General features: G+C 46.4%; 2 protein-coding genes and 1 pseudogene across 4 annotated transcripts; 1 reads left to right on the top strand and 2 right to left on the bottom strand.

Annotated features, from left to right (window-relative positions):
* Nucleotides 1-18,214: 18,214 nt before the first annotated feature.
* On the bottom strand, nt 18,215-37,382 carry LOC134957710 (torsin-1A-interacting protein 2-like). Of its 2 annotated transcripts, none has more exons than XM_063939807.1 (3): nt 37,222-37,382; nt 23,426-25,567; nt 18,215-20,526 (listed from the first exon to the last, which is right to left on the bottom strand). In XM_063939807.1, exons 2-3 carry the CDS (start codon nt 25,398-25,400, stop codon nt 19,769-19,771), a joined length of 2,733 nt encoding a protein of 910 aa, XP_063795877.1. In that variant the 5' UTR covers nt 25,401-25,567; nt 37,222-37,382; the 3' UTR covers nt 18,215-19,768. The 2 variants fall into 2 exon arrangements, with proteins under 2 accessions (XP_063795877.1, XP_063795878.1); XM_063939808.1 differs by having other exon boundaries at nt 23,426-25,564.
* Nucleotides 37,383-44,850: 7,468 nt separating this feature from the next.
* On the bottom strand, nt 44,851-57,578 carry LOC134958751 (uncharacterized; annotated as a pseudogene).
* A 21,123-nt stretch (nt 57,579-78,701) lies between these two features.
* On the top strand, nt 78,702-127,087 carry LOC134956764 (uncharacterized). 2 transcript variants are annotated; one of them, XM_063938726.1, is made up of 10 exons: nt 78,704-78,938; nt 80,992-81,069; nt 90,325-90,378; nt 100,296-100,343; nt 101,717-101,791; nt 105,440-105,481; nt 107,095-107,151; nt 107,334-107,369; nt 126,233-126,263; nt 126,931-127,087. In XM_063938726.1, exons 1-10 carry the CDS (start codon nt 78,896-78,898, stop codon nt 127,070-127,072), a joined length of 606 nt encoding a protein of 201 aa, XP_063794796.1. In that variant the 5' UTR covers nt 78,704-78,895; the 3' UTR covers nt 127,073-127,087. The 2 variants fall into 2 exon arrangements, with proteins under 2 accessions (XP_063794797.1, XP_063794796.1); XM_063938727.1 differs by lacking the exon at nt 107,334-107,369 and having other exon boundaries at nt 78,702-78,938.
* Nucleotides 127,088-144,179: the final 17,092 nt, after the last annotated feature.

Raw genomic sequence — 144,179 nt, 5'->3', positions numbered from 1 at the left:
AGCCGCCCTTGAAATATATATTTTCAATGCTCTGACAACGTCCAGCAACTTGGAATCCTCCAAATCGCTAGTAGCCGCAGGCACCACAATAGGCTGGTTCAGGTGAAACGCTGAAACCACCTTAGGCAGAAAGTGAGGACGCGTCCGCAGTTCTGCCCTGTCCGAATGGAAAATCAGATATGGGCTTTTATACGATAAAGCCGCCAATTCTGACACTCTCCTGGCTGAAGCCAGGGCCAGTAGCATGGTTACTTTCGATGTAAGATATTTCAAATCCACCGATTTGAGTGGCTCAAACCAATGGGATTTGAGAAAATCCAAAACTACATTAAGATCCCACGGTGCCACTGGGGGCACAACCGGGGGCTGTATATGTAGTACTCCTTTTACAAAAGTCTGGACTTCAGGAACTGAAGCCAATTCTTTCTGGAAGAAAATCGACAGGGCCGAAATTTGAACCTTAATGGACCCTAATTTGAGGCCCATAGACAATCCTGTTTGCAGGAAATGTAGGAATCGACCCAGTTGAAATTCCTCCGTCGGGGCCTTCCTGGCCTCACACCACGCAACATATTTTCTCCAAATGCGGTGATAATGTTGTGCAGTCACCTCCTTCCTGGCTTTTACCAGGGTAGGGATGACCTCTTCCGGAATGCCTTTTTCCCTTAGGATTCGGCGTTCAACCGCCATGCCGTCAAACGCAGCCGCGGTAAGTCTTGGAATAGACACGGTCCCTGCTGAAGCAGGTCCCGTCTTAGAGGTAGAGGCCACGGATCTTCCGTGAGCATCTCCTGAAGTTCCGGGTACCAAGTTCTTCTTGGCCAATCCGGAGCCACGAGTATCGTTCTTACTCCCCTTTGCCGTATAATTCTCAGTACTTTTGGTATGAGAGGCAGAGGAGGAAACACATACACTGACTGGTACACCCATGGTGTTACCAGAGCGTCTACAGCTATTGCCTGAGGGTCTCTTGACCTGGCGCAATACCTGTCCAGTTTTTTGTTGAGGCGGGACGCCATCATGTCCACCATTGGTCTTTCCCAATGGACCACAATCATGTGGAAGACTTCTGGATGAAGTCCCCACTCTCCCGGGTGCAGATCATGTCTGCTGAGGAAGTCTGCTTCCCAGTTGTCCACTCCCGGGATGAACACAGCTGACAGTGCTAACACATGATTTTCTGCCCAGCGGAGAATCCTTGCAGCTTCTGCCATTGCCCTCCTGCTTCTTGTGCCGCCCTGTCTGTTTACGTGGGCGACTGCCGTGATGTTGTCCGACTGAATCAACACCGGCTGACCCTGAAGCAGAGGTTTTGCCAGGCTTAGAGCATTGTAGATTGCTCTTAGCTCCAGTATATTTATGTGAAGAGACGTCTCCAGGCTTGACCACACGCCCTGGAAGTTTCTTCCCTGTGTGACCGCTCCCCAGCCTCTCAGGCTGGCATCCGTGGTCACTAGGACCCAGTTCTGTATGCCGAATCTGCGGCCCTCTAACAGATGAGCACTCTGCAACCACCATAGCAGAGACACTCTTGTCCTTGTGGACAATTTTATCCGCTGATGCATCTGCAGATGCGATCCGGACCATTTGTCCAGCAGATCCCACTGAAAAGTTCGTGCATGGAATCTGCCGAATGGAATCGCTTCGTAAGAAGCTACCATTTTTCCCAGGACTCTTGTGCATTGATGCACAGATACTTTTCCTGGTTTTAGGAGGTTCCTGACTAGATCGGATAACTCCCTGGCTTTCTCCTCCGGAAGAAATACCTTTTTCTGAACAGTGTCCAGAATCATCCCTAGGAACAACAGACGTGTCGTCGGGATCAGTTGTGATTTTGGAAAATTCAGAATCCACCCGTGTTGTTGGAGCACTACTTGTTGTAGGAGGGGTACCTTGACTATCACCTGCTGAGAATACAGCTTGTGAATGGCCTCCAATACCGTCGCCCTGTCGGAGGGAGACGTTGGCAAAGCAGACTTTAGGAAACGGCGAGGAGGGGACTTCTCGAATTCCAACCTGTAACCCTGAGATACTACCTGCAGGATCCAGGGGTCCACCTGCGAGTGAGCCCACTGTGCGCTGAAATGTTTGAGGCGACCCCCCACCGCCCCTGAGTCTGCTTGTAAGGTCCCAGCGTCATGCTGACGCCTTTGTAGAAGCCGGGGAGGGCTTCTGCTCCTGGGAAGGAGCTGCTTGTTGCAGTCTCTTACCCTTTCCTTTGCCTCAGGGCAAATAGGAATGTCCTTTTGCTCGTTTGTTCTTATAGGAACGAAAGGACTGCGGCTGAAAAGCCTGCGGCTTTTTCTGCTGGGAGGTGACCTGGGGTAAAAAGGTGGATTTTCCGGCCGTTGCCGTGGCCACCAGATCCGATAGACCGACCCCAAAAAATTCCTCCCCCTTATACGGCAATACTTCCATATGTCGTTTGGAATCCGCATCACCTGACCACTGGCGCGTCCATAAACTTCTTCTGGCAGATATGGACATCGCACTTACTCTTGATGCCAGAGTGCAAATATCTCTCTGTGCATCTCGCATATAAAGAAATGCATCCTTTAACTGCTCTATAGTCAGTAAAATACTGTCCCTATCCAGGGTATCAATATTTTCAGACAGTGACTCCGACCAAGCCACGCCAGCACTGCACATCCAGGCTGAGGCGATTGCTGGTCTCAGTATAACACCCGTATGTGTGTATATACTTTTTAATGTATTCTCCAGCCTCCTATCAGCTGGATCCTTGAGGGCGGCCGTATCAGGAGACGGTAACGCCACTTGCTTTGATAAGCGTGTGAGCGCCTTATCCACCCTAGGAGGTGTTTCCCAGCGCGCCCTAACCTCTGGCGGGAAAGGGTATAATGCCAATAACTTCTTTGAAATTAGCAGTTTTCTATCTGGGGTAACCCACGCTTCATCACACACTTCATTCAGTTCCTCTGATTCAGGAAAAACTATCGGTAGTTTTTTCACACCCCACGTAATACCCCTTTTTGTGGTACTTGCAGTATCAGAGATATGCAAAGCCTCCTTCATTGCCGTGATCATATAACGTGTGGCCCTACTGGAAAATACGTTTGTTTCTTCACCGTCGACACTGGATTCAGTGTCTGGGTCTGTGTCGACCGACTGAGGTAAAGGGCGTTTTACAGCCCCTGATGGTGTCTGAGACGCCTGGACAGGTACTAACTGGTTTGCCGGCTGTCTCATGTCGTCAACCGACTTTTGTAGCGTGCTGACACTATCCCGTAATTCCATAAACAAAGCCATCCATTCTGGTGTCGACTCCCTAGGGGGTGACATCACCATTACAGGCAATTGCTCCACCTCCACGCCAACATCGTCCTCATACATGTCGACACACACGTACCGACACACAGCAGACACACAGGGAATGCTCTGATAGAAGACAGGACCCCACTAGCCCTTTGGGGAGACAGAGGGAGAGTTTGCCAGCACACACCCAAGCGCTATAAATATATATATAGGGACAACCTTAATAAGTGTGTTCCCTTTATAGCAGCTCAAATATTATAAATATCGCCAATAAGTGCCCCCCCCTCTCTGTTTTTACCCTGTTTCTGTAGTGCAGTGCAGGGGAGAGTCCTGGGAGCCTTCCTCGCAGCGGAGCTGGGCAGGAAAATGGCGCTGTGTGCTGAGGAGAATAGGCCCCGCCCCCTTTTCGGCGGGCTTCTTCTCCCGGTTTTTTTGGAACCTGGCAGGGGTTAAATACATCCATATAGCCCCAGGGGCTATATGTGATATATTTTAGCCAGAATAGGTATATTACATTGCTGCCCAGGGCGCCCCCCCCAGCGCCCTGCACCCTCAGTGACCGCTGGTATGAAGTGTGCGGAGAGCAATGGCGCACAGCTGCAGTGCTGTGCGCTACCTCATGAAGACTGAGACGTCTTCTGCCGCCGGTTTCTGGACCTCTTCTCTATTCGGCATCTGCAAGGGGGTCGGCGGCGCGGCTCCGGTGACCCATCCAGGCTGTACCTGTGATCGTCCCTCTGGAGCTAGTGTCCAGTAGCCTAAGAAGCAAATCCATCCTGCACGCAGGTGAGTTCACTTCTTCTCCCCTAAGTCCCTCGTTGCAGTGAGCCTGTTGCCAGCAGGACTTACTGAAAATAAAAAACCTAACAAACTTTTTCTAAGCAGCTCTTTAGGAGAGCCACCTAGATTGCACCCTGCTCGGACGGGCACAAAAACCTAACTGAGGCTTGGAGGAGGGTCATAGGGGGAGGAGCCAGTACACACCACCTAGTGGTCAAACTTTTAAATTTTGTGCCCTGTCTCCTGCGGAGCCGCTATTCCCCATGGTCCTGACGGAGTCCCAGCATCCACTAGGACGTCAGAGAAATAGTGTTAGAGTAGGTTATGATACCAGTATTATAGTGTGCCTCCAACTAAGAAGAGGATGTATAAAACTAAAAAGAAGCACAAGGAAATTCAGTGTGCTGCCTGTGATAAAATCTTCTCTTCTGTGGAGAATACTAAATTCTGTGAAGATTGCACTAGAAATGAGGCCAGTGACTCTAATCAGTCCAGACAAATACAGAATCTGAAAGAGTGAATGAAGAGCTCGTTTGTTACCAAGCAGCAGCTGTCTGAGTTGCAGGGAAGTAAAAGGTCTAGGTCTTTGACTAGCATTGATTCAGTGGAGGATTCAGTCTCACATGATTGTAGTTATGATGACGAGTATCAGGAGGAGTATAGGAAATTCACATTTGAATTGGTGGACAGTCTGTTAAAGAATATTTATAAGATTATGAATTATAAAGAGCCTGAAGGAAAATGTGGTGATGAAGATGTACTGTTTGCAGAGTGTTCAAAAAAAAAAAAAAAACTAGGAGTTTCTAGTTCACAAAGCATTAAAGACATTGTCAGTTAAGAGTGGCAAAATATTGATAAAAGGCTTGGTAATATTAAAAAGACTGACCGTATGTTTCCTATTGAGGATGAGCAGGTTTTAAACTGGTGTATGGTACCTAAAATTGATGCTGCAGTTGCTGAGGTAGTTTCAAAGACTACTATTTTGTTGGAGGATGGTGCAGTTCTAAGGGACGGTATGGATAAACGGATGGAAAGTGCCCTAAAAAAGCTACATATTTCCTGAGCTGTGTCATTAAAGTCAGGTGTAGCAGTTGCTTCAGTATCCAGAGCATTAAGAGTCTGGGGTCAGCAATGTCTACAGACTTAGAGGAGAAAATGTCAAGGTAATGTCTGTTGGAAAATTTTTATATGAAAGGAGTAAAATATCTGTGTGAGGCATCCTTAGATGTTCTAAATTTTGCTGCAAAGTCTATGGCAGCAGGAATAATGGCAAGGAGAGCTCTGTGGCTTAGACCGTGGGCAGCACATATCCTTTCCAAGAATAGACTGGTGTCTTTACCATTTGAAGGATCATTGTTATTTGGCAATAAATTGTAAGCCATTATACAGAAAATATCAGGAGGTAAATCAGCAAAATAACCTCAAGATAGAAGGAATAGATTTCCTGTTCCCTACTCCAGGCAACAATTTAAAGAGGCCAGGAGATATAGGCCAGGTCATGGTTACATTGGCAGGTATTCGTCAGGGACAAATCGTCAATCCTTTCGTCAGTCCTACAGAAGAGGTCGCAGACAATAACTATTGTGGAGTTCTGGACTCCATTCCAGTAGGGGGCAGAGTTCGGGAATTTAGCAGTCATTGGAGAGAGTCAATTCAAGATACGTGGGTGTTGGATGTCATAGCCAATGGTTACAGAATAGAGTTTTCGGTAGTTCCAGATGACAACAATTTTCTGGTATCAGAAACACCTTCTCTGGCTCCAAAATTAGAAGCCCTAAGGGACAGTTTAAAGAAATTGATCAGAGCAAAGGCAGTGGAGGTTGTCCCAAAGTTCCAGATAAGAAGCAGATTCTACTCAAGAATATTCCTAATAAAAAAATAAAAACCCTGGGGAGTTCAGAACTATTCTAGACCTCAGACGCCTAAACAGATTCATAAAAACAAGAAAATTTTATATGGAAACCCTAAAGTCAATTCTGATAGGGGTAAGGAGAAAAGATTTTATGGGGTCCATAGACCTAAAGGATGCTTATTTTCAGGTACCTGTAGCCAGTTATCACAGAAAGTATCTAAGATTCTGCGTGCTCGGAAAGCATTTTCAGTTTACTTGCCTTCCGTTTGGTCTAAAGACATCACCAAGGGTGTTCACGAAAGTCCTTACATCACTCCTGCCGGTCATAAGAAATCAACAGGTGGCAATTTGGTCATATCTGGACGATCTGCTAATATGTTAGGGATCGGAAGCAGAGGTGATGGTGGCATTGGACAAGACATTACAGATTCTTTAGAATCATGGCTGGCTGATAAACTGGGAGAAGAGCCAGTTAGAACCAGAACAAAAAATTCAGTTTCTGGGAGTACAACTGGATACTTGCAGCTATGTTATAAGTCTGTCGGAAGAGAGATGCAGAAAAATACAGGAGCTGGCAGTTCTGGTAAGAGGGTGCAGCACAGTGACGTTACGTCAAGCGATGAGTCTATTAGGAATGATGGCGTCCACCATAGATATAGTCCCTTGGGCGAGATGGAGAATGAGGAGACTACAGATGGACATTCTCCGGTTCAGTTGAAAAGGTTATTCTCTAAACTATCAGATAGGGTTGCGTCAAGAGACAAGGCGGTCCCTAGATTGGTGGTTGGAAGCGGAGCTGATAGAAAGAAGCACGTCTTTGGCTGGACATCAGTGTCTAGTGTTAACAATAGACGCAAGCGCAGTAGGTTGGGGAGAAAATCTGCTGCAGCAAAGTTGCCAAGGCCAATGGAATCAGAGAGAGAAGAGACTATCTTCAAATCACAGAGAAATTAGGGCAGTTTGGAATGCGATAATATTTTTCCGGAATCAATTATGTGGGAACCATCTCAAAGTGTTTTCGGACAATGTAACGGTGGTGGCCTATCTGAATCGGCAAGGAGGCACCAAGAGTCAAGCACTAATGGTGAAAGTGTCAAGGATACTTCAGTGGGCGGAAAGCCACCTTTGGTCCTTGTCAGCCCTGCATGTTCCAGGCAAAAGAAATCTGGTAGCAGACTTCCTCAGCAGACAACAAGTGCTAGCAGGAGAATGGGAATTAAACGAGGCAATGTTCTGGAACATTGTTCAAAGGTTCGGACAGCCTCAAGTAGACCTGATGGCCACACATATCAATGTGAAGATGTCCCTGGTTTTTTCCCGTTGTCATCTACCAGGAACAGGGGGAGTAGATGCCTTCTCTCTTCCATGGAATTTCAGACTGGCTTAGGCATGGAGAGTTGTAATAATATCTCCACTTACAACTTATTTATTGAAGGAAGCAATTAGTTCAGCAATAACGAAGATGTAAAATAAAGAACATTTATATTTTACTAGAACTCTGTGAGACTAGGTCTCTCTATAGGAACTGTGTGTCTTCTTTTACAGAACAGCAGAAAATAACTTGGATCAGAGTTGCTGAGCAGTAGTAACTTTAGGCATGTACATACACACTTATGTAATGAACCCTTAAAATATGCATACAAATAATAATACATTAACCTCATTCATTTGTGTTCTACTTGGTACCATAAATATTCCTGAATAGATCAAACAGTAAAGTTCAGATGAATCCTTTACGGTGGTGCACGTTAGATGATTTTGATGTAAGTTACTCAAGTGACTGCCACTGCGCAGCTGCTGACCTCCAAGGCTGTATTTTACTTCCTTACTTCGCAGTGACTGGTGTAGTGTAACAAATGTAGGTCTCTGTTGTGAAATCAGCTGTTACTTTTGATTATATTAAAAGCTGTTAGCAGTAATGTTTCTATAAATCTTGCAGTTTAGAAGGGTACTAAAGTCAGCAAAAATTGAGGTGCTCTGGCTTCTTATTCAGACCACTATCAATGCTATGCTGGTAAGGGTTAATGTACTCAACTGTATGCAACTCTCAACTCTCCTTTCTCTGATCACCAAAGGGATAATTGCTGCTCTCTCCCTGAACAAGAGGAAAAAATTGTTTAGAATAGAAGTGAGGTTTCCTAACTACTTTGCAAACCGTTTGTTCCAAGTTTGTGTCCTTTAGCAATTTAATGGAAAGTTATCTCTCTCTGTATGACTAGACTTTATAGGGTAAACTGTGCCTTCCCTGCTATGTAAAATCTGGGCGTAGTACTGCAATACCTCTACAGTTACTTGTACTGCATCCTGCCAGTGCTGGCAAATCTCTGCAGAGCAACACTCCCAAACTTGCCCTACATGGGTTTGTGCCACCTTCTTTGCCATCCTTCAGGGGAAAAAAGTCCACCTCCATCTCCACTGTCACTGCCGGGGGTTCACCACTGCTGTTTGGCACTTCCCCGCTATGTCATCAGCAGCCGCCGGGGTCTGGCCAGAGACTGGTAATACAACAGGGTTTTATCTGCCCCTCTGTAAAAGTCTGGTACTCTGTGCCAATGGAGCCTGTCAGCACTGCTGTCTCTCACAGTGTGGCTCCTCACGCTGCTTTTCCTCACCTCAGCATTGCTCCTCCCCTCACAACAGGTACCGCAGACATTCTCCTGACAGGACGAATCACTCTCTGGCTGAATCACTCCGCTCCTCTCCAAAGAGACAGATCACACACATTAACTGCTCTGAATTACCTGTGTATAGCTGTGAACTTCAGTGTCACGTTATTTTTTAATAAATGTGCTTAGAACACTTTTATATATATATATATATATATATATATATGTACAGTGATAGCATATGTACTTTGAGAAATATAATCCCATTGGTAGACTGCTGTCTGAATTAATTCATGGGAATATAAGGAGGAGTTGGACGGAATCTAAAGATGTCCTTATATGGACGAAGATTCAAAGATACCTTTTGGCACATATAGGGCTTATCATAAAGGTAAGCCTTATTTCTTCTGCGTTCCTTCATGGCAGCCATTACTCTGGGGATTGTATCCAGGTAGTTTTTTTTTTTTTCAGCAGCTAAGTACCGCCCACTCTGGGTATAAAGCGACCCTCCTCTTCCTCCTCCCTAGTCTTTTTTCCTGTCTCCTATTAGAGCAGAGTAGTGTTTGTTGTTTTATTTTGTTTTTATTTTATTTTTTTAGGCTTACCTCTAATATTCCCAGTTTGCGGTTATTGCTTTATACTGGAAGAGGGTGGCTCCCTGGGAAGAGTGGCAAAGTGTGCTAGGGGCGGTATGAGTAAGTCCCCACTAAACAGCCTAAGGTGTCTGCCCGCAGCCTGCTTTTGTATAGAGGCCTCTCTGCATCGCCGCATCATAGTGCACATACCACTTTTCCCCCGTGCTTGCGTTCTCCCCATTCCGTGGTGTGGGTGGAAGTGCGGCTAGGGGAAGGGACGCACTGGCGGGTGGAAGGGAGCGCTCGACAGTGGTGGCTGGCGGGCGGAAGTGCTGGGTGGCAGGCATCCCTGGAGGATTAGAGGGAAGCTCTGCACAAGTGCTGCAGCTCTATGATAAGGAGCTGTTTAAAAAAAAAATGGCACTGCACACAGAGATTCAGACTGCAGTGTCTCCCTGAATGGCTGGGCAGGTTCCTGTGCATACCAGCAGCAATATCATGGAGGAGCCTTCTTCCCCAAAGCCAACTGTTGCCCTAAAGAGGTAAGTCCTCATAGAGGGCATATATATATGTTATATTATATTATATAATATAGTGTTAGAGTAGGTTATGATACCAGTATTATAGTGTGCCTCCAACTAAGAAGAGGATGTATAAAACTAAAAAGAAGCACAAGGAAATTCAGTGTGCTGCCTGTGATAAAATCTTCTCTTCTGTGGAGAATACTAAATTCTGTGAAGATTGCACTAGAAATTATAAATGAGCGGATTCGGTTTTACTCGGTTTTACTCGGTTCTCAAAACCGAATCTTATTGGCTATCCAAAACACGTGACATCCGTGAGCCAATAAGATGTCGTTTTGAGAACCGAGTAAAACCGAGTAAAACCGAATCCGCTCATCTCTACTAGTAGAAATGAGGCCAGTGACTCTAATCAGTCCAGACAAATACAGAATCTGAAAGAGTGAATGAAGAGCTTGTTTGTTACCAAGCAGCAGCTGTCTGAGTTGCAGGGAAGTAAAAGGTCTAGGTCTTTGACTAGCATTGATTCAGTGGAGGATTCAGTCTCACATGATTGTAGTTATGATGACGAGTATCAGGAGGAGTATAGGAAATTCACATTTGAATTGGTGGACAGTCTGTTAAAGAATATTTATAAGATTATGAATTATAAAGAGCCTGAAGGAAAATGTGGTGATGAAGATGTACTGTTTGCAGAGTGTTCAAAAAAAAAAAAAAAAACTAGGAGTTTCTAGTTCACAAAGCATTAAAGACATTGTCAGTTAAGAGTGGCAAAATATTGATAAAAGGCTTGGTAATATTAAAAAGACTGACCGTATGTTTCCTATTGAGGATGAGCAGGTTTTAAACTGGTGTATGGTACCTAAAATTGATGCTGCAGTTGCTGAGGTAGTTTCAAAGACTACTATTTTGTTGGAGGATGGTGCAGTTCTAAGGGACGGTATGGATAAATGGATGGAAAGTGCCCTAAAAAAGCTACATATTTCCTGAGCTGTGTCATTAAAGTCAGGTGTAGCAGTTGCTTCAGTATCCAGAGCATTAAGAGTCTGGGGTCAGCAATGTCTACAGACTTAGAGGAGAAAATGTCAAGGTAATGTCTGTTGGAAAAATTTTATATGAAAGGAGTAAAATATCTGTGTGAGGCATCCTTAGATGTTCTAAATTTTGCTGCAAAGTCTATGGCAGCAGGAATAATGGCAAGGAGAGCTCTGTGGCTTAGACCGTGGGCAGCACATATCCTTTCCAAGAATAGACTGGTGTCTTTACCATTTGAAGGATCATTGTTATTTGGCAATAAATTGTAAGCCATTATACAGAAAATATCAGGAGGTAAATCAGCAAAATAACCTCAAGATAGAAGGAATAGATTTCCTGTTCCCTACTCCAGGCAACAATTTAAAGAGGCCAGGAGATATAGGCCAGGTCATGGTTACTTTGGCAGGTATTCGTCAGGGACAAATCGTCAATCCTTTCGTCAGTCCTACAGAAGAGGTCGCAGACAATAACTATTGTGGAGTTCTGGACTCCATTCCAGTAGGGGGCAGACTTCGGGAATTTAGCAGTCATTGGAGAGAGTCAATTCAAGATACGTGGGTGTTGGATGTCATAGCCAATGGTTACAGAATAGAGTTTTCGGTAGTTCCAGATGACAACAATTTTCTGGTATCAGAAACACCTTCTCTGGCTCCAAAATTAGAAGCCCTAAGGGACAGTTTAAAGAAATTGATCAGAGCAAAGGCAGTGGAGGTTGTCCCAAAGTTCCAGATAAGAAGCAGATTCTACTCAAGAATATTCCTAATAAAAAAATAAAAACCCTGGGGAGTTCAGAACTATTCTAGACCTCAGACGCCTAAACAGATTCATAAAAACAAGAACATTTTATATGGAAACCCTAAAGTCAATTCTGATAGGGGTAAGGAGAAAAGATTTTATGGGGTCCATAGACCTAAAGGATGCTTATTTTCAGGTACCTGTAGCCAGTTATCACAGAAAGTATCTAAGATTCTGCGTGCTCTAAAAGCATTTTCAGTATACTTGCCTTCCGTTTGGTCTAAAGACATCACCAAGGGTGTTCACGAAAGTCCTTACATCACTCCTGCCGGTCATAAGAAATCAACAGGTGGCAATTTGGTCATATCTGGACGATCTGCTAATATGTTAGGGATCGGAAGCAGAGGTGATGGTGGCATTGGACAAGACATTACAGATTCTTCAGAATCATGGCTGGCTGATAAACTGGGAGAAGAGCCAGTTAGAACCAGAACAAAAAATTCAGTTTCTGGGAGTACAACTGGATACTTGCAGCTATGTAATAAGTCTGTCGGAAGAGAGATGCAGAAAAATACAGGAGCTGGCAGTTCTGGTAAGAGGGTGCAGCACAGTGACGTTACGTCAAGCGATGAGTCTATTAGGAATGATGGCGTCCACCATAGATATAGTCCCTTGGGCGAGATGGAGAATGAGGAAACTACAGATGGACATTCTCCGGTTCAGTTGAAAAGGTTATTCTCTAAACTATCAGATAGGGTTGCGTCAAGAGACAAGGTGGTCCCTAGATTGGTGGTTGGAAGCGGAGCTGATAGAAAGAAGCACGTCTTTGGCTGGACATCAGTGTCTAGTGTTAACAATAGACGCAAGCGCAGTAGGTTGGGGAGAAAATCTGCTGCAGCAAAGTTGCCAAGGCCAATGGAATCAGAGAGAGAAGAGACTATCTTCAAATCACAGAGAAATTAGGGCAGTTTGGAATGCGATAATATTTTTCCGGAATCAATTATGTGGGAACCATCTCAAAGTGTTTTCGGACAATGTAACGGTGGTGGCCTATCTGAATCGGCAAGGAGGCACCAAGAGTCAAGCACTAATGGTGAAAGTGTCAAGGATACTTCAGTGGGCGGAAAGCCACCTTTGGTCCTTGTCAGCCCTGCATGTTCCAGGCAAAAGAAATCTGGTAGCAGACTTCCTCAGCAGACAACAAGTGCTAGCAGGAGAATGGGAATTAAACGAGGCAATGTTCTGGGACATTGTTCAAAGGTTCGGACAGCCTCAAGTAGACCTGATGGCCACACATATCAATGTGAAGATGTCCCTGGTTTTTTCCCGTTATCATCTACCAGGAACAGGGGGAGTAGATGCCTTCTCTCTTCCATGGAATTTCAGACTGGCTTATGTGTTTCCCCCGTTTCCAATGATTGCCCGTGTAATAAAGAAGATCAGGGAAGAGAAGGCACAAGTCATAATAATTCTTCCCTTATGGCCAAAGAGAGTTTGGTTTCCCTCAGTAATGAGGATGGCGGAACAAGGACCTTGGAGACTACCTCTAAGGAGAGATCTGCTACAGCAGGGGCCGCTGCTACATCCGAACCTTCAGCAGCTTCATTTGACGGCATGGAAGTTGAACGGCAGTTACTTAGGAAAAAGGGCCTGTCCGAGCAGGCCCTCGATTTGCTAATTCAGGCAAAGAAGAAGGGGTCTTCAAGTGCATATTATAGAGTCTGGAGAAATGTTATTTCCTGGGCCAGTTCAGATTTTGGCACTCAGAAAGCAGATACGTCTCACGTGTTACAGTTCCTGTTCGAGGGCTTCGAGAGAGGTCTGGCAGTGTCAACTATCAAAGTCCAAATAGCAGCACTCAGCGTGTTCCTTGACCGAAGGTTGTCGAAGGCCGATTTAACAAAAAAGTTTTGTCGGTCAATAAAGAGGATACGCCCTAGAGTTAGGTTAATCCTTGCACCATGGGACCTGAATTTGGTGTTGGATGCCTTAATGGCACCACCCTTTGAGCCAATACAGGAGATCTCAATAAATTTGTTACATGGAAAGTGGCTTTTCTAGTGGCTATTATTTCGACCAGGAGAGTTGGTGAGCTACAAGCCCTGTGGTCAGAAGAACCTTATTTAAATTTCCTTCCGGATAGAGTGGTTCTTAGAACTAATCCGAGTTTTCTTACCTAGAAATTCTTCAGAATTTCATTCGGGTCAGGAAATTGTCTTGCCGTCCTTTTATCCGGAACCACAGAACAGGGAGGAAGAAAGGATGCACAATTTAGATTTAACCTGAGCAATCTAATTTTATCTGGAGAGCGTGTAGGAGTTTCGGAAGACCAAACACCTGTTTGTGCTGCATTCAGGACCAAAGAGAGGTGACATGCCTACTAAGCAAACCATTTCCAGATGGATTAGAGAACTGCTAACATTTGTGTATGAGGAAAGTGATCGGGAGGTTCCAGGAGGACTAAAGGCACACTCTCTATAAGGGCGGTGGCAGCTTCCTGGGCTAGGAAGGCTCAAGTGTCGGCAAGAGACATATGCGCAGCAGCTACCTGGTCATCTATACATACGTTCTCTAGTCATTATGTGCTGCATGTTGGAGATTCCCACTTTGGGAAACAAGTCCTTGAAAGGGTTATGGAATAAATAGTTATTACTATTCAGCATTAAACCGTGGTCTTTCTAATTTGTTACCCTCCCTGTATTGAGCGTTGGTATATCCCAGAGTAATGGCTGCCATGAAGGAACGCAGAAGAAAAAAGCAAATTATACTTACCGATAATTTCATTTCTTCAAGATACTTCATGGCAGCCTATGATATTCCCTCCCTTAAGTTTTTTTTCACAGAAGGTGTCAGTAAGGAGACATTCAAAAGACTAGGGAGGAGGAAGAGGAGGGTCGCTTTATACCCAGAGTGGGCGGTACTTAGCTGCTGAGAAAAAAAAAACTACCTGTCTAATTATAGGAGGATGGATACAATCCCCAGAGTAATGGCTGCCATGAAGTATCTTGAAGAAATGAAATTATCGGTAAGTATAATTTGCTTTTTTTGGTGGGTTCTTATGGTGTTTACCTGACACGATGATATCTAGATGTATGGAGGTATAAAAGAAACCGTTACGTGAACACATCTGTTTTAATATAGGTCAGTGTTGGGGAACGCCATTCCTGGATCAATTAAGAACTGATTAATTATTTGCTAATGAAAGTGGATATTTGTATGATATCTTTTTGAGGATTTGAAAGATGGACTGATTCGACTGGTATTTAGCAGCGCTTGGAGGTCGTCCTTCTATATATTCTATTTCTAGGAAGGAGTGGTGCACTTTGAGGCGAATGCCAAGCTGCAGCTAGGGCGCAAGTCACTGTTTCATTTCTGTTCTTATATTCCAATATTAATACATTATCAGCAATTTGTTTATGTAGTAACCACAGATTTACACTGCATCCAGAAAATATTCACAGCGCTTCACTTTTTCCACATTTTGTTATGTTACAGCCTAATTCCAAACTGGAATAAATTAATTTTTCCCTTAAAATTCTACACACAATACCACATAATACAACGTGAAAAAAATGTTTTTGAGATTTTTGCAAATTTATTAAAAATAAAAAACTAAGAAATCACATGTACATAAGTATTCACAGCATTTGCTCAATACTTTGTTGATGCACCTTTGGCAGCAATTACAGCCTTAAGTATTTTTGACTATGATGCCACAAGCTTGGCACACCTGTCTGTGGCCAGTTTTGCCCATTCCTCATTGCAGCACCTCTCAAGCTCCATCAGGTTGGATGGGAAGCGTTTGTGCACAGCCATTTTCAGATCTCTCCAGAGATGTTCAATCAGATTCAAGTCTGGGCTCTGGCTGGGCCACTTAAGGACATTCACAGAGTTATCCTGAAGCCAGTCCTTTGATATCTTGACTGTGTGCTTAGGGTCGTTGTCCTGCTGAAAGATGATCCGTTGCCCCAGTCTGAGGTCAAGAGCGCTCTGGAGCAGGTTTACAGTCAGGATGTCTCTGTACATTGCTGCATTCATCTTTCCCTCTATCCTGACTAGTCTCCCAGTTCCTGCTGCTGAAATACATCCCCACAGTATGATGTTGCCACCACCATGCTTCACTGTAGGGATGGTATTGGCCTGGTGATGAACGGTGCCTGGTTTCCTCCAAACATGATGCATGGCATTCACGCCAAAGAGTTCAATCTTTGTCTCATCAGACCAGAGAATTTTGTTTCTCATAGCCTGAGAGTCCTTCAGGTGCATTTTGGCAAACTCCAGGCGGGCTGCCATGTGCTTTTTACTAAGGAGTGGCTTTCGTCTGGCCAGTCTACCATACAGGCCTGATTGGTGGATTGCTGCAGAGATGGTTGTCCTTCTGGAAGGTTCTCCTCTCTCCACAGAAGAATGCTGTAGCTTTGGCAGAGTGACCATCGGGTTCTTGGTCACCTCCTTGACTTAGGGCCTTTCTCTCCCGATCGCTCAGTTTAGACAGATGGCCAGCTCTAGGAAGAGTCCTGGTGGTTCCAAACGTCTTCCATTTATAGATGATGTAGGCCACTGTGCTCATTGGGACTTTCAAAGCAGCAGATATTTTTCTGTACCCTTCCCCAGATTTATGCCTTGAGACAATCCTGTCTCGGAGGTCTAAAGACAATTCCTTTATGCTTGGTTTGTGCTTAGAAATGCACTGTCAAGTGTGGGACCTTATTTAGACAGGTGTGTGCCTTTCCAAATCATGTCCAATAAACTGAATTTACCACAGGTGGACTCCAATTAAGCTGTAGGACAGTGGTTCTCAAACTCGGTCCTCAGGACCCCACACAGTGCATGTTTTGCAGGTAACCCAGCAAGTGCACAGGTGTATTAATTACTCACTGACACATTTTAAAAGGTCCACAGGTGGAGCTAATTATGTCACTTGTGATTCTGTGAGGAGACCTGCAAAACATGCACCGTGTGGGGTCCTGAGGACCGAGTTTGAGAACCTGTGCTGTAGGAACATCTCAAGGATGATCAGTGGAAACAGGATGCACCTGAGCTTAATTCTGAGCTTCATCGCAAAGGCTGCGAATGCTTAGGTACATGTGACTTCTTAGTTTTTTATTTTTAATAAATTTGCAAAAATCTAAAAAAAAAAAAACCTTTCTCACGTTGTCATTATGGGGTACTGTGTGTAGAATTTGGAGGAAAAAAATGAATTTATTCCAGTTTTTGGAATAAGGCTGTAACATAACAAAATGTGGAAAAAGTGAATCGCTGTGAATACTTTCCGGGTGCACTGTAGAAAATACTGTACCATTAGCTTATTCCTTGATGAGTTCTATTTTTTTTTCTTGTAATCTAAATTGCAAGATAAGGGACTCAAAGTGTGATGTGTAAATTATATTTTATTTTAATAACCTCCACAAAAATAATTTGTGCGTCTTGATTTAACATTAATTCAAATATAGCAAAAAGCAGGATTATGTAGATTGGTTTTCAAGGTATACTATTTTGGAAACTAAACTACCTACCACCTGAGTTTTTTTAAGCCAAAATGGGGGAGGATTTGGATAATAGAACGTCTTCCACTCCCTCATCCCTGTTCCTGGACATTTTAACATGTTCTACAGGATGTTGTTTGTGCCCACCAGACAAACAAGGCAGGGTGCTCTTGAATATCTTAGTGCCTTCACTCTACTATCCCATGGTCCTACTAGTGTTTCTGTAGTGCATGTGGTGATATGGTCTTGGGATCACCAGATAATACCCACTAAGGGGCCACATCAGCAATAGAGAGGAATCACCTCTGCCAAATGACAGTGCCCCTGAGTTTTTTGAAGCCAGGATCAAGGACACTCTCCTTTGTCCCTGGACTTCATAAATTCTTTAGTGTTATTTGTTATTGTCAGGAGGTAGGACATTTTCAGTGCCCTCCACCCATCTCCCAGCTCTGCACTGTTTTCTATAGTGGTATGACCTTGCAACCCCTGAGTGACATCATTGCACATCAGTACCAGAAACTCATCAATCTGCCACCTCCTGCCCAGCCATCACTAAAAATTAGTGTCTTGCAATTAAAAATTTGTATTACTTTGAAGTCCTGAAGATCTGTGGACCAGACTAATCTGTAGCACTTCTCCTCACCCTATACAGGAGTCCCAATCATCCTTAGCATTAGAGGGGTTACTATATATACTTTTCTGCACTGGATGAGAGTGGACATATTATCACCAAAATCATTTTTAAAGTGCATCTACTGCATATAGTGTTGTTGTTAAAGCTTTGCATTCTTGACATAATAACAAATGTACCTCTTACGTATATTGCTGCTTTATATTTAGTGTCAAACTCACCAAAATCACGTTGGTTCCGTAATGTCAGAATCTATTACATAACCCTCATAGTGTGTGTGTGAATGAGAGCTGGGAAATCAGAAATGTGCATGTTAGTGGATGTGAACACGGTGCATAAAAGGAAAGTTTTAGGTAGAGATCATATTGAGACCAGGTTCAATAAAACAAAGTAATTACATTCTATTAGCTACAGAACTACATTGAAAGCTTAGTCTACATATAACGTGTATCCTTCTGCGGCCCACTCTCACTTTCTACCCCATCTGCGTCACCCCTGTTTGTGTGCCCCTTCCCTTTAGAATGTAAGCTCTCACGAGCAGGGTCCTGATCCCTCATATGCTTTTACGTCTCTTACTTAACCTATCTTCTTTTCAATATTCTTTTTGATGGCACCAAATCCTCAGGTTTTCTGCCATCCTGATAAGTGCAGTTTACTGACGCAGCTATGTTTATATACCCTCTACTTGTCCTATATTGTATTGAACTGTAAGTCACTGACTTCACATTTTGCTTATTTATTTACGCTGTAATTTGGCGCTGCAGATCCCATGTGGCGCCATATAAATAAATGATGATAATAATAATAATCCTATTACAGATGTAAATAGTATAGAAAGCTAGAAACAACACTAACTTATGTGGTGCACTACAGCCTGCTAACGAACGGCTGACTCTGGGACGGATATTTGGCCTTACCCCACTTTATAAAATATTGCACAATAAATCCGGCTAAAATGAATACATTTGGTAAACAATGAACAAATCTGATGTTGGATGGAGTGTGAGGATTTTGGCTCTCCACACCAACTTCACACTTGTATAACATCAGATTTGAGAGAGGAATACTCAAATTTACTCCTTCTAGATTCTAATATTCCAGGCTTCCCCAATTTCTCCAAATAAGAGCGCGTAGAATAATCATTTTCAAGTTTTGACCCAAGCCAATGGTTGTGGAAGAAGTAGCAGCCTAGAAGTGTCATTGTCAGGCTGAAGGGCGGCATTGCACATGTTACAGTGTTGAACAGAATTGTGCCCCAGTGCTACACACTGAGCTCCAAACGCAGAGAAAGACAAATTAAGATTGGTAACACCTAGCAGCCATTAGATAGAGCTTGCAGCACTAGGACGGAAATTTATTTTTTTCCTGTATTTTTGTCTTCATAGAGAGTGGTAGACATATCACCAAACCCATATCTGTCCAGTACAGGGGAAAGAGCCTCCTATTAGTGGATGTAAACTTGGCTTGGGCTAGTTCTGGATCACCAACTGTGGAGCTAAATGTTTCAGTGTGCCCTGCCAGAACCTGCAGCTCCGCAACCCAGAGACACAGGTTCATTAGCTTTGCACTCAATATTGCAAGAAACATTTACGTAAGAAAACAAAGTTTTGTTAATAACAATTAATTACAATTACCTGTTTACTTTAAATTGAATGCTAAAGTACAAAAGCTAATTTTAAAATATATTATTTCAGTACATTCATTTTCTCCTGTTCATGTCTTAATTATACATGATTAAATATTTCTAAAAGCTGAATTGATTCTATAATGTTTCCCTTTAAAAAAAAACAATCATAATTGCTATACAATGTAGTTATTACATGGAACCTTATTGGTTGATGATGATGATGATGTAAAACAGCTCCTTTGATCAAGTTGTAATAGTGCAAATAAGCAAATTTCTTGAAAAAAGTGCATCGTAGTCTCCTTTTCAATTGCTTGTTCAGCAGGTCATAGTTCAACTGCTTGAACGCTTTGAGATATGCGGATTTGACAGATAGGTAACCATTTTATGTGATGTTCTTTATGTAAGTTAAGGCACACTTAGATTAATCGAAGTCCTTTTGGCCAGTTCACCACTATCTTTTATAGCAGGGATGGGGAACCTTTGGCTCTCCAGCTGTTGTTGAACTACACATACCAGCATGCCTTGCTACAGTTTTGCTATATGGCCATGCTAAAACTGTTGCAGGGCATGCTGGGATGTGTAGTTCAACAACAGCTGGAGGGCCGAAGGTTCCCCATCCCTGTTTTATAGTCTCAAATCTGCGATCTTTATTTATCTTCCATCTGGTTCCGAGGACAGTTTCCAGCCTCGATGGAGTCTACAGGCAGAACAGGAAGAACAAGGTGCGAAATGCGGCTCCACACCCCACTCAGCTTATCACTGTCTAGCTCGTGGTGCGATCGGATGCTGTCTGAGCTAATGAATCGTTCCCATATGAAATCTTTCACTTTCTCTTCCAGTTCAGTGAGGGACATGTCTGTGTTCAGTGATTTATCATCCAAGAGCACTGTGAGCACTAGTGCCACTTTCTTGAAGGCAGCATTCTCATGATCACAATATTTGTAAAGGATGAGTAAGGAACTAGGGGGCAGGGTCTCTATGCGGTAAAAGACTGCTGCACGAGCGGTAGATTCAAACCCTGCAGTAAGCTCTTCATCTATCAGCAGTTTTGTAGGGACACCATCAAATTTAGCCATAGAGGGTCCATGAACCATCAAATGCCTAGCATTGTGGGAAATGGCATAGGTACTTGCTAGGCGGTCACTTAAACAGCGTAAAGTGTGTTCCCCATCTTGGGCTGCAGTGAGAATGAACGTAGCAGGTTCAAGTGGTTCGGACTTGTTCAGATGATTCTTCAACATTTTTCCACTTCTCAACCACAAATCGTCCTTCTGTCCAGGGAAATCAGCTTTGAGGCTATTGAACTCATCTTGGAAAATCTGCAGGACTGAGCTGCTGGAACCTGAAGATTCTGTGGGTCCTCTCCATAAGCAGATATAGATAACCACAATAACTGCAATAAAACCTGTAGACAAACAAGACAATGTGTCAAGTTTTACTTGATCTCCATAAGAATAAATGCAAATCATCTGCACCAAATAGAACAAAACCAGCACCTAAATGATGTTGAGTATATGAACTAAAACTAAGCATGGAGTTTGGGTTTGTATGTGAATTTTTATCGGATCTGCAATCTGGAGATTTACTAAAGACATGTCTGACGGAAATTCACATAAAAAAGCCAAATTTAGACAGCAATAGTCTATTGATTATTTAACATAGACAACAATAGAAACACTGGATTTACTAAGCACTGGGTGTAGAACCTGCTGCAAAGCTGACAACAAACCAGATAGATCTGCCTTTGACAGCAGACCTGGTATGAAGGACTGTACAGATCACTACGATCTGTGCAGGCTTTGGTTTGTTATTAAGGATGAAAAGGGTTAATATTTAGATTTTGTTTAAAAAGCAAACAGCTTGTGTGTATGTGTCCCCTTGCCCCCCCCCCCCCCCCCCCTCCCATAAATCACTAAAAAGCCCCGGGCCTCTGAGCCTAGGCTGGTAATGGAAAATAGAAGAAAAATTTGGTGTGGTTCCCTCCTATTATCCATTAACCAGCACTTGGCTGAACAAAATGGGGCAGCTGACTCTAGTGCGGGGTCCACCTCCCATTATGGCAGCCAGCACCAAACTGGTCAGCCCAGGGCTGTAATCCCTAGGGAAGTGGGGACCCCCAAAATGGAGGTTCTCCTCCACAAGGACAAACAGCCATGGGCTGAAAGTCCAGGATGCTTCTTTTCACCCCTCTGGGCTTTGCGTGCAGAGGTAATAGTTTAATTGAATGGTTAAATAATATTGTTCTTTATAGGCAGACTACAGGTCTCTCTTATCGAACCACAAGTGCTGACATGCCTGGAAATCAAGGCAGAGCCGGATTAAGGCTAAGGGGGGCCCGTGCACTTCAAATAACATGGCCTCTAACAAGCACCCATGGACGGCGGTGCTTCGGTAATAAATCCACAAACTGCAGAACACTGCAACATTTAGATGTGTTAATTACATCGCCGTAGTTTGTGGATTTTTTACCGAAGTGCCGTCGTCCATGGGTGCTGTATATGGGCTCATCAGTGTGAGTAATCCGCCATCAATGTGTAGCAGATTTAAAGAACTGCACATATCACTATGATATGTGCAGTCTTTGTTTTGTGATTAAAGGCCAGTACTTGATTTTTAGACAGCAATCAGACTGCAATGCCTTACATCAGGGTCAGAGAGATAACTGACAGTCATTTTTTTATTACAGTACTTTTTTTATAATGAGATAGGAGAATACTTTTCAATGATAGAACTATAAATATAAGACAGTAAGTATATTTCATACAATTTAGTATAGGCCCTCAAAAGAGGTTGGGGCTGTGTTACCGGTGGTCAGCATCCCGATGCCGGGATCCCGGCTGCAGAATGCCGGCGGGAGGGGGCGAGTGCAATGAAGCCCCTTGCGGGCTCGATCGCCACAGGTTCTATTACCACTCTATGGGTGTCGTGGACACCCACGAGTGGGAATGGTCCCTTCTAGTCGGCATGTCGACTGTCGGTATTTTGAGTGTTCGGGATGCAGGGAGAGGTATTGTGACCGTCGGTCACATAACTACATCCCCTGAAAAGCTTGGGCTGTGCATTAACAAATGTCCAGGAACAGGAATCACCGCAGGGGGTACTTAGACCCAGAGCAGAACGTCTTATGATCAAAGGTGTCACGAGACACTGAATTATACGGTCACAGGATACTGTGAATAATATTGTGATAGGTATTTGTTACCATTGTTTCCTAGTGGATTTTGAAAAAATTATTGGAGGATCACAGTTGGATGTCCTGAAGTCCTTGTTTTACTACTTTTGACAAATAGGTTATCAATTCTATTTTACTGTATATTAAAATAAAAGTTATGTTTTAATTAAGTAACCTTTGCATGCCCATTATGTAATGTCAAGTTTAATTGCCCCCAACAAAAAGTCTTCTTTTTCTACTGTATTTGGATGTATCTATCTAACTCTGGGGAGAACCGCGGACCCCATGATATCACTGGAATGTCATTGAATGTGTGGTAGTTGGCATTGTTCTTAATTAATACCTTTGCATATTTCCTGTGTCTTGCGTGCCTTTGTATACTGGAAACCAAAGGGAATTCCAGTGCGGATCCTTCACCCAAAAATCAGGAACCCCATGAGAATGCATATCTCCCTCCTTCCATCAAGCAGCCAGGTTCTACGTGGGTTTACTAAATTCTTTATTTTAACAATGTTGTAATAAAGAGGGAATTGGAGTCATAAGAGGTCATGGGCCAAGTTATGTTCCTTGGTGAAATATCAATAAATGTATAAGTGGTGAGATGTGGGAGGGATTAACTTACCCATACCACTTGATGAGACCATGGGGGTGGATGGCACCGGAGAGGGGTGGGGTTTACAATTCCTTACTCACTTTCCTCAGTGTCAGTTTTATGATATCAAGTCCACATGTAATTGTCCTAAGCAATAATACTATGCTAACTGCAGGCAGCAAAATTTATTTAATCGGCCAAAAAGTCAATATTCCTCTACTCTTTTTTTTAATTTTACATTACTTATATACGTTCTGTAAATCTTTTGTGTCTTTTATTTTTCTTCAATAAAGCCTTCTAAATATTTTTGCCTGTTACTAAACTTATCTTTTATACCCATTCTTATAGCTCCAGGCCTGTAATACTGGAGGAGACATAGACCATTCATGCTACTTGTAACTTTCTATTAGTAAGGCTAGTATACCACAGAACCACCTAGTATACCATATAACCAATTACATTTAGTGAACTATTATATATGCAATTATTGATGATAATCTATTTCAGTAACTTATTAATTGTTGATGTATAGCATCTTACCAATAACACTTGGTACCAACATGCTCCACGTAGCGTGTATGTTTATACTCTCTTTTTTATCTACTAGAGGGGATGATGATCTGTCAGTGGGTTGTTTCGCTTCATGGATCTCCCCCAGCCTTTCTGGGACTCTTTTTCTTACGACAGATTGTTTTATATACGTAGCAGCAGATGCTGGTGTCGTTGTGTCAGCAGCTGTATTGTCTTTATTAACAAACGGCTCTGATGAGTATAAAGATAGCTTTTCAATGGCAGGATGTTCTGGCCCCTTTGTGCCACACACTTGTGTCACAGTGTCAGCAGTTGCATTGTCTTTGTCAACAGAGGGCTCTGATGAGTTTGAAGTTGACTTTTTAATGGCAGGATGTTCTGGCTTCTTAGCGCAAGACGCTGGTGTTGTTGTGTCATCAGTTATTTCATCTTTATCAACAGATGGCTCTGGTGAAGATGATGTTGGATTTTCTGGCCCCTCTGTGCCACACACGTGTGTTGCTGTGTCAGCCATTGCATTGTCTTTGTCAACAGATGGCTCTGATGAGTATGAAATTGGATTTTCAATGGCAGGATGTTCTGGCTCCTTTCCACCAGATGCTGGTGTCATTGTTTCAACAGTTACTTCACCTTTATTAACAGATGGCTCTGGTGAGTATGAAGATGTCTTTTCAATGGTAGGGTGTTCTGGGCCCTTTGCACCAGATACTGGTGTCGTTGTGTCAGCAGTTGCTTTGTCTTCATGAGCAGATGGCTTTGGTGAGTATGAAATCGGCATTTCAATGGCAGGGTGTTCTGGGCTTTTTGTGTCACACACTTGTGTCACTGTGTCAGCAGTTGCTTTATCTTTGTCAAAAGTTGGCTCTGGGGAGTATGAAGTTGGCTTTTCAATAACAGGATGTTCTGGAACCTTTGCACCAGATGCTGGTGTCGTTGTGTCAGGAGTTGCTTTGTCAACAGATGACTCTATTGAGTATGAAGTTGGCTTTTCAATGATAGGCTGTACTGGCCCCTTTGCACTAGATGCTGGTGTTGTTGTGACAGCAGTTGCTTTGTCTTTATCGGCTGATGGCTCTAGGGAGTATGACGTTGGTTTTGCAATGGCAGACTCATCTGGCTCATCTGTACCAGATACTGGTGTTGTTGTGTCAGCAGTTTCTTTGTCTTTGTCAACAATGAGCTCTGGGAAGTATGAAGTTGTCTTTTCAATGGCAGGGTGTTCTGGGTCCTTTGTGCCAGATGCTTGTGTCATCATGTCAGCAGTTACTTTGTGTTTATCAACATATGGCTCTGATGAGGTTGAAGTTGGGATTTCAATGGATGGATGTTCTGGACCCTCTGCACCAGATGTTGGAGTTGCTGTGTCAGCGGTTGCTTTGTCTTTATCAGCAGATGACTCTGGGGAGTATGAAGTTGGTTCTGCAATGGCAGACTCTTCTGGCTCATTTGCACCAGATACTGGTGTCGTTGTATCAGGAGTTGCTTTGCCTTTGTCAACAATGAGGTCTGGGAAGTATTGAGTTGTTTTTTCAATGGCGGGATGTTCTGGATCCTTTGTGCCAGATGCTTGTGTCATTGTGTCAGCAGTTACTTTGTGTTTATCAACATATGGCTCTGATGAGGTTGAAGTTGGGGTTTCAGTGGCGGGATTTTTTTTCTCAGGTGAGATATTTATTTCTTCTAGGTCTTTGGCGAGTTGTTCTGTCATTACTTCTGATTGAACAATTATATTATCAGTGATTTCTTGTTTTCCATCCACTGAAGATTTTAGATGATGTCCTTCTTTTCCATTTGAGGGACGAAGATCATCATGGCATAATTTAGAATTTACAGATGTATGGTCATGTGAGAGCTGAGGAACCTCGGAGGTTAGCTGTGCTGAATTAGTTGGTTGCTTATTCAGAGGTTCATTACCATATAATGCTTGCTGTAAATTCGGTTGAATTTGTTTCTCCTCTGGGTGGACTGATGGTGCTGGGTCCATAATTTGTGTTGAAGATTTTATTTAGTGGATAGTTTTTAGTTTGCCTTTGTGTTCTCCACGTTTCTTAGGTAATTCTAGTAATTTCTATAACCCAGACAAGTGATGAGAACTTCGTCTTTTCATTATATCTGTCTTTACATGCTATGACCCAATCTCCTCTGAATCTGCTAGGAGAAAAGAATAAAAGGTTTAATATAAAGCAATATCTAGATACTAGTCTTTATGGTACAGTATAGGCTAATTAATAGGGAGCGATTCAATTAGGTTCAGGGTTTTATGCCGAGATGTTTAATTACCCATCATTTTACCTGCGCGCAACCCTGAGGCTGCAAGGAAAAGTCCTCCCTCTGGGGTTTAGCGCACACGGTTTCTGAAGCTAACTTAATCGAACAGCGCGTTCATCAACAGGGATCAATAGGCCTGATTCAGAGGTTTACGCTACTTGCATCACTGCTGCATCTTTGGACAACATCTACAGAGAAAAAAGCCTCCTGCCATCATCGCGGATCCAAGTGCTGCACTGCAGCCACCAGCCATCTGAGAAAGCTTACCGGAACTCCTCTGGACGCAGTCCCCGACCTCGACCCACCTACAAAACGGGGGTGACATTATGATAAAGATCCCCGTTGCTGTCCTCTCTCTGCCGCCAATCAGCCACAGCATGCCAATCATGCTTCAGCTTAGGAGGCACTGTGAGTGATCTCGTAGTACAAGATTGGCACATGCGCAGCACAGATCTTGTACACGCGCCGTTCAAGAAACATCGGAGTTGTGCGTAAACTATCGGGTTTACATACAACTCCGAATCAGATGCAATACCAACTATTCACAATGTAGGACCAATACATTTTCATTCATTCATTATATAATTCCATGTATGAATGGACTTTTCTGCATTTTCCATAGTGATTTCAGACTAAAAAAAAACAAAACATTTTGATCTTAAAGACCAAAATCCAACATAGGGGGTAATTCAGTCCTGATTGCTGAAGTGCGAATTCACAAGGTGGCTGATTATCGATCGACTGCGCGTGTGTACGGATAGTAGCGTGCACGCGCAAAGCCAAACTGTCAAAAAATCAAACAACTTTTTTGATCGCTAGCCGTGCGCAAGTTGATTGACAGGAAGCAGGTGTTTGGGGGTGGTAACTGGCCGTTTTCTGGGAGTGTCAGGAAAAAAGCAGGCGTGCACAAGCGTTATCAGGGAGGGTGTGTGACGTCAGCTCCGGACCCGATCAGTCTGTTTCTATCGTACTGTTAGGAGTAAGTCCTGGGCTAAGCACAGACTGGAAAAATCATTTGATGGTGAGGGGTTGCGAACAGATTTGTAGCTGACTGGCGTTTGCAGAGATTTTCACAAGGCGTACGCAGACTTGCACGGGGCGGGTATTATCTCTGTCTGGGAAGCGACTATCTGATCGCAAACCTCTGCAAATTCGCAGAGGAGCAATCAGGTCTGAATGATGCCCATAGTCCAGTCCATGCCAAATTCATTCACTCATTTGTAGTCATGACAATGAAATGTATCCATTCAAGCAGTTGTCATAAACTAATAATTTTTGATGACTGCGATTTGAGACATGGGGGTACATTTACTAACATTCGTAATTTCCGAAAATAGGTCAAAGTTCAATCACGAATGACATCGACAGTGTAAAACTGCAACTTTTTGAATTTATTACGATGGATTTACTAAGCTGTCGTATTCGGGTTTTTCTTTTCTTCCGATGTCGATGTCATTCGTTTTTTTTTTCCTAATTTTACGGCAGTGATTAGCAAAACACTGCCGTTTTTTTTTACAATCAATCTCGGCCGGATCTGTGTGATCCGTGCTGGGGTTCTTTTTATTTTTTATTTTTAATTAAACAATGTAAAATCCCCCCAAAAAATGCGTGGGGTCCCCCCTCCTAAGCATAACCAGCCTCGGGCTCTTTGAGCCGATCCTGGTTGCAGAAATATGGGAAAAAAATGACAGGGGTTCCCCCATATTTAAGCAACCAGCATCGGGCTCTGCGCCTGGTCCTGGTCCCAAAAATACGGGGGACAAAAAGAGTAGGGGTCCCCCGTATTTTTAAAACCAGCACCGGGCTCCACTAGCTGGACAGATAATGCCACAGCCGGGGGTCACTTTTATATAGTGCCCTGCGGCCGTGGCATCAAAAATCCAACTAGTCACCCCTGGCCGGGGTACCATGGGGGAGTGGGGACCCCTTCAATCAAGGGGTCCCCCCCCCCCAGCCACCCAAGGGCCAGGGGTGAAGCCCGAGGCTGTCCCCCCCCATCCAATGGGCTGCGGATGGGAGGGCTGATAGCCTTTGTTGTAAAATAAAAGATATTGTTTTTAGTAGCAGTACTACAAGTCCCAGCAAGCCTCCCCCGCATGCTGGTACTTGGAGAACCACAAGTACCAGCATGCGGCGGAAAAACGGGCCCGCTGGTACCTGTAGTACTACCACTAAAAAAATACCCAAAAAAACACAAGACACACACACCGTGAAAGTATAATTTTATTACATACATACACACATACATACATACTTACCTTATGTTCTCACGCAGGTCGGTCCTCTTCTCCAGTAGAATCCAAGGGGTACCTGTTGAAGAAATTCTACTCACGAGATCCAGGGGTCCAGGCTCCTCGGCAAATCCAGGGATAATCCACGTACTTGAATAAAACAAAAAAACGGTTGCCCGACCACGAACTGAAAGGTGACCCATGTTTGCACATGGGTCACCTTCCCACGAATGCCAGAAACCCACTTTGCCTTCTGGCTAAGTGGGTTTCTTCAGCCAATCAGGGAGTGCCACGTTGTAGCACTCTCCTGATCAGCTGTGTGCTCCTGTCTTCACTGACAGGCAGCACGCGGCAGTGTTACAATGTAGCGCCTATGCGCTACATTGTAACCAATGATGGGAACTTTCTGCTCAGCGGTGACGTCACTTTAGGTCAACCGCAGGGCACAAAGTTCCCATCATTGGTTACAATGTAGCGCATAGGCGCTACATTGTAACACTGCCGTGTGCCGCCTGTCAGTGAGGACAGGAGCACACAGCTGATCAGTAGAGTGCTACAACGTGGCACTCCCTGATTGGCTGAAGAAACCCACTTAGCCAGAAGGCAAAGTGGGTTTCTGGCATTCGTGGGAAGGTGACCCATGTGCAAACATGGGTCACCTTTCAGTTCGTGGTCGGGCAACCGTTTTTTTGTTTTATTCAAGTACGTGGATTATCCCTGGATTATCCGAGGAGCCTGGACCACTGGATCTGGTGAGTAGAATTTCTTCAACAGGTACCCCTTGGATTCTACTGGAGAAGAGGACCGACCTGCGTGGGAACATAAGGTAAGTATGTATGTATGTGTGTATGTATGTAATAAAATTATACTTTCACGGTGTGTGTGTCTTGTGTTTTTTTGGGTATTTTTTTAGTGGTAGTACTACAGGTACCAGCGGGCCCGTTTTTCCGCCGCATGCTGGTACTTGTGGTTCTCCAAGTACCAGCATGCGGGGGAGGCTTGCTGGGACTTGTAGTACTGCTACTAAAAACAATATCTTTTATTTTACAACAAAGGCTATCAGCCCTCCCATCCGCAGCCCATTGGATGGGGGGGGACAGCCTCGGGCTTCACCCCTGGCCCTTGGGTGGCTGGGGGGGGGGGACCCCTTGATTGAAGGGGTTCCCACTCCCCCAGGGTACCCCGGCCAGGGGTGACTAGTTGGATTTTTGATGCCACGGCCGCAGGGCACTATATAAAAGTGACCCCCGGCTGTGGCATTATCTGTCCAGCTAGTGGAGCCCGGTGCTGGTTTTAAAAATACGGGGGACCCCTACTCTTTTTGTCCCCCGTATTTTTGGGACCAGGACCAGGCGCAGAGCCCGATGCTGGTTGCTTAAATATGGGGGAACCCCTGTCATTTTTTTCACCATATTTCTGCAACCAGGATCGGCTCAAAGAGCCCGAGGCTGCTTATGCTTAGGAGGGGGGACCCCACGCAATTTTTTTTTAAAAAATAAGCACTTTCCCACCCCTTCCCACTGATATACATGCACGGATCTCATGGATCCGTGCATGCCTATCCAAACACGAATAAAAAAAAAAGTTCTGTTTTTTTTTAGCACTTTTTTACGAGTTGTAATTTTTCACGGCAGTGTTTGTTCTTTTTTTGCTTTGCACTTCTTAGTAAATGACCGAGATTCATACTTAAACAGCCGCGTTTTGACCGATGGTGTATTCATTCGTAATTTTTTACCTGAACTAGCAAAAAATTACGAATGCCCTCATCACTGCCGTGATTAGTGTTTAGTAAATGACCGAGATTAACCGAGATGACACTTTGAAGAAAAAACGGCATCTCGGTCAAAATCGGGAGCTTAGTAAATATACCCCCATGGAATCCGACTATAAAATGTAGGTCAATGATTTGTTTGCTGCTATAAAAAATGGATAGAAAATACAATTAAGACAATGTAAATAGAACAGGTCAATGGGGGTCATTCAGACCTGATCGTTCGCTAGCAGTTTTTTGCAGCACTGCGATCAGATAGTCGCCGCCTACTGGGGAATGTATTTTAGCTGTGCAAGTGTGCGAACGCATGTGCAGCCAAGTGGTACAAAAAGATCCTTTGCAGTTCTGAGTAGCCAAGGACTTACTCAGCCGCTGCGATCACTTCAGCCTGTCCGGGAGCGTATCTCTAGGGGGAAGTGACCAACCTTTGGCGCTATTGGTTAATACTCAGAAATGGTAGTTTATTAAAGAGTGAATAAAATGCAGTTTCGTGCACAAATTATTAAATTATTAAATTGTAAAAATTATATTATATATAAAAAATGTAAAAAATAGTGGTTAGTAACAAGAGAATGCAGTGAAATTCTGTTATCTCTTCCTATGTCAATTTGAGAATTGTACGCAAAGTATATATAGGTGTAATAAATATAGTATTTTAAAATGAAGGCAATGGGATCTGTCTAGATATGAACTTGTTTAATAGGCTGATAATCGTTAAAATGACAGTGTTAATTTGTACCTTAATACCTGAGCGCGCTCTTTGCGGTATTACCACTAGCAAACAGTATGAGTGACAGTAGCAATAAAATAAAAAAATATAAAAAATAAAATAAAACAATTGACACTTTGTATAAGATTTATAAAAGGTAATGGAGACCGGTCTCCTGCTCTGTGAGAGAGAATGGTGACTCGTTATGTAAACGTCCTGGCAGGACGTTCTATGTCCGCAAAGGTCCGTAATTAATGAGTTCCTGGTGATCGGTAATTCCAGTCTAGCGTACTCACAGTGCTTCAGCGTTCAGGTGAAAAAGATCCTTTGCAGTTCTGAGTAGCCAAGGACTTACTCAGCCGCTGCGATCACTTCAGCCTGTCCGGGAGCGTAATTGACGTAGACACCCACCCTGCAAACGCTTGGACGCGCCTGCATTTTTCCGAGCCCCTCCCAGAAAATGGTCAGTTGCCACCCACAAACGCCATCTCCCTGTCAATCTCCTTGCGATCGGCTGTGCGAATGGATTCTTCGTAAAACTCATCGCACAGCAACAATCCGCTTTGTACCCGTGCAACGCGCCTGCGCATTGCGGTGCATATGCATGCGCAGTTCTGATCTGATCGCAGCGAAAAAAACTAGCGTGTGATCAGGTCTGAATGACCTCTAACACTACTTGCTCTTTGCTTTGCTCCCAAATCCAAATCAAGCCCAATATATTATTTTCAATACTGGTACAGTGGGCCCCTATAACTGGATTTCCTATGAGGCACTGCATAATTCAGGTAAGCATACAAAGCCATGGTGTGAACAAAAACAACTGTTGGACATTGGGGGTCAATCAGACCTGATCGCATGCTAGGGTTTTTCCGCTGCCCACTATTTATAGGACACATGCAGGAGCAGCCAGTACTTACCCTACATGCAAAAATAATAAATGTATTTGCCTCCCTTGCCTTGCAACATGGTTTGATTCGGACTCAAAGTTAGTTGTTTTTTTTTTGCTTTGCTCCCAGAATAAGCCCCTTTGTGTGTAGCATAGAGCTTTATTTAATAAAACATATGCAAAATAATCTATAATATAAAAAATTGAAACAAAACTAAAGACATTTGAGAAAAGATGAATTGGTGTATGTTTTTAAAGAGACATACTGCAGTCGTCTCCAAACTTAATTGGGGTGTGGACTACTTAAGAAAAATGAAACCTGGCTAATTACCGAATGTTCCTTCCGCTGCTGCCTCTTGCTTGCTCGGGGATAGGGCAGGTAATCCCTATCTACGGGTCCTGCATTTCCCTAATGCATGTGCGCTCCTGTGAAAGTGAGTGTGGCTTTGCAACTATATTAGTTACACATAATGCCCACAGTAGTGCTCCTTACACATAATGCCCCCGGTATAGTGCCAGTTACACGTAATACTCCCAGCAGTGCCAGACACACATAATGCCCCAAGCAGTGCCAGATACACATAATGACCCCAGCAGTGCCAGATACACATACTGCCCCCAGCAGTGCTAGATACACATATTCCCCTCAGCAGTGCCAGATACACATACTGCCCCCAGCTGTGCCAGATACACATAATGACCCCATCAATTCCAGATACACGCAATGCGCCCAGCAGTGGCAGATACATGTAGTGCACCCAGCAGTACCAGATACGTGTAATGTCCTCAGCAGTGCCAGATATAATGCCCATTCAGCAGAGCCGGATTAAGACTGCATGGGGCCCTACTCTAGGAAAATTAATAATTTAGGACCCCCTCTTCCGATGCATTGATATATAAAATTGATACTCACTGATTTCTAAACACAGGTTATACTGACATCACATCCTTCATACACACAGGCCACACTAATATCACACACCCAGTGTCGGACTGGGGTGTGAAAGGCCCACCGGGGAATGCAGTCGTAGGGGCCCATGCATATGGGAATGGTTAGGCCATCAGTGGGGTACCCATCGATGGTCACCATCATTTGTAACATTGATGTGTAACTTCGATGGTGTGAAACCATCTGCAAGGGGACAATCAATGGTTTCACCAACCAATGGTCACCCCTGCTTTACAATTCAGTAGACTGTGGGCCAATGAGATCCGGGGGCAGAGCATCGCGGGAGTGTCGGGGGCAGAGCTAAGCTCCATGTCACAGCACTTTGTAAAAAAACAATATGTATATTTGTTGCTTGTGCATTATAGATGGTGGGAAACCATCTGATTCTCTCATATCTATGGCAAAAGTATTCAACATTGGTCATAGACCATCGATAATTTTGAGTGCCAATGCATTCCAACTTCTCCATCTCATGTTCGGACACTTTAATCTCTGGAATACTCTCCTTCAATGACATATAACTTCAGAGACCTAGTAATGGTGTCACACCTGTATGTAAAGGTATATTCCTGCTGGGTATATCATCTGGGAGTATAAAGTTATACATCTACCACCATATTGGCAAGCTAGTCTCAGGGTCCGGATGATAGGTCAACATACACTAGGTCGACAGTCAATAGGTTGCCGTGACAATGGTCGACATACCAGAAGGTCGACATGACTTTTTTGGATTTGTTTTTATTTTTTTACCTTTTTCCATACTTTACCATCCACATGGATTACGATTGGGAATAGTAACCTTGCCCGAAGCATGGCGAGCAAAGCAAGAGTATATGGTACACTTACTGGGGGTCCATGTGCTTATACAGGTTGAGTATCCCTTATCCAAAATGCTTGGGACCAGAGGTATTTTGGATATGGGATTTTTCCGTATTTTGGAATAACTGCATACCATAATGAGATATCATGGTGATGGGACCTAAATCTAAGCGCAGAATTCATTTATGTTTCATATACACCTTATACACAAAGCCTGAAGGTCATTTGATACAATATTTTTTATAACTGTGTATTAAACAAAGTTTGTGTACATTGAGCCATCAAAAAACAAAGGTTTCACTATCTCACTCTCACTCAAAAAAGTCCGATATGGGATACTCAACCTGTACAAAGAAAACAACACCAATAAAACACCTGAAAAAGTTATGTCAACCTTTTACCTGTTGACCTTTTGTGCATGTCAACCTAGACACTGTCGACCTGCTATACCACACCTGCTAGTCTCTATGTCCACCAATACTGCAGAACTGAATGGAACAAACTGATATAGCACCAAAAGGTATCTTATTATCATTATAAGATGGCACTTTGCACTCCATATACATAAGTGGCACTTGTAACTACTGATTAGATCCGGATGAGTCATTTTTATGAGTGTATAGTAATACTGATGTCAAGTGTATAGCAAGCTGAGTATACAATGCAATATGCAATCCAAGGGACACAGTAATGGGGGGTACACACGGAGAGATGGATTGCTTAGAAATTAAGCACAGATCTCTCCGTGTGTATGCCCCACAGCGATAGCGATGCGCGGCCCCGCTGATTCTAGATTGGCCAAATCTAGTTAGCTCGCTCACTTCACCACTGGGTGAAGTGAGCATCTTCGTCCCCCCTCGCTTAGCACCCATCGCAAATATATGAAATACAAAGTACAAGATATCTACAGAATAATCAGTTCCACTGAGTTCCCACCCACAAAAGTATCAAGCAATGTAACTATTTGGGGATTTAGCAACAATAAATCTGATTCCATTACTCCAATCAAAGATTTCTATTTTACATTCATCAAAAATATAAAAGTCAACTTGTGTGTCACTTAGGGCCCGATTCAGACCTGATCACTGCTTTTTTCGTACAGCGGGTGATTATCGTTTGCGCACGCGCATCGCCAAACAACAGGCATCGCCAAACAGCAACAAGCTGGTGCAAAAATTTCGATCGCACAGCCATTCGCAAGCTGATTGAAAGGCAGAGGCCGTTTGTGGGTGGTAACCTTTTCTTTGAGTGTCAGGGAAAACGCAGGTGTTCCCAAGCGTTTTCTGGGAGGGTGTGTGACGTCCGCTCCGGCCACAATCATCGTTTTCGCACTGTAGGAGTAAGTCCTGGGCTACGCACAGACTGCACACACTGGAAAAACCATTCAATGGTGAGTGAGTTGCGAACGGATTTGTAGCTGTCCGCTGACTGAGGGACATTTTCACATGGCGTACACTATGATCGCACACTTGCACGTGCGAATTTACACTCCCCCTGGGTGGCGACTATCTGATCGCAGGACAACAAAATTAGCAGCACAGCGATCAGGTCTGAATTAGGCTTTAAGTTTGATTACTTGCAAAGACTGTAAAAGAAGACATCATTAAAATAAATTAGGGTTTTTTTTTTGTTTGTTTAAGAAACTCTAAAAGGATAATTTCATCCAAATCTGAAAATTCTGTTTTGTTTTTTTTCCATTAGAATTCCATAAATCATACATTAATGCTGAAGATTCACCTATCTGGGGGCTTCTGTTTAACCAAACCTGGCAGGTCGCCTGATGTCTGCAGTGGTCTGGCAATAACCACCTTGCTTCAGCAAAAGTGGGTGGCACTTTATATACCAGCTGTCGGGATCCCAGCGCTCAGCATACCAACGCCAGAATCCCAATCACTGGTATACCGACAAGTATTCTCCCTCTTGGGGGTGTACACAACACCCCTGGAGGGAAAATAAATAGCATTGTGCGCATAGCACGCCACTGTGACTGCAGCGTGGTGAGCCCACATGGGTCTCTTTTGCGCTCACCCCGCTGACGGCATTCCGGCGGTCGGGATCCCGATGCCGGTTTGCTGGGCGCCGGGATCCCAAGTGCCGGCAAGCCATACCACACCTGCAGAAGCTAGTATCATTCCTGGGGACCACCCACTGCACACAGATATTTTGCATTAATGTTTTGATAGAATTCCATCCACAATGGAATTATTACTTTTGGGAGGAGTTACCCTTTAAAATAGGTATTAACAGAGACTATAGTTCCCTGTCTACTAAAATATCAAACATAAGAATTAAGAACAGGTCTTTAATGACTTGTTTTACAGTATGTGTTCCTTCATCATTCTCTACCCTTGTCTGTCACCTATGTAACCTTTGCCCCTTCCTGCTTTTGCACAATCATCTATAATCTTTCAGAAATGTTTGCATTGCCTCTGCATATTAAGTAGGCTTGACTTATGCATTTAGAAGTCAGACCAACCAGGCCAGTTTTCTTATGCTCAAAATAACTGACCTCACATTAGTACAAGCCCTTCGCTACTGGGCGTCTTAGAACAACACCTTATTGGTGTGTCTCCCAGCAAAACCATTTAGAATATAAATTGTTTGGACATAATCCAGTACCCATTTGTTGCATTTATAACCACTTATCTACCTGCCTTGAACCATATTAAAGTACCCTGCATGGGTAATGTAAGGGGATGGATACAAAAAAGACTTTCTTGTCTGGTATCTAATATCTTTCTATAAAGCATACTTCCCTATACTCCTGAAAGTCCTCAGAGACTCCTGAATTTCAGGGAGGTCTCCCAGAGAGAAGAGAAAACTCTCCTGGATTCTGCACACCTCTCCAGTGGGGTGGTGGTGCCACAATTATAACATTCGCAGAGCCACACCCCCAGCACCTGCCACTTGCAACTCCTGCCCCGGAATGTCCTAGTGGGCAGCATTATGAGGTAGGTAAGAAAGCCTCATCTCAATATGGTATGATAGGTTTCTTGCAGTTAGTCCACTGGCTACAGTAGATGTTCTTCTTAAGGTGGGTACACACTAATAGATATATCTGCAGATCAATTGATCTGCAGATATATCTATGGACGGATCGGGCAGTGTGTTCAGCATACACACTGATGAACTGGGCGGGCGTGTACACACGCCCGCCCAGTTCAGCTGTCAATCACCGGCGGCCACCGCAGCATGTGTACGGGCGGTCGGCCGACCACCCCGTACACACACAGCGACGCGCCAATATATCGGTAGATATATTGGCCGTCGGCTGTGCTGCATAGCCAACGCGATACGTCTGTGAACGACGGAGTTCACAGACGTATCGGCCGTACACACTGGCCGACGGTCCCGCGATATATCGGCCGTTCAAGAGAACGGCCGATATATCTACCAGTGTGTACGGGCCTTTACTGTAGTCCAAAGCTGCTTTAACTCTTCCTTTAATGATTTTTAAATGTCAAACTTCATCAGACTTATAATGTGACGTTTTCATTCAATACCCGCAAATATTGGTATCACCCAAATGTAAGAAGGAGGGACCACAGCAGACATCTCCAATATCTGCTGCAGTCCCTCCACTTCCGACAGCAGCTGCAACGCCCATAGGTTTCTACTGGGGATTTGATGCTGTCAGATGTACTAAGCTCTGGAATGCGAAACATCCCGGAGTTTGTCCCGCGCAGCTAACGCCATATGAGATGGCATTGTGCTGTTGTAGCCTATGGGTTACACAACACAAATGTAATGCATGCGTGGCAATGACCGCCACACATACGTGGTACATAGACCGTGCATGCTCAGGAGTCCCGACACAGGAGTGATGTCTGATGATGATGATGATGATGATGACTGAGGATGCGGTCTCCTCACTCTGTGCACATGGCAGGGACGGGCTCATTTCGTGGCCTCTGCTGGCGCGTGTGCACACTGTTATAATCACATACTGCAATACTGTTAGGGGCGTGTATATCGGTCCTAGATTGCAATGCATATATGATTGTTGACAAATTGGCCCCTTATTCACAGCAGACAGCTGTGAATCAGCAATAAATATTTAAAACCAGACAGCCCTTCTTAGGTAGGAGAAGGGATTCATCTCCAGCAAAGAAAGTGTTAAAAAAGGAAAAGAAAAAGAAGCATAATGGTGACAGGCAGACACTGACACATACCTCTGAGATACAGGAACTTGCAATCCTCCACTCTCTGCAGTAAGAGACGTACACAGCAAGTTATTCTATATTTGTCCTCAGTACAAGTTTCCTATGTAACTTCCACTTCTAGCACAGAAACGAAAGTGAGCAGAAAACAGCCCTGTGTCAGGAAGGGAGTTTCCTGATCTTTGGCACCATCACTTATATAGTGACTAGTGGGAAGGGGAGGGTGTAGTGCAGCACAGCATTGAGGGATATGTAGTTCTATGCTGTACAGACAGATATATTTATCAGAGGTCCCAAACAAATGGAACTACAAACAATGGGCCTAATTCAGACCTGTTAGCTCGCTAGGGTTTTTTTTGCACTGCTGCGTACAGATAGTTGCCGCACATAGGGGAGTGTATTTTCGCTTTGCAAGTGTGCGAACGCATGTTTAGCAGAGCTGTACGAACAGATCTTGTGCAGTCTCTGAGTAGCCCAGGACATACTCTGCCGCTGCGAACACTTCAGCCTGTCCGGGACCGGAATTGACGTCAGGAACCCTCCATGCAAACGCATAGACATGCCTGCGTTTTTCCAACCACTCCCTGAAAACGGTCAGTTATCACCCACAAACGGCTTCTTCCTGTCAATCTCCTTGCCATCGCCCGTGCGAATGGATTCTTCTTACAAACCCATCGCTGAGCGGCGATCCGCTTTGTACCTGTGCGATGCGCCTGCGCATTGCGGTGCATACGCATGCGCAGTTCTGACCTGATCGCAGCGCTGCAAAAAATGCTAGCAAGCGATCAGGTCTGAATTACCCCCAATATACCATACACTAAAGTTTCTGTTCTTCAAGCATTCTAGATTTATAATTGTAATTTAGAGATTATTAATTACCTTGAAAAATAATTTTGCGCTAGTACTAAAAAATACTCTGGAGTCTGATATCTAAATAAACCATACACTCTAGGTGTTATACCAAATACGTTTTTTACTTTTCATTGGCATGAATATTCAGTATAAAAATATCACATGAACAACCAGTTATTCATGTGATATTTTTATACTGAATATTCATGCCAATGAAAAATAAAAGAACGTATTTGGTATAACATCTAGAGGGTATGGCTTATTCAGATATCAGACTCAGAGTGGTTTTTAGTACTAGTGCAAAACTTTCAAAATTCTTTTTAAGTTTGTTATATACAGGCTAAATAGCCAGTATATAAAGTATATGTTCACAAGCATGTAGGAGGGTAATATTATGCTGCTTGATCTATTGTTATATTATTGGCTAATTCTTGTAAATAATAGCACCCGGCATATCTCTTTCTATTATTAATTACCTTGTCTAGATATCTACATTACATTGCTTTGCTCCAACTATTCCTCGACCGATACACTGGAGCTGATGCAGAGATGGAGGCATTTTGCATAAAAATGTACTTGCATAATAAACTCCCAAAAAAGACATTTTGCACAGTATCCAGATATGTAAGATGCCGTGTGTTACTACAGGAGAGAACAGTAGTACATCGTACTTAACCTACTTTTTAAATATCTCCTTCGGGAGATCATGGAAAGGACATCCAGCTTGGTGATGTGTGTGGGTGGGGAAGTATAGTACAGTACAGTCAGGCATGCCATCAAGAGGGGGGGGCAGTAATTCCAGGCCCGGACAGAGATGAGGCCTTGATTGCAGCTCCTGATTGGCTACCAGTCCTGCGAACTCCGATTGGCTCGCGTACGGTTCCGTTGCTGCCTGCCGATATGCAGCTGACCCGGAATCTGATCCACACTGCTGCCAACCTGGCTAAGGGGTAAGCTTTGGGGGATGCAGGGGAAGCGGGAGCAGAAGATGGAGGTAGTTGTGTGTGTCTGTCTATGGGACTGTGTGCCGAGTGTGTGTGTCTATGGGGCAGTCTATAGTGGCTATGGGGCAGTGTATGTGTCTATGGGACAGTCTATAGTGGCTATGGGGCAGTGTGTGTGGTGGGGGGGCCTGTCTAATTTGTCAGTCCTGGGACCCAACATTTTTGAAGCCGCAATTTGTCATCACATCACTGGTAAAATGGTCTGGCTTACTCTACAGGGTTCATGGTAGAGCTGCGCAAAAATTCAGAAGTTTCCTGTACACATACTGCGAGATTATACAGCTATAAGTATATATGCCAGGTTGACACCTGTAGAAAACAGCATTTTATGCACTTAGACGATAACATTAGTAGTAAATGCTAAAGGTACAGTACACAATTTGTACACAGTATATTATTTAATAAAACGTCATATAGATAAGACAGTCTGTATGTCTCTAGACATTGCTATTAATTAATAAGTTGCATTTACAATGTAAAAACGAGATTTATGGTAGATTTACCATTGTTAAATCTCTTTCTGGGAGGTACACTGGATTACACAGGGAATAAAATCGGGGGTGTAGAGTTGGATCTCGATCCGAGGCACCAACAGGCTAAAGCTTTGACTGTTCCCAGGATGCACTGCACCGCCTCCTCTATACTGTGTACAAATTGTGTACTGTACCTTTAGCATTTACTACTAATGTTATGGTCTAAGTGCATAAAATACTGTTTTCGCCTCCAGGCACTGAAGCTCAGTTTTGTTAACCAGTCCAATGCAGTAGAAGGTAAGAGAGATGGTAGATGTTAGTCACATAGAACCACATTCTCACGACAGGAGAAGGGACTAGCGGCTAATGCCATACAAACCCAAAGAAGCTAAGTGCGTCAGGGTGGGCGCCCTGTGGAATACAGTGTACCTCGCTGAAAGAGATTTAACAATGGTAAGTCTACCATAAATCTCCTTTTCTGCAGCGGGGTACACTGGTATTCCACATGGAATAACATCAGGGATGTCCTAAAGCAGTTCCTCATGGGAGGGGATGCACTGTAGTGGGCACAAGAACCCGGCGTCCAAAGGAAGCATCCTGGGAGGCAGAAGTATCAAAGGCATAGAACCTAATGAACGTGTTCACAGAGGACCACATAGCCGCCTTGCACAATTGTTATACGGACGCACCACGGTGGGCCGCCCAAGAAGGTCCAACAGACGAGTAGAATGGGCCTTGATAGCAGCAGGAGCTGGGAGCCCAGCCTGTGCATAAGCTTGCGCAATCACCATTCTAATCCATCTGGCCAAGGTCGGCTTATTCGCAGGCCAGCCACGTTTGTGAAAACCAAAAAGTACAAAAAGGGAATCTGACCTCCTGATAGAGGCAGTCCTTTCCACATATATACGGAGAGCCCGTACCACATCAAAATATCGCTCTTTGAAGGACAAACCAGAAGAGATGAAGGCCGGAACCACAATGTCCTGGTTAAGGTGAAAAGATGATACCACCTGTCATGTTTAAATACCGAAAGGAGGATCACAAATTATATGTGATCTAAGGTGTTGTGATTACCTGCAGGAATAATCACCAATAATGTTTTCAAGTGACTATATATACATACTTTTGTATTCTTTCAGCTTAGATGTGACAAAATGGCTGACAGGCAATGTCCTGCATTTAACCTCCATACAATCAGGCTGGGGGAGATCTGCAGACCATAAGGTTTGAGATGACATGTGCAATGACCAGACCAGAGGTTATAAATACTGATAAGAGGGAGAATTGTATATTGTCCAAAATATAAATTATCTGTGGTCTGGGATCCTGACATGACCATTGTAAAAAGGGATTGCATTTCTACATCAAAAGCAGATATTTCCAAGCTCTGGACATTGAGGTCTGATAAGACCAATTGGATTGTTATGTCAACAAGGGGGGCTCTGTAAACAGACCAGGGAAGGGTGACCAAATGTCCTGATGGGGATGCAGGAGTCCTATTTCCTGGCTAATGTCATAAACCTCTAAAACTTCATATCCACAACTCCAGGCTTAGGAAGGTGTGACCCCCCCAGGGCCCAGACCTCACACTCTTTGAGATTCCTACAGTATGCCTTTGGGCTACACCCCTTGCCTGTTGCCAAGCACCAAGTATGTAAAACTGGTGTATGTGTAGTGTCCAGCAGGGAAGTAGTTAAAAATCTCAAGGGAGGAGGCCTGCTGGAGCTGAAGACTATATCTGTATCCCTCATGGGGACAGAAAGAGTGATCTCTTGGGGACTCAACAATACGTTGGAGATGACCTGAGTTATTCTGTGAATTCCCCCCACAACAGAAACAACTAAATTAGTTTGGGTAAGTGAATTAGGGTTTCTGCAGTTTTCATTACTTTTCATTTATTGAGATTGCTGTATTCTGTGTGTGTTATTAAAATATTCTTAATAATCTTTGTAACCTTTTTGTAACTAAAGCTCTGAAGTATTCTTGAAATTAAAATTCTAATTTTAGTTCTGATTCTGTGATTCTTATGACCTCAGGGCCCATGTGGCTCACGTCTACCTACTTTTCTATGTATTGCAGTGTGTGTGTGACAGGTAGAAGCAAAGGCTACCTTGCGTTTATACGTGAATTTCCTCATGCTGGTGGCAGCTGAAGTATTTAAGTAATCCCGTGTGTCAAAAGCGATCCCCACGCCGCATGTGGCAATTATCAAATTGGCATATTTGTGGAATTGTCTGGCAGCGTCGTGACACCACCTTAGGCAAATAACCTGGGCGAGTTCGAAGAACTGCCTAGTCACGGTGAAAAATCAGAAAGGGTGGACGACAGGACAAAGTGCCTATGTCCAACACCCATATAGCAGAGGCAATAGCCAACAGAAAAACGACCTTAAGCATAAGGCATTTAAGGTCCACAGACTCAAGAGGTTCAAATGGAGACTCTTGTAGGGCATTCAGAACAGCAGTAAATGGTGGCAAACTGCTCTAATCAAGCTGGTAACAATCCTCAGGTGCTGCGGGAGGGGGTTACTCTAGACAAGAAAAACAAAAGGGATTTTTCCTACGCACTCTGCTGGCTGTTAGTAAGAAGAACTATATACTATGTAATAATAGAAAATGTAGAGCTCTTCGTTACATATGTTTTGCAAAAGATATGATAAGCCTCCAGGCCACTTCACGGCTGCTCTATTACTGGAGGTCCCTAACTAAGCATAAGTCCAGGGCTTGGACCCCACAAAGTCGGCTACCTTGGGGCAGCGCGCCATATTATTTATTTAGCACTTATGTAACACTCCTATTTTTTCACTAATTTTACTCTTTTGAGTATTTTATTAACACCCTTATTTCTGTAGCACTTTCTAACCCATAGCTTCTGCTTCTTTCTTAACACATATTAACACTTTAGTATTTCAATGGTGTGCTGCCCTAGGGTGGTCGGGCCTGAGCCGACTTTGTGGGGTCCAAGCCCTGGACTTATGCTTAGTTAGGGACCTCCAGTAATAGAGCAGCTGTGAAGTGGCCTGGAGGCTTATCATATCTTTTGCAAAACATATGTAACGAAGAGCTCTACATTTTCTATTATTACATAGTATACAGTTCTTCTTACTAACAGCCAGCAGAGTGCATGGGAAAAATCCCTTTTGTTTTTCTTGTCTAGGGCATTCAGAACAGACAGATCCCATGCAGCCACAGGAGGGACATAGGGAGGCTGAATGCATAAAACACCCTGAGTGAAAGTGTGAACGTTAGGAAGAGATGCAATTTTTCTCTGAAACCACACTGACAAGGCAGATATATGGACCTTGAGGGAGGCCAGACGAAGGCCCAAGTCTAGGCCTTTTTGTAGGAAAGCCAAAAGCATGGATGTTCTGAAAGTATATGCATCATAATTCTTAGCAGCACACCAGGTGAAGTAAGAATTCCAGACCCTGTAATAAATCCGAGCCGAAGCTGGTTTACGGGCTTTCAACATAGTTTGAATGACCGCCTCAGAACATCCTTTTGCTCTCAGGAGTGATGCATCAAAGCCAGTCTGGCCAGGTCCGGGTAGACACAAGGGCCCTGAACGAGGAGGTCTGGGCATTGAGGAAGTAGAAGAGGACGCTCTATCGACAGACCCTGCAGGTCTGAGAACCAATGTCGTCTGGGCCACGCTGGAGCGACTAGAAGAAGTATTCCTCCTTCTTGCTTGAACTTATTACCCTGGGCAGGAGGGACACTTGAGGGAACACGTAAGGCAGGCAAAAGTTCCATGGAATTGCCAGTGCATCCACAAACGCTGTTTGAGGATCCCTTGTCCTTCCTCTGAAGACCAGAACCTTGTGATTGTGTCGAGATACCATCAGGTCTACATCTGGTAGGCCCCACTTATCCACTGGGAGTTGAAAGACTTCTGGATGAAGACTCCACTCTCCAGCGTGTATGTCCTGACGACTGAGGAAGTCCGCTTCCCAGTTGAGGACTCCAGGAATGAACACTGCCGATATTGCTGGCAGATGGCGTTCCACCCATTGAAGGATTTTTCACACTTCCAACAGGCCTGTTCTGTATCAGAGGCAGGGCAAGTGTCAGCGCATTAAACACTGGCCGCAGTTCCAGAATGTTTATTGGGAGGAGAGATTCCTCCTTGGTCCATCGACCCTGGAGTGAGTATTGCTCCAACACAGCACCCCAACCCCGCAGATTGTTGTCCGTTGTCAGTAGGACCCAGATGGAGATCCAGAAGGGACGGCCCCTGCTTAACTGTCGGTTCTGTAGCCACCAGCTCAGTGACCGACGCACATCCGGATTTAAGGAAATCCTCTGAGACCTGATTCAATGGGGCAATCCGTCCCACCTGGCAAGGATTAACCTTTGCAGAGGGCGGGAATGAAATTGAGCGTACTCTACCATGTTGAAAGCGGACATCATGAGACCTGGTACTTGCATCGCCAAGTGTATCGACACTCTCAAGCGAGAGAGGAAGTATCTGATCTTGTCCTGAAGTTTCAGGACCTTCTCCGGAGACAGAAATAGTCTTTAGCTGTGTGTGTCCAGCAGTGCCCCAAGGTGCACCATGCTCCAAGCAGGTACCAGCGAGGACTTCTTCCAATTGATGAGCCACCCATGGACTTGTAGGAATTGGACCGACATCTCCAGTTGACCGAGGAGGACATCTTGGGAGTTTGCCAGAATCAGCAAGTCTTCCAGATATGGCAGGATTCTGATTCCCTGACGGCGGAGGAAAGCCGTCATCACAACCATTACCTTGGTGAAAATCCTAGGTGCCATGGCCAGTCCAAACGGCAGAGGCTGGAATTGAAAATGAAGGTTGCCAATAGCAAACTGCAGATATTGCTGATGCGAAATGGCAATAGGTATGTGCAGGTTAGCATCCTGTATGTCCCGGGATACCATATAGTCCTCGGGTTCCACGTCCAGCACAATAGAGCGCAGGTTTTCCATACGGAATTTGGACACTCTCACAAACTTGTTCAATGATTTGAGGTTGAGGATAGGCCGGAAAGACCCATTTGGTCTCGGAACTAGAAAAAGGGTCGAATAGTAGCCCCAGCCTCCCTGGGGCAGAGGTACTGGCACTACTACTTCTGCTTCCAGGAAGGATTAGGTGTAGAGCTTGCACTTTCAATGGATCCAAGGTGATAACTGTTGAACAGAACTGGCGAGGGGGACATCTCTTGAAAGAGATTGCGTACCCGTGAGAGAGAGACAACTCTCTGCACCCAGGTGTCTGAAGTGGTCTTTAACCAGGCCTGGGCGAATCGCATAAGTCGTCCTCCCACCCTGGGGTCCCCCAGGGGGAGGCCCGCCCTGTCATGCAGCAGGCTTTTCTTGTTTGGAAGCAGGCTGACGGGCGGCCCAGGATTGTTTAGATTTGGGCTTAGTGGTTCTGGAAGTATGAGCCTGTCTTGAGTACGCCTGTCCTTTTGCTTTACCTGGAGGTCGAAAGGAACGAAAAGTTATACTCTTAGCCTTATGAGCAGAAGGATTAGTACTTGGGAGAAATGCAGTTTTGGCTGTCGCCAAGTCAGTCACAATCTTGTTCAGATCCTTCCCAAATAGTATGTCTTCCTTAAAGGGAAGCACCTCCAAGGTATTTTTAGAGTCCAGGTCCACTTTCCAGGACCTCAACCACAGAATCCGGTGAGCCAGGGTAGACGTAGTAGATTCCTTGGCCGCCATGACCCCTGCATCAGAGGCTGCCTCCTGAATATAGTGAGAGGCTGTGGTAATATACAACAGATATTGTCTGGCAGTGTCAGAAAAATCCTGAGGTAGCTCATCCTCTATTGCCTGAACCCATGCTTCAATTCCTTTTGCCGCCCAAGAGGCAGCCATAGTGGGTCTATGTACAGCACTGGTAAGAGTATAAATAGACTTCAGGCATCCCTCCACACGCTTATCCGTCAGTTCCTTCAGTGAGGTGACCGTTGTGACAGGCAGAGTAGATGATATCACAAGACGGGCGACATGAGAGTCCACCGGCGGTGGAGTTTCCCACTTGCTACTCAACTCCGCAGGGATAAAATATCGAGCTAGCATCTCTTTAGACAGGGAAAACTTATTTCCTGGAGATGACCAGGATTCCTGACGTATGTCAATTAAAAGGTCAGCATGTGGTAAAACTACTTTAGCAACCTTCTGACGTTTGAACTTATCAGGTTTCTTAGACGTAGCAGGGGGCTCAATGTCATCACCAATTTGGAGAATCAGCTTGATAGCCTCCACAAGGTCAGAAACATCAACCTGGGTTGTAGATTCCTCATCAGAAGCAACTGTATCAGTGTCTGATGGATCAGTATATTCCCCATCCTCATCGGAAGAATTATCCGAAATATTAGTGGATTGTGAGGAAGAAATGGCCCGCTTAGATGACTTCTTGGCTCCAGAAGGGCGTGGGGTAGATGTTTGTCTAACCAAAGACTGATTCAATTGCTGAAACTGGGTAGACAGAGTATCCGCCCATGGCGGATTAACTACAGGGATAATATGTGGCTGTAATGGCACAGGAGGTCCCACAGGGGGCGTAAGACGTGTTACAAGCGTAGTCAGCATATTTGAAAACGCTGCCCAAGGTGGGTCCTGATTGGCCAAAGGTGCCGCAAGCGGACTGGGAGATGGATGACACCCAGCGCCTGAACCAGCAGCTAACACTTTCCCCACTGGTGGCGACAGCGCTGCATGATGCATGAGCGTCCGCGGATGTCCCGCCCTGTGTAGCAGACATTATATGGGATGTAGCCTTAGGGCGTTACAGTACAATATAGTCAGACAAACACAATACAAGCAAATAATCCCCTGTGTTATGTGACCGTAAACACAGAGCACAAACAGAGGATTTAAGCGGTGTGGGGTGACCGAAAAACACAGTGAGAAATACAAAACAGTATACCCTGTGTAGCACTATATATTATATGAGACCCTGACACACCTAGCTCCCAGGGTACAGAATATAGTGATAGCAAAACCTGTTATACACAAGAATGGAATCCACACAGCAGCTACAGGCACACTCAGTCACAGGTACAATGCAAGAATGATTATATATAAACACTAAAACTGCACTGGACTAGTAAATTACATATAGATATGTATGTATACAGATATAACAATGCACAGTAAACACTGAATGTATACCACAGAATACTTGTACTAAATATTCAGATAGCAATACACTTGTTCTTAACTAACACTGTCTAAAATGACATGTAGAATACTTAAGTGTCTGTAAATGCACAGCGCTGATGATACAGGTGGATTTACAGAGGAGACAGTGCCCAGCAGTCCCGGAGATCAGCCCAGCTATGTAATGGCGCCAAAATCTCTGTCAGGGAGTGAGGGAGAGAGAACTGAAGCTACAGGGCGGGAACACCAGCAGTAGATGGCGCCTGAAGCTGGGGGCTACAGATCAGTGCCTTATCCCCTATGCTGGAGTTCACCACCGGGTACTGTGGAGCATTTTATAAATGGATTTTAGTGAATCCGACCTGTGCTCCTTGCCCTGATGGATATAGTGGAGTCCCTGTGCGGCACAGTGTCCATGACAGCGGTGCAGTCCATCTCCTGGGACCGCGACCGGATTGCGATTTACCGGCGGGTCCCACCTGGGGGACTCTCTTATCGCCTTCTTTTAGTGCAACCATGCGATCCTGGATAGCGGCAGCAGTGGTGTGCCTGAAAACCGGTGTGTCTCTGCTGCAAGTACCCGGGAACCCGGCCGCAGGAGCAGGCCCGGCGCTACCCGCTCAGCAAAGGGATGCAAAGCAGGTAGGCGCCTGATTGGAGAGGCGCCTTCCTGCTCTGCATCCCTGTGCTGCGCTGCCCTGAGCCTGGCCTGTCCCCTTGCTGCTGCCGCCTGCAAATGCAAACTGACAGGCAGCAGCGCCGTCCGTTTAAAGCCCTCCCTCCTTCCCTACAGAGGCATGATGATCGGACAGAGGCAGGATGAGCGGATGGAAGGTGGGCGGAGCTACATGGACTTAAGGGCGCGGGTTACACGAACGAAAAGGGGCGGGGCTAAACGGGATCCCCAAGCTGAGGCAGATCCCTTGCAGCCAACCAGACTGATACTGTAAGTGGATGGAAAAAAGGTGAGAGAAAATGTGTGTATGTACTGTCTGTGTATATGTGTGTGTGTATGTATGTATATGTGTATGTATGTATATGTGTGTGTATGTACTGTGTGTATGTACTGTATGTAGGTATATGTGTGTATGTATATGTATGTATGTATGTATGTATGTATGTATGTGTGTATGTATGTATATGTGTTTGTGTGTGTATAAGTTTCACTTCTGCAGGCATTAAGGGTAGATGGCAGAGGTGGAACTTTCGCCATCACATTTTCACAGCACTTGGGGGGCCTTCAACCAGCGGATCAGTCAGCAGGACTAATAACGGTGTGCTGCTGCTAGCCATGGGCTACAAGGAGAAAGGTGGTCTCCTCCCCTCCCTGACCTGTCCCTCCTGTCACCAGGCCCGGCGTAACACGCTCAGAGAAGGGATGCAAAGCACGGAGCACTGGGCTGGAGAGGCGCTCTCCCTGCTCTGTATCCCTGCTGCTGTGCGCTTGTCACACTGTAGCGTCCTGGTGTCTGCTACCTTACTCCCTCTTCTCGTTGCGTCTCCGGCAACGAGAAGCGGCTCTTCTTCTCAGGTCCACACGGCTCTCTTCTCTGGTGAGGTCACAGTCTCCCTCCCCTCTCCTCCCCACCTCTTAATTGTTCAGCACCGCACTGCCCCTGTGTCCTCCTGTGGACGGTATGTATAATGTATGTATAATTATGTATAATGTATATGTAATGTATGTATAATTATTTATAATGTATGTGTAATGTATGTATGGAAGTTTTTTGTTTTTATTTTACTAATAGCAGTGTGCAGACCATAGGCATCATGGCACCCCCCACTCACAAGCTTGCCGCCGGTTAATGTGCCCCCCATGCTGCCGATTAATGTCGCCCTTGAGGCGCCCGGTCACGTCTCGTTCGTGTGCCATGCAGTGTCTCCATGCTTCTCCTGTCGACTCCCCGGTATGAGGCTCCTGGAGCACAGGACAGCTGCTCTGTTGATGGGACTTGTGAAGAGACGGAGGAGCAGGACACGGCGGGAGCTCTAGTCACACTTGCTCTGGCTATCTGTCTTAGCGCCGCGGCTCCTGTGTGAGGCTGCTGCCACTGTCCACAGAGGGAACAACGGCGGCCGGGACCCGGGAGCTGTGGGGAGCAGGTGACATTCTTGTTGAACTTAGCGAGCGAGAGCGAGTACCTTTCACTACCATCCCCCTGCTCCGCACCACTGCTCCCATCCTGCCCCTCCTGCTCCGCACAACTGCTCCCATCCTGCCCCCCTGCTCTGCACCACTGCTCCCATCCTGCCCCTCCTGCTCCGCACCACTGCTCCCATCCTGCTCCGCACCACTGCTCCCATCTTGCCCCCTCCTGCTCCACACCACTGCTCCCATCCTGTCCCCTCCTGCTCCCATCCTGTCCCCTCACCACTGATCTTATCCTGCCTCCTCCTGATTGGCTGCAGGTCCACGGCGGATTTGAAACAGTGGCGCTGTGGTCATAGGAGCCGCAGTGCCGCCAACCACAGCTTCCTCCTCCTTGCACCGCCACCGCCCTCTGCCTCCTCCTCTGCTACACCGCTGCCACCCTGCCGCCGCCCTCAGTCCTTCTCTGCACTTCCGCACCATGCCGACCACAGCCTCCTAATACACCGCACTGCAGACCACAGCATCCTCAGCACCGCTGCTGCTAAATAGGTGATCTTACCCTGCTGCCTTTCTCTCTCCCTAGTCCCTATTGTATGCCCTTGCTATCCCTCTCTCTGTCACTCTCCCTGTCCCTATGTCCCTGCTGTCACTTTCCCTCTCATGTCCCTATGTCCCTGCTGTCACTTTCCCTCTCATGTCCCTATGTCCCTGCTGTCACTTTCCCTCCCTCTCTCCCTGTCCCTTCTGTCACTCTCCCTGAATTTTGTCTCCATGTGGCATAATTTGAATTTCGGCTCATTCTGTGTCCTATAATGTAAATTTTGGCTCATTCTGTGTGCTATAATAAGAATTTCGGCTCATACCGTGTGCTATAATGTGAATTTCGGCTCAGTCTATGTGCTATTATTTGAATTTCGGCTACCGTGTGGTATACAGGGATTTTGGCTCATTCTGTGTGCTATAATGTGAATTTCGGCTCATACCGTGTGGTATAATGTGAATTTCGGGTCCTACCGTGTGCTATAATGTGAATTTCGGCTCATTCTGTGTGCTATAATGTGAATTTTGGCTCATTCTGTGTGCTATAATGTGAATTTCGTCTCATACCGTGTGGTATAATGTGAATTTCGGCTCATTCTATGTGCGGTGAAATGTGAATAAGATTGTGCTACTGTGTGACATAATTTGAATTGGGGGTACTGTTGTATGGTCACACCCCGTGGAAAACCATAATCCTTTTTTGCGTCCTTCGGCGCACACTCTCATTTTATTAACTACAGTATGAGAGGGAGGGCGCAAATTTATAGCTTGCAGGGGGGCGCCGAACACCCTAGCACCGGCCCTACGCAGGAGTATGCAGCTCCACTGAGGGAGGTGATGGAGCTGCAGTACAGCATGTCATAAAGGCATAGAAAGTGCTGCGGCCCTTGAAGTCTTCTAAAAAGCTCTTTTCGGGGCTGCCTAGCGCAGCCCCACCTGTTAGTGATTTGCACTGCAGGCACCAACTTACAAACTGAGCTCCAGTGCCTGGAGGCGGGGCTATAGAGAAGGTGGTGCAGTGCATCCTGGGAACAGTCAAAGCTTTAGCCTGTTGGTACCTCGGATCAAGATCCAACTCTGCACCCCCGATGTTATTCCCTGTGGAATACCAGTGTACCCCGCTGCAGAAATACAATTAAATACAGATGTCAGTGCCACATCTATAATGAGCCAAGGTTGTGCAGTGTACATGGACCCATGTGCTTATGGGGGCCGCACACCATGCATCCAGGAGAGACCCATACTTGCGCTGTCTGGACGGAAATCTTACCGCCAATCATGTAACTGTAATGATAGCAATTGCAAAACACAGAGCAAAGACTCAGGAACTATGCCAGAGCCAATGCTCTATGCTGCTCAAGTGCTATCTTTAAGATTACATGACTCCCGGAAAGACGGGTGCGGTGCTACAGCAGTTATAGGGGGTGTACCCGCAAATTTTAAGTTACTCCCAACACAGGTACCGAGGGGTCGGGAGCTGCAGTGATGGGGCCTGATACACACAGCTCCCTCATCTTGTGAAATACCCTTGACAGACATATAAAAGTACAAAGTTCACAGAAATATAAACATACCCTTTCCCCTTTAAAAAAAATCAAATGAGAATCTGCTTACCTGCCACAGACCGAATGCAAATGTCAAATAAATAATGTTAATAGATTGCAGAAACCACAGTAATAATAATGTCTTCAGTAAATCAAAAGCAGCTGCCAATCGTCTTCTTCAGTGCGTATTTTGCATGAAGGTCGAGCACATGCGCATGCATCTAAAGAGTGCAGAGAGATGAGCCGTGGGCTGACCAGCTGCCCAAGGAGCACTGGCCCATACCTCCCAACTTTTGAAGCCATAAATGTGAGACTTTGCACGCTCCATGCCTGAAAAGGGGGTGTGGCCTCACTGCACAACCCCCATTATTGTCATTTTGGGGGCATGCCGTGCATCCCCAAGCAGCTTGGCAGCCCACTGCTCACCTCCCTGCACTGTTAGATGTTGTGCATAGCATCTATTCACTGGACACTGCAGCCCGTGGGTGGGGATGTGCCATAAATCTGCACCCACCCACTTGAGGCACCATCTGCATTTTGCTGGGGCCACACCCCTTTTCAGACACACAAGTGTCCCAGTTTGGCCACATCAACAGTTGGGAGGTATGGTAAAGCTACATCCAGGTCACCCAGAAAATGGGGCTGACATGTCCCCGTTTCCTGGAACACTCCCCGTATCTGCTCCCCTAACAATCATACTGTACCTTTTGGAACACTGTGACCGATGCTACAGAAACAGATCTTCACATGCGCAGTGTGGCTCCTAAGCATGCCCAGATCTGCTAACATTGCAGATATACAGAAATATCACATTTACATAAATGTCTGAATCAGGCCCTGTAGTAGTAGACACATGTTGAGCATGTCTGTTAGTATGACATTATCACCAAGCAACAGTATTTATTTGCCTGTGTCCTGGTATTGGAACTGTCTGAATAATAGGTTTATAGAATAAAAAAAAAGACTTCCAAACCTTTATTATCACCGGACCCTGGTATGAGAGGGAGGGGGCCTAGAACAGGGGAATGGCCAGTTCTGCTAGGGAAAACATTCACTGTGAACGTTGTCAGTGCCACTGAGGATGGGGGGTGGGGTAGTTAGTACTTGATGGTTAGCTTACATTTAGAAAAGAAGCAGGGTCGAAAGGCCTCTCCTCCTGACTGCTGACAGCCACGGTAAGCACACTGCAGCAAGGAATGACGTATGCAAGGTACATGAATGGGAGGAAATGATAGTCCAGAGTTTTATTTTTGTTGCAGAAATTTTCTGATGTGTTTTATTTTTCTGCTTTCAGTAAACAAAATAACATAGCAATTCTAATTTCAACTAATAAATAACACAATGGCCCTGATTCAAAATAGTATGCAAACCCAAGGGTTGGTTACGGGAGACCAACGCTTAGAATGCTGGTGGTCACATGGCCGACAATGGCATCCCAACGCTTAGAATCCTGAGACCTGGTGGGTAATTATACTCTCACTCCCAACTCTAACCCTCCCTTCCCGCAGCCTAACATTAACCCTCCCCCTAGTGCCAATCCCTACCCCCCCTTCCCGCTGCCTAACCCTAACCCCTCCCATAATGCCTAACCCCTCCCATGGTGACTAACCCTCCCCCTAGTGCCTAACGCTAACCCTCCCTGGCAGACTTACATTTGGGATATGGGCTATCAGGATTCTGGCGTCAGTGTTATGACAGGTTTTCAGGATTCCGTCGCCAGTCTTGTGCCTTTCGGCATTCTTAACGTTGGCATGCTGACTACATCCCAGACCCAATGGTTTGCTTACTACTCCAATGGCGGGTGAACATTGTTGCTTGCAGTGTCCACAAGCCGCAGCAAGATAGACAGGCTGTGGCCGTTCGGGTGCAGTCAGGGCGGTGACAGGAACAGTTTTACAAAACAGGGGGCGTGTAAGCATCTCGAGGCCAGAGTCTGTGTCTTCCGATACAGATTTCCTGCTGAGCCGAAGATTAAATATATAGAAAATTGAAGTTGCAATTTGCATTGTGTCAAGTGTTTTACTTGAATATTGTGCTGTAGAAGGGTATGCGGTCAAGATCCCTGTAGAAGACATGGCATGATAGCTGTGGTATAGTAAATAGTTTGACCAGTACTGAAACTAGTGAGGATCAGTTATTGGGGGTCATTCCGAGTTGTTCGCTCGTTATTTTTTTTCGCTACGGAGCGATTAGTCGCAAACTGCGCATGCGCAATGTACGCAGCACGCCTGCGCCAAGTAAATTAGCACAAAAGTTTGGTATTTTACTCACGGCGTAACAACGTTTTTTCATCGTTCTGCTGATCGTAGTGTGATTGACAGGAAGTGGGTGTTTCTGGGCGGAAACTGTCCGTTTTCTAGGAGTGTGCGGAAAAATGCAGGCGTTTCAGGGAAAAATGCAGGCGTTTCAGGGAAAAACGCGGGAGTGTCTGGAGAAACGGGGGAGTGGCTGGCCGAATGCTGGGTGTGTGTGTGACGTCAAACCAGGAACGAAACTGACTGAACTGATCGCTATTTGTGAGTAGGTCTCGAGCTACTCAGAAACTGCTAAGAAATTTCTATTTGCAATTCTGCTAATCTTTCGTTCGCAATTCTGCTAAGCTAAGATACACTCCCAGAGGGCGGCGGCTTAGCATGTGCAATGCTGCTAAAAGCAGCTAGCGAGCGAACAACTCGGAATCACCCCCATTATGTGGTACATATATCAAGCACAATCACTGCATATGCATATATCTTGCAATGTAGTCATTAGGATGGCATCGGGATCCCGGCGGTTGGAATGTCAGCAGTCACAATACCGACAGCAGCATCCCGATGAGCAGAATCCAGACACCTTGTTGGTAAGTGTACGTACAACTCTTACAACAAATATGCTAATGCAGCAGGAGGCGTCTGAAGGAAATAGATGCCCCCTGCATGCATCTGAGTGCTGAGTCCAAAGATGCAGCATCGAATCACCATCGCGTAGAGATGGCTACTGACTCACTGTCTCAACACAGTGACTCGAATCATCAGAAAGTGTGAATGATTCGAGTCACTCCCTGTGTAATGAGTGGAGACAGCTGCAGCTGCAGGCATCGCGTCATTCAGTTGCAATGAACGTAACCCTCGGCCATCTGCGGAAGCTGAAGCTCACACGCTTACTCAGGCTGGGCGTCAGAACTCCTCACATCCCATCCCTAATTTTCAGCTAGAGCTGTGACTTATCCACAAGCCCCAGGAAAGACTGCTAGGTTGAGCAGCTATTAGGGGCCCATAGAAGAGGTAGGGCCAACAATCTGTACATGATAGTACAGCTTTAGAGACTAGAGTACCTGTGATCTACAAATTAAAAGGGATATCTAAGCAAATAACGCTCAAATAAGGGCCATATGACACATGTATTAACTTGTCTGCTTAGAAGACTGAATATACATTAGTGTTAAAGAGTAAACATTCCTATGTTATAATTTATGCAAATCTGACAATGCAATGCAATCAAGGATGCAGGTTTTTCTGGCCGATCTGGAATACAATAATGTGCATATAAATTTAAATTTGCACTTTTATCTATTCATAAAAGCATCACGTGTATTCAGGGCTGGTGCAAGGTTTATAGGCGCCCTAGGCAAAGCTGCAGAACACCGCCCCTGCCTTCCCCGATACCCTACGCCCAGCTGCTCACATACACACTTGACTTTTCAAATTATTATTATATTTATTTTTAGATTAACAACATAAATTATAACAACAATAAATAACATTGTAACAGTAGTAACATTGGCACTTTTTACAGGGCATGTACTGGAAGAAGTGCAACAATAAATAACACTGTAACAGTAATAACATCAACATTTTGTACATGAAATGTACTGGAAGAAGTGCAACAATAAATAACACTGTAACAGTAATAACATTAACATTTTGTACAGGAAATGTACTGGAAGAAGTGCAACAATAAATAACACTGTAACAGTAATAACATTAACATTTTGTACAGGTAATGTACTGGAAGAAGTGCAACAATAAATAACACTGTAACAGTAATAACATTAACATTTTGTACAGGAAATTTACTGGAAGAAGTGCAACAATAAATAACACTATAGTAGTAGCAGCAATAGCATCAACACTTTGTACAGGAAATGTACTGAAAGAAATGCAAAAAAAAAATTAGATTTTTACTTTCCGTGCTTTTAATTTAGCAAATTTAGAGACAAGCTCTTTCAGATCCACTTTTTGTGCGATCTCATGTTCTATTGACAAAAGAGAGAGACCAACAAGTCTTTCTTGCATCATGAAAGATCGAATATATGTTTTGATCAACTTGAGCTTGGAAAAGCTTCTCTCGCCACTGGCCACAGACACAGGGAGGGTCAAAAGGATGCGAAGAGCAATACATGTGTTGGGGACAACATCTATCAGCTAATTTTTACACAAAAAGTTGAATACATCTTGTGGAGATGTACACTCTGGAACTCGCCTTGCAATGCTTTGTAATTCACTGCATAAATCAGAAGCATCAATATCTTTGGAGTCGCCATGTTGTAAATCTTGCTCTAACTTGCAACAATCTTCCATAATTTGCTGTGATGTTCTATTCTGTAAACCGTGAACATTTTAGAGGAAGCCAAACACAGAACTAATTTGATTCATCTGCGTGAATCTTTCTTCAACTGATTGCACAGCTGTATCAAGCACAGCAAAATAAAAGTTCACTTTGAACTTTTCCTTAGGATTCTGAATAGGCGCATCCTCTGCTTCATATATGAACTGCTTCCTCTTTCTACTAATGCGAACAGGATCTACTTCGAACTGTGCTGGTATCCCAAGTGCCTCAGCAAGTTCACCGGCCTCTTCCAGTACTTTCCCAAACCCTTCATCACTCCTGCAGTCTACAAGAAACTTCTATGTTTCGTTCAGTTGTTTAATGGCATTATGTATGTCAAATTCTTTTGTCTGAAGCGGTTTGCTTGTCATATTGACCTCAAACAATAAACCATACCAAACCACTAGAGAAATGACAAACTTGAAATTAGAAATGCCTTTTGCAAGACCTTGTGCCTCTATTCTTGAGGTGTTGCCAGATGCTCCAGTGAGGGTATTGTCATTATAGATTTCAATTAGGGCATCATAAATATCACCAAGCTGAAAGCGAAGAGGCTTCAAGGCATCAATTCGACTTTCCCATCTTGTTTCACTCAATGGCTTAACCGTAAGACTAGGCACATGGCGCATTAGAACATCCCATCGACGTGTGGATGCTGAGAAGTACACATACACATGTTGTACCAGAGCAAAGAAAGATGTGGCCTCCAAACAACACTTTGCAGCATCATTCACAACTAAATTCAAAGAATGTGCACTGCAAGGAACAAACAATGCTCTTGGGTTAATATCCATAATTCTTCATTGCACACCATTTTCCTTCCCTTTCATATTGCTTCCGTTATCATAGCCTTGACCACGTAAATGTGCAACAGGCAATGACATCTCTTCTAGCTGGTGAAGGATAATTTCTGTCATACCAGCACCAGTTGTTTCCTTTAGTGGCAGAAATCCTAAGAAATGTTCTTTAATGCGTACAGGTTCGCAATCATCAGTTAATGAAGCTATGTTCACAAAGCGAAGGATCATGGTCATTTGTTCAACGTGGCTTACATCAGGTGTACAATCAATAATTATAGAAAAATACTTTGCAACTTGAGCAGATTTAAGAATTTCTTCTTTGATAGTGTTGGATAAAAGCTGAATTAGTTCATTCTGTATATCTTTTCCAAGGTAGTGTACATAGGTCTCTTTATCTCTTATTTTACGAATGTGTTAATCCATTACGGGGTCGAACAAAGCAAGATATTCAATACATTTTAGGAAGTTCCCATTTCCAGCTGTGTGCAATTTTTCATTGGTTCCACGGAAGGCCAGATTTTGCATACCAAGAACTCTCACTAAAGCAATCAATCGTTCAAGGATTTGCTGCCAGTACTTTTCTTTTTGTTTAATAATGCGCATATGTTCTTCGTCAATTGTTTTTTTGTTTTTCAATCGTATTTCAACCTCCTTCCAGTTTTGAAAATTGACCAAATGTGCATTACTTCTCTCATGTTGTGACAAAATTGCAGTAATGTTCTTCCAATCTTTGGATCCTTTATCAGAGAGAGATGATGGCGGGTTTGTGTAATTACTAAACAACTTGCAACAGAAGCAAAATACAGAGTCATTTGATATAGAATATTGTAGCCACTGACGGTGCATTAGGTCTCCATTAGGAAGTCTTCTTTTGTAATGATTTGTTAGAAATCTTCTCTTATTGGCATCTTTAGGAAACTTAAACTGCTGAACCTGTTCTGGCCCATGTTCCACCAAAATTTGTCGGAAATTATCATCACACTTTATCCAGGTAGCAGGGTCACTATAGCTGAAGCTGGAGCTACTTTCACTTTGTATCACTTCTTGATCCAGCTGGACTTCACATGGTTCCTCTTCAACATCTTCAGTATGTTCCTCTTCAACATCTTCAGTATGTTCCTCTTCAACATCTTCAGTATGTTCCTCATACTCTTTGTCAGCTTATGAGGCTGTAGACAAAACTGTTGTCTCTTTTTCAGTCTCAGGTTGAATCTTTGAAGTAGAGCTACCTTCATCATCCCGATGTTGTGGCCGAAGATACTTAAGAAATTAACCTTCTTGCTTGCCTTGTTCCTTTTCAGCCCTCCGTTTTCGATACTGTGCACCAGATAATTTATTTTTTCTGTCTGCCATGGTGGAAACTCAACTGAAAAAAAAACACCTTTTTGCTGTAGTGTTTTCATAAAGCTATACATAAATAACTCCAGATCTCTTTGCAAACTAATCAGCTCTTTTGGATTTCAGTGTCATCTGCATATGCATGATACTCAAATATATCTCTCCTCCCCAGATTTGGCATAATCTGTATTGGTCAGCATCACTGAATGCCTTTCTGCCATTTCATCTTGGATGTTATCTCACCCTAAAACTTAGGGGCCCATTTATCAAACAATATTTGCAGCTATGTCCCCCAAAACACCAGTTTTTCTGGAGATAGCCACAAATATTATGTATCTCTGCAATGTATGTAGGAGGGACCTCCGATTCATTCCTGCTGCGATCCATCTATTCCCGCCAGCAGTTGCATCCCCATTCCCGATATTGGTCCCCGCAGCTACTGCCATCTGAAGATGGCGGTAGTCCATTGTAGCCTATGGGCTACACATCGCATTTCTAGCTGGCAGAGGTTCCCCCAGTTTTTGTGTAGTCTGAGCTGACCACACATGCGCAAAGCCCCCAGCAGCCATCACAGCACATCTCAAGGACGGGTTCCTTTCAGAGTCCCTGTCCCTGTCTATGCTGGATCATACATCCAGACGTTACGTATGATCACATATTGCAATGCGATCCCAGGTGGTAAGATCCCATCCAGATCGCTTTCAATATGCGATTTATGATAAATGGCCCCCAAAGGCAGCCAACAATGAAGCAGGTGTTAGGAGTATGAGTGACTTGCAGAGGAGCTGTATATATAATAGCCCAGATCTGTGACTTTGTGCTTCATTTGCTAACGCTGGGCGGAGTCAAAACACTGGGCGGAGTTAGTCAAATGAGTCACAGATCTGGGCAAATCTATAGGAGACTTGGAGTAGGAGCAGATGGTATGGGCATGGCACAGGCAGGGGTGCATACCTCCCAACTTTCTTCAGGGGGGGCCCAGGGCACTTGAGACAGGAACCCTATCTCATTGCTGTGCCTGCTGTGGGTTTGGGGCGTGGTCTAATTGTGGCCTTCGTGGCCACGCCCCCTTATGCAAATTCCGGGATTTTTTTTTTTTAAATGGGATTTTGGCCCCTCAGCTAGGGGTAAATTCAGAGAAGGTGGTTGCTCCCCCCTACACACCCGCACAGGCAGAAGATAGCAGGGAGGCTGCTGCCTCCCTGCTACACCACAGACCTGCCAACACGCAGCAGTGTGTGCTGACTGTAGCACAATGCTGCTGCTGTTGCTGGCAGGATGGAGAGCTTCAGAGCTGGGACAGAGCTACTCCAGCCGCTGGCCCCCTAAAACTGTGAGGCCCGTGGTACGTACCCCCTGGGCCCACCCTTAATCCGTACCCCCTGATGCCCCCTCTGTCTCCACTAAATAGATGCTGTGTGCATGCTAAGCAGAACAGCGAGTACAGGAGCTTCCCAACTGCCCCCCCCCCCCCCACCGCGGGACACTGCGGCCCGCGGGTGGGACAGACCCAAAAAAATGGGAACGTCCCGCGAAAATTGGGACAGTTGGGAGGTATGGGGGTGTGTGAGGGGGTATGCCATACAGACAGACGGGCACCGGCTCACTGTGTACTTGACCCCCCCACATCAGCATACTCAGCAGGGTCTCTCTGACACTGAGGAGCGTCACTTTCTGGCACACTCCACGCTTCTTAGCTGCAGTTTTGTGGGGCACCTGCCGCTGTGCAGGTTTCGTACTGCCTCTGTTATCTCCAGCCCCGGCAACCCCACCGCTAGATGCAGCGCTGCCGCCCGCAGTGAGGTGCGCCCAGCTCCTTCACACACTTTAGCCGGCGGGCAGCGCTGCAGAAGTCCGCGCTGCTTGCAGGCTCCGACCCCCTCCTCCAGCCGCAGCGTCTCCTGGGGGCTAACCAGTCACTCACAGTCTCCCCTTACCACAGTGCCCGGCAGCCGCGAGGTCTGCGCCGCGTGCATGCTATGACCCCCTCCTCCCTCCAGCCGCAGCGTCTCCTGGGGGCTAACCAGTCACTTCCAGCTTCCCCTTACCACAGTGCCCGGCAGTCGCGCGAGGTCCGTGGTATGTGACTGAGGAGTGGGGGGGAGGGATGCGGATGGGCAGAGGAAGGACTCCAGCCTGAGAGAGTAAACCATGCCAAGTCTCCACCAGCAGCAGATCCCAACAGGTTGGAGTGGAACAGCAGCAGCCAGCAGCAGTGACTCCGGTAAGACACATTTGTCTGTCACCACTGTTTTGTCCCTAAAACCAATCTCCCGTGCCCTGTGTTCTGTCATGTCCCTGTCACCCCTGGCCTTACCCTGTCACCCTTATCCTGGCCCTTTCACCCTTATCCTGGCCCTTTCACCCTTATCCTGGCCCTTTCACCCTTATCCTGGCTCTGTCACCCCTATCCTGGCCCTGTCACCCTTATCCTGGCCCTGTCACCCCTATCCGGGCCCTGTCAACCAAATCCTGGTCCTGCTGCCCCTACCCTGGCCCTGTCACCCCTATCCTGTCCCTGTCATTTATGTCCTGGCCCCATCACCCCTGCCCTTGCCCTGTCACCCCTGTCCTGGCCCCGTCACCCCTGTCCTGGCCCCGTCACCCCTGTCCTGGCCCCGTCATCCCTGTTCTGACCCTGTCACCCCTGTCCTGGCTCTGTTACTGCATACCCTCCAACTACCTTTTTGGCAGGTACAGTACCCGCAGCGCCTCCAGACCCCTCCCCAATGCACCACACCTCCTCACCTTCCCCTCCACCACATGCGACACTCCACCCCTCCCCCACACGCTGTGCCTCCAGACCCCTTACACCACCAGTGGCTCCCACTCCCCCACCACCTCCAGACCCCCTCCACCATCCACCCCCATATATGTCTCCCCCCACACCTGCCCCCCTCCACCCACAGCATCTGCAGACACCCTCCTCCATTCGCGGTCCCCCCCTCACCCACCCACGGCACCTCCGCACCTGCCCCTCCACCACCTGCAGCGCCTCCGGACCCCCTTCCCCGTCCGCCGCACCACCCGCACCTGCCTCTCCCCCACCGCGGTGCCGCCGGACCCCCTACCCCACCCCCGGCACTCCCGCCCCTTCCCATCCCACAGCACCTCCGGAACCCTTCACCCATCCGCAACATCCCTGCACCTGCCCCTCCCCCACCTGCAGTGCCTCCGGACCCCTCCCCCATCTACAGCCCCCACTCTTCGGTCTCTCCCCCACCCACAGCACGTCCCAACCCTTTCCCATCCGGCCCCTCCCGCATCTGCCCCCCTCCACCTGCAGCATCTACAGACACCCTCCCCCATCCGCAGCCCCCCCCCGCACCTGCTCATTCTGTACATCGTGCCCTGCAGGTGCTGTTCATGCCGTCGCAAGGGGCTGCGCCTCCTTCACCATCGCACGCCCTTTCATTGTGCAATATTTAACCAATAACAAAGGAATGCAGGTAATACTCATTATACTCATAATACAAATATTGAACCCCATATAGGCATGCAAGGGTTAAAGGGGCGTAGCCCCTTGCGCCGGTGTGAAGAGCGCCCGTAGGGCGCGATGAAGCACCTAGTATATATATATATATATATATATATATATATATATATAATGCAAAAGCCCTCACTCACTCACTCACTCACTCACTGACTTATCACTAATTCTCTTACTTCCCAATATGTTGGGAAATAGCTGAAATGTAACAGATATTCTTCCGGTGGGAAATAGGAAAACTACGTAATTAGAAATTTAATAAACCTCACCTAAGGGGATGAAAAGGGGATGACATAATGACATCATTACCGATGCGTGGCTTGCGTTGTGTGAACGATAACACCCAAACGGACAATCGGATCAACATTTGGATTGTAACTCCAGTGTGTAGAATTTAATAAACTACAAAAACGTTCCCGTCACTTTGTACCGTATATGCTATGGTTTAAGTACAAAATCCGTTTTTATTCATATGCCCGCATGTTTTCAGCACGTCAGTCAATGATTTTAGGATGGCACGCAGGTGGCTAGGTCGGGCAGTGTCAGCCGCGGAGTGGAGCGAAGAGCAGTGTGTCATTGGTGCCATCCCGACTCGCCTTGCGCATGCTGCACAGTGAGTGGCAGTGGTGGGGAAACTCCCATGCGAAGAACAAGTAGAACAGCTAGTATGTATACTGTATACATATATATCATCATCTTATTTATTTTTTCATAAGTTCATTTTAATTAGTGATGCATTAAAAGAACATTGCATTCAACATAAAAAAATGTTTAAATTAATAAATCACAGGAAAAATCTACACTTATGGTGTGTACACACGGTGAGATATTTTCTTACGATTTTGACTATATAGTCAAAATCTTAAGAAAAGTTAGTGCAGATCGCAAGGTGAAGACTAGATAGACTGTGCAGGTAAGTCAATTTTGACTATCTCTATAGAAGAGATAGTGAAAATTGACACTTAGCCAAAATCACACATAGGGGGTCATTCCGAGTTGTTCGCTTGCTAGCAGTTTTTAGCAGCCGTGCAAATGCTATGCCGCTGCCCACTGGGAGTGTATTTTAGCTTAGCAGAAGTGCGAACGAAAGGATCACAGAGCGGGTACAAAGTTTTTTTTGTGCAGTTTCAGAGTAGCTCAAACCCTACTCAGCGCTTGCGATCACTTCAGACGTCACAAACACGCCCAGCCACGCCTGCGTTTTTCCTGGCACGCCTGCATTTTTCCGAACACTCCCTGAAAACGGTCAGTTGACACCCAGAAACACCCACTTCATGTTAATCACACTACGGCCACCAGTGCGACTGAAATGCATCCCTAGACCCTGTGCAAAACTACATCGTTTGTTGTGCCCGTATGACGCGCGTGCGCATTGCACCGCATACGCATGTGCAGAACTGCCATTTTTAAGACTGATCACTGCGCTGCGAACAAATGCAGCTAGTGATCAACTCGGAATGACCCCCATAGTCAGTATCGCAAGCACATAATGAGTGTGCTTGCGATACTGACTATGTGCCGACCTAGCCCGTCGCATAGTGAGAATCGAGCATAGCCCGCATCTCACCGTGTGTATGGGCCATTATTATTTCACAACATTGAAATATTGATAAATGGCTCGATTGACATTTCCTTTATTTAGAATTATACACTTGATAACAACCATATTGGTATAAGCCATTTTGTCCACAATATATTCCTGAAACAAAATAATAAAGTGAAATTCAATGGCCCTCATTCCAAGTTGATCGCACGGTAGCAGTTTTTTGCAGCCGTGCGATCAGATAGTCGCCGCCTATAGGGGAGTGTATTTTAGCTGTGCAAGTGTGCGATCGCATGTGCAGGGGAGCGAAGCAAAAATGTTTTGTGCAGTTTCTGAGTTGCTCAGAACTTACTCAGCCGCAGCGATCACTTCAGCCTGTCTGGTCCCGGATTTGACGTCAAACACCCGCCCTGCAAACGCCTGGACACGCCAGCGTTTTCCATGCCACCCACACTTTACTGCTGTCAATCACCTTGCGATCGCAACTGCGTTCATTTTCTTAGTAAGGACCCACACTGCCCGGCTTGCCCCGTCGCTGGGCAGCGGTGCGCCTGCGCATTGCGGCCGTGGCGCATGCGCAGTTCAAGCCCGATCGCACCACTACGAACAACTGCAGCGTGCGATCGGGTTGGAATCACCCCCAATAGACAATCTTGCGGGATGCAGTTAAGATCCCAAAGGACAGGATCCCAGCGGTCGATATACTGACGCCGGAATCCGGAGGCACGCTATAAACCCAGCGTCTAAATCCCGACAGATGACGGGATCCCGGCGTCGAAATACAGACAGCCGGAATCCCAATTGTTCATCCAGTGGTAAGCATTGGAAGGGGAGTTAGGGTGCAGGGACGGGAAGGATCTAGTTATGTATTGGGGAGGGAGGGTTAGGTTCAGGCACTTAGAAGGGGAGGTTAGCATTAAGCAGCAGGGAAGGGAGGGTTAGGTTTAGGCAGCGGGGAAGGGAGGGTTAGGGTTAGGCACCAAGTGGAGAGGGTTAGGTTTAGGCAGCAGGGAAGGGAGGGTTAGGCACCATCGGGGAGGGTTAGGTTTGGGCACCCACAAGGGAGGGTTAGGGTACTTTCCAGGGGGCTGTCGGGATTCCGATGGTCGGGATACCGCTGTCGGTATTTTGACCACCGGCATCCCGTCCATAGGAATAACATACTGTACCTGATCATACAACTTTTCATATAGTCTTATAGATGTCGTGGGGCTCATGTAGTGATGATTGCGCAGATACTATACTATAATTTTATGTTGAATTCAATGGTCTTTTAAAAGCGCCCTTAATTAAAATTAATTTATTTAAAAAAATAAGAATTTACTTACCGATAATTCTATTTCTCGTAGTCCGTAGTGGATGCTGGGGACTCTGTAAGGACCATGGGGAATAGCGGCTCCGCAGGAGACTGGGCACATCTAAAGAAAGCTTTAGGACTATCTGGTGTGCACTGGCTCCTCCCCCCATGACCCTCCTCCAAGCCTCAGTTAGGATACTGTGCCCGGACGAGCGTACACAATAAGGAAGGATCTTGAATCCCGGGTAAGACTCATACCAGCCACACCAATCACACCGTACAACTTGTGATCTGAACCCAGTTAACAGCATGATAACAGAGGAGCCTCTAGAAAAGATGGCTCACTACAGCAATAACCCGATTTTTTGGTAACAATAACTATGTACCAGTATTGCAGACAATCCGCACTTGGGATGGGCGCCCAGCATCCACTACGGACTACGAGAAATAGAATTATCGGTAAGTAAATTCTTATTTTCTCTAACGTCCTAAGTGGATGCTGGGGACTCCGTAAGGACCATGGGGATTATACCAAAGCTCCCAAACGGGCGGGAGAGTGCGGATGACTCTGCAGCACCAAATGAGAGAACTCCAGGTCCTCCTCAGCCAGGGTATCAATTTTGTAGAATTTTACAAACGTATTTGCTAATGACCAAGTAGCTGCTCGGCAAAGTTGTAAAGCCGAGACCCCTCGGGCAGCCGCCCAAGATGAGCCCACCTTCCTTGTGGAGTGGGCATTTACAGATTTTTGGCTGTGGCAGGCCTGCCACAGAATGTGCAAGCTGAATTGTACTACAAATCCAACGAGCAATAGTCTGCTTAGAAGCAGGAGCACCCAGCTTGTTGGGTGCATACAGGATAAACAGCGAGTCAGTTTTCCTGACTCCAGCCGTCCTGGAAACATATATTTTCAGGGCCCTGACAACGTCTAGCAACTTGGAGTCCTCCAAGTCCCTAGTAGCCGCAGGCACCACAATAGGTTGGTTCAGGTGAAACGCTGAAACCACCTTAGGGAGAAAACTGAGGACGAGTCCTCAATTCCGCCCTGTCCGAATGGAAAATCAGATAAGGGCTTTTACAGGATAAAGCCGCCAATTCTGACACGCGCCTGGCCCAGGCCAGGGCCAACAGCATGACCACTTTCCATGTGAGATATTTTAACTCCACAGATTTAAGTGGTTCAAACCAATGTGACTTTTGGAACCCAAAAACTACATTGAGATCCCAAAGTGCCACTGGAGGCACAAAAGGAGGCTGTATATGCAGTACCCCTTTTACAAACGTCTGAACTTCAGGGACTGAAGCTAGTTCTTTTTGGAAGAAAATTGACAGGGCCGAAATTTGAACCTTAATGGACCCCAATTTCAGGCCCATAGACACTCCTGTTTGCAGGAAATGTAGGAATCGACCCAGTTGAATTTCCTCCGTCGGGCCTTACTGGCCTCGCACCACGCAACATATTTTCGCCAAATGCGGTGATAATGTTTTGCGGTTACATCCTTCCTGGCTTTGATCAGGATAGGGATGACTTCATCCGGAATGCCTTTTTTCCTTCAGGATCCGGCGTTCAACCGCCATGCCGTCAAACGCAGCCGCGGTAAGTCTTGGAACAGACAGGGTCCTTGCTGGAGCAGGTCCCTTCTTAGAGGTAGAGGCCACGGATCCTCCGTGAGCATCTCTTGAAGTTCCGGTTACCAAGTCCTTCTTGGCCAATCCGGAGCCACGAATATAGTGCTTACTCCTCTCCATCTTATCAATCTCAGTACCTTGGGTATGAGAGGCAGAGGAGGGAACACATACACTGACTGGTACACCCACGGTGTTACCAGAGCGTCTACAGCTATTGCCTGAGGGTCCCTTGACCTGGCGCAATACCTGTCGAGTTTTTCCCAACGGTTTATAATCATGTGGAAGACTTCTGGGTGAAGTCCCCACTCTCCCGGGTGGAGGTCGTGCTGAGGAAGTCTGCTTCCCAGTTGTCCACTCCCGGAATGAATACTGCTGACAGTGCTATCACATGATTTTCCGCCCAGCGAAGAATCCTTGCAGCTTCTGCCATTGCCCTCCTGCTTCTTGTGCCACCCTGTCTGTTTACGTGGGTGACTGCCGTGATGTTGTCCGACTGGATCAACACCGGCTGACCTTGAAGCAGAGGTCTTGCTAAGCTTAGAGCATTGTAAATGGCCCTTAGCTTCAGGATATTTATGTGAAGTGATGTCTCCAGGCTTGACCATAAGCCCTGGATATTCCTTCCCTGTGTGACTGCTCCCCAGCCTCGCAGGCTGGCATCCGTGGTCACCAGGACCCAGTCCTGAATGCCGAATCTGCGGCCCTCTAGAAGATGAGCACTCTGCAACCACCACAGGAGGGACACCCTTGTCCTTGGTGACAGGGTTATCCGCTGATGCATCTGAAGATGCGACCCGGACCATTTGTCCCGCAGGTCCCACTGGAAAGTTCTTGCGTGGAATCTGCCGAATGGGATTGCTTCGTAGGAAGCCACCATTTTACCCAGAACCCTTGTGCATTGATGCACTGAGACTTGGCTCGGTTTTAGGAGGTTCCTGACTAGCTCGGATAACTCCCTGGCTTTCTCCTCCGGGAGAAACACCTTTTTCTGTGTCCAGGATCATCCCTAGGAACAGAAGACAAGTCGTCGGAACCAGCTGCGATTTTGGAATATTGAGAATCCAATCGTGCTGCCGCAACACTACCTGAGATAGTGCTACACCGACCTCCAACTGTTCCCTGGATCTTACCCTTATCAGGGAATCGTCCAAGTAAGGGATAACTAAAATTCCCTTCCTTCGAAGGAATATCATCATTTCGGCCATTACCTTGGTAAAGACCCGGGGTGCCGTGGACCATCCATACGGCAGCGTCTGAACTGATAGTGACAGTTCTGTACCATAAACCTGAGGTACCCTTGATGAGAAGGGTAAATTTTGACATGAAGGTAAGCATCCTTGATGTCCCGAGACATCATGTAGTCCCCTTCTTCCAGGTTCGCAATCACTGCTCTGAGTGACTCAATCTTGAATTTGAACCTCTGTATGTAAGTGTTCAAAGATTTTAGATTTAGAATCGGTCTCACCGAGCCGTCCGGCTTCGGTACCACAACAGTGTGGAATAATACCCCGTTCCCTGTTGTAGGAGGGGTACCTTGATTATCACCAGCTGGGAATACAGCTTGTGAATGGCTTCCAAAACTGTCTCCCTGTCAGAAGGAGACATCGGTAAAGCCGACTTTAGGAAACGGCGAGGGGGAGACGTCTCGAATTCTAATTTGTACCCCTGAGATATCACCTGAAGGATCCAGGGGTCTACTTGTGAGTGAGCCCACTGCGCGCTGAAATTCATTGAGACGGGCCCCCCACCGTGCCTGATTCTGCTTGTAAAGCCCCAGCGTCATACTGAGGGCTTGGCAGAGGCGGGAGAGGGTTTCTGTTCCTGGGAACTGGCTGATTTCTGCAGCCTTTTTCCTCTCCCTCTGTCACGGGGCAGAAATGAGGAACCTTTTGCCCGCTTGTCCACGAAAAGACTGCGCCTGATAATACGGCGTCTTCTCATGTTGAGAGGCGACCTGGGGTACAAACGTGGATTTCCCAGCTGTTGCCGTGGCCACCAGGTCTGAAAGACCGACCCCAAATAACTCCTCCCTTTAATAAGGCAATACTTCCAAATGCCGTTTGGAATACGCATCACCTGACCACTCACGTGTCCATAACCTTCTACTGGTAGAAATGGACAACGCACTTAGACTTGATGCCAGTCGGCAAATATTCCGCTGTGCATCACGCATATATAGAAATGCATCTTTTAAATGCTCTATAGGCAAAAATATACTGTCCCTATCTAGGGTATCAATATTTTTAGTCAGGGAATCCGACCACGCCAACCCAGCACTGCACATCCAGGCTGAGGCGATTGCTGGTCGCAGTATAACACCAGTATGTGTGTAAATACATTTTAGGATACCCTCCTGCTTTCTATCAGCAGGATCCTTAAGGGCGGCCATCTCAGGAGAGGGTAGAGCCCTTACAAGCGTGTGAGCGCTTTATCCACCCTAGGGGGTGTTTCCCAACGCACCATAACCTCTGGCGGGAAAGGATATAATGCCAATAACATTTTAGAAATTATCAGTTGTTATCGGGGGAAAACCACGCATCATCACACACCTCATTTAATTTCTCAGATTCAGGAAAACTACAGGTAGTTTTTCCTCACCGAACATAATACCCCTTTTTGGTGGTACTCGTATTATCAGAAATGTGTAAAACGTTTTTCATTGCCTCAATCATGTAACGTGTGGCCCTACTGGAAGTCACATTTGTCTCTTCACCGTCGACACTGGAGTCAGTATCCGTGTCGGCGTCTATATCTGCCATCTGAGGTAACGGGCGCTTTAGAGCCCCTGACGGCCTATGAGACGTCTGGACAGGCCCAAGCTGAGTAGCCGGCTGTCTCATGTCAACCACTGTCTTTTATACAGAGCTGACACTGTCACGTAATTCCTTCCAACAGTTCATCCACTCAGGTGTCGACCCCCTAGGGGGTGACATCACTATTACAGGCAATCTGCTCCGTCTCCACATCATTTTTCTCCTCATACATGTCGACACAAACGTACCGACATACAGCACACACACAGGGAATGCTCTGATAGAGGACAGGACCCCACTAGCCCTTTGGGGAGACAGAGGGAGAGTTTGCCAGCACACACCAGAGCGCTATATATATACAGGGATAACCTTATATAAGTGTTTTTCCCCTTATAGCTGCTGTATCTTTAATACTGCGCGTAATTAGTGCCCCCCCTCTCTTTTTTAACCCTTTCTGTAGTGTAGTGACTGCAGGGGAGAGACAGGGAGCTTCCCTCCAACGGAGCTGTGAGGGAAAATGGCGCCAGTGTGCTGAGGAGATAGGCTCCGCCCCCTTATCGGCGGCCTTATCTCCCGTTTTTCTATGTATTCTGGCAGGGGTTAAATGCATCCATATAGCCCAGGAGCTATATGTGATGCATTTTTTACCATCCAAGGTGTTTTTTATTGCGTCTCAGGGCGCCCCCCCCCCCAGCGCCCTGCACCCTCAGTGACCGGAGTGTGAAGTGTGCTGAGAGCAATGGCGCACAGCTGCAGTGATGTGCGCTACCTTGTTGAAGACCGGACCTCTTCTGCCTTCTGGCTCTGTAAGGGGGCCGGCGGCGCGGCTCTGGGACCCATCCAGGCTGGGCCTGTGATCGTCCCTCTGGAGCTAATGTCCAGTAGCCTAAGAAGCCCAATCCACTCTGCACGCAGGTGAGTTCGCTTCTTCTCCCCTTAGTCCCTCGATGCAGTGAGCCTGTTGCCAGCAGGTCTCACTGAAAATAAAAAACCTAAACTAAAACTTTCACTAAGAAGCTCAGGAGAGCCCCTAGTGTGCACCCTTCTCGTTCGGGCACAAAGATCTAACTGAGGCTTGGAGGAGGGTCATGGGGGGAGGAGCCAGTGCACACCAGATAGTCCTAAAGCTTTCTTTAGATGTGCCCAGTCTCCTGCGGAGCCGCTATTCCCCATGGTCCTTACGGAGTCCCCAGCATCCACTTAGGACGTTAGAGAAAAATATATATATAATGACTTGAGTCTGAGCACTTTCAAGGTACACTTATTTATCATTCAATCAAATGCATTCATACATATTGTAATTGTGTATTTATTTTAGTTCATTGTATACAGTATGCTTTATTTAATAATCCACTTTTGATAAAGGCATTTCTATTGTTAACTGTTATATTACAGAAAGAGCCAGTAGAGCATCCAGCCGTCCACCTGCTAGTACTCAATCGTGGTTTGGGAGGGGGAGGAGCGAGTAACATGTTGGGGCTCGATCACTGGGGAGTGTGCAACATGATGCAGGAGCCTAATCGTGGGAGGGGGAGAGCGGGTAACATGGTGCTGGAGCCCAATCGCGGGAAACAAGCGGGGGCCCAATCATGGGGGTAGAGGGGGAATCAGGTAACAAGATGCAGGGGCAGTGGGTAACATGTTGAAGACTAAACGCACCAGGGGGAAGAGGGGAAAATTATGCAGGAGCCCAATCGTGGGGAGGGGGGGGGGGGGGGGGAGTAACATGCAGAAGCCCAATCGTGGGGGGAGTGGGTATCATCATGCAGATGCAGGAGCCCAATCTCCGTGTGACGGGGGGGCACGTCAGGATTGCAGGGAGAAGATGTCAGAAGAACAGTCAGTGTTACGAATGCAATGTATTCACTGAGGGCGGGATGTACTAATGTACATCGCCGCCCATCGCCACGATGCTGATCGCATATGTACTTACATATGCGATCAGCATTGCGGAGGACAGCTCTTCCGATAAGAGCTGACCTCCGCGATGCATAGCGGCAGCCTGACTTCCGGGATTCGGCCCAGGAGTCAGTCTGCGCATGCGCAGGGTGACGGGGGTGGCCGCAAGGCATGCTGGGAGGGATCCGATCGGATCCCTCACACAGCGCCAGGGATAGAAGCCCATAGGCTTCTATGGACTATCACCAGCTAAAGCTGGCGAAACCCGACGCAGCGCTGACCTGCCGGCTGGGGGATGGTACATCAGGAAAATGCGGTAAACAGGGGGTTTACCACATTTTCCGCTTAGTACATCCCGCCCTGAGTCACGTTATATACATTAAGGAGACGTCCTCCTAGTACTCTCCTGGCCCTGGGTGCTCTTGATCGAGGGGTGGAGCTGGTAACAAGATGCAGGAAGGGGAGGGGGGGCAGCGGGAGCCCAATTGCGGGGTGGGGGGGGGAGAAGAGATGAATCTAGTAGGAACAAGATGCAGGGGAGGGGGGGGCAGCGGGAGCCCAACTGGGAGGGGGGGAGAAGGGATGAACCTAGGAACAAGATGCAGGAGGGGAGGGGGGGCAGTCAGTGGGAGCCCAATTGCGGGGGTGGGGAGAGATGAACCTAGTAGGAACAAGATGCAGGAGGGGAGTGGAGGGGGGGGGGGGGGGGCAGCGGGAGCCCAATAGCTGTGGGGGAGCTGGTAACAAGATGCAGGAAGGGGAGGGGGGAGGGGTCAGCAGGAGCCCAATTACTGTGGGGGAGCTGGTAACAAGATGCAGGAAGGGGAGGGGGGGTCAGCAGAAGCCCAATTACTGTGGGGGAGCTGGTAACAAGATGCAGGAAGGGGAGGGGGGGTCAGCAGGAGCCCAATTACTGTGGGGGAGCTGGTAACAAGATGCAGGGAGGGGGGGGGGGGGGCAGCGTGAGCCCAATAAGTGTGGGGGAGGCTAGCTGGTGACCAGATGCAGGAAGGGGAGGGGGGGGGGGCAGTGGGAGCCCAATTGCGGGTGGGGGGGGGGGAGATGAACCTTGTAGGAACAAGCTGCAGGAGGAGAGGGGGGGAGCTGTTAACAAGAGGCAGCAGCAGCCAGCAGTTCCAGTGCAGTGCTGATCACTGGAGCAAAGTCGCGGGATTGAGGGAGGGGGAGCGCAGATGACAAGTTGCCCTTGCAGGCGATCGTAGTGGGGAGGCGGCGCCGGAGCAGTAACAGTGCGGAGCGGACCAAGCCAGCGGCCGCGGGTGACTGCTTCATGATCATGATGTGCCCAAATGCAGGGGGGATGGGGGGGGACACCGGGCATGACGCGGGCAGTGGGAGACCATCGCGTGGGGGAGCTGCGCTGCGGACCTGCGGTGAGAGCTCATAATGTGATAACGATAATGTGGGACCCCAGACTCAGGACAGGAGCACAACATGCGGCAGACAGGCGGCTGCGGCAGCCTGAACACAATTCAAACACATTCCACACCACACTGACACTATGCGGGCTATCGCAGAGAGGTGTGGGGTCACGAGTCACACATAGTAAACTCACTCGTTTGTACTTTGAAGACAGACGCGGTGGTGGGCGCCCACGAGCTGCTTCTCTGTCTCTGAAAGAAAAGGAGGAGTTTGGCTGGGCTGAGGCTAAGCGGTGCCGCCCTCCAGTGGTCGCCGTCCATAGGCAGCTGCCTAAAGCTGCCTAGTGGTAGCGCCGGCCCTGCGTGTATTTACAAAACCCACAACACTGGTTTTAAACCATGTTAGTTGACCATGAATAATGGCATCTAGACTACTGTGTTTTATTTACTGTTGTAGTTTCCTTTATGTTCACCTGTTTGCATAGCAATTTTCAGCGCACTGAGGGCCTAATTCAGACCTGATCGTAGCTGTGCTAAATTTAGCATATCTACGATCAGTCACACAGACATGCGGGGGACACCCAGCACAGAGCTAGTCCGCTGGTGGGGAGCTACTCTTCAAGTACAAAAGCATTGCACAGCGGCAATGCTTTTGCACTTGAAGAGTAGCTCCCCACCAGCGCAGCTCCTGAGCGCTGTCAGGGAGCTACTCATTGCTGCCTGTGTCGCAGCAGCTGCGTGTGACGTCACGCAGCCATCGCAGCCCGCCCCCCCAACGGTCTGAGCACGCCTGCGTTGTGCGGACCGCGCCCCCTAAACGGCGGACAAACGCTGTTGGCCCGCCCCCTCCGACGGCTATCTTAGCCCTGCGATCGCCTCTGCCTGATTGACAGGCAGAGGCGATCACAGGGCTAAGACAGCCGTCAGCTGTCTGGCATGCGCTGGCGCACTGCGGCGCGGCGCAGTTCAGACCTGATTGCTGCTGTGCGAAAACGCACAGCAGCGATCAGGTCTGAATTAGCCCCTGAATCATCACACAATATCAAGAAGACAGAATAATGATGTGACTTGTAAGGACTGGATCTAGTCAAACAAATTGGAAGAAGTACATCTGCACACTTGTAAGAATATAACAAATTGGAAGAAGTACATCTGCACACTTGTAAAAATATAACAAATTGGAAGAAGTACATCTGCACACTTGTAAAAATATAACAAATTGGAAGAAGTACATCTGCACACTTGTAAGAATATAACAAATTGGAAGAAGTACATCTGCACACTTGTAAGAATATAACAAATTGGAAGAAGTACATCTGCACACTTGTAAAAATATAACAAATTGGAAGAAGTACATCTGCACACTTGTAAGAATATAACAAATTGGAAGAAGTACATCTGCACACTTGTAAGAATATAACAAATTGGAAGAAGTACATCTGCACACTTGTAAGAATATAACAAATTGGAAGAAGTACATCTGCACACTTGTAAGAATATAACAAATTGGAAGAAGTACATCTGCACACGTGTAAGAATATAACAAATTGGAAGAAGTACATCTGCACACTTGTAAGAATATAACAAATTGGAAGAAGTACATCTGCACACTTGTAAGAATATAACAAATTGGAAGAAGTACATCTGCACACTTGTAAGAATATAACAAATTGGAAGAAGTACATCTGCACACTTGTAAGAATATAACAAATTGGAAGAAGTACATCTGCACACGTGTAAGAATATAACAAATTGGAAGAAGTACATCTGCACACTTGTAAGAATATAACAAATTCTTATATATAAGAAAACTTTTAACATCCACAATAATCGTGTGTCTGGAGTAGACCTTTTTCCTCTCTGGGGGTGCGACCCTAGTGTAACCAAGCTATGGGACAACACAAAAAGAGAACTAGAAGACGGTTATTAAGTTGGGTGCACAAAATAAATTTGATGAATTAATTAATGTAATAAAACATAGCTTTTATTGCTTACTTTAATATAGAGAAGGTCCCTTTAAGTAGGACACATACAGCAAAATATAGAGGTTAAAATATGACACATACAAACAAACAGGTGATAAAGAATGAAATAATTGTGTAAAAGAGAATCTAAAAAGAGGCAGCACCACAATAACTCCTGCAGTTGTATATTTTATTTGTGTACCATCCGTGCCGGATAATTCCTTAAACAGTTGTTCTTAATTCATGGCTAAATATACCTCTGCCATATCTTAATCCACATAGAGGTATGAATATCTGTACGTCATTTGTGTTCAGCAATTGTCATGCTGCACACTAATTGGAATAGGCATAAATGGTCCAGATAATAACTTCAGTTATATCTATTCCACACAGAAAATTGGGAGAATTAAGGAGTGTATCGCAATTACGTTGTTATAATTACACTTTCTTAGAGACTTAATGAGTCAAAAGGATACCTAAATTAATGAATGTGCTTCATAATAGCATTTGTTATTCCTATATTGTGTCTAAATCAGTCTGATAAATATCTTTATGGCAGTTAATTGACACAGAGATAGATCACTGTAGGAATATTGGCACTTGTATAGGTACCATATACTGTGCTCACTTTGAATTAATAGAATCCAAGAAAATGTAGGAATTAATTCCTGTATATGCTGTTTTTGCGTATCAATCTTGTATTTATTCCAAAATAAATTAAATGAAGCTATACTAAGATAGTAGTGATATCAAACAATGTTCAGATGAATGCTACAGTCTGCAGTATCTGTTAACTTAGACCAAGGGAGTATTTCTCTTTGACCTTATGCTTTTAATGAGAAAGGGCAACAATTGTTGCAATAATAACTCCTAGAGAAAACTGCCAGGTCTACAGTGTAACAATTAAAGTATAGCGCATGCCAGTGTCTCTTGTTATTAATAGCACCAGACTGTGTGGAAAAGTGATAAAAGAGTGGACCTTAACATATCCTAAAACTATGATAAGGATTATCTTGATCAGCTACGGGTAAATGTGGTCACCATTGTTTTGTCTAGTATGGGTTTGAACCTAGGTATTCCCCTTGCAATTGGCTGCAATCCTCTTTACTGGGTTATGCAGATCTTATAAGTAGTCTGCTGTATCTAACCTGACATTTACTGTGGCCAATAATGGTGCCACCAACGTTGGACTTAGATGACTACCCAAGAGTCCCCTGCTGTATATGAACCGAGCAATCTGGATCCTGCCTCTTCAGTCACCAGCACTCTCTCTCCAAAATTACCTGCCAGGTATATCATAATGATATCAGTAATTCCCTGTGGCTTGAGGGCCCTAATAGCAGTGTACTGATGGACAATATCAGCTCTCCCACTAACACTGCCAGATCCAGATTTGCAATATAATAGTAGCTTGCATTCTTTCCCTTTCAGCATAATACCTAGACCAGTGTTTCCCAACTTCCATCCTCAAGGTACACATTGGGTCATTCAGGTGTGACTGTTCTTCCTACTATTGTTGCAATGATTTGTCGTATGCAATTGCAATTATATGCTAATATGGACAGAAGCTAAACCGTGCAAAAGAACGTCCACTGCGATTGCATCATTTGTGTACGGCGCCGCATGGCTGCAGAAACATTGCTAACATTGTCCCACATCGGGTCGCCATGTAGAGCCCGAGTACCTCTGTAGACATGCATGCTGAGCTGATCTCCCAGGACGCTCAGTCCTCTCCAGTAGCAAACATGGTTGCAGCTGCTAATGTGTGCATGCCCAGAAAACACCATCTGAACAGCCATGACTAGGGAGGCCAATTCCGGGATCGGCAGAATCCCGGGATTTAGGCCCAAAGACAGCCGGGATTCAATCCCGGGATTGGAAGCTCCAATCCTGGGGATTGAGGGATCAGCGTTAAGCGTCCTCAGGACGCTCAGATGCTGCCCGGCTTCCTCCTACCGGCTCCCCAGTACAGCGTGACGTGCAGTGACAGGTCACGCTGCACCGTACACCATCACCCGCTGCTGACCGCCGAGAGAGACGGATGTTCACCACCTGCCCGCCCCCGTTGTATGGTTACCCCCGGATTGACCATTTTTCAATCCCAATACGGGGGATTGAAAAAATGGCTCGGGATTGGTCTCCCTAGCCATGACACACTTGCATTTGCTGACCAATCCCCGTTAACAACAAAACGGTGATTTCATGTCACTCACTTGACTAAAATATTGCTGTGACCGCACTTGTGAATCACTCGCTGTGCGTGCGTACTGCAGCTCAGATACATGCACAATGCGAAAACATTGATATACGTACAATAGAAACTTTGTGTCCGCACCTGAATGACCCCCAATAACAGTTCAGGTTTAAGGTTATCAATGCTTGAACACAGACGGTTACATCAAAATAACTAAAGTAATTAACAAAAATTGCACATCTACAACCCATTACACTAACATGCCGGGGGACACCCAGCACAGGGCAATTCCACCCGCATGCCGTGTCCTGCCTCCCCACCGCAAATATGCAAGAGCATCGCACGACGGCAATGCTCTTGCATGTTTAGGTTTGCCCTCTGCCTACACAGCCTAGCTGCCAGGGCAGACAGCAATCCGCCATATTTTGGGTCACAGCAGCTGCGCCCCGCAAACGGTCTGGACATGCCTGCATTGTCCAGACCACGCGCCCCCTCCCCAACAGGTGCGACACCCCCTCCTACCCCACAATAGCCTCTGCCTGTCAATCAGGCAGAGGTGTTTGCACATGTGAGATGCCATCACACCCGTGTGTGCACGTGCAGTGTGGCTTCTGAGTGAGTGCACACTGAAGAGGGCATCAGCATGTGAATGCTGTCGGAGCCGCGTTCCATGCTGAATTAGGCCCTAAGTCCCCTGTGCTGACATATGGCTATTCTTAAAACCTGTACAATTGTGTGCCTTAAGGACCGAGGTTGTGAAACACAGAACTAGACCATATACCACCTTCTGTGTAACTGCACTCTGCTTTAGTGTCAGGCATCATTATAAAAGTGTGTGCATGAGATGAGATGACACCGGGAAAACTGGCAGCTCGGGACCCTTGGGCCATGTCCTCAGTCCCATTAGCCCACGCCCCCAATTTGAAGGTGCCCACTGTCACGCTGGAAGGCAAGTGCAGCACCCTGGATGCTGCTGGGCTTCCTCAGCCTCCGGCACGCACACACTTTTCCCGGCCAGCGCTGCTGTCTGTATAGCACGACAGACAGCATGCGCTGTTCCCCCCAACCGCCCGTGTGACACTGCGGTCAGGGAGGTATGGGCTGCAGGCATGCTGTAAACGTGCCTCGAGTCGGATGACCTGGGTAAGCCGTTTACACTAACCCCTTACCGGTAGCGTCTAGTTTACCTTCGTGGAGAGGACCTTTCCCATAACCCCCTGGGTCCACATAGACACAACCCACCCTTACCCGGATCATTGCGGGCAGAGCCGGCCCTAACCAATATGATGCCCTAGGCAAGATTTTGGCTGGTGCCCCCTAGCACCACCGCTAGTTCCGCCTCTGACCCTGCACCCCTTTCCCAGCACCATCACCTCCCACCCATAGCAGTCCTTTTTTTGTTTTCCTACCCCCTGTAATTTAAATAAGAACAGTGTGCACATTCGGCGCACAGCCCAAAAAGGTATGTGTTTTTGCTGGCAAGGGGCATGGCCACACAATAGTGCCCCCAATTCAACTTATGCCTCACAGTAGTGCAACTTTATTCACAATTTATCATGCGATAGTGTCCATTATTCATATTACATCACAGTAGTACAACTTTACCTTATATACGTTACTCCTCACAGTAATGCCCCTCATTCACATGACATCATACTGATTTGCTCCTTATTCACCTTACACCACACCAAATTGATCTTTATTCTCATTACACCACACCATATTGCTCCTTATTCACATTGCACCACACCATATTGCTCTTTATTCACATTAGTCCACACAGTAGTGCCCTTTCTATACGTTACGCCACACAGTAGAGGACCTTATACACATAATGCCACACATAAGTAATGCATTTATACACATAATACCACACAGTAATGCCCCTTACACATATGACACATATTAATGTCCTTATAAACATAATGCGCCTTACACATTATGCCAACCCTTATTAATGCTCTTATACATATAGTTTCCCTTACACATATGCCGCACATTGTTAATGCCCTTATAAACATGGTTACACACATAATGTCCCTTACACATATGCCGCACATTATTAGTGCCCTTATACACATAATGACACACATAGTGCCCCTTACACATATGTTACACATTATTAATGCCCTTTTACACATAATGACACATATAGTTCCTGGCGTGAGTCAACTGGCAGCTCTGCTAACGTCGGTGCCTATTTTTTATGAAAATGCATCTGATTTGCATTGCTATGTGGCTAGGATGCACAAGCAGCTTTTTCTGATTAAAATGATATGTGGCATGCCTATATACTGTGTGCGACTGTGGCTGTATCTGCATACAAAATGCTACACACAGAATATAGGCATGCTGCATATCATTTTAATCAGCAGAAGCTGCTCATGCCCCTAGGCATATCAGATGCCCTAGGCAATTGCCTAGTTTGCCTATGCCTAGGGCCGGCTCTGATTACGGGGTCCAACCCAGGTAGCTACCTGGGTAGGATTTCCGGGTCACTTGACCTGAGTTTTTTTGAGGGAGCCGTTTCCACTACCATAAAACCCGAGTCGATGCGCGCCCCGTGCAAAAACCCGTGTTTTTTTTAAAAAGTGGAAAATAGGCTACTACTCTATGCTATCATTGTTGTCTGGAAAAGCAGCATCACAGATCCTCCTTCATCCAACTTGGATTTGGTAACGTCTAGATTCTCTTCGCGCTAAGGACCTTTCCCATAACCCCCTGGGTCCATGTCACAATCTATTTGGAATAGTAAAGTGTGGCGAGCGGAGCGGAGCGAGACACAGAGCCCGATGCGTGGCGAGCGAAGCGAGCCCGCGAGGGTCCAATGCTGCATAGAGAAATAAATTTGCCCCAAACGATCGGAGAACGAAGGAGACATTTAGATGCTGTAAGGGCGGAAGTGCTCTCCTGCCCTCTCGTTTTGTCACGTCCAGGTCCTTAGCACGAAGGCAACATAGACACAACCACTTGGATTTAGCGGCATAACCAAGCAGTGACGCACTGACTGACGTGAACACCGGAAGTGGGCAGTGAAGGGTGTAGGGTGGCTTCATTCCCGGTGTAGCACGATTAACTGTCCCCCGGAAACCTATACCCTCCGTACCATTTCCTACCCAGGAAGTAACAGGGAGTACACCCCTAGTCCGGCTGTGGCAGACGTTACCGGTGATAGTGAGCCATGGAAGAGGGAAAGAGGATGACTCGGAATATGGCAAAAACCGGTGAGTGGGGGGTAACCCGTGCCCGTGGTATTAGCCCCAGCATATCTCCCCCACAGTCTCGCGCAGCTCAGCATTGTGCCATTGATCGGGAAACGCGGCTGCGGCAGCAGAGCGCGCTAGTTGCAAACTGAAGCAGCGAAAACGAAACCGATCTTCTGCTCCAGTCAGACTCCTGACAGATACACCCTTACTGTGTGCTGATAATAACATTACCTCTAGTTATAGGGAAGCATTCATAGCACTCCCAGGCTGGCATCATCTCCATACCCTCCAACATGACCCGCCCCACTAGGTACAAAATGCTCTGTTTCTGGACTTCCCTCTTAATTTATGATTGCCATCACCTGTGAAGAAACAGCTTTCTTATCATTTAACTATTTCACCACAGATGATGGAAATCATAAATTAAGAGGGAAGTCCAGGAACAGAGCATTTTGTACCTAGTGGGACGGGTCATGTTGGAGGGTCTGCATCTCTATTTATGCTAACTTAGCATTTGTTCACATTTCTAATACAGGGTTTTACATTCCCGTCATAGTTATTTAAAAGGTGCCACAAGAGCTCCGTAGCGCTGTAAATGGGGTTAAATGTCTCCATTGAAAGTCCCAGGTCTTTACAGAACCCAGCATGGAAGTATGCTGGTGTTTAATACTGCCCAACCGTGACGTAATACAGAAGCTGTGTATTTATTCTTATTGTGCTAAAATCATGCGCTAATCAATGGTGCTGGGCTCGTATGTGCATTGGCACAGAAGCAGAGTACCATTAAAATACCTTGAGGTATGCCCCATGAAGTCTCACAGGCCTTCCTAGTTTTTCATGGGGGTGTTTTCAGTGGCACAACAGTGTGGAAGTGTTTTCAGTTGCCGTCTGACCTGTGGTGGTAATAAGTAGACAGAGAAAACGTACCTTTTTGGTGCGGTGTCTTGTTTATAGGGGATGCGGTCAAGATCCCGCTGGACGGAATCCCAACCGGCACAATACCGACATATTCTCCCTCTGTGGGTGTCCACGACAACCCATAGAGGGAAAATACATTAGTGTGCCCGTAGCGTGGCGAGCGCAGCGAGCCCGCAAGGGGCTGCGTTGCGCTCGCCCTCTGTCGGGATTCCGCCGGTCGGGATTCTGGTGTCGGTATTCCGACCGGCGGGATCTCGTACTGATCCCGTTTATAGTGGTATAGTTATGTGGTAATTGTATTGTTTCTGATGGTAGGATGATCTTATCGTTTATTTTGCTTAGTTGTGCCAATTGTCCTCTTAGAATATTTAAGAGTCCCGTACGGAGGAAATTATTAAGTGGCCTTTGGCTCTCTTAATGGGTTTTTAGTTCAGCGTTTTATCTCTAATCTCGGTATACGTTACATTTTTGGGGAGTTCAGTTGTTTTTGGACGCCCACAGCTCCTGTCTAATGCTACGGGAGCTATTCCAAGTTTTTGTGCTAATGGCTGGTAATCCCGTTATTTTTGCTCGCACCTTGCTGAGGTGGCAGGCAGAAACCCATGAAAAGTCAGGCTTTCAGGCACCCCAGCACACCTAATACATTGCATGGGTTTAGAGCTTTACACATATACACCCTGTGCATTTGGGTATGACAAGCACGGTAAGTAATAGGCACCCATGGCACTCACGCCCATCTGCATAACAATTGAATATCACCCTTCGGGTATCCATTATGTGCCCAAAACAATTGAATTATCTCTTACTCGTTACAGATAGTGGGATAACAGCTCTTGGATGTAAATGGCTATATTACTTGCAGGAGTTTATAGATATGTTATCTTCTCTAGTTATGCTAAAAAGGCTGCTCCATTGGTTTGCGCCATGCACTTGATGACAGCCATGTGATTGCTGACCGCCTATGCAGTGCGAAAGGCAACTGATGGCTGCAAATTTCCCAGTACCACTAAGTTGTGCGTGATGTTTTCCCACAAGCCCTTAGGAGCAGCCACTGTTGAGAATGTATCCCCTGGTAGACAAAGAGAACCCTCCTGATAACGTTTCAGTCATACCACATTGCTGCAGGGTCTTATTATGTCTATCATCCTTACAGCCGCCAGCCTTGAGAAAAACGCATATAATGACCATCAAAAACGATCACGAAATGTTCCAGGATCTGGAGACCGTCACGGTGAGTCACATTACCCCACTAGGATGATGGGCCATGATGTGTAGGGGGCAGTAGGCCTCATGGCTGCTGTAGTACTAGCAGTTCATGCATGCCCTGTCTGTAAAGCAGGTAGTACATTTGAAAACGGCAGTGTCCATGTCTTGGTGCAGAATGTGTTGTTTTTGATGGGTTCCACAGATTGCCAGTGTGGGGTCCCATCTTCTCCTGTATTGGGCTCTTTGTAAGAGCATTCACATAAAAACATTACTCTTAATATTTACACTAACGGTCACTGGGTTGGTTATGTAATTTCAGCGTTCGGGATCCCGGAGGTCAGAATACCGATTCTGGGATCCCGGCCGCCAGAATGCTGGCAGCAGGGCAAGTGTAAGAAAGCCCCTTGCAGCTCGCTGCAGTCACCACAGGTTCTATTCCTACACTGGGGTGTATTCAATTATTGTCGGAAACTGCCTTCTTGTCGGAAAGACGGCAGTTTCCGACAGGTTTAGGTTGGATGGGGTTCCGACCTATTCAATGTGACCCCTTTTTTTTCCCGACAAGTCGGCAAATTTGAATTGTCGGAATGCTTAAGCCGCCGATCCACATGTATTGTCGGAAGCACAGCCAAACCCGACAGGTTTTTAGCCCCGTTTCCGACAATGTCAATCCGACTTTAAAAAAAGTCTGATTGCCATTGTTGGGAACGGGCCAAACCTGTTGGGTTTGGCCAGCCATTGAATACACTCATGTTGGATCATCTCTGTCGGAAAGATCCAACATGAATTGAATACACCCCTCTATAGGTGTCGTGGACACCCACGAGTGGGAATATCCTTGGTGCAGCTGTCTGCATTCTCAGCGGTCAGGATCCCGGCGTCAGTATTCTGACCGCCGGGATCCCGACCGCCGGGATAGTAACTACATCCCAGGTCACCATAATATAGGATAGCCAGTTGGTACATAAATCCAGCAATTTTAACTTTGAGCTGCTATTTCCCTAAATGTAAGAGCATGTTGCCAACAAGTGGATGGTATAAAACTAGTGCTGGTTACATATGTAGAAGCAGAAAAAAGAAGAAACAATGGGAGGAATTCAAATGTTTGAAAAGTCGGTTGGGTGTCTGTTTTTTCCTGTCTATTAGATAGGAAAAAACAGACTCCCAACTGACTTTAAACATTTGAATATCCCCCAATGAGTACATTTTGAGCAGGCGCTGCCTTTGGGCTGTGGTTCTATAGCAGCTGTGAGTAAAAAGGGGTTAGTCAAGCACGGTATGCGGTTAGCATACCGCTCGTCGGTGATCCCGGCTGTCGCAATACAGACACCGGGATCCCGACAGGGGCACCGTTCCGCCTCTAGTAGACCGGCGAGGTAGGTGATTGCCCCTCTATGGGCGTTGTGGGTTGTTTGTGGGTGGCAACTGACCGTTTTCAGGGAGTGTCCGTAAAAACGCAGGCGGGATCAAGCGTTTTCAGGGACGGTGTCTGACGTCAAATCCGGTCCCGAACAGCCTGATGTGATCACAGCGGCTAAGTACGTTTTTGGCTGCGCAGAGACTGCACAAAATCAGTTTGTGCAGCTCTGCTACATATGTGTGTTCGCACACTTGCACAGCGAAAATACACTCCCCCTGTAGGCGGCGACTATCCGAACGCAGAACCGCAAAAATCGCTGCCTAGCGATCAGATCTGGATTACTCCCAATGTTGGGATACTGACATTCGGCATACCGGCAGCCAGTAAATCATACCGAGCCCGTCGAGCACAATAGATATATAAATAAGGAAAAGGCAGCGCTACTACTTGGGAATAGTCAATCAGAGATGGAATGGTTGTAGTATCTAAAAATAATTGAATAAGATTTTGTGTAAGACAATAAAACAATTTCTGTATAGTAGATATAACAGAAATGAACAACACAAAAACAAGTGCAACGGTAGTTGATTAAAATAGTTAGAAATGAGTATATCTTCTGCTGACATCACAGATCCGTGTGCTGTGTCTGCAGAGTCACTATAGGATCACTGGTCGCAGACATCAGGCTTACTCAGAATGGGTGATGGAACTCCTCTGCCGGTGACTGGAAATCTGCATCAGAAGGTGCAGACCCTGGTTTTGGCAGGCCTTTAAAACAGTCCCCGTCATCGCCCCCAAAGGGCACTATGGCTTGGAGGCACTGCAGCCAAGTCTGGCAGATAAAGACCTGCACGTGATCAAACTTCTCACTGTTGGTGTAGTGTGCAAACCAACATTTAATCAGGCCTAATATAAGTGAAATATTTTGGTTAGTGGACAAAGAGGACTGTGCCCTGTTGATAGTGAGAGCTCAGGGCATAGTGGGAAGAAAAGATAGATGGAATTTGATATTTTAAAGGCAATGAATTGCAAGGATAAGCAAATGGATACAATGTCAACAAGTAATGTAAAGCTAGGTACACAATGTCTGATTTTTTTATTTGGACAGCAATAGGGCTAATTATTCTAGAGCAAGCCTAGCCAACCTGTGGCTCTCCAGCTGTGGCAGCATACCCTGCCACAGCTTTGCTATAAGAGAATGCTAAGACTGTGGCAGGGCATGCTGGGATAAGTAGTTTCACAACAGCTGGAGGGCAACAGGTTGTCCAGCCCTGTCCTAGCGCATGGGTCTTCAACCTGCGGCCCTCCAGATGCTGTGGAACTACACATCCTAGCATGCCCTGCCTCCGTTTTAGTATGCCTTAATAGCAAAACTGTGGCAAGGCATGCTGGGATGTGTAGTTCCACAGCAGCTGGAGGGCTGCAGGTTGAAGACCCATGTCCTAGAGCAGGGATGGGGAATCTTCTGCCCTCCAGCTGTTGCTGAACTACACATACCAGCATGCCTTGCTACAGTTATGGGCATGCTGGGATGTGTAGTTCAACAACAGCTGGAGGGCCGAAGGTTCCCCATCCCTGTCCTAGAGGAAGCTCCTGACTTTATTTATTTTTTTGAAAATTCCACGGATGTTTTTTTTTAGAAATTAACCGATGGGAAAAATCAGGTTTACCCAGAGATGCCCCAATTTTTACACCTGTACATATGATCAGATTATTGAGAATGTGTACACACTGGTTGATACCGGGAATTGTGGCCAAGGTTTTCAGTCCTGCCTGACAGATAGGATTATTGGACAGTCGTGATTGTGTTCAAGATATGTCTGCGTTATCGGTGATAACCTGATTATTGGCAAATCTGCACGATAATTGTATAATGTGTTTTCTCTATCGTCCTAGTGGATGCTGGGGTTCCTGAAAGGACCATGGGGAATAGCGGCTCCGCAGGAGACAGGGCACAAAAAGTAAAGCTTTAGGATCAGGTGGTGTGCACTGGCTCCTCCCCCTATGACCCTCCTCCAAGCCTCAGTTAGATTTTTGTGCCCGGCCGAGAAGGGTGCAATCTAGGTGGCTCTCCTAAAGAGCTGCTTAGAAAAGTTTAGCTTAGGTTTTTTATTTTACAGTGAGTCCTGCTGGCAACAGGATCACTGCAACGAGGGACTTAGGGGAGAAGAAGTGAACTCACCTGCGTGCAGGATGGATTGGCTTCTTTGGCTACTGGACATTAGCTCCAGAGGGACGATCACAGGTACAGCCTGGATGGTCACCGGAGCCTCGCCGCCGGCCCCCTTGCAGATGCTGAAAAGAGAAGAAGGTCCAGAATCGGCGGCAGAAGACTCCTCAGTCTTCTTAAGGTAGCGCACAGCACTGCAGCTGTGCGCCATTGCTCTCAGCACACTTCACACGGCAGTCACTGAGGGTGCAGGGCGCTGGGAGGGGGGCGCCCTGGGAGGCAATGTAAACCTATGTTTTGGCAAAAAATACCTCACATATAGCCTCCGGGGGCTATATGGAGATATTTAACCCCTGCCAGAATCCGTTGAAGAGCGGGAGACGAGCCCGCCGAAAAAGGGGCGGGGCCTATCTCCTCAGCACACAGCGCCATTTTCCCTCACAGAAAGGCTGGAGGGAAGGCTCCCAGGCTCTCCCCTGCACTGCACTACAGAAACAGGGTTAAAACAGAGAGGGGGGGCACTAATTTGGCGTTAGAAATATATAAAAAAGATGCTATAAGGGAAAACACTTATATAAGGTTGTCCCTATATAATTATAGCGTTTTTGGTGTGTGCTGGCAAACTCTCCCTCTGTCTCTCCAAAGGGCTAGTGGGTCCTGTCCTCTATCAGAGCATTCCCTGTGTGTGTGCTGTGTGTCGGTACGTGTGTGTCGACATGTATGAGGACGATGTTGGTGAGGAGGCGGAGCAATTGCCTGTAATGGTGATGTCACTCTCTAGGGAGTCGACACCGGAATGGATGGCTTATTTAGGGAATTACGTGATAATGTCAACACGCTGCAAGGTCGGTTGACGACATGAGACGGCCGACAAACAATTAGTACCGGTCCAGACGTCTCAAAAACACCGTCAGGGGTTTTAAAACGCCCGTTTACTTTAGTCGGTCGACACAGACACGGACACTGAATCCAGTGTCGACGGTGAATAAACAAACGTATTCCTTATTAGGGCCACACGTTAAGGGCAATGAAGGAGGTGTTACATATTTCTGATACTACAAGTACCACAAAAGAGGGTATTATGTGGGATGTGAAAAAACTACCGTAGTTTTTCCTGAATCAGATAAATTAAATGAAGTGTGTGATGATGCGTGGGTTCCCCCCGATAGAAAATTATTGGCGGTATACCCTTTCCCGCCAGAAGTTAGGGCGCGTTGGGAAACACCCCTTAGGGTGGATAAGGCGCTCACACGCTTATCAAAACAAGTGGCGGTACCGTCTATAGATAGGGCCGTCCTCAAGGAGCCAGCTGACAGGAGGCTGGAAAATATCATAAAAAGTATATACACACATACTGGTGTTATACTGCGACCAGCGATCGCCTCAGCCTGGATGTGCAGAGCTGGGGTGGCTTGGTCGCATTCCCTGACTAAAAATATTGATACCCTTGACAGGGACAGTATTTTATTGACTTTAGAGCATTTAAAGGATGCATTTCTATATATGCGAGATGCACAGAGGGATATTTGCACTCTGGCATCAAGAGTAAGTGCGATGTCCATATCTGCCAGAAGATGTTTATGGACACGACAGTGGTCAGGTGATGCAGATTCCAAACGGCACAAAGGTGTATTGCCGTATAAAGGAAGAGGAGTTATTTGGGGTCGGTCCATCGGACCTGGTGGCCACGGCAACTGCTGGAAAATCCATCGTTTTTACCCTAAGTCACATCTCTGCAGAAAAAGACACCGTCTTTTCAGCCTCAGTCCTTTCGTCCCTATAAGAGTCATATCTGCCCAGGGATAGAGGAAAGGGAAGAAGACTGCAGCAGGCAGCCCATTCCCAGGAACAGAAGCGTTCCACCGCTTCTGCCAAGCTCTCAGCATGACGCTGGGACCGTACAGGACCCCTGGATCCTACAAATAGTATCCCAGGGGTACAGATTGGAATGTCGAGACGTTTCCCCTTCGCAGGCTCCTGAAGTCTGTTTTACCAAGGTCTCCCTCCGACAAGGAGGCAGTATGGGAAACAATTCACAAGCTGTATTCCCAGCAGGTGATAATCAAATTACCCCTCCTACAACAAGAAAAGGGGTATTATCCCACACTATATTGTGGTACTGAAGCCAGAAGGCTAGGTGAGACCTATTCTAAATCTAAAAAAATTTGAACACTTACAAAGGTTCAAATCAAAATGGAGTCACTCAGAGCAGTGATAACGAACCAGGAAGAAGGGGACTATATAGTGCCCCGAGACATCAGGGATGCTTATCTCCATGTCCCAAATTTGCCCTTCTCACTAAGGGTACCTCAGGTTCGTGGTACAGAACTGTCACTATCAGTTTCAGACGCTGCCGTTTGGATTGTCCACGGCACCCCGGGTCTTTACCAAGGTAATGGCCGAAATGATGATTCTTCTTCGAAGAAAAGGCGTCTTAATTATCCCTTACTTGGACGATCTCCTGATAAGGGCAAAGTCCAGGGAACAGTTGGAGGTCGGAGTAGCACTATCTCGGATACTGCTACAACAGCACGGGTGGATTCTAAATATTCCAAAATCGTAGCTGATCCCGACAACAAGTCTGCTGTGCCTAGGGATGATTCTGGACACAGTCCAGAAAAAGGTGTTTCTCCCGGAAGAGAAAGCCAGGGAGTTATCCGAGCTAGTCAGGAACCTCCTAAAATCAGTGCATCATTGCACAAGGGTCCTGGTAAAAATGGTGACTTCCTACGAAGCAATTCCATTCGGCAGATTTCACGCAAGAACTTTTCAGTGGGATCTGCTGGACAAATGGTCCGGATCGCATCTTCAGATGCATCAGCGGATAACCCTATATCCAAGGACAAGGGTGTCTCTCCTGTGGTGGTTACAGAGTGCTCATCTTCTAGAGGGCCGCAGATTCGGCATTCAGGATTGGATGCTGGTGACCACGGAGGCCAGCCCGAGAGGCTGGGGAGCAGTCACACAAGGAAAAAATTTCCAGGGAGTGTGATCAAGTCTGGAGACTTTTCTCCACATAAATATACTGGAGCTAAGGGTAAATTTATAATGCTCTAAGCTTAGCAAGACCTCTGCTTCAAGGTCAGCCGGTATTGATCCAGTGGGAAAAACATCACGGCAGTCGCCCACGTAAATAGACAGGGCGGCACAAGAAGCAGGAGGGCAGTGGCAAAAACTGCAAGGACTTTTCGCTGGGCGGAAAATCATGTGATAGCACTGTCAGCAGTGTTTCATTCCGGGAATGGAAACTGGGAAGCAGACTTCCTCAGCAGGCACGACCTCCACCCGGCAGAGTGGAAACTTCATCGGGAAGTTTTCCACATGATTGTAAACCGTTGGGAAATACCAAAGGTGGACATGATGGCGTCCCGTCTGAACAAAAAACGGGACAGGTATTGCGCCAGGTTAAGAGACCCTCAGGCAATAGCTGTGGACGTTCTGGTAACACCGTGGGTGTACCAGTCGGTGTATGTGTTCCATCCTCTGCTTCTCATACCTAAGGTACTGAGAATTATAAGACGTAGAGGAGTAAGAACTATACTCATGGCTCCGGATTGGCCAAGAAGGACTTGGTACCCGGAACTTCAAGAGATGCTCACAGAGGACTTATGGCCTCTGCCGCTAAGAAGGGACTTGTTTCAGCAAGTACCATGTCTGTTACAAGACTTACCGCAGCTGCGTTTGACGGCATGGCGGTGGAACGCCGGATCCTAAGGAAAAAAGGCATTCCGGAAGAGGTCATTCCTACCCTGGTCAAAGCCAGAAAGGAGGTGACCGCACAACATTATCACCACATGTGGCAAAAATATGTTGCGTGGTGTGATGCCAGAAAGGCCCCACGAAGAAATTTCAACTCGGTCGATTCCTGCATTTCCTGCAAACAGGAGTGTCTATGGGCCTCAAATTGGGGTCCATTAAGGTTCAAATTTCGGCCCTGTCGATTTTCTTCCAGAAAGAATTGGCTTCAGTTCCTGAAGTCCAGAAGTTTGTCAAGGGAGTATTGCATATACAACCCCCTTTTGTGCCTCCAGTGGCACTGTGGGATCTCAACGTAGTTCTGGGATTCCTCAAATCACATTGGTTTAAAACCAGTCAAATCTGTGGATTTGAAGCATCTCACATGAAAAGTGACCATGCTCTTGGCCCTGGCCTGGACCAGGCGAGTGTCAAATTGGTGGTTTTTTTCTCAAAAAAGCCCATATCTGTTTGTCCATTTGGACAGGGCAGAGCTGCGGACTCGTCCCCAGTTCTCTCCCTAAGGTGGTGTCAGTGTTTCACCTGAACCAGCTTATTGTGGTGCCTTGCGCCTACTGGGGACTTGGAGGACTCCAAGTTGCTGGATGTTGTCAGGGCCCTGAAAGTATAGGTTCCAGGACGGCTGGAGTCAGGAAAACTGACTTGCTGTTATCCTGTATGCACCCAACAAACTGGGTGCTCTTGCTTCTAAGCAGACTATTGCTAGTTGGATGTGTAATACAATTCAGCTTGCACATTCTGTGGCAGGCCTGCCACAGCCAAAATATGTAAATGCCCATTCCACAAGGAAGGTGGGCTCATCTTGGGCGGCTGCCCGAGGGGTCTCGGCTTTACAACTTTGCCGAGCGGCTATTTAGTCAGGGGCAAACACGTTTGTAAAATCCTACAAATTTGATACCCTGGCTAAGGAGGACCTGGAGTTCTCTCATTCGGTGCTGCAGAGTCATCCGCACTCTCCCGCCCGTTTGGGAGCTTTGGTATAATCCCCATGGTCCTTTCAGGAACCCCAGCATCCACTAGGACGATAGAGAAAATAAGAATTTACTTACCGATAATTCTATTTCTCGGAGTCCGTAGTGGATGCTGGGCGCCCATCCCAAGTGCGGATTATCTGCAATACTTGTACATAGTTACAAAAATCGGGTTATTATTGTTGTGAGCCATCTTTTCAGAGGCTCCGCTGTTATCATACTGTTAACTGGGTTCAGATCACAGGTTGTACAGTGTGATTGGTGTGGCTGGTATGAGTCTTACCCGGGATTCAAAATCCTTCCTTATTGTGTACGCTCGTCCGGGCACAGTATCCTAACTGAGGCTTGGAGGAGGGTCATAGGGGGAGGAGCCAGTGCACACCACCTGATCCTAAAGCTTTACTTTTTGTGCCCTGTCTCCTGCGGAGCCGCTATTCCCCATGGTCCTTTCAGGAACCCCAGCATCCACTACGGACTCCGAGAAATAGAATTATCGGTAAGTAAATTCTTATTATTCGCTTAAAGCTGGGTACACACTACAGTGATATTGGCCGGATCGTACAGACAATCTACGCACTTCCTCTGTCGCGATATCTTCTTCACCTGTGCTGCATGGCCAACCGAACGATATCGTATGTGGCACCATGCAGTGTAATGATGGATAGAACAAGGAATTGTTACGTCCTTCATTACATCATTCTTATGTGTACCGCAGTAACCATATGTTGGCCCGTCAGCTGCCATATCTTCCGGGTACACATTACTCTAGTGCATGGTTCTTCAACCTGTTGTCCTCCAGCTGCTGTGAAACTATACATCCCAGCATGCACTGCCACAGTTTTGCTATAAAGGTATGCCAAAACTGAGGCAGGGCATGCTGGGACGTGTAGTTCCACAGCAGCTGGAGGGCCGCAGGTTGAAGACCCATGCTCTAGTGTGTACCCAGCTTAAAACTTATACTCACCTTAAATTAACCTCAAACAAATACTAACAGACATAATATTATTTCCCTTTGTTCTGCAGACAATGAAGAACCTGTTGTTTCGGTCCGTCCTTCAATCAGATCATTTGGAAAAGGTAAATAACTTCATTGCATAGTGTTCTCTAAAATGATACCAATTTTCAGTAGAGAAAAGTGCATTAAAATAATAAGCATCTGTTTTTCTGCATCTAATTCACTATAACCTTTTTCAGAATATTATAATCTACAATTTTAGTTACTAGCACCTATATCACAAGAAATTACATTTAAAGGCCTCTTATTGGCGACCCCAGCAGTCTTATCTGTTTCTTCAAAGAAGACTTAGAGAACAAAAGACGATGGCAAAACTCATATTGTCTGTTCAACTAGCAGCCTGTGGGCCTTACTGGCTTTCTCATGGCCTGCACCTGGCCTGTAATAAACCAAAGTCTCCACTAAATGAAATTGTTTACTTAATAGCATCTCTATAGCAAGCACAGTTCCTTGCAAAAGCATTCAGACCTGTACTTTCATTTTACTGAATAAGAAATCCTATGCTGACATATATTTTATGTGAACTACAGCATATCAAAGCCATGAAACTCCACATAAATGTGACATTGGGGTCAGTATAGTTAGGTGTGATTTACGTACTGCGAGTTGTTTTCATAGCGAGCTCGCACAGCAAATTACATCTGCAGTCCAATTCCAAACTTGCATTGCTGTTTCTGAGGAAATTCGCATTTTTGTGTGCACACCCTCCTGAGCAGATGAGAAGGTAGGAAAAATTCTGTACTGTAAGGTAAAAATGCTGGGACACAATGCAGATCTTCTGGTGCACCCTTCCCAATGAGTAATTCTGCCTTTCGAATGATTTAATGGTTTTTCGAAATGGTTTAAATAGCAAAGATTGGTCAATAAAGACATGTCAGGTTTCCACCTCCACATCCCACTCCTCTCTCTGATATCGGATCACCCTAAACAATTTGTAGCACGACATAGAGCCTCTGTCACTCCAACTCCTGGGACTGCACTCACCTTTCTCGTCCACACCAGCCATACTCTAAATATGACATGGTGTTGTTGCTCCCTCCTAATATTATAAGGGAAGCCCACAGAGCCACAATCAGGAGTGTTTATTAGCTTTAGCTCACAGGAAACGTCTCCAGCATGATGTTTCTGTACTGGAAACAGAAATAGCACAGCTCAATGCCAGCTCTCCCTCTCCTCAGAGATTCATGCACGCGTTGGGGGTCATTCCGAGTTGATCGTACGGTAGCAGTTTTTTGCAGCCGTGCGATCAGATAGTCGCCGCCTATAGGGGAGTGTATTTTAGTATAGCAATTGTGCGATCGCTTGTGCGGGAAAAAAAAGAAAAAAATTTTTTGCGCATTTTCTGAGTAGCTCTGAACTTACTCAGCCGATGCGATCACTTCAGCCTGTCAGGTCCCGGAATTGACGTCAGACACCCGCCCTGCAAACGCCTGGACACACCTGCGTTTTCCACGGCACTCCCAGAAAACTGTCAGTTGATACCCAGAAACACCTTCTTGCTGTCAATCTCCTTGCGATCGGCTGTGCAAATGGATTCTTCGTTAAATCCATCGCACAGCAACGATACGCTTTGTACCTGTACGACTTGCCTGTGCATTGCGGTGCATACGCATTCGCAGTAGTGACCTGATCGCTGCGCTGGGAAAAACGGCAGCGTGCGATCAGGTCGGAATGACCCCCATTGTTTCTCTTATCGGCAGCTACATGTCAAATTGCCGCATTATCTGTAATACGAGCATTTGCAAGCAAGATCTGTAATACGTCTCTGTCATTTACTAAAACTGAGACCCCTGGACCTCCTTTTTTTTTTCAGGTACAACTCCAGTTTATTTAATTATTTTCACTTTTCTGCAGCGGGGTACACTGGTATTCCAAAGGGAATAACATGGGGGGTGTAGAGTTCTTGATCCGAGGCACCAACAGGCTAAAGCTTTGACTGTTACCAGGATGCACTGCATCGCCTCCTCTGTAGCCCCTCCCCCAGCTCCGGGCGCCATCTACTGCTGGTGTTCCCGCCCTGAGGCTTCAGTTCTCTCTCCCTCACTCCCTGACAGAGATTTTGGCGCCATTACACAGCTGGGCTGATGTCCGGGACTGCTGGGCAGTGTCTCCACTGTAAATCCACCTGTAACATCAGCGCTGTGCATTTACGGGCACTTAAATATTCTACATGTCATTTTAGACAGTGTTAGTTAAGAACAAGTGTACTGCTATCTGAATATTTAGTACAAGTATTCTGTGATATACATCCAGTGGTTACTGTTCATTGTTATATCTGTATACATACATACAGTATCTATATGTAATTACTAGTCCAGTGCAGTTATGTTGTTATATGTGATAATTCCTGCATTGTACCTGTGACTGAGTGTGCCTGTAGCTGCTGTGTGGATTCCATTCTTGTGTATCACACGTTTGCTATCACTATATTCTGTACCCTGGGGCACTAGGTGCGTCAGGGTCTCATATAACATATAGTGCTACACAGGGTATACTGTTTGTATTTCTCACTGTGTTTTTCAGTCACCCCACACCACTTCTATCCTCTGCTTATGCTCTGTATTTACTGTCACAAAACACAGGATTAATTGCTGTTGTTTTGTGTGTTTGTCTGGCTATATTGTACTATTACATCCTAAGGCTACATCCCACACGATGTCTGCTACACAGGGTGGGACATCCGCGGATGCTCCTGCATCATGTAGTGCTGTTGTCACGGATTCACCAGTGGGTGAAGTGTTAGATGCTGGTTCAGGCCCTGGGGGTCATACATCTCCCAGTCCGTCCGTGGCACCTGTGGTCAGTCAAGACTAATCTTGGGCAGCTTTTTCAAATGCTGACTACGCTTGTAACGCATCTCACGCCCCCTGTGGGGCCTCCTGTGCCTTTGCAGCCACATATTGTCCATGTAGTTAATCCGCCATGGGCGGATACTTTGTCTACCCAGTTACAGCATTAAATCAGACTTTGGTTAGACAAAAGTCTACCCCACGCCCCCCTGGAGCCAAGGGGTCATCTAAGCGGGCCATTTCTTCCTCACAATCCACTAATATTTCGGATAATTCTTCCGATGAGGATGGGGAATATAATGATCCGTCAGACACTGATACAGTTGCTTCTGATGAGGAATCTGCAGCCCAGGTTGATGTTCCTGACCTAGTGGAAGCTATCAAGCTTATTCTCCAAATTGATGATGACATTGAGCCTCCTGTTACAGCTAAGAAACCTGATAAGTTTAAACGTCAGAAGGTTGCTAAAGTAGTTTTACCACATTCTGACCTATTAATTGACATACGTCAGGTATCCTGGTCATCTCCAGGAAAGAAGTTTTCCCTGTCTAAAAAGATGCTAACTCGTTATCCTATCCCTGTGGAGTTAAGCAACAAGTGGGAAACTCCACCGCCGGTGGATTCTCATGTCGCCCGTCTTGTGGTGTCCTCTACTCTGCCTGTAACCACTGTCACCTCACTGAAGGAACCGACAGATAAGCATGTGGAGGGTTGCCTGAAGTCTGTTTACACTCTTACCGGTGCTGTACATATACCCACTATGGCTGCCTCTTGGGCGGCTAAAGGAATTGAAGCATGGGTTCAGGCAATTGAGGAGAAGCTACCTCAGAATTGTTGTGACACTGCCAGACAATATCTGTCGTATATTACCACAGCCTCTCACTATATTCAGGAGGCGGCCTCTGATGCAGGGTCATGGCGGCCAAGACTTCTACTACGTCTATCCTGGCTCGCCAATTTCTGTGGTTAAGGTCCTGGAAAGTGGACCTGGACTCTAAAAAGACCTCGGAGGTACTCCCTTTCAAGGGAGATATCCTGTTTGGGGAAGATCTGAATAAGATTGTGACCAACTTGGCGAAAGCCAAGACTGCGTTTCTCCCAAGTACTAATCCTTCTGCTCAGAAGGCTAAGAGTACCACTTTTCGTTCCTTTCGACCTCCAAGTAAAGCAAAAAGTCAGGCGTACCCGAGACAGGCTCGTACTTCCGAAACCACTAAGCCCAAATCTAAACCATTTTGGGCCACCCGTCAGCCTGCTTCCAAACAAGACAAGCCTGCTGCATGATGGGGCGGGCCTTCCCCTGGGGGACCCCAGGGTGGAAGGCCGACTTCTGTAGTTCGCCCAGGCCTGGTTAAAGACCACTTCAGACGCCTGGGTACGGGATGTTGTCTCTCAAGGGTACGCAATCTATTTCAAGAGACGTCCCCCTCGCCAGTTCTGTTCGGTTATCCCTTCGGATCTGTTGAAAGCACTAGCTCTACACCTGCTCAGAGCATGGTGCGCCTGGGGGCGCTGTTGGACACACGCAGCCAAAGGCTGTTTCTGTCTCTGGAGAAGATCCTGAAACTTCAGGACAAGATCAGATACTTCCTCTCTCGTCTGAGAGTGTAGATACACTCGGCAATGCAAGTACTAGGCCTCATGGTGTCGGCTTTTGACATGGTAGAGTACGCTCAATTTCATTCCCTCCCTCTGCAGAGGTTAATCCTTTCCAAATGGTACGGCCATGCCTCATCGGATCAGATCTCAAATGATCTTTTTGACTCCGGAGGTTCGTCTGTCACTGAGCTGGTGGCTACAGAACCAACAGTTGAGCGGGGGCCGTCCCTTCTGGATCTCCAACTGGGTCTTCCTAACAACGGATGCCAGTCTGCGAGGTTGGGGCGCGGTGTTGGAGCAACACTCTCTCCAGGGTCGGTGGACCAGGGAGGAATCTCTCCTCCAGATAAACATTCTGGAATTGTGGGCAGTGTTAAATGCGTTGACACTGGCTCTGCCTCTGGTACAGAACAGGCCTGTTCAAGTACAATCAGACAACGCCACCACGGTGGCGTACATAAATCATCAAGGCGGCACTCGAAGCCGCATGGCAATGATGGAAGTGTCAAAAAGTGCGGAACGCCATCTGCCAGCCATATCGGCATTGTTCATTCTGGGAGTCCTCAACTGGGAAGCGGACTTCCTCAGTCGTCAGTTCGTGCACGCCGGAGAGTGGAGTCTTCATCCCAAAGTCTTTCAACTCCTAGTGGACAAGTGGGGCCTACCAGATGTAGACCTGATGGCACCTCGACACAATCACAAGTTTCCGGTCTTCAGAGCAAGCACAAGGGATCCTCAAGCAGCGTTCGTGGAAGCACTGGCAATTCCATGGAACTTTCGGCTCCATGGAACATACGTGTTCCCTCCAGTGTCACTCCTGCCCAGGGTAATATGGAATTTCAAGCAAGAAGGAGGAATACTACTTCTAGTCACTCCAGCGTGGCCCAGACGGCATTGGTTTTCAGACCTGCAGAGTCTATCGATCGAGCGTCCTCTTCTACTTCTCAACGCCCAGACCTCCTCGTTCAGGGCCCTTGTGTCTACTGGGACCTGGCCAGACTGGCTTTGACGGCATGGTTCTTGAAGCATCACTCCTGAGAGCCAAAGGATTCTCTGAGGCAGTTATTAAAACTATGTTGAAAGCCTGTAAACCAGCTTCGGCTCGGATTTATTACATGGTCTGGAATTCTTACATATACGTTCAAAACTTCCAGACTTTTGGCTTTTCTACAAGATGGCCTAGACTTAGGCCTTCGTCTGGCCTCCCTCAAGGTTCATATTTCTGCCTTGTCGGTGTGGTTTCAGAGAGAAATTGCGTTCACACTTTCACTCAGGGTGTTCTACGGATTCAGCCTCCCTATTTCCCTCCTGTGGCTCCATGGGATCTGTATGTCATCTTAAATGCCCTGCAAGAGTCTCCATTTGAACCTCTTGAGTCTGTGAGACCTTAAATGCCTTACGCTTAAGGTCGTGTTTCTGTTGACTATTGCCTCTGCTAGTAAGGTGTCAGATTTAGGCACTTTGCTCTGTCGTCCCCCCTTTCTGATTTTTCACCGTGACCGGGCAGTACTTCGAACTCGCCTAGGTAAATTGCCTAAGGTGGTATCATCTTTTCACCTTAACCAGGAGATTGTGGTTCCAGCCTTCATCTCTTCTGGTTTGTCCTCCAAAGTACGGGTTCTCCGTATTTATGTGGAAAAGACTGCCTCTATCAGGAGGTCAGATTCCTTTTTTGTACTTTTTGGTTTTCACAAACGTGGCTTGCCTGCGAATAAGCAAACCTTGGCCAGATGGATTAGAATGGTGATTACCCAAGCCTCCCAGCTCCTGCTGCTTTCAAAGCCCATTCTTCTCGGTCTGTTGGACCTTCTTGGGCGGCCTGCCGTGGCGTGTCCGCAGAACAGTTGTGCAAGGCGGCTACATGGTCCTCAGTGAACACGTTCATCAGGTTCTATGCCTTTGATACTTCCGCCTCCCAGGATGCTTCCTTTGGACGTCGGGTTCTTGTGTCCACTACAGTCTGTCCCCTCCCATGAGGAACTGCTTTAGGACATCCCTGATATTATTCCCTGTGGAATACCAGTGTACCCCACTGCAGAAAATGAGATTTATGGTGTACTTACCATTGTTAAATCTCTTTCTGTGAGGTACACTGGATTCCACAGGGCGCCCACCCTGATGCACTTAGCTTCTTTGGGTTTGTATGGCATTAGGTGCTAGTCCCTTCTACTGTCGTGAGAATGTGGTTCTATGGGGGTGATTCCGAGTTGTTCACTCGCTAGCTGCTTTTAGCAGCATTGCACACGCTAAGCCGCCGCCTACTGGGAGTGTATCTTAGCATAGCAGAATTGCTAACGAAAGCTTCGCTAATTTTCTCGTAACGATTACCCCGCAGTTTCTGAGTAGATCCAGACTTACTCAGCCATTGCGACCAGCTCAGTCCTTTTCGTTCCTGGTTTGACGTCACAAACACACCCAGCGTTTGCCCAACCACTGCCCCGTTTTTCCAGCCACTCCTGCGTTTTGCAACTCGAACGCCTGCGTTTTTCCGCACACTCCCATAAAACGGCCAGTTTCCGCCCAGAAACACCCACTTCCTATCAATCACACTACGATCAGCACAGCGATGAAAAAGCTTTGTTATGCCGTGAGTAAAATACCTAACTTTTGTGTAAAATAACTAAGCGCATGCGCTCTGCGAACCTTGCGCTGTAAGCGACTAATCGCAGTATAGCGAAAATCGGCAACGAGCGAACAACTCGGAATGACCCCCTATGTGACTAACATCTACCGTCTCTCTTACCTGCTACTGCATTGGACTGGTTAACAAAACTGAGCTCCAGTGCCTGGAGGCGGGGCTATAGAGGAGGCAGTGCAGTGCATCCTGGGAACAGTCAAAGCTTTAGCCTGTTGGAGCCTGGATCAAGATCCAACTCTACACCCCCTGATGTTATTCCCTTTGGAATCCAGTGTACCTTGCAGAAAGAGATTTAACAAGAAGTCGACCATAAATCTCCTTATTTTACTAGTCCTTCTCATCTGTGTCTTTTTTACTTTTTGTCTGTTCCCGGGGATTGCCACTCCGCCTCCATTGCCTATTCCTATTGGTACACATTTGTGTGACCAGTGATACCACACTTATGTCACATCCTATATAAGACCTGACAGTTCTAGTACTTTTGGTGCTCTAGTTTAAATTTATGCATGGATGTACCATTTTCACCTTTCTTGTTTTTGTGTTGTTGTTTTTTTGTTTTAAAAAGCTGAATGCGTTTAATGCTGTGGGGCATACATGTGGAGGGGTTGTGTTGATGAGAGTGGGGTTTTTGAACTTGCAGATGAAAGTTAAGTGTTTAACTTGGGAAATGACTATACTGATATTTTTTCTGTACCCTAAAATTCTGGAAAGACTTTAATTTGTTGAAGATCACTTGCTAGCTATAATTTTTCAACCATTAATAAATTTTGCAAATATCAGCCTTTTGACTGCTTTTTAAAACCTCTAGTACAGTGGTTCTCAAGTGCGGTCTTCAAGGCACCCTAATGGTCCAGGTTTTAGGTATAGCCGTGGCTCAGCTCAGATGGTTGAATCAAATTGACTGAGGTGCTAATTAAGTCACCTGTGGCCAAGCATGGATAAACTTAAAACATGGACCATTGGGAAGCCTTGAGGACCACGTTTGAGAACCTCTTCTCTAGTACTTTCCTTATGACCACTAACCGCCTTCTATTTGGTCCTGTTTTCTCAGTTGTCACTTTTTTGGTGTACAGGATGGCTTTCCCACTTTTTTATGCAGTTCTCCCAGGTGCATTTGGTAGAAAAGTCGTGCAACCTTGTTGGGAATACAGCAGATTGGCATTTCTGATTATTCTCTGATATCTTGGGTGCGCGCATTTGTGTGGTGTTTGCATGTTCCAGGAAACAAAGTTGGTTTTGCAAACTCACTCCTTATTCGAAATTTCCTCATTGTTTCATGTTATAGGCATCTTAGGAGGATTATGGATTTAAAGTCTTGACAAGGATCGTTCTCATGTAAACTAGGAATTATCTCTGTGTTAAGGAAAGCAAAAATAAAACAAATAGCTCTGCACTGTAGAACTGAGAACCTGATGATGAGACAGTGCAAGTAAGTGAGTCTGTTCTGTCCTCTCACTATACGGAGACGGGATACGGTCATTAGGGCGACAAGACTTAGGTCGACAGTCATTAGGTCGACCACTATTGGTCGACATCCATTATGCCGACATGAGTTTTTCACCTTTTTTTTTTTAACTTTTTCATACTTTACGACCCACGTGGACTATGATTGGGAATATTAACCTTGCCCGAAGCATGGCAAGCGGACACTGCACTAATTGGGGTTCCCTGTCACTTTACAAAGAAGAAAAAACAACAACAACCTCATGTCGACCTTTTTCCAGGTTGACCTAGTACATGTCTACCTAGTGACCATGTCGACCAATATTGGTCGACCTAATGACTGTCTACGTAAGTCTTGTCGACCTAATGACCCTTACCCATGGAGACTAAATGAGGTATTTTGCAGGTTCGTTTGCCTACCGTAGTTTTATGTGTACAGAACTTGTGTATAGACCTACTAAGTGCTGCAAACCAGAACGCTATTATTCTAGGAAAGAGTGTAGCCTACAATACTTCAGCATTGTTTAAAATGTTTTCACTGATGCTGTAGCGATGATCGGTGAACAAATTATTGTGCTAGATGGCTGTTGTTTCCCCCATACATCACAGATGTATTGGGGCAATGTCCCGATCCACTGATGGCCAGGTAATAATAAACATGTTTTAAAATCCTGATTCCCCGATCCCGACTGAAAACGGTTGCGATCGGCAAATTGGGCATTATTAACATGTTTAATTTCCCAAATACCACGACAGATCACCAATCGTCGCTGGGCGCCAACCCACTGATCCATTCGGCGGTGCCGACGGGATCGGGGTAATGGGTCACCTGATATATGGGGGTCATAATTCTCTGAAAGCCCAATCGCTTTTCACAGACTTCTATATAACTTAGCCATAGTCACATCATATCTGTTCACCTCAGCTAATCAGTATCTATTAGAGTGTGATTTAGCCTCTACTGCAGTGGATGTACAATGCAGTACAAGGGTCAGATTGAAAGCCTTATTAGGAGATGTTGAGAACCAGCACTAGTTAAAACATTAACAAAACCTTAACCCTGGCCTTGCCTTTAATAGAGCTTTGAACCATGTTCATTAACGTTTCTTAAAGCTTACCATACAGCAAAGTGTGCTATGTAAATAATAAAAATGTTCTATTGTGTTTTTAAGTGATCAGTCAATGCCACCAAGGAAAATATTTCTTTAGGACAACACTTGGACAGCATGGAAATGCCAACAACGGTTTTGCCCCTTCCCCCCTCACTCACTACCCGTGCCCTAATCTTGCCCTGGACTCATGATTTTTAGGGCTGCGTACAAAAATCCGCGATTCTGGTGGTACCATAAATTAAGCATTTAGCGCACTTGCTCACGGCCATGACTAAGTCATGCCTTATTAAATTGACCAGTTAGTTGCTAGCATTTCCATCACCCTTACTAACAACCATTTAGTGTCTTTTTTTTTTTTTTCTTCTTCTTTTTTATTGCATATGTTAATTTACCTGTAGGTAAAATGAAAGAAAAAAAGGCCACAAAGACTGAAAGCTCTGACTCGGGTAAGAAATAAAAGGAGCAAATATTGGATATATAGTCACCTGCTTGGTTTGAGTTTATTTGAAATCTATTTGTTGGCCAAAAATGAGTTACTTGTTATAAATAATTATTATGAGCAATAAATCTTATTTTAAATATCAGATATGCCTATAATTATATTATTTATTGCACGTCTGGGTTTCGGGCAGTGTACTGGATAATTATATAAGGTATAATAATCTGTGTGGACTAACAGCATGCAGCTCTCATTTTAAAATAATGTTTTATGGATGTAATAGTGATTGAAATATGAATAGATCGTTACAAATAAGAGACTGACAATATGCTGTTTTGATATCACTTTATTATGTTTTGCTCATTAAACATACTTACAATTATAGGAAAAAATAAAAAGTCAGTGCGCTGATATTTTTCTCACAAGTCCAATGTGGAACAACAAGCCCCAGCAATCCAAGTTTCAGAGCCATGGTCTGTTGTGGACCTGTTGGTCTGCTTCCTTGCACCAAGACCTTGTTCTCTCAGGTCGGCGTCGCCTCTTAGTATCCTGTATCCAGCACACAGGTGCATGTCGTCACTTGGACGAAGTCCAAATGACGAAATGCATTTGGGCGTGGCCTGATGGGAACAAGATTGTTCTTTGAAGCTACATGCTGTGCTTGCTGTATTGCCCGTTGGATAAATTCTTGCTGTTCAAACTTACAGTGGTTTACCGCCGTTAAGGGTATGTTACCTGTAAACTGGTTTTATTTTTGTGAGAATAAAAATGTTTGAAAGATTCATACAATGTGGGGCACACCCTCTTTCTTCATTTTGATCTATAGATATCTTTTACCTTTTAATATTTTCATTTACTAGTTGGGAAATAGAGTAGATGTATAAGATTTTAGGAAAATGTGATATTTAAAGCATAGTAATTACACCACGTAATTTACCACGGCTAATTGAATTCCTCCACCTACCCCAAATACAATATAACAAATTGGGAGTTCTACCACATTATATATTTATTTGAGCCCTCTAAGCCTGCCTATAACAAACTGTGGCTCCCCAACAAATTTCGATTATATACCACAGTTGTAGAACCACAGGTTACCAACCTCTATTCTATTCTGCAACACTGATATATATCAGCCTGTCTGTCACCTACCCCTCTTTCTACTTTCCAAATGCCCTCTGTGTTGGTTTAAAGAAGACGTTCTCTACCATTCAACATGTATGTTTGCTAACTAGTGGTCTCTGTTCTAACCAGAATATGGATATATTAAGGGGATCTGTTCAATTTTCCAGGCCGGTAAATCATACTGGTTCCATATTAAGGTGTCAGATGGATATATTACTACATCTCAACTTTCCTTCTATTGTTTGTCTATGGCAGAATCAGATGATGGCAGTGATTATGATAGTGAGGGAAATTTCAGAGAAGAACCCAAGAGACCTCCATTCTCAGAAGGTTAGTAAATGGCATAAAAATCTGTCTTCTGACAATATTATGTTATTTCCCAAAATAGGATAACTGATACTATATTTACAAGTGTCAGGGAATCAAGACTACTCCAGTCAAGGTACACATATACACACCAGGTTAGGGTTCATTACAGATGAAGTACCCTGACAACATGAACTGGAGCACGGGTAGAGAAACAGCAGTAAGACATAATTGTCAAGCTCTTTACATTAAGTACACACCTATACAGTTGTCAGGCAGATCACCCAGTATCAGCTGATTGGCCCAATGATTTATAGTTGTATATGCGGGAATGTTAGCCAATAAATGGATTGAAATGCTCCTGCAGCAGTCTGATTAGGAGGTCACCTCTTACATGCAGTTGAATATTTCAGATGCCTGACCTACCAGTCCCATAGAAGAATGTACATACTGAGCTTTATCTACCTCAGTGTGTAAAGCGCTAGCACTGATTGGATTTAACACTTCAATCCATTTAGCGCCGAGTGATCATAATAGTGTGTACCCAGTATTAGCATCTATGGACAAATCATGCACTCATTCTTTTCATTTATGGGTCTGGAACTACTTTGAGGCTATTTCAGTGTTTGAATGAGAGAGTAGCCTGATAGAACTCTCAAGGGAACCGGTCACATCATGTCCAATATGTACAAACCAGTGACATTAAAACGTCTCCACAAAGGAGAAGCTTTCTTTACATAGAGCTGTTGCATTTAACACAATACAGCAGCATCTTGAAGAAGTTGGAAAGCTTAGTGTAAAGCAGAATGCTTTGCAAATTAAATATGATGGTAAAGTGTACCCAATGTCTGCACGCAGTGGTGGCATCCATTTTGTGAGCTAACTCAATATATAGCTAAAAATGCTCTGCTCCCTCTCACAGGTTATTAGTAAATGGATAGGCTGCATTCCCATGCATATTGGTCAGTGACCAGTGCAATTCCATAGCTTATATAAAATGGATATATACACATTTCATGTTTTTCCACAGCATTTTACTTTTACGTAGAAACTTTGTCATTATTTTGTTTCGTGCTACAGTGTTACACAGCCCTGTACAAAGAGTATTTAATTGTTCACTTCGGTCTCTGATCTTTGGTGCTTATCTTCTGAACTAGTGTTTTTCACCCGTCATTTGCCAGGTCACGAGCACTAGGGTGGCTTATCCCGGACCATTTTTTTCAATCACAGGAATTGGGATTGAAAAAGATCAATCCTGGGAAACCCCGGATTGGTTAGTTTTCAGTGTTCTCCCCCTCCCCGCCGAGTCCACATAATTTACCCTCATCCAGATGGGCAGGAGGGTGGATCCACCTGCTGCGAGGAGGTGAGGTGTGGGCCAGTGCAGGCGCTGTGGTCTGAGCGGCGGGCAGCTGGCTGCGCAACGTGACCTCTGACTTCACGTCACGCTGCGCAGTGCGCACAGCCAGGGGCAGTGGGAAGTGAGCTGGGGGAGCCGGGCAGCGTCTGAGCCTCCCGAGGACGCTCAATGCTGCCCGGCATTGAAAACACAGAGGGGTTTCCTAATCCGAAATCCCCGGGATTGGAAGCCTGACAATATTTGGCCAGAATCCCTCCGATCCCGGGATTGGTCACCATAACGAGCACACAAAATACATAAAATCTTGCATAGGCAACTAGATGTTGTGCTTTATCTTCCCTATGTCTTCCTATCTCTCTGCCCCCCTCTCTTATTTCATTTGCACCCCCTCAATATCACTGTCTCACATTAACCAGCTCAAGGCTGGTTCTCCTCGGAAAGTCAGAACCAAGAGAAAATGGCTGAACGGCTTTTAGCAGCGGCTGCTTTATTATGACGACATTGTGGCGTCAACCTTATGATTTGTCTATATTTTACATGTCGTTTCGACTCGTGTACACTTTAACTGTCAACATTGCAATCTATCTTTACATTGTCTACCTTATGCCCTTGTCAACATTTTGACTGTCGACAGTCTTATACTGGCAGTCAGAATGCCAACCTCCCTTCATATGGCGTCCTCTTAAACAAATAATTACCCCAGCAGCTGGACATACACCTAAAGATTCATTTACAGATCACGTCAGGTCACCAGTTAGAAAAATCTCAATGTTATACGTTTGATAAACATACAGGGTGTCATGTTGCACAATATCTCTTGAGCTATAACATTGGGGGTAATTCTGAGTTGATCGCAGCAGGAATTTTGTTAGCAGTTGGGCAAAACCATGTGCACTGCAGGGGAGGCAGATATAACATGTGCAGAAAGAGTTAGATTTGGGTGGGTTATTTTATTTCTGTGCCGGGTTAATACTGGCTGCTTTATTTTTACACTGCAAATTAGATTGCAGATTGAACATACCACACCCAAATCTAACTCTCTCTGCACATGTTAAATCTGCCTCCCCTGCAGTGCACATGGTTTTGCCCAACTGCTAGCAAAAGTCCTGCTGTGATCAACTTGGAATTACCCCCATGGTTTTGTCCAACTGCTAACAAAGTTCCTGCTGCAATCAACTTGGAATTACCCCCATAGTCGGTACAACGTACAAGTGCTTTGTAGCCTATACATAAAATATTTTTTTTGTCATTATCTTTTCCCTTCTCAGTACAGATGCCTGTGAATAGTACTGCACTGAATGCACCAAGATCATGTGCCCAGGGCCAGCGACAGGGGGGTCACAGGGGACAACTGTACCGGGCCCCATGGATCAGAGGGTCCACAAGGATATTTGCTTAGTGCCGGCAGGGATGTGAGCCATCTTCTCCAAATAGGGCGAGCTGTAGGCATTGTGGGTAACAGGTGCCTAACACACAGTGACTGTGCGGCGTGAGTGTGCACCCGCACTTCCTGGTCCAGCTCTGTTGCAGGCAGTTACGGAACATGGCAGCAGCTCTGCTGGCCAGGATTCCCGTGCCCGTGTGAGGGCCGCATGGTACCTGCTAGGCGGTGTTCCAGTCTGGATACTGGGGAGAGCAGCACAGGTCAGTCTCTCTCCGGGTCAGAGTGGCTTGGTGAGGGGATACAGGGCTTTGGAGTGGGGTGGAGGAGCTGGGAATGCAGCATGGAGTCATTGGGGAGAGACAGATTGTGGGAGGAAGGAGAGAGGGAGACACAGACTGTTTTGTTTCTGAGGGGGCCCCAGAGATATCACTGTACCTGGCCCCAAGAGTTTCTGTTGCCGGCCCTGCATGTACCAGTCTGTATGATATGTCCAGCAGGAATATCAGCATGCTGGCTCTCATGGAATAATGTTTAGCTTTGCTGGTGAAAAGGATGAAGTTGTAGACTGTTGGGGAGGGGATTCAAATGTTTGAAAAGTCAGTTGGGTGTCTGTTTTTTTTTCCTGTTTATTAGATAGGAATAAACAGACTCCCAACTGACTTTTCAAACATTTGAATCTCCCCATTGGGAAGAGCCCTCTTACCTCTCATGCCCCCATGTGCCACACACACACACACACACACACACACACACACACACACACACACACACACACACACACACACACACACACACACACACACACTCCTCACCCAAAAAATACAGAATACTGGACACCATTTCTTTGTCCCATATTTAACATTAGCACAGTACCTGTGTTGCATCCACGTATCCTCTTTAATTCATATAATATGATTTTATTCCTCAGATGAAGAAGTAGAAGAAAAGGGAAACCGTCATCAACAAAGAGGTACATCTAGTATTATGTGGTGTTATATCTAGTAACAGCTTTGATGTATTAGACTGAAAATGATATGAGCTACGTATAAAATCTAAAAATAATCACCAGGGAAAGCCTTTCATTTATGCACTCAACATATTAATAAGCATTTATACCCAACTCCTATGTTTTAGATGTAGCTACTCCTGCCCTAGCCCAGCACTGTTACCTGGCTATCTCTCTCTGCTCTTGGTGCTATGCATTTACCAGGAACTGATTCAGACCTTCACTTTATCTCAAAGAATGTGTTCTACTACAGAATACCATAGTCCTTTAATTTAGCATCCAGGGCAAAACCCAGTGATGTCGTTGGGGCTTTCAGTTACAGGAAGAGCATGTGGGACTAATAAAATCCCAGAAAACTGTTCCAAAAAGCTGAAATGTTCATGTTTATTTTGATACACTGAAACATAAATAACTGTAAATATATATATAATCGCATACTTTTTTATCCTAACCCTTATAGACCGTACCTTTAGTAAAGTGCACATATTACTGATGGAAGTTGTAGAATATATTTTGTCGTGTATCTATGTGAGCTTTCCACTGTGTAGAGTACCGGCATTTAGAGTCCAAAACCACCACCGTTCTGATTCTTTATGCCATTAGCATGGATGGGAAGATTGAAGTCATCCCTACATGGCAGCAGAGGCCTCTCTAAGGGATCAGTACGCGATACCGCCGGTCGGAATACCGACACCGGGATTCCGACCGGCACAATCCGACAGGGGGCCGAGCGCAACGCAGCTCCTTGCGGGCTTGCTGCGCTCGGCACACTAATTTATCATCCCTCTTTTGGGGGTCGTGGACACCCACAGAGGGAGAATATGTTGGGATTGTGCTGTTTGGGATCCCGGTGTCGGTACTCTGACCGCCGGGATTCCGTCCGGCGGGATGTTGACCGCATCCCCTCTCTAAAACCCATCATCGTATCTGCTTCTGTAAGCAAAGCTGTGGAGGGCTGTTCTGAGCAATTGGCTGAGCGTCTGATATTTGGCAAACTCAGATCAGAATTGCTCACTCTGGTGGAGCATATTTATTAGGCCTTTGTAGATCTTTGGGTTGCTTCCATTCTTTTTCTACTATTAAAGCCCTTTTTTTCGGCCGAAAAATGTGTCGCTATAGCCCGATAACAAATGTGATCCGGGATAAGTTCCCAGACCCATGTGTTATCGCAGGTCTGAAGGGCTGCTTATCATGAAATATGCTTTACATACCTGAGACACGCAAAGTATATCCGATGAGTGCCGGTATCGGGGGATCAGGATGCCAGCATTGGGGCTAATAGTATAGCCTCTGGGGAACCTATTAGCAGTGGTAAATTACAGCTGCTAATAGTATATCACCCTAAAACTGGACTTTAATCTGAATGGTATGCAGGTATTTAATGTCCGTTCTGTCAGCATGGATTGCAGTATATCTCATGTGTGAGTCCTGATCTTGTACTATTCCTTATACTTGGGATAAAAGAAAAAATATATGGGTTAAACCAGCAAGTGGAAAGTGTATAACATAGCTCACATGTTTCATCTTCTTTGTCCCTGTAAACTGATTGTTGGTTATTTACATCTCTCTACTTGCAGACCCTGTAAATTCAACACTGGACTTTGACACGAGACCTCAAAACCGCTTTTCTGATGGTATGTTTTTTTTATGTGTATTAACACGGTCCAAAACCATTTTGTGTTGTAACACGCATATCTTGAGAACCATACTCTACAGTCAATTTGCCCTTTATATAAATATAAAACCTAAAATACAATATCCCTTCTATACCTTGTTTTTCTTTTCTAATGTTACATAATTGTTTTGGATTCCACAGTTGAAGATGAAAGAAAGATATCCTGTCAGCAAAGAGGTACGTCTAGTAGTCCTTTACATGGCAGAGAATGGCAACATACCCCACTCTCTAACATCACAGTGTTCAAATTTACAAATAGATAATGGGGATAAGCTCTGAATTGTGCATTCAGAAACAATAAACATTATAGCGTTCTGTACAATAACAAGTGCTATGTCTGGTGCTTATTGTGTGCAGCTGCTCCTGAGCCCAAATCCTGTAGTGGAACGGCGTTCACTAACAGTTATCAATACCTCCTGACCAATCCTGCCTTATTTTTGTAATCCCGGGATTGATGTACTCACCCCCACTTCCCACTGCTTTCCTTCTCCCTCGTCCTCCCTGGCATCCCTCAACCTCCTCCCCTTTCACTTGCCTTAGCCACAGCCGTGGTCAGAAATGGCTTTTCTTGCTGTCGGTTGCAATGTCTGGTCATCTCCCAGGCTCCGCTGCGGTAGAAAGCTTTGAGTCCTGTGCTGCTCTCACTGATTGGCTAGCAGTACACTGCCCAGTGATTATGTCACCATGCAGTGCGCTCCCAATTACTAATGGCTAAGATCACCTGCATATATTCTACGGGCAACTGGGAAAGCCTGTTTTTCATTGTGATCAGATGCTACGCAGACTCGTGTAGTACTCTGCATCAGCCCTGTTGAGTATTCAAATACACAAGAGGAATAAAGTAACATGTTTGAAGACCCATCTCTAGGGAAAGACAAATTATTTGAAAATAGGAGTATAATTCCGGAGAAGTGTTTTTCTTTTTTTTCTTTTTTTTTTAATATATGTTTATTCTTTTCAAATACAGAGTCCAAAAATAAACACATTGGTCAGGGAGAAAGACAGCAAATGCAGTATAAAAACGGTAAAAGATATGGACCCATCAGAAAAATCTGCACAAAATTCACCAAAAGTGTCCAAAACAGTACCTATCACAATTCAAACAAAACATAAAAATAAAACACATTAGACAAGTCAAACAATTAGACAGAAATTGGGACAACACACCAAATGAAAGAAGCTAAAAGGGAGGGAAGGGAGAGGGGGAAGGGGTACAGGTTCAAAAGGGATGTAAAAGGGTGACAGGTTGGAAGTGTTGGAGGCCCCATAGTACATATGGAAAGAATTGCTATTAACATATCATCCTTCTAAGTATGAAACCACAAAAAGGTTGCTATTAACATTTCTCTAACGTCCTAGTGGATGCTGGGGACTCCGTAAGGACCATGGGGAATAGACGGGCTCCGCAGGAGACATGGGCACCCCAAGAAAGAATTTAGATTCTGGTGTGCTCTGGCTCCTCCCTCTATGTCCCTCCTCCAGACCTCAGCTTGAATCTTTGCCCGGACGAGCTGGGTGCTGTTCAGTGAGCTCTCCTGAGCTTGCTGTAAGAAAGTATTTTGTTAGGTTTTTTATTTTCAGGGAGCTCTGCTGGCAACAGACTCCCTGCATCGTGGGACTGAGGGGAGAGAAGCAGCCCTACTCTCTGAAGATAGGTCCTGCTTCTTAGGCTACTGGACACCATTAGCTCCAGAGGGATCGTACACAGGATCTCACCCTCGTCGTCCGATCCCAGAGCCGCGCCGCCGTCCCCCTCGCAGAGCTGGAAGACAGAAGCCGGGTGAGCATGAGAAGCAAGAAGACTTCGAAATCGGCGGCAGAAGACTCCGGTCTTCACTGAGGTAGCGCACAGCACTGCAGCTGTGCGCCATTGCTCCCACACTAAACCCACATACTCCGGTCACTGTAAGGGTGCAGGGTGCAGGGCGCAGGGGGGTGCGCCCTGGGCAGCAATTGGGACCTCTTTGGCAAAAGTTAGCGTATATACAGTTGGGCACTGTATATATGTATGAGCCCCCGCCAAAAATTGTAAATTGAAGCGGGACAGAAGCCCGCCGTCGAGGGGTGGGGCTTCTTCCTCAGCACTCACCAGCGCCATGTTTTTTTCTCCACAGCACCGCTGAGAGGAAGCTCCCCAGCCTCTCCCCTTCAGATACACGGTAGAAGAGGGTAAAAAGAGAGGGGGGGCACATAATTAGGCGCAAAAATCAAAATAAACAGCAGCTACTGGGTTAACATTAAGTTACTGTGTTATTCCTGGGTTAATAGCGCTGGGGTGTGTGCTGGCATACTCTCTCTCTGTCTCTCCAAAGGGCCTTGTGGGGGAATTGTCTTCAGATGAGCATTCCCTGAGTGTGTGGTGTGTCGGTACGTGTGTGTCCACATGTCTGCGGTAAAAGGCTCCCCTAAGGAGGAGATGGAGCAAATGTGTGTGTGAGGGGTGTCTCCGTCGACAACGCCGACACCTGTTTGGATATGTGTAATTAAGTGCTAAGGTGAATTTATTGCACAAAAGATTAGAGAACAGACAGGGAATCTACCCATGTCTGCCCCTATGTCGCAGAGACCTTCAGAGTCTCTCAATGCTCACTATCCAAAATAATAGACACTGATATCGACACAGAGTCTGACTCCAGTGTCGACTACGATAATGCAAAAGTTACAGCCAAAATGGCAGGAAAGTATTCAATATATGATTATTGTAATAAAAGATGTTTTGCATATCACTGATGACTCATCTGTCCCTGACACAAGGGTACACAGGTTTAAGGGGAAGAAAGTTGAGGTAAATTTCCCTCCTCTCATGATGAAAAAGAGCGGGAATCTCCAGACAAGAGACTGCAGTTTCCCACAAAGAACTCTCAGGGAGTATCCTTTCCCTACTAGGGCCAGGATACGATTGAAATCTTCCCCTAGGGTGTCACGTTTGCCCAAAAGGTAGCCCTGACTTATCAGCTATCCTCAGGGATCCTGCAGATAGCGTGCACAGTCTGGTACACTACTCAGACCGGCGATTGGGTCGGCATGGGTTTATAGCGCTGCAGCAGCGTGGACAGGTACCTTATCAGCAGAGATTGAGACCCGAGTATGTATGTGTATATATATATATATATATATAGATAGATAGATAGATATAGATATATAGATATATATAGATATATATATAGATATATATTAAAGATGCTGTCTTAAGATATATATATATATATATATATTTCTCTGACGTCCTAGTGGATGCTGGGAACTCCGTAAGGACCATGGGGAATAGCGGGCTCCGAAGGAGGCTGGGCACTCTAGAAAGATCTTAGACTACCTGGTGTGCACTGGCTCCTCCCACTATGACCCTCCTCCAAGCCTCAGTTAGATTTCGTGCCCGGCCGAGGTTGGATGCACACTAGGGGCTCTCCTGAGCTCTTAGAAAGTTATAGTCTTAGAATTTGTTATTTTCAGTGAGACCTGCTGGCAACGGGCTCACTGCAGCGAGGGACTAAGGGGAGAAGAAGCGAACTCGCCTGCTTGCAGCCGGATTGGGCTTCTTAGGCTACTGGACACCATTAGCTCCAGAGGGATCGACCGCAGGCCCAGCCTTGATGTTCGGTCCCGGAGCCGCGCCGCCGTCCCCCTTACAGAGCCAGAAGCAAGAAGATGGTCCGGAAAATCGGCGGCATGAAGACATCCTGTCTTCACCAAGGTAGCGCACAGCACTGCAGCTGTGCGCCATTGCTCCTCATACACACTTCACACTCCGGTCACTGAGGGTGCAGGGCGCTGGGGGGGGGCGCCCTGAGGCAGCAATAAAAACACCTTGGCTGGCTAAAATACCTCAATACATAGCCCCTGGGGCTATATATGAACTAAATACCCCTGCCAGAATCCCATAAAAAGCGGGAGAATAAGCCGCGAAAAAGGGGCGGAGCCTATCTCCTCAGCACACTGGCGCCATTTTTCCCTCACAGCTCGGCTGGAAGGAAGCTCCCTGGCTCTTCCCTGCAATTCTACAGTACAGTAAGAGGGAAAAGAGAGGGGGGGCATTAAAATTGGCACTGTATACAGTATATTATATTGAAAAGCAGCTATTAGGGACATAACTCAGTTAGTCCCTGTATATATATAGCGCTCTGGTGTGTGCTGGCATACTCTTACTCTGTCCCCCCAAAGGGCTTTTGTGGGTCCTGTCCTCTGTTGGAGCATTCCCTGTGTGTGTGGAGTGTGTCGGTACGGCTGTGTCGACATGTTTGAGGAGGATAATGATGTGGAGGGGGAGCAGATGCCTTTAGCAGGGATGTCACCCCCTGGGGGTCAGACACCTGAGTGGATGGTATTATGGCAGGAAATGAGTGCACGTATAGACTCCTTACATAAAAAATTTGACGACATGCCGACTGTGGGACAGCCGAGTCTTCAGCTCGTGCCTGTCCAGGTGTCTCAAAAGTCATCAGGGGCTCTGAAACGCCCGCTATCTCAGGTGGCACAAGTAGATGTCGACACGGATACTGACACCAGTGTCGACGACGATGAGTCAAATTTAATGCCCGTTAAGGCCATTCACTGCATGATTGAGGCAATGAAAGAGGTGTTAAATATTTCTGATTTACATCCAGGTACCACAAAAAAGGGTATTATGTTTGGGGAGAAAAAACTACCTGTAGTTTTTCCCCCGTCAGATGAATTAAATGAAGTGTGTGAAGAAGCGTGGGCTTCCCCTGATAAGAAATTGGTAATTCCTAAGAAGCTACTAATGGCGTTCCCTTTCCCGCCAGAGGATAGGTTACGTTGGGAAACACCCCCGAAGGTGGATAAAGCGCTCACACGTTTGTCTAAAAAGGTGGCACTACCGTCCCAGGATACGGCCGCCCTTAAGGAACCTGTTGATAGAAAGCAGGAGGCGATCGTGAAGTCTGTATATACACACTCAGGCATTATACTCAGACCAGCTATTGCATCAGCATGGATGTGCAGTGCTGCCGCTGCGTGGTCAAATAAACTGTCAGAAGATATTGACACGTTAGACAGAGACACGATCCTACTAACAATTGACCATATCATAGACTCAGTCTTATACATGAGAGATGCACAGAGGGAAATCTGCCGGCTGGCATCTAAAGTAAGTGCATTATCCATCTCTGCTAGGAGATGCTTATGGACTCGCCAGTGGACTGGAGATGCAGATTCCAAAAGGCACATGGAAGTTTTGCCTTATAAGGGGGAGGAATTATTTGGGGATGGTCTCTCCGACCTAGTTTCCACAGCAACGTCTGGGAAGTCAGCATTTTTACCCCATGTCCCCTCACAGCCTAAGAAGGCGCCATTTTATCAGGTTCAGTCCTTTCGGTCCCAGAAAAACAAGCGGGGAAAAGGAGGGTCTTTTCTGTCAAGAGGCAGAGGCAGGGGAAAAAGGCTGCAGCAAACAGCAGGTTCCCAGGAACAAAAGTCCTCCCCCGCTTCCTCTTCCAAGTCCGCCGCATGACGGTGGGGCTTCACAGGCGGAGCCAGGTACGGTGGGGGCCCGCCTCAGGAATTTCAGCGATCAGTGGGCTCGCTCACAGGTGGATCCCTGGATCCTTCAAATAGTATCTCAGGGATACAGGCTGGAATTCGAGGCGACTCCACCCCGCCGTTTCCTAAAATCCGCCTTGCCGATTGCTCCCTCACAGGGAGGCGGTGCTAGCGGCGATTCACAAGCTGTATTCCCAGCAGGTGATAATCAAGGTACCCCTACTTCAACAAGGCCGGGGTTACTATTCCACACTATTTGTGGTGCCGAAACCGGACGGTTCGGTGAGACCCATTTTAAATTTGAAATCCTTGAACACATACATAAAAAAATTCAAGTTCAAGATGGAATCGCTCAGGGCGGTTATTGCAAGCCTGGACGAGGGGGATTACATGGTATCCCTGGACATCAAGGATGCTTACCTGCATGTCCCCATTTACAATTCTCACCAGGAGTACCTCAGATTTGTGGTACAGGATTGCCATTACCAATTCCAGACGCTGCCGTTTGGACTCTCCACGGCACCGAGGGTATTTACCAAGGTTATGGCGGAAATGATGATACTCCTTCGAAAAAAGGGAGTTTTAATTATCCCATACTTGGACGATCTCCTAATAAAGGCACGATCCAAGGAACAGTTGTTAGTGGGAGTAGCACTATCTCAGGAAGTGCTGAGCCAGCACGGTTGGATTCTGAATATCCCAAAGTCACAGCTGGTCCCCACGACACGTCTAATGTTCCTGGGAATGATTCTGGACACGGCCCAGAAAAAAGTGTTTCTCCCGGAGGAGAAAGCCAGGGAGTTGTCTTCTCTAGTCAGAGACCTCCTAAAACCAAAACAGGTATCGGTGCATCACTGCACGCGGGTCCTGGGAAAGATGGTAGCTTCTTACGAAGCAATTCCATTCGGCAGGTTCCATGCCAGAATTTTTCAGTGGGACCTGTTGGACAAGTGGTCCGGATCGCATCTTCAGATGCATCGTTTAATAACCCTGTCTCCACGAACCAGGGTGTCTCTTCTGTGGTGGCTGCACAGTGCTCATCTTCTGGAGGGCCGCAGATTCGGCATACAGGACTGGGTCCTGGTGACCACGGATGCCAGCCTACGAGGCTGGGGGGCAGTCACTAAGGGAAGAAATTTCCAAGGACTATAGTCAAGTCAGGAGACTGCCCTTCACATAAATATTCTGGAACTAAGGGCCATTTACAATGCCCTAAGTCAAGCAAAATCCCTGCTCCTACACCAGCCGGTGCTGATCCAGTCAGACAACATCACGGCAGTCGCCCATGTGAATCGACAGGGCGGCACAAGAAGCAGGACGGCGATGGCAGAAGCCACAAAAATTCTCCGATGGGCGGAGAATCATGTACTAGCACTGTCAGCAGTGTTCATCCCGGGAGTGGACAACTGGGAAGCAGACTTTCTCAGCAGGCACGACCTCCACCCGGGAGAGTGGGGACTTCATCCAGAAGTCTTCCAAATGATTGTAAATCAATGGGGTCGTCCACAGGTGGACATGATGGCGTCCCGCCTAAACAAAAAACTAGAGAAGTATTGCGCCAGGTCAAGAGACCCTCAGGCGATAGCTGTGGACTCTCTAGTGACACCGTGGGTGTACCGGTCAGTTTATGTGTTCCCTCCTCTACCTCTCATACCAAAGGTATTGAGAATAATAAGAAAGCGAGGAGTAAACACAATTCTCGTGGTTCCGGATTGGCCGAGAAGAGCGTGGTACCCGGAACTTCAAGAGATGATCTCGGAGGACCCGTGGTCTCTGCCGCTCAGACAGGACCTGCTGCAGCAGGGCCCCTGTCTGTTCCAAGACTTACCGCGGCTGCGTTTGACGGCATGGCGGTTGAACGCCGGATCCTGAAGGAAAAGGGCATTCCGGAGGAAGTCATTCCTACGCTTATTAAAGCCAGGAAAGAGTTTACAGCAACTCATTATCACCGCATATGGCGGAGGTATGTTGCATGGTGTGAGGCCGAAAAGGCCCCAACGGAGGAATTTCAACTAGGTCGATTTCTGCATTTCCTGCAAGCAGGAGTGAATATGGGCCTAAAACTGGGCTCCATTAAGGTACAGATCTTGGCTCTGTCAATTTTCTTTCAAAAAGAACTAGCTTCAGTACCTGAAGTTCAGACATTTGTGAAAGGAGTGCTGCATATTCAGCCCCCATTTGTGCCTCCTGTGGCACCTTGGGATCTCAACGTGATGTTGAGTTTCTTAAAATCACATTGGTTTGAGCCACTAAAAACCGTGGATCTGAAATATCTCACGTGGAAAGTGGTCATGTTATTGGCCTTGGCTTCAGCCAGGCGAGTGTCAGAGTTGGCGGCTTTATCATGTAAAAGCCCTTATCTGATTTTCCATATGGATAGGGCAGAATTGAGGACTCGTCCCCAGTTTCTCCCTAAGGTGGTGTCAGCGTTTCACCTGAACCAGCCTATTGTGGTGCCTGCGGCTACTAAGGATTTGGAGGACTCTAAGTTGCTAGACGTTGTCAGGGCCCTGAAAATATATGTTTCCAGGACGGCTGGAGTCAGAAAATCTGACTCGCTGTTTATCCTGTATGCACCCAACAAGCTGGGTGCTCCTGCTTCTAAGCAGACTATTGCTCGTTGGATTTGTAGTACAATTCAGCTTGCACATACTGTGGCAGGCCTGCCACAGCCAAAATCTGTCAATGCCCATTCCACAAGGAAGGTGGGCTCATCTTGGGCGGCTGCCCGAGGGGTCTCGGCTTTACAACTTTGCCGAGCTGCTACTTGGTCAGGGGCAAACACGTTTGCAAAATTCTATAAATTTGATACCCTGGCTGAGGAGGACCTGGAGTTCTCTCATTCGGTGCTGCAGAGTCATCCGCACTCTCCCGCCCGTTTGGGAGCTTTGGTATAATCCCCATGGTCCTTACGGAGTTCCCAGCATCCACTAGGACGTCAGAGAAAATAAGAATTTACTCACCGGTAATTCTATTTCTCGTAGTCCGTAGTGGATGCTGGGCGCCCATCCCAAGTGCGGTTTATCTGCAATACTTGTACATAGTTATTGTTAACTAAATCGGGTTATTGTTGAGCCATCTGTTGAGAGGCTTTATTGTTTCATACTGTTAACTGTGTTTCATATCACGAGTTGTACGGTGTGATTGGTGTGGCTGGTATGAGTCTTACCCGGGATTCAAAATCCTTCCTTATTGTGTACGCTCGTCCGGGCACAGTACCTAACTGAGGCTTGGAGGAGGGTCATAGTGGGAGGAGCCAGTGCACACCAGGTAGTCTAAGATCTTTCTAGAGTGCCCAGCCTCCTTTGGAGCCCGCTATTCCCCATGGTCCTTACGGAGTTCCCAGCATCCACTACGGACTACGAGAAATAGAATTACCGGTGAGTAAATTCTTATTATAAAACATGCCCAAAGAGACATTAGTCTACTGGGTTCTAGAGTCAACGCTATGTCTATTTCTGCTTGACGTGTCCTGTAGAATATGCAATGGACAGGTGATGCCGACTTAAGAGGCATATGGAAGGCTGAGGATTGTGTGGAGAAGGGATCTAGGACCTGGTCTCCACAGCTATAGCTGGTAACTGATATTTTGCCTTATATTCCTGCACAGCCTAGGAAAGCACGGCATTATCAAATGCAGCCTTTCGATAACAAAGAAACAAGAAAGTCCGAGGTGCGTCCTTTCTTGCCAGAGGCAGGGGCAGAGGAAAGAAGCTGCACAACACAGCTAGTTCCCAGGAACAGAAGTCCTCCCCGGCTTCTACAAAATCCACCGCATGTCGCTGGGGCTCCACAGGCGGAGCTAGGCCCGGTGGGGGCACATCTTCGTAATTTCAGCCACAAGTGGGTTCACTCCCTGTTGGATCCCTGGGCAATAGATATTGTGTCTCAGGGATACAAGCTGGACTTTGAGGAGATGCCCCCTCACCGACGGCCCTGCCGGCTTCCCCCCACGAGAAGGAAAATAAAGGCAGATGAGTCGTAGGAACCAACTGCGACTTTGGAATATTTAGAATCTAGCCGTGTTACCGTTACACTTCCAGAGAAAGTGATACGCTGTTCAGCAACTGCTCTCTTGATCTCGCTTTTCTGAGGAGATCGTCCAAGTACGGGATAATTGTGACACCTTGCTTCCGCAGGAGCACCATCATTTCCGCCATTACCTTGGTGAAGATTCTCGGGGCCGTGGAGAGACCAAACGGCAACATCTGAAATTGGTAATGACAATCCTGTACCACAAATCTGAGGTACGCCTGATGAGGTGGATAAATGGGGACATGAAGGTATGCCTCCTTTATGTCCAGAGACACCATAAAATCTCCCCCCTTTCAGGCTTGCGATGACCGCTCTTAGCGAATTTATCTTGAACTTGAACCCTTTCAGGTATATGTTCAGGGATTTTAAATTCAATATGGGTCTGACCGAACCGTCTGGTTTCGGGACTACAACATGGTCGAATAATAACCCCCTCCTTGTTGAAGGAGGGGAACCTTGACCACCACCTGTTGAAGATACAATTTGTGAATTGCAGTTAACACTATATTATTATTATTATTATTATTATCCTTTATTTATATGGCGCCACAAGGGTTCCGCAGCGCCCAATTACAGAGTCCATATGCACATAATCAAAACAGGAAAACAGTGACTTACAGTTGATGACAATTTAGGACAAGTACAGGGTAACTAAGCATAACTACACCAGTAAATGACAGAGAAGTTCCAGGTGGCCAAAAAACTGCTTGATTTGGGCAGTTGAGGATTATTAAAGTAAGAAAAGGATAAGCACATGAGGGAAGAGGGCCCTACTTGTGAGAGCATACAATCTAAGGGGAGGGGTAGACAGACAGGGGTGACACAGATGGGGTACATAGAGAGCGTAGAACAGAGGGTTAGGGTGAGATTTGGCTGGGTTTGGTAAAGAAATGGGTCTTAAGAGCCCGTTTGAAGTTTTGTAGAGAGGTGGAGAGTCTGAGGGGGAGAGGTAAAGAATTCCAGAGGAAGGGAGCAGCACGTGAAAAATCTTGGAGATAGGAGTGGGAGGAAGTAATCAGAAGACAGGAGAGCCGGCGTGCATTAGCAGAGCGAAGAGGACGGGTGGGAGAGTAAAGGGAGATAAGGTCAGAGATGTAAATGGGAGAGGAGTGGGTGAGTGCTTTGTAAGTGAGAGTGAGAAGTTTGAATTGGATTCTGAAAGGGAAGGGAAGCCAGTGAAGGGCTTGTAGGAGAGGGGAGGTGGACGTAGTTTCCTAGGCATGATTCTAGACTCAGACCAGAGAAGGGTTTATCTCCCGATAGAGAGAGCTCAATAGCTCATGACACTGGTCAGGATCCTATTAAAACCAAAACAGGTGTCAGTGCATCACTGCACTCGAGTCTTGGGAAGGATGGTGGCATCATACAAGGCCATTCCCTTCGGCAGGTTCCATGCGAGGACCTTTCAATGGGACTTACTAGACAAGTGGTCCGGATCACATCTTCAGATGCATCTGTTAATCACCCTATCCCCCAGGGCCAGGGTGTCTCTCCTGTGGTGGCTGCAGAGTGCTCACCTTCTCGACGGCCGCAGATTCGGCATTCAGGACTGGGTCCTGGTGACCACGGATGCAAGCCTCCGAGGGTGGGGAGCAGTCACACAGGGAAGAAATTTCTAAGGTCTGTGATCAAGTCAGGAGACTTGCCTTCACATCAACATCCTGGAACTAAGGGCCGTATACAACGCCCTACGTCAAGTGGAGACCCTGCTTCGCGACCAACCAGTTCTGATTCAGTCAGAAGCCACCAGAATTCTTCGCTGGGCGGAGAATCACGTAAGCGCACTGTCAGCAGTGTTCATCCCGGGAGTGGACAACTGGGAAGCAGACTTCCTCAGCAGGCACGACCTCCACCCGGGGGAGTGGGGACTTCATCAAGAAGTCTTCACGCAGATTGCAAGTCGGTGGGAACTGCCACAGGTGGACATGATGGAATCCCGCTTTAACAAAAAGCTACAGAGGTATTGCGCCAGGTCATGAGACCCTCAGGCGATAGCTGTGGACGCACTGGTGACACCGGGGGTGTTCCAGTCGGTCTATGTATTTTCTCCTCTTCCTCTCATACCCATAAGAAAAAGAGGAGTGAGAACAATACTCATTGTTCCGGATTGGCCAAGAAGGACTTGATATCCAGATCTGCAAGAAATGCTCACAGAGGACCCGTGGCCTCTTCCTCTAAGACAGGACTTGTTGCAACAAGGGCCCTGTCTGTTCCAAGACTTACCGCGGCTACGTTTGACGGCATGGCGGTTGAACGCCGGATCCTAGCGGAAAAAGGCCCATTCCACTAGGAAGGTGGGCTCTTCTAGGGCGGCTGCCCGAGGGGTCTCTGCATTACAGCTGTGCCGAGCGGCTACTTGGTCAGGTTCAAACACTTTTGCAAAGTTCTACAAGTTTGATACCCTGGCTGAAGAGGACCTTGTGTTTGCTCATTCGGTGCTGCAGAGTCATCCGCACTCTCCCGCCCGTTTGGGAGCTTTGGTATAATCCCCATGGTCCTTACGGAGTCCCCAGCATCCACTACGGACTACGAGAAATAGAATTATCGGTAAGTAAATTCTTATTTTTACTTACCGGTAAATCTATTTCTCGTAGTCCGTAGTGGATGCTGGGCGCCCGTCCCAAGTGCGGACTTCTTCTGCAATACTTGTATATAGTTATTGCTGCAATAAGGGTTGAACTGATGCTCTGTTGTTGTTCATACTGTTGACTGGGTAAGTTTATCACAAGTTATACGGTGTGATTGGTGTGGCTGGTATGAGTCTTGCCCTGGATTTCCAAAATCCTTTCCTTGTACTGTCAGCTCTTCCGGGCACAGTTTCTCTAACTGAGGTCTGGAGGAGGGGCATAGAGGGAGGAGCCAGAGCACACCAGAATCTAAATTCTTTCTTGGGGTGCCCATGTCTCCTGCGGAGCCTGTCTATTCCCCATGGTCCTTACGGAGTCCCCAGCATCCACTACGGACTACGAGAAATAGATTTACCGGTAAGTAAAATCTTATTATAAGTATGAAACCACAAAAAGGTAACCCAAGCTCATACAACAGTTTTAATATATGTTTGTGTTGATTTAAATTCCAGCCAAGGGTGCCAGGTATCCGTGAAGTCTAGGTTCCGCTGCGGGGTTACTCGGATATCCTCCATTGACATGTACATATCAGTACGAGTGAACTATTCCTTAATAGTAGGAGGGGATTTAGACGGCCAGCAAACCAGTATCGCAGCCTTCGCAGCAATATTGAGGAATTTAAATAAGGATTTCTATAAAAGTCCTGGGAGCCAGAGTAGGAATTAGAAGCCAGGAAGAGGGAATGGAGGAGATCTCGACATCTGTTATTAACCTAGAAACTGATATCGCTTGGTCCCAAAAAGGCCACAGGAACCGACAATCCCTCCTAATATGGAGTGGGGAGCCAACCTCTGCATTACAGTGCCACCATGTAAAACTGTGTGTTTTAACCCGTTTTCTTAACTAATTTATTGTTTTTTTAGCTATTAGAACAATAAAAATTAGACTATTTCAATATGCCACCAGGAAGCCCTATCTGTTCCATAAGAAAATCTAATATTCGGTGTGATACTCAAAAAGGAAAAGAATTCCTGTAGGGCTTAAAGTATTATTGCAGTTTGTGGACTTTTAAAATGTTAAATTTGAAATATGCACGTCTACATTACTTATACCCCTTTCACACCACCTGAGGCGGGTCGCACTCGGTAGCCTGACATGGGAGCTCCCATGGTGCGACCCGCCTCAGGCGCCCTGCCGCCACTGTCTGCAACCCGGTATATTTCTTGGTTGGTGAAATCAGCGGTAACGGCGCTTGGAGATCACATGCTTTCGAAGGGCCTCCCTTACACACACTGGAAACAGGTCACTCGACCCAGTGTTTTTTCCCCTGGCACCTTTCAGACCGCACCTGAACACAGGTTATGCGCGCTCGTGTGGCAATAACCTGTGTTCATAGCTGGCTGTCTGAAAGGGGTATTACTGTGTTGGCTACATACAATATAAAGGAAGCATTGTACTGTAGATGTGTAGCATGAATAGTTTAGATATTTTTATTTCTCTATCGTCCTAGTGGATGCTGGGGTTCCTGAAAGGACCATGGGGGATAGCGGCTAGAAAAGTTTAGCTTAGGTTTTTTATTTTACAGTGAGTCCTGCTGGCAACAGGATCACTGCAACGAGGGACTTAGGGGAGAAGAAGTGAACTCACCTGCGTGCAGGATGGATTGGCTTCTTTGGCTACTGGACATTAGCTCCAGAGGGACGATCACAGGTACAGCCTGGATGGTCACCGGAGCCTCGCCGCCGGCCCCCTTGCAGATGCTGAAACAAGAAGAAGGTCCAGAATCGGCGGCATGAAGACTCCTCAGTCTTCTTAAGGTAGCGCACAGCACTGCAGCTGTGCGCCATTTCCTCTCAGCACACTTCACACGGCAGTCACTGAGGGTGCAGGGCGCTGGAAGGGGGGCGCCCTGGGAGGCAATGAAAACCTATTTTTGGCTAAAAATACCTCACATATAGCCTCCGGAGGCTATATGGAGATATTTAACCCCTGCCAGAATCCGTTAAGAGCGGGAGACGAGGCCGCCGAAAAAGGGGCGGGGCCTATCTCCTCAGCACACAGCGCCATTTTCCCTCACAGAAAGGCTGGAGGGAAGGCTCCCAGGCTCTCCCCTGCACTGCACTACAGAAACAGGGTTAAAACAGAGAGGGGGGGCACTAATTTGGCGTTAGAAATATATAAAAAAGATGCTATAAGGGAAAACACTTATATAAGGTTGTCCCTATATAATTATAGCGTTTTTGGTGTGTGCTGGCAAACTCTCCCTCTGTCTCTCCAAAGGGCTAGTAGGTCCTGTCCTCTATCAGAGCATTCCCTGTGTGTGTGCTGTGTGTCGGTACGTGTGTGTCGACATGTATGAGGACGATGTTGGTGAGGAGGCGGAGCAATTGCCTGTAATGGTGATGTCACTCTCTAGGGAGTCGACACCGGAATGGATGGCTTATTTAGGGAATTACGTGATAATGTCAACACGCGGCAAGGTCGGTTGACGACATGAGACGGCCGACAAACAATTAGTACCGGTCCAGACGTCTCAAAAACACCGTCAGGGGTTTTAAAACGCCCGTTTACTTTAGTCGGTCGACACAGACACAGACAGGGACACTGAATCCAGTGTCGACGGTGAATAAACAAACGTATTCCTTATTAGGGCCACACGTTAAGGGCAATGAAGGAGGTGTTACATATTTCTGATACTACAAGTACCACAAAAGAGGGTATTATGTGGGATGTGAAAAAACTACCGTAGTTTTTCCTGAATCAGATAAATTAAATGAAGTGTGTGATGATGCGTGGGTTCCCCCCGATAGAAAATATGGGCGGTATACCCTTTCTCGCCAGAAGTTAGGGCGCGTTGGGAAACACCCCTTAGGGTGGATAAGGCGCTCACACGCTTATCAGAACAAGTGGCGGTACCGTCTATAGATAGGGCCGTCCTCAAGGAGCCAGCTGACAGGAGGCTGGAAAATATCATAAAAAGTATATACACACATACTGGTGTTATACTGCGACCAGCGATCGCCTCAGCCTGGATGTGCAGAGCTGGGGTGGCTTGGTCGGATTCCCTGACTAAAAATATTGATACCCTTGACAGGGACAGTATTTTATTGACTATAGAGCATTTAAAGGATGCATTTCTATATATGCGAGATGCACAGAGGGATATTTGCACTCTGGCATCAAGAGTAAGTGCGATGTCCATATCTGCCAGAAGATGTTTATGGACACGACAGTGGTCAGGTGATGCAGATTCCAAACGGCACAAAGGTGTATTGCCGTATAAAGGAAGAGGAGTTATTTGGGGTCGGTCCATCGGACCTGGTGGCCACGGCAACTGCTGGAAAATCCACCGTTTTTTACCCTAAGTCACATCTCTGCAGAAAAAGACACCGTCTTTTCAGCTTCAGTCCTTTCGTCCCTATAAGAGTCATATCTGCCCAGGGATAGAGGAAAGGGAAGAAGACTGCAGCAGGCAGCCCATTCCCAGGAACAGAAGCGTTCCACCGCTTCTGACAAGCTCTCAGCATGACGCTGAGACCGTACAGGACCCCTGGATCCTACAAGTAGTATCCCAGGGGTACAGATTGGAATGTCGAGACGTTTCCCCTGCGCAGGCTCCTGAAGTCTGCTTTACCAAGGTCTCCCTCCGACAAGGAGGCAGTATGGGAAACAATTCACGAGCTGTATTCCCAGCAGGTGATAATCAAATTACCCCTCCTACAACAAGAAAAGGGGTATTATTCCACACTATATTGTGGTACTGAAGCCAGAAGGCTAGGTGAGACCTATTCTAAATCTAAAAAAATTTGAACACTTACAAAGGTTCAAGTCAAGATGGAGTCACTCAGACCAGTGATAACGAACCGGGAAGAAGGGGACTATATGGTGTCCCGAGACATCAGGGATGCTTACCTCCATGTCCCAAATTTGCCCTTATCACTAAGGGTACCTCAGGTTCGTGGTACAGAACTGTCACTATCAGTTTCAGACGCTGCCGTTTGGATTGTCCACGGCACCCCGGGTCTTTTCCAAGGTAATGGCCGAAATGATGGTTCTTCTTCGAAGAAAAGGCGTCTTAATTATCCCTTACTTGGACGATCTCCTGATAAGGGCAAAGTCCAGGGAACAGTTGGAGGTCGGAGTAGCACTATCTCGGATACTGTTACAACAGCAGGGGTGGATTCTAAATATTCCAAAATCGCAGCTGATCCCGACAACAAGTCTCCTGTGCTTAGGGATGATTCTGGACACAGTCCAGAAAAAGGTGTTTCTCCCGGAAGAGAAAGCCAGGGAGTTATCCGAGCTAGTCAGGAACCTCCTAAAATCAGTGCATCATTGCACAAGGGCCATGGTAAAAAAATGGTGACTTCCTTCGAAGCAATTCCAGTCGGCAGATTTCATGCAAGAACTTTTCAGTGGGATCTGCTGGACAAATGGTCCGGATCGCATCTTCAGATGCATCAGCGGATAACCCTATATCCAAGGACAAGGGTGTCTCTCCTGTGGTGGTTACAGAGTGCTCATCTTCTAGAGGGCCGCAGATTCGGCATTCAGTTTTGGATGTTGGTGACCACGGAGGCCAGCCCGAGAGGCTGGGGAGCAGTCACACAAGGAAAAAATTTCCAGGGAGTGTGATCAAGTCTGGAGACTTTTCTCCACATAAATATAGCTAAGGGTAAATTTATAATGCTCTAAGCTTAGCAAGACCTCTGCTTCAAGGTCAGCCGGTATTGATCCAGTGGGATAAAACATCACGGCAGTCGCCCACGTAAATAGACAGGGCGGCACAAGAAGCAGGAGGGCAGTGGCAAAAACTGCAAGGACTTTTCGCTGGGCGGAAAATCATGTGATAGCACTGTCAGCAGTGTTTCATTCCGGGAATGGAAACTGGGAAGCAGACTTCCTCAGTAGGCACGACCTCCACCCGGCAGAGTGGGAACTTCATGGGGAAGTTTTCCACATGATTGTAAACCGTTGGGAATTACCAAAGGTGGACATGATGGCGTCCCGTCTGAACAAAAAACGGGACAGGTATTGCGCCAGGTTAAGAGACCCTCAGGCAATAGCTGTGGACGTTCTGGTAACACCGTGGGTGTACCAGTCGGTGTATGTGTTCCATCCTCTGCTTTTCATACCTAAGGTACTGAGAATTATAAGACGTAGAGGAGTAAGAACTATACTCATGGCTCCGGATTGGCCAAGAAGGACTTGGTACCCGGAACTTCAAGAGATGCTCACAGAGGACTTATGGCCTCTGCCGCTAAGAAGGGACTTGTTTCAGCAAGTACCATGTCTGTTCCAAGACTTACCGCAGCTGCGTTTGACGGCATGGCGGTGGAACGCCGGATCCTAAGGGAAAAGGCATTCAGGAAGAGGTCATTCCTACCCTGGTCAAAGCCAGAAAGGAGGTGACCGCACAACATTATCACCACATGTGGCGAAAATATGTTGCGTGGTGTGAGGCCAGGAAGGCCCCACGAAGAAATTTCAACTCGGTCGATTCCTGCATTTCCTGCAAACAGGAGTGTCTATGGGCCTCAAATTGGGGTCCATTAAGGTTCAAATTTCGGCCCTGTCGATTTTTCTTCCAGAAAGAATTGGCTTCAGTTCCTGAAGTCCAGAAGTTTGTCAAGGGAGTATTGCATATACAACCCCCTTTTGTGCCTCCAGTGGCACTGTGGGATCTCAACGTAGTTCTGGGATTCCTCAAAACACATTGGTTTAAAACCAGTCAAATCTGTGGATTGAAGCATCTCACATGAAAAGTGAACATGCTCTTGGACCTGGCCTGGACCAGGCGAGTGTCAAATTGGTGGTTTTTTTCTCAAAAAAGCCCATATCTGTTTGTCCATTCGGACAGGGCAGAGCTGCGGACTCGTCCCCAGTTCTCTCCCTAAGGTGGTGTCAGTGTTTCACCTGAACCAGCTTATTGTGGTGTCTTGCGCCTACTAGGGACTTGGAGGACTCCAAGTTGCTAGATGTGGTCAGGGCCCTGAAAATATAGGTTCCAGGACGGCTGGAGTCAGGAAAACTGACTTGCTGTTATCCTGTATGCACCCAACAAACTGGGTGCTCTTGCTTCTAAGCAGACTTTTGCTAGTTGGATGTGTAATACAATTCAGCTTGCACATTCTGTGGCAGGCCTGCCACAGCCAAAATATGTAAATGCCCATTCCACAAGGAAGGTGGGCTCATCTTGGGCGGCTGCCCGAGGGGTCTCGGCTTTACAACTTTGCCGAGCGGCTATTTAGTCAGGGGCAAACACGTTTGTAAAATCCTACAAATTTGATAACCTGGCTAAGGAGGACCTGGAGTTCTCTCATTCGGTGCTGCAGAGTCATCCGCACTCTCCCGCCCGTTTGGGAGCTTTGGTATAATCCCCATGGTCCTTTCAGGAACCCCAGCATCCACTAGGACGATAGAGAAAATAAGAATTTACTTACCGATAATTCTATTTCTCGGAGTCCGTAGTGGATGCTGGGCGCCCATCCCAAGTGCGGATTATCTGCAATACTTGTACATAGTTACAAAAATCGGGTTATTATTGTTGTGAGCCATCTTTCAGAGGCTCCGCTGTTATCATACTGTTAACTGGGTTCAGATCACAGGTTGTACAGTGTGATTGGTGTGGCTGGTATGAGTCTTACCCGGGATTCATAAATCCTTCCTTATTGTGTACGCTCGTCCGGGCACAGTATCCTAACTGAGGCTTGGAGGAGGGTCATAGGGGGAGGAGCCAGTGCACACCACCTGATCCTAAAGCTTTACTTTTTGTGCCCTGTCTCCTGCGGAGCCGCTATCCCCCATGGTCCTTTCAGGAACCCCAGCATCCACTACGGACTCCGAGAAATAGAATTATCGGTAAGTAAATTCTTATTTTTTTTATATATAGTATATATATATATATATATATATATATATATAACTTTTCTCTGTTTTCAGGTGGTGTTAAGTACCAGAGAAGCGTTGTAAGGTAACATTTATTCATTTGATGCATTGTATCCAAAACACATGAGTAAAAAGTATGCCGCAGAAAAAGATTGTACGTGTTTATTATTGGACATATGTTATGAATGGTGCTAATACACAAGTATATACGTCCACAAGAATATGCGTTTAAAGCCTGTTAAGATACACATTGTACACATGATAATGTGGCGGCACACTCAAGATGCCATTCTTCATCATCAGATTGATGATGATGAATGGAGTTTGTGTTAAGCCACAGTCATTGACAAGTGTAAAAGTAATAGTATTTGCTACTGTATATTGGGGGTCATTCCGAGTTCACTCGCTGCCAATTTTCACAGCGCAGCGTTCAGGTGAAAAAACGGCAAAACTGTGCATGCATATGCACCGCAATGCGCAGACGCTGATGCTAGGTCAATGCTAATAGCGATGATCATCTCAATTGACTTTTCCACTGTTAAAACAAAAACAAAATCTGAATTTGTTCTGTGACTGCAAAAAACAATATACTGTAAGTAGGGCCTACTCTTATAGCTGGTATATATGACTTCTAAAACACTGTATTGTATACTGTACACATGCTTAGTCATTGTCAGTGGTTATTTTACTCACAGCCATCTTTGGCACGGTCTTACAACAGTAAACTGATTCCTATCACTTTTCCCTTTCAGGCGTTCTCAGGCTACCGGCAAGTATTTCTTCACTTCTATTTCCCTGTCTTTGTCTTTATGTTGGCTGCATGTGACTCTCCTCCACTCTATTCCATTTGCTGCTTTTTCTCAGGCACAGGCTCTTGTGCTATCTGTATTGTAGAGACTGTGCTTCTAGCACAGTCTGGTCTGTATCTCAGTGCTGAGATACAGACCAGAATGTACTAGAAGCACCAAAGCAGACACCCTAGGCAGGAAAGAGGAATTGCACAGGCTTTGAAAGGTTCAGGGTACTAGAATGAACAGTGTTACAGCATATAGGGGTCTAGGTACTAAGCCATGGAGAGGGAGAAAGTGGACAGAGATAAAGTACCAACCATCCTAATTATCATGTTACATGCTGTGTTTAAAAAAGAGGATTTTGGTACTTACCGATAAAACCATTTCTCTGAATCCTCTAGGGGACACTGGAGCATCCTTAGACATTAGGGGTGTGAAGCTTGCAACCTGAGGTGTGGCACAATCTAAAATTAGCATGGTCTGCAAAGCCGGTTCCTCCCCATTCACATCCCTCCTCCCTCAGTTTGGAAAATTTGACTGAGAGAATAGGACATGACACTATAGCACCTGGCGAGGAACCGAACCGTACAACCTATCAAACAGCCCCCAAGAAACTCTTAACTGAAAAGCTAACGCTGTTTGTACAAACTTTGTGAACAGGAAATTTGAACGCAGCAGGTTGACAGCACCTAGGCGGGCGTCCAGTGTCCCCTAGAGGATTCAGAGAAATGGATTTATCGGTAAGTACCAAAATCCTCTTTTCTCTTTCATCCACTAGGGGACACTGGAGCATCCTTAGACATTAGGGGACGTCCCAAAGTTATCCCCCAGGGAGGGAGTGCTGTCGGTGGCCTGCAAAATGAAACGTCCGAACTTAGAGTCCCCGGACGCAAAGGTATCAAACCTGCAAAAATTCCGCGAACATGTGGGCTGAGGACCACGTTGCCGCTCTGCAAAGTTGATTTGTGGAAACACCACTGGCCGGCGCCCATGAGGCTCCCACTCTGAACCGGAAACTGTTCACCACAGGAACGATAGGCCTGCCGAATGGTAAGTCTAATCCAGATAGACAAAAATTGCTTAGATGCTGGCCAACCCTTCTTTGGCCCATCATAAAGACAAACAAAATGTCCGACTCCCTGAAGGACAACGTTACTTATACGCATATCCGTAACGCTCGGACCACATCCAAGGACACGACTCCATCTGCGAGACCCTGGAATTACGGTACCACAATTGGCTGGGTTACGCAAAACCACAAAACAACCTTAGGAAGCTGCTCATGTACGGAGTTCTGCCCTATCCTCATGAAAACTTAAAAAAGGACTCTTAGCCGATAAGGCTCCCAACCCAGAAACCCGCCTGGCCGGAGCCAATGCAAGCATTAATGTGGCCGTCCAAGAGAAATATTTCAGGTCTGTTCTTGCTAACGGCTCAAAAGTTGGATCACAAAAATTTCAACACCAAATTTAAGCTCCAAGGCGCAGTAAGAGGACGAAAAAGGGTTGGATCCCCAGAACCCCTTGTAAAAGGGTTTGAACCTCTGGTAAGGAATCTAACCGCTGTTGAAATAGGATGGGGAGAACTGAAACTTGACCCCTCAGAGAGCCCAGTCTCAGTCCTACCCCCAGAACCTGGCTAAAGGAAAAATAGAAGTCTGGATAAGTGGAAGTTCGTTGAATTCCACCCCCGCCCTTGACACCAGTCCAAGTACCTCTTCCAACTCCTGTAGTAGTGTATGGCTGTGACCGGCTTCCTAGCGGCAATCATTGTAAGAATGGCCGTTCTGTTTCGTAAGATCTGGGTTTCAATAGCCACACCGTTAAACGCAGCCTGTTCAGGTCTGTGTTGGAATGGTCCGTGAGATAGCAGGTCCTCTCTCTGAGGTGACCTCCTGCGGGGCCAATCAGGTGCGATTTAGAATCGCCGACACTCGTTCTCGTTTCAACCCTTTTCAGAACCCTTGGTATGAGTTGGAAAGGTGGAACAATGTAAACCTTCCTGTAACACCAAGGAAGTGTTAAAGTGTCCACTCCTTCTGCTGCTGGATCTTGTTCTGGACACACATCTGGGCAGCTGATGGTATTGCCGAGACGCCATTAGGTCGACTTGAGGTAGCCCCCATCTCCTTACCACCCTGTCGAAAATCAGTGGATGGAGGCACCACTCTCCCGGATGTATGTGACTGAATTAATCCGCTTCACAGTTCTCCACACCTGGAATGAACCTGCTGAGAGGATAATGTCTCGCCTTTCTGCCCCAAACAAGATCTTTGTGGCTTCCTTTAACGCCATCCCGCACCTTGTTCCTCCTTGACGGTTTACGTATGCCGTCGTCGTGACATTGTCCGACTGCAACCTTACGTATTGACCCATGACTTGTCCTTTGGCCAAGAAAAGCGCGTAAAACTGCTCTCAGTTCGAGAATGTGTATGGGTAGGTTGCTCTTTAGTAGCGTCCATCTGCTCTGAAACTAATGTTCCTCCAAGACAGCACCCCAACCTCTGAGACTGGCGTCTGTTGTCAGGATCCTCCAATCCCAAATGCCGAATATCTTGCTTGCTGCGAGATTCCTGTGACCTTGCTCCCTGAGCAATAAGGTTAATCTGTAATGGTCGGGAATGAAGTCTACCGTACTGGAAAGCTTCGAAAGACGCCACCATCTTCCCGAGAATTTCCACACAGAGAAGTGTAGAGAGACCATTTGTGACCTCAGTACCTGAGTCACTAATCCCTGTAGGTCCTGGACCTTGTTCTTTGGTAGGAATACCCTCAATAGTACCGTGTCCAAGATGAGACCGAGGAACTGGATCCGTTCAGTTGGCATGAGGTTGGATCTGTGGAACTTCATAATCCCCCATGTTGAATGAGAAATGGATGAGATGTTTGAACATCCCTGATCAACTGTTCTGGAGAGGATGCCTTGATTAGCATGTCGTCTAGATAAGGACTAATCGTGATTCTCAACAGTCCTGATTCTGCAACCATGAATGCCATGAACTTCGGTAAAGATTCTTGGTTCGATGATAGACTGAACGGCAAGGGCCTGAATTGTTAGCAATCCATCAGCAGTACGAACCTTAAGTAAGCCTGGTGAGGGGCCCAGATTGGGATATGCATGTTCTAAGCCTGCAATGACCGACTGGATTGATTCCAGCTTGAATTAGTAGACACTTAGAGACCGGTTTAAAACTTTTAAATTGAGTATCGGCCTGACCGTCCCGTCTGACTTGGGCACGACAAAAAGATTGAAACAGAGAGCCATTTCTCTCTGAGAGGCGTCCACCAAAATAATGACCTCTGACCGTAGCAATTTTTCAATTGCTGGCAGTAGCCCTTATGCTGTCTGAGGGCACCGAGGCAATCTCCAGATTTTCGCCCACCAAGGGGTATCCCAGGTGAGCCGGGAGACCGTCCTGCCACGGTCTTGTCAGCAGGTTTATCCCGCTTTCTGGCTGCTGCATGTGAGCGGCCTCTACCTCTGCCCCCACGTACTTGTGTACCGAAACCTCTTCCTCAGGCTCGCAAAGACTGTGATCTAAAGGAGTTACACGCTAGTCCCGAATAAGCTCTCCTAACCTGTGGAGTGGCTCTTGTATAAGGAGTAGGCAGAAAAGTGGACGTCCTTGCTGTAGCTTGTGAAATCCACTTGTTCAATACTGGACCGAAAAGCATTATCACCCTCAAAGGGGATGGATTCTACCGCCCCTTGGTGCCAGAGTCTCCACGCCGTTCTCTGTCCGTCTAGCCGATATGGCTGATGCAGAGATGCGCGATGCTATATCCCTAGGGGCTTGACACAAATATGAAGCTGATTCTCGAATGTGCTCCGCCAGTTGGGTAATTTCTTCCAAGCCATTTTCCCCCTAAATAGCCTGTACTATGCGTGCAGACCATGCTCCCATGGCCTTGTTAACCCAAGCGCAGACGACTGTAGGTCTCTGTGTTGCACCTGCTAAAAAAAAAAATGACTTGAAAGCTGTGTCAACCTCTTAAAGTCGTTACAGTAGGTAACGGTAAGATTGTCTTCTTCGACAACCTTCCTAGGAAAACATCCACAATCGGCGGAATCTCCCACTTATCCATTACACCCTTAGGTAGGGGATAAGTTACTGGAAACCCCATTTGGAAATTGAAAGCATTTGGCAGGTTGTTTCCAAACCTCCTCCATTTGAGACTGGAGGGATTTAGGAATAGGAAACGTTGCTGAACGCGGCCTTTGGGATTCGAACAATTCGAATCTGCTGGCTCCATTACTTATTCTACCTTAAAGTTTAGGATCTCAGTTTGGTTTGATTAAAGAAACAAGACCCGAGATAGCCGTGTCGTCTTCTGGAAGATCGGCGACTAGGTTAGATTCAATTACCTTACCTTTCGTATCAATGATAAGACCCTCTTCCTCTTCTGCTTCCGGTACAAGAGGAAGAGGCCTTTTAACCACCCTGCACATTGTTGCTGCTTGTGCGGGAGGCGTTAACCTGATGAGAAATTCTTCCATCGTCTCTGAGAATCCCGCAGCACTGATTGATGCATGTGGGATTCTGCCATCTCATTGGAGATTCTATCTTCAAGGTTATCCTTGATCTAGACATAGCACTGCTCACAGGTGGCGCGTCCTTGTCTGAGCCGGTATAGCACACCCCGGAGCTGTCATCCGCGTTCTCTTCTTGGTACATTACGTACAAACATAACAGGTCTTTGCTTTATACCTGTCATTTAAACCCCCTACCAGGGTATTTCACGGCGCTTTCACCCTTTAAATTAGGAAGAGAAAGGCTGTGATAGATGACGGAAGCAAAGTTATCGTATCTGGCTGGAATTACTGTTCCCTCCTTTATATAGAAACCAGAACAGGACAAAAATAAATAAATTAAAAATAAATCAATAAATTAAAACACCAGCCGACGTGCAACACCCACACTTCAACTGTAACTCAGCTACGATGGTAGAGTTGGTATCCGCTGCTTCCTTGTATTTTCTTCAGGATCTTTATAATAGAAGTCCTTTGAAAATATAAATAGTATGGTAGAATTATTTTGTTCAGGATCTTTTAGATTTTTGGATTGTGGGAGGACACCGGAGTACCCAGAGGAAACGCACACAAATACGGGGAGAATATACAAACTCCACACAGTTAGGTCAGTGTTGTGAGGCAGTAATGCTAACCATTACACCATCCACATTTCTGAATATATGCTGTCACCAGTAGAGGGAGCTAGTGCTACACATGAAACGTCCTCTTGATATTTATACGAGGTGGAGGGTTAACCCTTCCCCGTAGATGGCGCCAGGTAGGGATAATTAAAATGGCCAACACTGAAAAATGTCACTTCATATTTTCTTAAGGCTATCTGTACTGGCCAGCGCTCTTCTGTTCAAAGGCTATAATTTAAACAATATGGGCAGGCGCGCTGATGTGTGCTGAGCGGCCTCCTTACTGTAGTGTACTTGAACTCGGGCCTTTACGGGATTAGTGTGCTGAGCCACACAGTCCCATTACCCCTCACGCGGCTGAAGGATCTCCTCAGCCGCGCGGAAAACTGCAGCGTCTACGGCGCGCGTGCTACGGGACAGCTTCTCACCAAGTCCCGTAGCGGCGCTACTCAGTGTCTCCACAACGCGGCTCTCTCCTCGGGCGTTGCACGCTACTGGACTCCTCGCACCAAGTCCCGTAGCGGCGCTTCTGTCTCCTTGGTGACGCACGCTACGGGACCGCTTTCACTCAGTCCCGTAGTGGCGCCTCTGTCTCCCCTGGTGATGCACGCTACGGGACCGCTCTCACTCAGTCCCGTAGCAGCGCCTCTCCTGATCTGCCTTGCCTGAAGGGATCCCGGCTAACACGGTGACCGCTGCGGCGTGCCGCTGTGGGGAGCTAAGTTACCAGTTCAAAACAATTTGTACTCACAGTTGGCGCCTTAATAGAGATGCAGACCCCTTTAGCCGGAATCATTGTCTCCGATCCTGAACTTTGTCCCCATTTTATTAGGGGGACGCAGCCTTTTTGTCTGGTAAAGCCTGTACCCCCTTTCATTTAGGTGGGATCGGGCATTTACCATCTTTTCTTTTTAAAAACCTGCACCCTCCCTTTAGTTAGGAGGGATTGGGCCAGTATAGTGATGAGAGAGAAAAAAAAAAAAGTCATTTAATCTGCATGGAGCAGGAGCTCTTTTTGTGCTTGTACCTCCTCGGCACAATTTTCCAAACTGAGGGAGGAGGGATGTGAATGGGAAGGAACCGGCTGTGCAGACAATGCTAATTTTAGATTGTGCCACACCTCCGGTTGCAAGCTTCACACCCCTAATGTCTAAGGATGCTCCAGTGTCCCCTAGTGGATGAAAGAGAAAATGACAGGAGCTGGTTGGTTGGTACTTTATTTCCATCTACTTTATCTCTCTCCAAGGCTTAGTACAAAGACCCATAGTTTCAAAGGGGTGGACATTCAGTTAGCCACAAGTTTCCGTTGGACCCTCGCATGCAACAAGGATAATCAGTGCAGGACAATGTTGGTGGCATACATAAATCATGCACAAAATGCTATAATTGTGCGCTATGTAAGCAGCTGGCCATTGTATAATTGACTGCCTCTCAAAGCCAAAACATGCCAGTAATGCAGTCAACAGGAGGTAGAAGATGAGATGATATTGTAGGGTAGTTGGACCATCCCTAGGCAGGTCTGATTACAAACTCTAATGAAAAATATATTAAAATCTAAGTTGTTTGAATTGCGTTTCTACGGAATTGGCTTTGTAGGGCAATCTAGTGCATTAATACGTTACAATTGATATATTCTCAAATACTACAATCCTTCCTTTGATTAGAAAAGACTGCACAGGTCCTCTTGCTGAAATAAACTATTAGACCATTCCACTGCCACGTACTAGACATTTGTACAAGTTTTAAAATATAAATATCTCTTACGTCCTAGAGGATAATGGGGTTCCATTTAGTACCATGGGGTATAGACGGGTCCACTAGGAGCCATGGGCACTTTAAGAATTTGATAGTGTGGGCTGGCTCCTCCCTCAATGCCCCTCCTACCAGACTCAGTTTAGAAAATGTGCCCAGTAGAGCCGGTCACACTTTTGGAAGCTCCTGGAGAGTTTTCTGCATTTATTTATTATGTTTGTTACTTTCAGGCAGGACTGGATGGCATCAGCCTGCCTGCTTCATGCGACTTGGGGGGGGAGAGAACGGCCCAATCTCTTGAAGGGGTAATGGTCCCCCGCTGACAGTACACTAGCTCCTGAGGGAACTATTCGCAAGCCCCACCACAGCGAGCGTACATTCCCGCAGCAATCCGCCACCCCTAACAGAGTCAGAAGAAAGAAGAGTGGCGAGTACTAAGCCGGGGTCCCCGTTAGCGGGTTGCCGGCCATTATGGCAGCATGAGGGTATGGAGACGCACAGCTTCTAACCGGGGCGGATTGCGTCTCCAGACTCGGTACACAACTGCGTCTCTGTGCACTGTACACAGTACCCACACTGGCAAACAAAGCCTTAAAACTGTTCTGTTTCCATTTTAAGCACAAATGACCTCAGCCAGTATTAAAAAAAAAAGCGGGAAGACTGCGTGCCATTGAAGGGGCGTGGCTTAACTATGAGCGGGTCCAGCAGATCACCAGCGCCATTTTCCCTCTGCAGTGGACACGGACGCTGACTGACAGGGACGCGCAGCTCCTCCGGTGTGACTCCAGATTACCTCAGTGGTACCAGGGGGTCATAGCCAGGAGGGAGCGATTATTAGTGTACTAAGTCCCAATCTGGGTACTTGGTCTGCGACCCGGCAAAGCTTGATATTAGCAATAAGGGCGTTTTGTGCTGGCTCCAAATACCTGTGTCTCCCTGGAAGGGCTCTTTGTGGTTTAATTGTGCTTTTAACCTTTCCAGTGTGTGTGTGTGTGTGTGTGTGTGTGTGCTGTCACATTTACAGTATGTCAGGCAAAGAGTGTGTTTCATGTACGGCAGAGTGTTCCTCTTCCCCAGGGAGCTCACTACAATGTACTCAGTGTAGTGCACCTTCTCAGGCTAGCGGGGCTGACCCAGTGTGGCTGGATTCCCTCAAAGGAATGATTTCCAATATCTCTAATAAATTGTCCCGCAATGAGAAAGAGACGCAATACTAAAGACAGTCTGTGGATGAGATTATGAACAGAGACTCAGTCCCTTGTCATTTGTCCACAAAAACTAACTCTGGCCCATATCCTGCAGTCTGACTCTGACGCTGGGGGGTCAGACATGGAGGAGGGTGAGGTGAACTCAGAGGTGGGGGAGGGTACTTTGTCGCAGGGAATAGAGGCTCTCATAGAAGCTATCAGAGAAGTTCTGAATATCCCTGATAAGGTGACAGAGGAGAGTGAGAAATCTTATTTTAATATAAAGAAGAAATTTCAAATCCCTAAAAGGTTACTCTCCTCTTTTCCTTTTCCTCCTGAGGATAGGAAAAAATGTGAAAGTCCACCGATAGTGGATGCATCTGTGTCCAGGTTGTCACGGAAGATTGTGTTACCCATCCCTGGTGCAGCCTCCCTGAAAGACACAGCTGATTATAAGATTGAGACTACTCTCAAATCCTTGTACACAGCTGCTGGGGTGGCTCAGAGACCCACTATAGCATGTGTGTGGATTACTAAAGCCATTGCTAAATGGTCGGGTAACCTTATTGAAGGGTTGGATTCCTTATCTAGGGGGGAGATTGTGCTACTCCTGCCACATATTCTGGACTCTGCAAACTTTATGGTGGAAGCCATAAAAGAAGTAGGTTTGCTTAATGCACGCACCACTGCTATGGCAGTGTCAGCTCGCAGGGGCTTATGGTTACGCCAGTGGACTGTGGACGCAGACTCCAGGAAAGGAGTGGAAGGCCTGCCCTTCACAGGAGAGGCCTTATTTGGAGATGGACTGGACAAATGGATCTCCAAAGCTACTGCGGGTAAGTCCACATATCTTCCTTCTGCAGCTCCCCTAACCAGGAAGACATACTCAGGACCTACCCTACAGTCCTTTCAGACTGCCAAGTTTAAGGGCAAAGTCAGAGGATCTTCTACTGCCAACAGAGGCGTTAGAGGTAAACCACGCAAACCTGCAACTGCCAGTTCCCAGGAACAGAGCTCCAGTTCTGCTTCCTCAAAGCCTTCTGCATGACGGTGGACAGCGAGGCCTGGAAGACTGGCAGGTGTGAGCTCGACTAAAAAAATTCAGTCACATCTGGACAACATCATGCCAGGATCCCTGGGTCATAGATCTCATTTCCCAGGGCTACAGACTGGAGTTTCAGGAGCTCCCACCTCACAGATTCTTCAAATCAGGCTTACCAGTTTCACAAGACGCAAGTATAACCATACATTGATGCCATTCAAAAACTGATACAGGCTCAGGTCATTGTTCCCGTTCCACCTCCTCTGCAAAACAAGGGGTACTATTCCAACTTGTTTGTAGTACCGAAACTGGACGGTTCGGTAAGGCCGATTTTGAATCTAAAATCGTTGAACCCGTACTTACGAGTTCAAATTCAAGATGGAGTCTCTGAGCGGTGATCTCGGATCTAGAGGAGGGGGAATTCCTTGTGTCTCTGGATATCAAGGATGCGTACCTTCACATTTCGATCTGGCCGCCTCACCAGGCTTATCTATGCTTTGTACTACAGGACTGTCGCTACCAGTTCCAGGCCCTGCCATTTGGTCTCTCCACGGCACCAATGGTGTTCACCAAGGTGATGGCAGAGGTAATGTTTCTCCTTCTCAAGCAGGGAGTAAACATAATTCCGTACCTGTACGATCTTCTGATAAAGGCACCGCCCAGGGAAAGGTTGTTGGACAGCATTGGTCTCACAACCAGACTACTCCTGGATCACGAGTGGATTCTGAATCTCACGAAATCTCACTTAGAGCCAACTCGGAGGCTCCCATTTCTGGGAATGATACTGGACACAGAATCGCAGAAAGTTTTTTTTCTTCCGTTGGAAAAGGCATTGGTAATCCAGTCGATAGTTCGGGATGTGCTGAAGCCAACCTGGATATCGGTGCATCTATGCATTCGCCTTCTGGGGAAAATAATGGTCTTTTACGAGGCGCTTCAGTATGGAAGGTTTCATCCAATGCCCTTCCAGCTGGATCTGTTGGACAAATGGTCCAGATCGCATCTTCACATGCACCAGAGGATCCGTCTGTCGCCAAAGGCCAGTATCTCCCTTCTGTGGTGGCTACAGACTTCTCACCTAATCGAGGGCCGACGGTTTGGGATTCAGAATTGGATTCTGCTAACCACAGATGCAAGCCTCAGAGGTTGGGGAGCGGTCCCCCAGGGGGTGCAGTTTCAAGGAAGATGGTCAAGTCAGGAAGTCGTCCTTCCAGTCAACATTCTGGAACTCAGGGCTATTTACAACGCCCTTCTGCAGGCCTCGTATCTTCTTCAAGATCGGGCCATTCAGGTTCAGTCGGACAATGTGACTGCAGTAACGTACATACACCGACAGGGCGGAACGAAAAGCAGAGCAGCAATGTCAGATTTATCAAGAATTCTCCTCTGGGCAGAAAAACACGCTGTGGTGTTGTCGGCGGTCTTCATTCCGGGAGTAGACAACTGGGAAGCAGACTTCCTAAGCAGACACGACCTGCACCCGGGGGAATGGGGAGTGGGGCCTTCATCCGGAGGTGTTCAGGTGCTTAACACGTCGATGGGGATGTCCACAAATCGACATGATGGCCTCTCGTCTCAACAAGAAGCTCAAGCGGTATTGTTCCAGGTCGAGAGACCCACAGGCAGTGGCGGTGGACGCTCTGACGACTCCATGGATCAGATGGTGTACGTGTTCCCTCCACTTCCGCTGATCCCAAGAATTCTAAAAAGAATAAAAAGGGAAAAAGTTTGAGCAAGTCTCAGTGCTCCGAACTGGCCAAGAAGGGCCTGGTACGTGGACCTTCCGGAGATGCTCCTGGAAGATCCGTGGCCTCTACCTCTTTGCGAGGATCTTATGCAAAAAGGGCCGTTCGTCTATCAAGACTTAACACTGCTATGTTTGACGGCATGGAAGTTGAACGGCTGATTCTAGCCAGGAGAGGCATCCCTGACAGGGTCATCCCGACGTTAAGTTTTAATCAATAAATTTACCACTTATTTAATTATTTTCTAGAGTGCCCCCACAAGAGAGTATGTTATTCTCCTTAGTGATTTCCACTTATATTTTTTATTGTAGGGATGCACCACCAGTATTTCTGCAGCAGGATACATTAATTCCACAGGAAAACATTGGGGTGTAGAGTGGATCTTGATCCAGAGGCACCAACAGGCTAAAGATTTAGGCTGTCCCAGGATGCATTGGAGCCTCCTCTATAAACCCCGCTTCCAGGCACTGAGAGCTCAGTTTTGAGTTGGTGCCTGGTGCAGCAGGCCACCTAACAGGAAGGCTGCACTGGGCAACCCTGAAAAAGCTTTCTAAGAAGATTTTTTCTCTGTGCTGTAAGCGCTGTATGTCAGGGTGACACTTCAGCGCTGCAGCTCCATCACCTCCCAAGCGGCGTTGCATACTCCCGCTGCTCCGTTCCCCGGTACTTGCGGCGGAGAAGCTCCGGCTTATGCACACGGTCGCAGGCGCTCTTCTGGTTCACGTGGCTGCTACTTGGAGGAGGTAAGAGGGTTCCCCAGGCGGGATCCTCCATTAAATCCGTCCGCGACCTAGGGAGACGGGTCGCAGCGCTGGCGTGGACACGGTCTCCGAGCAGGGATCCCACTAGACCACCGTCGTCTGAGTACAGGTCTGGTGTACTAACACCCCATTTAATAAGACTCTCAGTACCCAGGGTGGAAGTCCAGCACAAGGAAGGTGGCACTTGACCTGTAGCCCCTTCCCCGGCCCAGGGCACCATCTCTGAGTAGATTTTCCTGCCCTGAAGCTGCCTCACACTCTCCCTCACTACCTGACTGAGACGCTGGGCGCCATCTCCTGTGCATAGCTGCGGGTGGTCTCCGGGACTGCAGGGCAAGTTCTCCCTTGTAAAGCCGCCTGTATACAGCGCTGTGACACACGCACACACACACATATATGTGAAAAGAAAGAAGCTTAACAGCGCCAATTAGCGATGACCTATTAGTACTAGTACGTCAATAAAAGTGCTAGTGCAATAACACCGAAAACTATCCTCCTTAAAAGACACTCCCTCTCATAAATTCAGGCGTCAGCTACACCTTAAGTAAAAAGCATTGGTAAAGTGCTTTGTAAATAATGTAAAACATGCAGTAGATAAGCATGATGCAGGAGCTTCCACTGATTTACTGCCCTCTCTGTTAGACATTGTGATATGAATTCAACTACAGAGCGACTGAGTACAATACCTGCGAATAAATCTGGTATTATGGAACTGAGTACACAGTATAATATACGTATATGGATAAATACTGTATTGCACTATATATATGACCCAGACACACCTAGTCCCTCAGGGTAGAGAAGATAGTGACAGATACATCTGGGAAACACTGAAAGTGAAACCACACAGCAGATAGCAGATACAGGCACACACAGTCGCAGGCAATGCAGTACTTATTACAACAATAAGGCTGCACTGGACTAGAATTTTATATATATATATATATATATATATACATATACCAGTATATATATATATAATGCAGTAGATAAGATGCTTCTAAGCGACCAATGGTGTCATGAAATTTTAAAAGGAGGTTCAATTAAAAAGTTTTAATCAAATAAAATTTCCACCAGTAAAAAGTATAACACAAAACCACATATAAAAAGAAAACCAATAAAAATATTTAAAATGTCTCTGGAGATGTAAATGAAGTGACCAAAATTCACATACAATGGTACTAAAAAATTCTAAAACATAGGAGGACCCAAATAATAAATAATAAAAGTTAAATACAAGATCAACGTAAAATAAAAAGATTAATATCTTAACTTAGAGAAGGTAGGTTTTCCCAAAGCGTTTCGTCCTATCTGGACTTCATCAAGGGGTTTTGTGTTATACTTTTTACTGGTGCAAATTTTATTTGATTAAAACTTTTTAATTGAACCTCCTTTTAAAATTTCATGACACCATTGGTCGCTTAGAAGCATCTTATCTACTGCATTTTTTATATATATATATATATATATGTATGTATATGTGTGTATATGTATATATATATATATATATATATAATTCTAGTCCAGTGCAGCCTTATTGTTGTAATAAGTTCTGCATTGCCTGCGACTGTGTGTGCCTGTATCTGCTATCTGCTGTGTGGTTTCACTTTCAGTGTTTCCCAGATGTATCTGTCACTATCTTCTCTACCCTGAGGGACTAGGTGTGTCTGGGTCATATATATAGTGCAATACAGTATTTATCCGTATACGTATATTATACTGTGTACTCAGTTCCATAATACCAGATTTATTCGCAGGTATTGTACTTTCTGGCTTTATCATACTCAGTCGCTCTGTTGTTGAATTAATATCACAATGTCTAACAGAGAGGGCAGTAAATCAGTGGAAGCTCCTGCATCATGCAGAGCATGCTCCAAGGATTTACCAGAGGGGGAAGATTTGTATGATAGTCTGTGTAATGTGTGTCATACACCTCCTTGCCAGTCTGCAGCTCCTGGGTCTACTCAGGAGCCACCCTGAACTGAGTTTAAAAACCTACTGGGTACTCGGGTAGAAATGCCTATGCCACTACAGCAACATATTATCCCTATGGTTTATCCGCCTTGGGAGGAAAATTTATCTAACCAGCTGCAACAATTAAATCAGTCTTTGGTTAGACAGAAACCCATTCTAGGTCACTCTCGTGTCTCTGGGTCATATAAGCAAGCTACTTCCTCCTCACAGTCCACATACCTCTCTGATGTTTCATCTGAAGAGGAGTGGGAGCATATGGTCTTGTCAGGCACTAAATCTGGTGTTACTGATGAGGATTCTCCATTGCAGATTGATGTCCCTGCCCTAATGGTTGCTATTAAAAAAAAAACTACAAATATCTGATGATGAGGATTCCACTACTGTGGCAAAGAAAACTGATATGTTTAAACGGCAGAAAGTGGTTAAGACTCTGTTACCCCATTCTGACCATTTCGTGAACATCACAAGGGAACCCTGGTCTACTCCAGGGAAGAAATTCCCTCTGCATAAAAGGGCCCTGGCTTGCTATCCTCTCCCTGCAGAGTTATGTAGCAATTGGGAAAATTCACCGCCAGTGGATTCTCACATCACCAGACTCATGGTGTCATCAACTCTGCCTGTCACTTCACTGAAGGAACCGACAGATAAGCGTGTGGAGGGATGCCTGAAATCTATTTACTCCCTTACAGGAGCTGTGCATAGGCCCACTATTGCTGCCTCCTGGGCTGCAAAAGGTATTGAAGCGTGGGTTCAGGCATTGGAGGAAGACCTGCCCGAGGATATATCTGACAGTGCCAGACAATACCTATCTCACATTACCACTGCCGCCTATTACATTGAGGAGGCGGGTGTGCTGGCGGCCAAGACGTCAACTACGTCTGTCCTGGCTTGACGTATTCTTTGGTTGAGGTCATGGAAGGTGAACCTAGACTCCAAAAAGACCTTGGAGGTACTCCCCTTCACTGGGGACATTTTGTTTGGTGAAGACCTGAAAAAAATTGTGTCGGAGTTAGCAGCTGCTAAGAATGCTTTTCTGACAAATACTTATCCTTCTTAAGGGCCCTACACACTGGCTGATATTACTGAAAGATATGAACAATCTCGTTCATATCTTTCAGTGTGGAGGCAGCAACGATGAATGATGCGCGACCCCGCGCTCGTTCATCGTTGGTGCCCCGTCGCTTGTGCATGCAGGCCAATCTCGTCCGTATTTGCATGCACTACTATGGAGCCGTGTGACGGGGGGCGTGAAGAAACTTCACTCCCCCCCCCTTCACCGCCCATCGGCTGTATCCGCCGCCGGGCAGCTCGGCGGCGGACCTGCCAGTGTGTAGGGCCCATTAGGCACTTTGTCCTGTTGTCCAGCCTATTTGATTTTTCACTGTGACCTGGCAGTTCTACGAACTCGACCGAGTTATTTACCTAAGGTGGTGTAATGTTTTCACCTTAACCAAGAGATTGTTGTGCCGGCCTTTATCTCTTCAGACTTATCTTCCAAAGAGCGTCCTTTGGATGTGGTAAGGGCTCTCCGTATTTATGTGCAGAGGACTGCCTCTATCAGGAGGTCAGATTCCCTTTTTGTACTGTTTGGTTTCCACAAACGTGGCTGGCCTGCGAATAAACAAACCTTGGCCAGATGTATTAGAATGGTGATTGCACAAGCTTATAGGCAGGCTGGACTTTCAGCTCCTGATGCTAATAAAGCCCAATCTACTCGGTCTGTTGGACCTTTTTTATTGGCAGTCCGCCGTGGCACATCTGCAGAACAATTGTGCAAGGCGGCTACGTGGTCCACAGTGAACACGTTTATTTAGGTTGCCTTTGATTCTTCCACCTCCAAGGATGCTTCCTTTGGACGCCGGGTTCTCATACCTGCTAAGGCGCGTCCCCTCCCTTGAGGAACTGCTTTAGGACATCCCCGATGTTTTCCTGTGGAAACCAATGTATCCTGCTGCAGAAATGGAGTGTTATGGTAGACTTACCACGGTTAACACTCTTTCTGCAAGGTACATTGTTTCCACAGGGCGCCCACCCTGACGCACCTTACTCCTTTGTGTTTGTATGGCGTTAGCCGCTGGCACCTTCTCCTGTCATGAGAATGTGGTTCTATGTGACTAACATCTTCCTTCTCTCTTGCCTGCTCCTGCATTGGACTAATTAACAATACTGAGCTCTCAGTGCCCGTAGGCAGGGTTTATAGGGGAGGCCCCAATGCATCATGGGACAGCCTAATGCTTTAGTCTGTTGGTGCCTCTGGATCAAGATCCACTCTACATCCCGATGTATTCCTGTGGAACCAATGTACCTTGCAGAAAGAGTGTTAACCATGGTAAGTCTACCATAATACTCCTTTTTTCATGTTTATGCAAATGCTATTTTATCAGATTGCAGTATTGCATTATGTTTACTAGTAAACAGGTAATTTTCCATTAACCACCATTATTGGGCCTTGTGCTGGAATCTTTCTTTTATTACTTTCCTAAAATAACAGAATATATTCTGTGACTGCAATACACAGAGATTAAGCTGGTCATTAAAATTGCTTCCTTCTACCAATAGCCAAAAAAAGCGAGCGTGAAGGATGGGGCACATATCAATGCCCATTACAGTCCCAGAGTGTTGTAAAAAATATTTTGAGTCAAAGATTAAATAATTATGGGCTTCATTCAGAGATGAACGCAGATGGCTGCATACGTAGGCAGATCCGCCCAGCATGTGTGAGGCCGCCCTCCGAGGCATCGGATCTAAGGTCGACCCCTGGCAGTCAGTGGCCATTTTTTTTTTATTCCGAGCTGCTGCATGTGATGTCATGCCGCCGGCCGGAAAACACTCCCAGAACACCCCTGTTCGCCCCCCCAACGCCGCGTCGCCGCCGCACTAATGCCCGCCGCTGTCAATCACATTGTGGCCGCATCCTTCAACAGCTTCAGAGTCTAAATGACCCCCTGTGTTTCAAGACCAATTCCAATAGTTAAATATTTAATTGAAAGGATTGTGGCTATTATCATTGCTCAAGATATAGGGGTCTATTCATGTAAGAATGCGATGTTTATGTTTAACTTATCACTAAACATCGCATTCTTATTTCAGGGTTTTTTCAGATTTTTAACGCAATTCATTAATACTTACCTGTTCCTTGATGCGATGCGGTATCCGGCTGTTCCGCGATCCCGGCTTCCCCAGTCTTCTCTCTTCATACCGCGGCTGGGATCTTCTGCACATGCGCAGTGTTCCCCCCCCCCCTCGCCTCCAGGTGTCATCTGCGCATGCGCCGGGGAAACGAGACCTCCAGCGGCGGGCAAGGGCAGCAAGGAGGAGGTGACCCGGCATATGCAAATGCATATGCTCTGGGCTCCTCTGATTGGCTCTCGTCACGGAAGGGGGCTGGGAGAAGGCAGGAGATGGACGTCTTCACTGCTCTTCTCCTGTACAAGCCTCCCCATCGCCTGTCTGAGATGGCGATGGGGTTTTGCGAAGGGTAACGGAAAGCTGGGCTTTCCGTTTCTACATGAATTGCAGTCACCATACAAACGTATGGTGATGCGATTCAGCCACAAAGCGGGGGTGCCGCTGGGGAAGTCAGGGACTTCTCCACG

Source organism: Pseudophryne corroboree, chromosome 9, assembly GCF_028390025.1.
Source record: "Pseudophryne corroboree isolate aPseCor3 chromosome 9, aPseCor3.hap2, whole genome shotgun sequence".
NCBI lineage: Eukaryota > Metazoa > Chordata > Amphibia > Anura > Myobatrachidae > Pseudophryne > Pseudophryne corroboree.
This window is presented reverse-complemented; position numbering and strand designations above follow the sequence as displayed.

What these genes read in the sequence shown, in the direction of transcription:
- LOC134957710 (XM_063939807.1), bottom strand. Translation starts at nt 25,400, where the DNA reads ATGGACCCAGCACCATCAGTCCACCCAGAGGAGAAACAAATTCAACCG. An exon ending in GTTGGTACCAAGTGTTATTG is followed by an intron (nt 20,527 to 23,425) that starts GTAAGATGCTAT and finishes GTTTGTCTACAG; the next exon opens with GTTTTATTGCAGTTATTGTG.
- LOC134956764 (XM_063938726.1), top strand. Translation starts at nt 78,896, where the DNA reads ATGGAAGAGGGAAAGAGGATGACTCGGAATATGGCAAAAACCG. An exon ending in AATCAGATCATTTGGAAAAG is followed by an intron (nt 90,379 to 100,295) that starts GTAAATAACTTC and finishes ATTTACCTGTAG; the next exon opens with GTAAAATGAAAGAAAAAAAG. An exon ending in GAGACCTCCATTCTCAGAAG is followed by an intron (nt 101,792 to 105,439) that starts GTTAGTAAATGG and finishes TTTATTCCTCAG; the next exon opens with ATGAAGAAGTAGAAGAAAAG.